Source organism: Antechinus flavipes, chromosome 1, assembly GCF_016432865.1.
Source record: "Antechinus flavipes isolate AdamAnt ecotype Samford, QLD, Australia chromosome 1, AdamAnt_v2, whole genome shotgun sequence".
Taxonomy (NCBI): Eukaryota; Metazoa; Chordata; class Mammalia; order Dasyuromorphia; family Dasyuridae; genus Antechinus; species Antechinus flavipes.
In genome coordinates, this window is record NC_067398.1 from 341,378,981 (window position 1) to 341,496,607 (window position 117,627).

The 117,627-nt window shown below is 38.1% G+C and overlaps 4 protein-coding genes and 1 pseudogene across 10 annotated transcripts in view; 2 read left to right on the forward strand and 3 right to left on the reverse strand.

Moving 5' to 3' along the window:
- Positions 1–3,811: 3,811 nt before the first annotated feature.
- PERCC1 (proline and glutamate rich with coiled coil 1) lies at positions 3,812–6,490 on the forward strand. Its single transcript, XM_051969424.1, has one exon. It carries the CDS (start codon positions 3,838–3,840, stop codon positions 4,675–4,677), a length of 840 nt encoding a protein of 279 aa, XP_051825384.1. The 5' UTR covers positions 3,812–3,837; the 3' UTR covers positions 4,678–6,490.
- Positions 6,491–7,235: 745 nt separating this feature from the next.
- CCDC154 (coiled-coil domain containing 154) lies at positions 7,236–33,216 on the reverse strand. 7 transcript variants are annotated; one of them, XM_051969416.1, is made up of 18 exons: positions 33,089–33,216; positions 30,958–31,182; positions 30,487–30,676; positions 29,793–29,839; positions 29,170–29,265; positions 26,619–26,742; positions 18,905–19,006; positions 18,307–18,435; positions 17,893–18,014; positions 16,502–16,628; positions 15,493–15,630; positions 11,783–11,902; positions 10,582–10,658; positions 9,985–10,089; positions 9,323–9,440; positions 8,760–8,846; positions 8,010–8,197; positions 7,236–7,400 (listed from the first exon to the last, which is right to left on the reverse strand). In XM_051969416.1, the coding sequence occupies exons 2-18, from the start codon at positions 31,131–31,133 to the stop codon at positions 7,280–7,282; spliced, it is 2,067 nt and encodes a 688-aa protein (XP_051825376.1). In that variant the 5' UTR covers positions 31,134–31,182; positions 33,089–33,216; the 3' UTR covers positions 7,236–7,279. The 7 variants fall into 7 exon arrangements, with proteins under 7 accessions (XP_051825376.1, XP_051825377.1, XP_051825380.1 ...); XM_051969417.1 differs by having other exon boundaries at positions 8,760–8,840; positions 17,893–18,017; XM_051969420.1 differs by having other exon boundaries at positions 8,093–8,197; positions 17,893–18,017.
- Positions 19,025–24,802, forward strand: LOC127545948 (60S ribosomal protein L9-like; annotated as a pseudogene).
- A 2,921-nt stretch (positions 33,217–36,137) lies between the features above and the next one.
- On the reverse strand, positions 36,138–91,419 carry CLCN7 (chloride voltage-gated channel 7). The gene is made up of 25 exons (XM_051969414.1): positions 91,170–91,419; positions 68,923–68,994; positions 65,185–65,256; positions 64,467–64,532; positions 63,580–63,716; positions 62,960–63,065; positions 61,706–61,786; positions 59,636–59,698; positions 59,400–59,483; positions 53,430–53,523; positions 52,724–52,788; positions 51,357–51,473; positions 50,736–50,790; positions 49,823–49,883; positions 48,881–49,019; positions 47,973–48,066; positions 45,267–45,436; positions 43,763–43,814; positions 43,389–43,516; positions 42,404–42,489; positions 41,574–41,703; positions 41,100–41,159; positions 39,995–40,171; positions 38,969–39,049; positions 36,138–38,481 (listed from the first exon to the last, which is right to left on the reverse strand). Exons 1-25 carry the CDS (start codon positions 91,320–91,322, stop codon positions 38,395–38,397), a joined length of 2,430 nt encoding a protein of 809 aa, XP_051825374.1. The 5' UTR covers positions 91,323–91,419; the 3' UTR covers positions 36,138–38,394.
- A 20,227-nt stretch (positions 91,420–111,646) lies between these two features.
- PTX4 (pentraxin 4) overlaps positions 111,647–117,627 on the reverse strand; it is a 13,076-nt gene continuing 7,095 nt past the window's right edge. Inside the window, exons 3-5 of the mRNA XM_051973213.1 lie at positions 116,880–116,957; positions 115,508–116,270; positions 111,647–113,399 (exon numbers count right to left, since the gene is read on the reverse strand). Coding sequence (XP_051829173.1) covers positions 112,759–113,399; positions 115,508–116,270; positions 116,880–116,957 — 1,482 coding nt within the window. The 3' untranslated portion in view covers positions 111,647–112,758. The remainder of the gene's footprint in view (positions 113,400–115,507; positions 116,271–116,879; positions 116,958–117,627) is intronic.

Genomic DNA, 117,627 nt, shown 5'->3' on the forward strand with positions numbered 1-117,627 from the left:
CATTTTTGTATTTCAAGTAGTATCACACATATGAAAGACTCAATTTAAAAAAAAAGGTTTTATTGATGCTCTTTTCTTTTTTGTTTCATATCCCTATCATTTCCTAATGATTTTCTCTCCCCAATAGAAGCCTCTCTTATAATAAGTAAATACAGTCAACCACGACAAATCAATATGTTCAACCTGTTCTTTTTTTTTTTTTTTTTTTTTTTGCTGATGCAATTCGGGTTAAGTGACTTGACCAGGGTCACACAGCTAAGAAGTGTTAAGTGTCTGAGGTCAAATTTGAACTCAGGTCCCCCTGAATTCAGGACTGGTGCTCTATCTACTGTGCCACCAAGCTGCCCCCAGCCTTAACTTCTTATCCAAGAACCAGGCCTATGTTTTCACTTGCCTCTTTGATATCTCTGACTGAAAAATTAGACTCATCACTTTCTCTCTGTACTAATTTCTCTTCCTGACTTACTCATTTGTTGATGGTACACAGTCACAGAGGCAAAACACCTTAACTTCTCCCAATCTTGCTTCTCAAGATCAGAAAGTTATCTTTTCCCTTTGTATATTTTATCTGTAAGATCTATTTATTAAAGGGAACTGCCCCCTTTGGTTTTGTCAATGATTTCTTCCTTTTTTCCCTTCACATTTTTATTCATCATAAGCCCCATAGTTAAGAACCTTTGATGAAATGTTTGTAATATTAATAGTCATTCACTAAGGAAACTTTCTCTCTCAATTAAAATCAAATGGGAGAATATGAGAAACAGATATTTCTCTCATATTTAATAACTAATTACTATATTAGGACTAAGGTTTTTGCCCTTTCTACTTCCTTATTCAGAAACCAACCAGTGTGGGAAATTCCTCTTAGAGATTAACCCAGGTCAAGATCTAATCAGACAGATCATTAAAGAAATTCTAAATTTAGGCTAATAGGTATATTTCTAGTCATTGTATTTGTTCAAACAGGTCCAGGTAAATGTTGATTCTCCCTATTGTCAAAACAGGAGATAGGGAAATTGATGTCTCTTTGACCAAGATTTGAGGGACTTATGTCACATACCTCAAGATAGCCCACCTCCCATTTGATTAACCAATCAGAGGTAATTAGGCATCCCTCAGGAACATGTTCTCTTTGAAGGGCTTTGACTTCACCACCATTAGGGGTCTTTGGTTGAAGAGATACTGTCAAATGATCATTCTTTTACTGTTGGCCTTAGTAATAAAATGATTAAGTTACCCAGAAAGAAAAGGATCAGTTACCTACCTCTACAATTTTTTTCTTCTTTCTTTAATAATGAATAGGTAGATTTGATAGATGCTCTACATACATTATCTCATTTGGCTCTCATGAGAACTCTGTGAGTTAGGTCTTCCAGGTATTGTTATTCTCTTTTTGCAGTGGAGGAGATTGAGGTTCAGAGAAGTTAAATGACTTGTTAATTATTACATGATTTTTATAGAGTATCCCTCTATAATATAAAGGAACTGGACTAGAAGATCATATTTTTACAAATTAAAAAAAAAAACCTGAATCCAAACACAAGTTTGAACGACAAAGTATTTCCTTATATACAACAGAACCTAAAAAGAGGATTTTATATGAAATTATGAATCTCCATTTCACATTGTTTTTTTTAAAATATGTAATAATTTTTTTTTTATTTCAGAGTTTTCCCGCTTGTTTCTGCTTTCTTCTAAACTTCCTTATGTTATCTTCTGAATGCTTTCTAAAAATGTTCAGATAGCCCTCTTTTTAAAAAATTACAATTTCTGAACCCTTTTATCTACACCCTACTTAAAAACTGAGATAGAGGGAAAAAAAACCTTTGTATCAAATGAGCATAGTCAAACAAAATAAAGTCACACAGTGGCCATGTCCCAAAATGTATGTCTCTGCACCCCACTTGTACTACTGGTCAGTAGGCAATCAAGAAGTATAAACATGCTTTATCATAGATGCTCTAGAAAGATGGCTGTTATGGCACTGATTCGATTTTTAAGAAAGTAATTTTCTCTACAAGATTGCTATTCTTATATAAATTAGTCTGTTTCTGTTTATTTTACTTTGCTTCTGTTCATACTACCCTGTATTCTCTGAAATAATTTCTTTCATCATTTCTTATGATGCAATAATATTCTATTACATATATAAGCCACAATTTGTTCAGTCATTCCCCAATTGTCTAAGAGTCATGCCAGCAGCGAGGTGGCACAATAGACAAGAATGCTACAGCTGGAGTCAGAAAGATTCATCTTACTGAATTCAACTCTGGCTTCAGATACTGTGTGACCATGGGCAAGTCATTCAGCTCTGTTTGCCTCAGTTTCCTCATTTGTAAAATGAACTGGAGGGGCAGGTAGGAGATACAGTGGATAGAACACCAGCCCTGGAGTCAGGAGGACTTGTTTTCAATTCTGGCCTCATATCTTGACACTTACTAAGTGTGTGACCTGATTAAGTCACTTAACCCCAGTTACCTTGGTTTCCCACTGGCTCCAGAAAAAAAAAAAAAAAAGAGCTGGAGAAGGAAATGGCAAAGTACTCCAGTATCTTTGCCAAGAAAATCCCAAATAAGGTCATGAAGAATTAGACACGACTGAACAACAATCCAGAATCTTGTCTTTTCCACCTCCTTAGAATTCCTCCTTCAGGATCAGAAAGTTCTTCTAAACTTCAAATTGTCCTTCCTCTTCATCACACTTTTCCATGTCCCCACTTGTTTCTCTTTGAGGTTAACATTTCCATAACAAACTATGTCCCTATCCCTTACCCATTTCAGATAATGTTTACTAGATGGTCTCTAAAGTTTCTTTTAGGCCTAAGAGTCTGAAATTTCTGTGAAAGATTATTAAGTTACTTCATGACTCTCCCCACACTGTTCTATCCTGTGTACATTGTCCAGATCAGTCATCAAAAACACTTGCTTTCATGCATCCTGTCATTCCCTGACTTGATAACCCTTAAAGTCTTTTTACTTCTTATAGGATAAAATCCTTAGATGGAAATCACAATCTCACAATCTTTCCTCAACTTGAATCCCCTTGGTCTACCCTGAGAAATTTTATTATCATTCCCTCAATAGGTTATCTTTAATTGCAGGTTTGCACCCGTAGTCATACTTCATCCCTAGATTAGAAGGCCCATTTCTTCCCCCTTTTCAAATCTGATTCATCCATTAGTGACCAGCTGAAATCCCATCTCCTCTGGGAAGATTTCCCTGAACTCTCAAGCCAACATAAAACTCTTTCCTTTCTCTGACCTTCTAAAAAGGTCTCATAGAGTTTATAGTATGGCAAGGGATACAGAAATGAACACATTTCTATAATGTAAAGGCTATACAGGAAAGCATATGCCTAAATATTAATGTAATGTGTTCATTTCTGTATCCCTTGCCATACTATAAACTCTATGAGAGCAAGGAACTTTATGATATAAAAATAAAGTTTATCTCTCTTCCAGTGTTCCAATGTTCTGCAAATGCGTGTTGAATTGCATCTAGGCCATGAAAGCAGAGTTACTAAGAGAACGGGCTGGGGGGGAGGGGAGTAATGTCAATGAGGAAGGGGAAGTCCAAAATGAATCATCATACAATTTGTTTCTGGCTGTGGAGAGTTTATCATTTCAATTAGAAGGATGAGTTGGCTTAATGGACAGAGATGGAGGGGAGGGTATTCTGGGAGAAACTGCCTAAATAAAGATGCAGAGGTAGGTAATGAAGTGCTCAAATATGACTCTGTCAAAACTATTGATTAAGTCTTTATTTTTCTTCCCTTGTCTTCTCTTACCAGTTAGATAACATCTGCTGCCTTGGAAGGCTCCTAGCCTCAAGAAAGGAAATGGCTGCTGGAGTGATCAGAAATTTATGTGACTTTAGGCTTCAGGCTGCCTTCCATCAACCATTCTTACCTACTTCTGGCCACCGAGATCCAGATTTCCCTGAAACCTCTGAGGAGGAGGAGGAAGATGGCGAAGAGGAGGAGGAAGGGGAAAAGCCTGGAGACAACCTGGAGCTGGCAGGCAGTAGTCCAGGATGCCAGCGGTCGGACCCGAACCTGGTGACGGGTCCCACCAGGTCAAGCCCAAGTAGCGCTGAGATGACTTTGCAACTCCTCCGCTTCTCTGAGCTCATCAGTTGTGACATCCAGAAGTACTTTGGCCAGAAGACAAAAGATGATGACCCAGACGCCTGCAACATTTACGAGGATTGCCCCCCACCTGGTAAATCTGCAAGGGAGCTCTACTATGCAGATTTGATGCAAATCGTCCAGAGTGGGGACCCGGAGGATGAGGACACTGACGTGGCAGGTCTCCCTAAGGGCTTAGATTGCCAGGCCAGGTTCGGCTCCAGCAGAGACAGGTCTCAAAAGCTGGGGCCTCTGGTTGAGCTCTTTGAATACGGTCTCTGTCAGTATGCTAGGCAGAGGGTGTCTGACAGTAGGAGGCTGCGGCTTGAAAAGAAGTATGGCCACATCACCCCCATGCACAAAAGGAAGCTGCCACAGTCCTTCTGGAAGGAGCCGGCGCCCAGCCCCTTATGTCTGCTCAACACCAGCACGCCTGACTTTAGTGACCTGCTTGCCAACTGGACGTCAGATGTGGCCCAGGAGCTCCACAGCGTGGGAGGCCGGGAGCCGGACAGACATGCCCTGGAGATGGGTCAGTTAGGGGAGGTGTAAGCCAGCGTTCTCAGAGCGGCTTTGCCCTCTCACCGAGATGGAACCGGAAAGGGGGGCTGGGTTTCCCTCCTGGGCCAGGCACTGAAACCACCTCGTCCAGTGGTGGGATGAAGTAGGATATCCTGCCCTGAGCTCTCCTATTACCATCATCTCCCATCCTCATTAAGAGAGAGTCCCGAACGCCGAGGGGTTGGGTGTCCTACTGCCAGGAAGCTATACCCATACATATGCACACACGTGTGTGTATGTATATATACGTGTACATATACACATATACACCAAGAGACGGAGAGCTGATTCTCCCTGCCGCCTGGCTCTCACCCATTAGCTTAGCCAGCACCATTTCCCCACACCAGTCAGGTCACCACAGCAGGGATCCCTCTAGCCCCTCTGTGGGGGCAGTCATATCCCCCACGTTCACCTTCCCCACAATGAAGGAACTTCCTGGCTTTAGGATCTTTAGGAACCAGGACTGACAAGTTTCTGGACATCTTAAAGTGCTAACTCAAGCTTTTTTAAGTGTTTCTCCCAATAGCATGAAACAAGGCAGGGGTGATACTGAATGGGGGGGGGGGGAGATGGCACTGGACCAAGCTGGCAGGAAGCAAACCTTTGGATGAACTACAAGTGCTCTCCCAGGGAGGCAGGAAGAAAAGGGTGATGTGTTGATTAAATGAACAAACACTGTCTATTTACTCATGAGATAACAGCTGGAGAATCCCCTCCCCTGTGTTCTCTGCAGGGTTTAAAGGGCATCTTACAGAATCCTGGGAATATAGGGGCTCTCTGGGGTCCCTTGTACTTTCGACTGAGCAGATTTCTCAGTTCTGTCTTGCACCCAGCCTTCAGGGATTTTTTTTTTCTAGAGGCTCTGAAGAGGCAGGACTTCTGGCACTTCCCCCTCCCCATCTGAGAGGTGGGAGCAGCTTTTAGGACCATGACACTGACTCCTAGGTCACTTGCAGGATTTTGAAGGAAAGGATTCTAAAAAATATTAAACACAACACCTCTCAGCCGCATCAATTGCAATTTAGCTGCTTCTGCATCAACCTGGCTTCTCCATGAAGGAATAGTTCAGCTCCGACTCTATCCAGAGGCAAAAAGCTGTGAAAATCTGGGGGTCTTAAGTTATAGTCATCCTGTATGGCAAATGGGGAATTAAAGAGAAGTCATGACTAGGATCCAGCTTCCCATGATCCTCTTCGTTCCTACCTTCAAAGGCTAATAAAGGATAACCCTAGGTCTGGGTCCTGCTTGTTTCTCGGAACTTTAACTAATACAAAATAATAGTATTTGGCTTCTCTTGTATTCTGTGCTGGGGGATGGGAGTGAGTAAGATGGGGGAAATCTCTGGAATCCAGAAATGTGTCAAGCTTTCAGGAGCCTACTTTAGAGCTGTTTCTTAAAAAGATCTTGGCTTGGCTAGTCAGACTTTGTTACCAGATTCCTGGGCTGAGAGTAAGGAACATAAAGTCCCTTCTTCCTCAGAGCCTTCAAGCAGTAGTAAACTTAGAATCTGAGCTCTACTAAAGGGTTTTTTTTTGCCTTGAATGAGGAGGAGGAAGCTGCTGTCCTGTTATCTCACTAGTCTGAACAAAATCCTGCTTCACTTAGTAGAGGATCTTGCAATCTGAGATCTCCAATTCTCCAGGAGTTCGGTGATACTCCCCATCCCAAACCCAAGGAAATGCTTTGTTTTCCCACCATCTCTGACCAGTCTATTCTGAGTCTCCAAGGCATGACTTTTTCTGTCTGAAGGAATCATCCTCTCTATAGGAAAAAAAAACAAAAAAATTATATTGTTGCTAATTTTTCTGAGCCACTGACCTAATAATGGGAGCTCAGTGTCCTCCAGTATTAGCTGCTCATTTTAAAATTATATTTTAGTTTTAAAAAAAAATCTATTTTAATTGTTGAATTTTGTTTTCGAAGACTACCAAAAAGACATCAGTATGTTAGAACAGAGTTACAGTGTGTCTGATTCTGGCTGCTCAGACCACTATGAGCTCAGAATGCTCTGCCACAGGTCAGTCACAAATAGTCCATATGAATATTTAGGGTGGCTTCTCTAATTTTACAGATTTCAAATTTCCTTTGGGCTAATTCAATTCTGCTTTGCTCGTAGAACACAGCACCTTCTCTGGTGAGGGCCTGCCATGCTAGGTGGTCCTATTTTAAAAGGTAGATGCAGACCTCCCTCTCTCTCTCCCTAAGGAGAATGGAAAGAGATGCAAGTTCCTACTAAAACCCCAGGACATAAGAGTTTGCCCAGATACCTCAATCCCCATTAAATTATCCACTCCCCCAAATAAATAAGATTCCTAGTCAATTACACAGCTAGGTGGCAGAAGATTAGAGCACTGAGCTCAGTCAGGAAGCTCTGAGTTCAAATCCAGCCCCAGACACTTGAAGTCGTGTAATCTAAGCAAGTCACTTAACCCTATTTGCCTCAGTCTCCTTATCTGTAAAATGAGCTGGAGAAGGAAATGGTAACCACTTCAGTATCTTTGCCAAAAAACCTCAAATGGGGTCAGAAGCAAGTGAGTAACAAGAGTCAATTTCACATAAGAGAAAGCATTTTATTTCTAGGAAGAGAGGAAAGTCAGATCAATGAATAGGTTCCAGATCTGTAGGCTTCTCCACTAGGACCCCTGAGATGAAAGACTTTCCTTGGCCTTCCCTTAGCTAAAAGCTTGAGTAAAAGTGTTTTCCATTTCAGCCACCTGGCAACAGAAACACAGACTCATTGCATCCCTTCTGATTTATTCAGTCCTTACCACTGTGCAGCTTCTGATGTCAGATGTTTCTCTTGTCCCAGCACGTGTCCACTGAGGCAGCCTCTTCAAAAACAGAGCCCTAGGAGGGCAGCTGGCAACTTTGATTTTGAATCATTTGGTATCAAAGCTAGTACACCACCCTCGTCTGATCAGAGCATTTGTCTGGGCTCTCCCTCCCAGAAAAAAGCAGTTTATTCCAGCTTTGTGGCCTTTTGGATTTTCTCCCTTTTACAGTTCCCAAAGTATTTCTGTTATCAGAGCATGCTGCACCCAGAGTTCAGAGTATACATTTTGTCTCCCCTTATAATGTAAACTCTTTGAGGACAGGGACTGTTTCTTTTTTACTCTGTCTGTATCCCCATGGCAACAACAACAACAGGCACATAGTAGGTGCTTCTCAAATCTTGGCTCTGGCAGCTCCCTCCCCTTCAGAATTAAAAAAGGGATCACACAGGATTGCTCCCAGGATAGATTCAGATAAGGGCCCAGGAGTCCCAAACCCAAAGATAGCCTAGGTGTCTCAGCTTAGCATAATGGCCTAGGTCTCCTCCCTACCTCACTGCCTGATAAATGCCCCATCTGTTTATCTGGGTGACCTCGTCAGGGCCCACATCCTTGATAAAAAATCGTTGTCTCACAAGGGACATGAGCATTCTTTTGCTACCAAGCGTCAGGGTCCAGGGTCCTTCCTCACTCCATAGCTTCATCACATTCTCCCGGAGGTGAGCAATCTCTTCTACCCTCTGATGGCAGCAGCAGAGAGAGATATTAGAAGATTAGGATGCTGATAGGGTCAACCTGACTCTGGAGAGAGAAGGATGGTTGATGGATTAATTAAAGGAATGCCAGGAAACAAACAAAGAGTGGCCAAGATTAGGAAGAAAACTAAACAAACAGCCATTTATCTTCCCCTGAGTAAACTGCTCCAGTCAGCTGAAAGGCTCTTATCATAGGAAGACATTCTTCTTAGCCAAGATGTCTGAGGTGAGATTCTGACAGACAAGGTAAATGTGCACTCTGGGGCCAGAGGGAGTGGGAGAGTGAAGGCTAGTTAACCCGGCTCCTGGCCACCCTGAATCTGACCACCCTGGGGAAGGAAAGAGGAGGTCCGGGGACCCTTGTTTATTCTTTCTCCTTAGGGAACCCAGCAGGAAGAACGAATGAGGAATCCCTGGCCTGGAACAAGACACTTTTAGTTTCCACATAGCCTCCAAGACCAGAGTACATTCATCCTCTTATTTCTGTGGGACATTAAAGATTGAAACTCAGACAAACAGGGTTATGGTAAGGGGAGGTTCTTATTACCAGTTTGGTTTCAGTGTTAAATTTCAGGTTCTGTATGGTCTTGTTGTCTTGTATGTTGTTTTCCATCTTCATTATCTGACTCTGAAACTAGAACATACCCACCTATGGGCTATGATATGAAAAGCTCTAAATCTACCCTAAACCATAGATCTAAGGTGGGCCCTGCCCCAGTCTCATAGGGGAACTCTGGGGAAGCTTCTCCCTATTCTTTTACAAAATGAAAACAAAAATATTGAGTGGGAAACCTTCTTGGGAAGGTTGGGTGGGGCTAAGACCAAACTCAAGTTGCTCAGGCTGGCTCAGAGGTCTCAAAGAGGTATAATCAGCATGGAGATGAGGGGGTCTGTCATTTTAGGATCTATTTCCCTTGCTCCCATCCAGACTCTTAGCATCTGTCCACTCTTCCCATAAGGTTAAGTAACATGTGTGGACAGTCAGACCTCCCCTCCAGATTCCCTTGTTCTGTAGCCCTCCTTTAGCTGCTAATGGTCTGATACTGAGGGCCTGAGCAAGCAGAGGAGCCCGCTGATAGCTAGCACCGAGGATGCTGAGCCCTCCTGTACCGTAGTCAGCTTGCCCTGTATTTCCGCTATCTTCCTGTTAGGGTTGTCCTCCTTGAGCAGCTGCAGGGCAGAAAGCACTACTGCCAATTCCTGCTTCACTATCCTCATCTCATTTTTCCTGTGGACAAAGAAGGAAACATCAGCTGATGGGGCCCAGCCAGCCAGGCCCAGCCACAGGCACACCCTACACCTCCCTTCTGCAAGGAGCTGCTCCTGCTCCATCTCAGCGGGGCTGGGACGAAGGGAGCAGCTCCTTGGCTGGAGAGGGAACCAGGTCCAAGGCAGGGTTGTTGTGTCATTTGAGATCAGGAAGAAAGCCAGGGCTGGAACAGCCTTTGTTCCAGGTCCGGGAGGCAGAACTCAAAGCATAGATGGGCAGATAGACTAGCCTTTGAGGGAGCTCCTTGTTCTGCACTCTTACTGTGCCTCATTAGCACCAGGCTCTAAGCGCCTCCACAATCTGACAAATTCTGTGTTGATGTGAGTGGCAGTGGTGGAGTGAGTTCTTTGTATGAAGTGAGATCCTCAAGGACCACAACCGAACCTCTTCACGACCCCAAAATACAAATAACATCAGCAGGCAGAGAGAAAAGTGACCTAGGGGACGCCTCTAGATACTGAAACTTGAGGCAGTTCCCCTTCCATGGCCTCCCACTGGAGACCTTTGATGGAGAACAGGGATGGTTGACTGGAGAGAGGAAACAGTCCTGTATTGATGCAGGGGACTCATCTTTTCCAGGTCAGCATTTCTCAGATCCTCCATTAGTCTGGACAGAGCAATGGATTGGGGAGAAAGGACAAAAAAAAAAAAAAAAAAAGAAAAAGCAGAAGCCTTCGAATTCTCTCCCCTCTGAAATCGACACTGGGCAAGCTAGGAAATCATGATTCAGAGCTCTTTGTGCTGAGGGGAGGAAGGGAGGGGAGGGGAGGGGTGCCCAGCCAATCGAGAACAACAGGTAACAGAGGCTGAGCCTGGGTAGGCAGTTGACTTGGATCTGACGCCAGCTCCAGCCATCAGCAATGGCCTGTCAACACGCTCATTAAGTTGCCAGGTGACTGAGGCTGAGGGAGGGTGGCAGAGAGCACCCTGGGGGTGCTAGAGGGGAAATTCAGAGGCACAGGCAAACACAGGATCATGTGTTTGAGGGGGAGATCCAACAGCAGCCCACCCCGGTGGAGCACAGGAGTACCTCTTTTCTGCCACTAAAGATCCCAAGGGCTTCCCCAAGTCCTGCGTGGGGATGTGGAAGCTTCCTTACCGGGTTCTGCTCTCAGTGATTATTTTCTGATCAGAGTCATTTCTGTGGAGGAGACACCTGTCATTCACATCTCCTATCTGAAACACAATAGGAGGAGACCAGGCAGGGCAGGCCCACGGTTAGTCATAGGCGCTTCTGAGGGGAACAATTAGCTGCATTTCTAGCTGGAGATCCCAAAGTTCTGAGCTCAGGAGCACCCCAGCTGTTTTTACATCACTTCTTAAAATCTCCAGCAGAGACACAGTCATTTAGATTGCCCACTGTCTCCTGATTTTGTTCCCTTCCCAGTGTTTCTCTCTAGTCCTGCAGTCTCCACCACCACTGAAAGTGTGTCTGCCTCCACAGGATACACAGTGCTACAAAGTCATTACTACTTTGTAGAGCCAGAATTAGGAATTTTTTCAAAAAGGATAAAACTGGTGAGGCAAGAATATCTCAACAGTGGAAGGCCAAACGACACAGTCCAACCACAGATGCATCAGGAATATGCAACTGTGGGTTCATTAGGGCAATCTGACCCTGGACCCCAGACCCCACAGGTGTCGGGATAAGATCTAACTCACAAGGGCAGTCACTAAGGGATATAACATCCCTCTGTAGCCCACCCCACTCAGCACCATTTATAATCACAGATGCTCATGGAAATCAACAGAGAAGGAGAGGAAAAGAGAGAAATGTAGGAGGGAGAGACAGGATCATAAAACCAACAGATGCAGAGTAGAAGAAGCTTGAGAGGTCCAATTCCTCTCCTCTTTATTTTAGAGAAGAGGAAACTGAGGGCCAGAAAGTGGAAAATGACCCAGGATCAATCACACAAGTGATAAATTGCAAAGCCAGGATTTATTTAAACTCAGGTCCTCTGACTCCAAATTCATCTTCACTAGTAGGCAGGGAGGGAGAAAGGCAAAAATGAGTAGAGAAAAGAGTGAAGGAGGATAGGAGGGAAGCAGTGGAGAAAGATGAGAGACAGAAGGGGAGACATAATGGTGGGATATAGACAGGAGAGAGGGAGCAAAAACAGCAAAAAAGACCAAAATATCCAGACATGGAGATGGGGGGAGGAGGTGTCAGGGAGAAAGGGGAAAATAAGCAGAGAAGGTTCCAACCCATTTATCTCCACAAGCTGACTTTTCTTTCAGCCAGAGCCATTCTAAGGTGAGGGAATGATAGAAAAGGAATGTTTCAATGTTCCAGCACTAACCTGCTTAAGGAAGCTTTCTACTTTCTCTTGTAATTCCTTAAGATGCACTATGGTTTCGTTCTGCCACTGAATGAATTTCTCTAGTGCTTTTTTCTCCTCTTCCGAACACTCCTTCCTTGCCTGAAACACAAGACCCCCACATACACACCCTGGGTGAAAGTCTGGGCTCTGGAAGTGTGAAGAATTGGTTTTGTGTCAGAGGCAGAAAGAAAAGATAGGATACCGGTTCATGGGGACCAGAAAGGTGCCCCTGGTAGTTAGGGTTATTTTTTTTAAAAATCACTATGAAGAGCTGTTGGGCCTGTATTTCAGGCCCCTGACTAGAGACTCCAGTGAAGAAAAAATCTTCCTAAAACAACAGGAACCATACAAAGAAGGTCTATTGGTTCCTGAGCCTGACTTCTACCTTTTCTCTATTTTATGCCCTGAAAAGTGTCTCCAAGTTTCAGCCTGGAAGAACCAGAGATTTACTTTTTTCCCAATAGTATTTTATTTTTCCAATACATGTAAAGATAGTTTTCAACATTCATTTTTGTAAGACTTTGTGTTTCGAATTTTTCTCCTTCCCTCCTCCCTCCTCTGATATAGGTTAACTTTTAAACATAATTCCATATTTGTCATGTTGAACAAGAAAAATGAGACCCAAAGGTGGGTGGGGGAGAGAAAAAAAATAAATAAAAAGGTGAAAATAGCCCACATTCATTCTTTACAGTTCTCTCTGGATATGACTGACATTTTCCATCTCAAGTCTAGTGGAATTTCTTTGAATTATGGCATTGGAGAACCAGAAAATTAAAAAGAAGGATCAGGGCATTTGTGCCAGTAGGTCAGGATATATCCTGATAAGGGAAATCTGAGGCAAGGACAGACAGAAATGCCCCACCAAAAAACCCTAGTCTGACCTCAATACTTCCTCCAAGAAACCTTTCCTCATCCTCTAGATCAGTAACAATTTTGCCCTTAAAATTTCACATAACTTTTGTTCAAAACCTCATTCATTCATCATTGCTGAATCAAATATTATAGTCTCTGTGTGGCTATCTTATCTCTTTGGGAGGGATCAAAAAACACATTTTATTTAAACTTTTCATAATTTAGATAAAAATCTTAGCTTTATCTCTTCCAGAGCCTGCCCCAATGCTCTTCATATAATAAGCACTTAGTAAATGTTGAGTTTGATTTTAGATTGGAATTGTCTGACCCTGGTACAGGGTGAATGTGGAATCCTGGAGGTACTGTACTTCATCTCGGTGATCCAGCCCTACTCCTCAGAGCAATATGGTGTTGGGGGAGTTGTATCTTAGAGCAGAGAGGCATCTAACATGATTGACTTCTTCTTCCCCTTCAGCTTATTAAAATTGCACTGAATCAAGAATATTTTTTAAAAAATATCTTCTATGTGCAGGATTTAGTAAAACATCTTGTAGGGAGATGGGGGAATACAAAGATGACAAGGATAATGGCCCCTCCCTCATAGACCTATAGTCTACAAGAGAGATGAGACACATACATGAATATCTGTAAATGTGACATCACTTTCCATTGCTCTACAGGATTCCTATTCTCTTATAAATAAACTTCCCTCTTTCCTCATTTCCTTCCTTCTCGTAGGACAGTTCACCTCCTCCCATTATCTGAAATTAGGTTTTCCTTAAAGAACACCAACATCTCCAATTTTCCTCTGAAATGCTAACAATTGTTTCTCTTCAACACTGTTATATGCCCACCTTTTATGATTTATGTTCCAAACACATTGGACTTTTTACAGTTCCCAATCTCATCCTATTTTCTGTGCAAATGTCATCTCCTGTATCTGAAATGTTCTCTCCCCCACATTCGTACTGAAATATTTCCCTTCTTTCAAAGCCAAACTTAGTTTACTATCTCTATCATGAAATCTTTCTCTGTTCAAGAAATCCTGCCTCAATCTCTCACCACCATCATCAGCAGCACCATACTTAATTTTGATATATTTATGTTTTGTCTCATTACAATTATTTGTGGGTTTTGGCTGTTTTTTTTAAGATGGATCTTTCTAGCTTATCCAGGGTAGAAATACAGCTATTATAATAAATATGGAAATACATATAGAAAAACTGCACATGTTAACATACAATTACTTGCAATCTAGGGGAGGGGGTGAGGAGAAAGGAGGGAGAAAAAAATTGCAACACAAGATTTCGCAAGGATGAATGTTGAAAACTATCTGTATATATTTTGAAAATAAAAAGCTTTCTTAAAAAAAAAAAAAAACAAGAGACACAGCTGTTACTCTTAGGCCAATCTTCATCAGTGATCTAAGCACAGAAGCGCTGGCCTATTCTGGAATGCTTTCTAACCTGGGCTGGTTTGCGACTCCTTAGGCAGCTCACCCTTTGGTGCTCGAGTTACATCTAGTTGGATTTATCCCTATGGTATCTCAGAAATCCTGAACTCAATTTTTCAGCCTCCACCTTCCCAGTAACAGGGAATAGATGTGCACCTCACCCCTGTAGCTCACATTGTGAACCCACAAGTATTTTAGTATGTCTTTGTATCCTGAGCAGGCCTTAACATATAATAGATAATAATAGTCCCAAGGAGAAGAAACATGATTTTGGGGGTCTCTGAGATCGTGGGGTTACCAGAGACCCCAGTCTCACAAAGTAGAAAATGCCATCCCAAGTGCTCAGCACTGTCCATAAGCAAGGGCAGAGGCCAAGGGGATTGTTTTAGGCTCTATTCTAGCTCAGAGCTATTGCCCACTGGCCTGACTCATCAGTATAAGATACTCTATATGAAGCACTGGACAAAAAGGCTGTGAATGACTATAACCTGCACACGGCTCCTATATCATGCTGTAGGATTGGTCATCTGGTTCGGAAGAATTAAGAATGAAATCGGAAACTTGGGCCATGAACATAAGCTCATGACCACTTGTGCAGAGCAGAGGCCGGGAAAAACCCTTAGTCAGCCATCCCATGGCTCTCGTTGCCTGCTTCCCTTTCACATTACTTTACCTCATCGATCAATTAAGAAGCACAAAGGTCTCAAAGTCTAAAACTGGGAGTACAGATAGCTGATATTGCCTTGCTTTTCCCTCAGTCAACATCCCAGAGCTCTGGCAAGGTAAGGGAGCATTCCTAAGACCCTCAGAAAAAAGGCATCTCTCCCTGCACAAAATCAGAAAGTTGGAAAGCATCCATGGTGATGCCATCAACCCACTACCTCAATATAGATGCAGGTGAGCTGCCTTAGGATGCTTCCCATTCCTAGCTGGCTAGGGAGAATGTCTTTTAATCCGTCTCCTTTGGACTTAGAAGTCTTGAGGGTGGGTTTTCTCCTTTTCTCCTCTCTACTGTGAATGTTAATTTGTCATATAATTACTGATTTGGAGAAGGCATTTGGCACTAAATGTAGGAAATGGGTAGGAGAAACTGATCAAGCCTGCCTAAGTAAAATTCCTAAAAGTCAAGAAAGAACCCTCATTTAAATGTCTATTTGAGAGGCCCTTACATAGGGGAATAGACACAGCAACCCAAAGAACAGCATCCTCTGCTAACGTGGCTGACTGAGAGGTATCAAGACCAAAGACCTGGTTGGGGCAGGGAGTGAGGGTGGGGGGGAGGAGATGGGGTATCTGCCCGAAATAATTTTCCATTCATACAAATTTATCTTATCATCCATAGGGACATCTCTCTAGGCTCTCAAGTCCCTCACCAGGGACTTACCTCAGACATTTTCAGGTTCAAGGTCTGTTCCTGAAGGTCAAATTTCCAGCTCAAAGCAACAAAATGGTCACTTAAGTCTCTGACTTCCCTGACCAACCGACCAATGGACTCTTCCAAGACCTGACTCTTTTCTTGGATCTGGAATAACATTTGACATGATTGATTACCCAGGATTTTTCTAAAGACAACCAGCCACATAATGGAGAAAGTCACATGGGCTGAGAGAAAAGAGAAAGGGATAGGTTAGGTTACAGACTTTAACAAAGGCTCCCCTCAGGAGTCATTTAATCTAATATCCTCATGTTACAGATGAGGAAACTGAAGCCCAGGGAGCAGAAGAGATTTGCTCAAGATCACATAAAATGTCTTCAAAATGCGATTTCAATCCAGATCTTCCCTCTTTCCACTTTACTATGTTATCTCCTATTGTCTCCTGGGTAAAGCTTTATATTCCAAAGCTCAATCAGTATGTTCTCCAACACAATCTTCCCTGAGCTCTGGAGAAAACAGCCCCATGCCCTAGAACTGGAAGAGACTTTAGATCAAGTGCAAGCTCTGCATTTTACAGAAAAAAAAGCTGATTCCCAGAAGGTTCATTATTTTACCCAAAGTTCTACAGCTAGAAAATATGAGGCAGGATCTAAATTCAAGTTCTCTGATGCTTTGTGTCTGTCTATGGGACTATTTAAGAGACCCAGCCACCTCTACCACCCATCTTCCCCCTCCCCAAAATGTGACCAGGAAGGAAAGTTAAAGTTGTATGGTTACTGCAATTGGTTAAGAAAATAAGAGAAGAGCAAGAGAGCCTGGAGAATGCCTTAGATCCTGCTTGTGCTGAATTTCTCTCCCTCTCCCACTCTCTTTTAGTTTTCTTTTTCTCTTTTTCGAGCTATTTTTTTCTTTCTCCTCTTTCTCTAGCTTTTTCTCTCTCTTCTTCCCCCTTCCCTCCCCTACACACACACACACACACACACACACACACACACACACGAGTTTCATCCCAACCTACCTTTTCCAGTTCACTGCGAGCTTCCCGATGTGCATTGTCAAAAGACTCCCTGACAGCTGAAATGTCATTCTGCAGTTTCATGGTAAACTTCTCCACACTCTCCTTCTCATACTGCTCCTGAGCTTCTCTGAGGACAACATCACAGTACAGAGGAATCTAAGCACCCTTGGAAATATTCAAGATTCCCATCACTATTGTGATTAGTGTGCCTTGGTGGGGTGGGGAGGAGAAAGGAGGAGGTGGTGCTGGAGCCCTGGGCTTGACTACTATCTCAGATTTATCATGGGATCATACACTCAGGGCCAGCAGGGCTCTGGAACCCATTCTCCCACTCTGTCTCAGGCCTATCACCATCATTCAGATTTTTATGAATTCATGGGATTAAAGATTTAAAGCTAGATGGGCCTACAGACAATGAAATACATTTGTGCAAATGGCAAATTATCTTGTGCAACTTCCTTCCTACATTCTACCCAGGGTCTTTAGTCTTAACGGGTGCTTCCAAGTTAGCAAGGCACTCTGTTCTTTGGGTTGCTGTGCCAACTTCTGCTGTGTTCATTGGAGGGAACTTAAGAGTAAAGGACAAGGCCCTGAGGTCACCTAGCTCAACACTCTCAGTTTTACAGGGGGGAAAACTAAAACCTGGAGAGTCTGTATGATTTCCCAGAGTAAACGAGTCAGATTCCAAAGTATATGCTCTTCCCATTATCCCATTTTGTCACTATCGTTCGGATTTTTATTAATGCGTGGAAACAGATTCAAAACTTTAAGATGTAAAGATTCAAATCAGAGATCTAAGGGCCTTAAGAGACCATTGATTACATCCTCTTCATTTTACAAGTGAGGAAACTGAGGCACAGAGAAGTTAAATGATTTCCTCAGGGACATACAACTAATATCTGAGAAAGCATTTGAACCTACTTTTTCCTGATTCCAAATCCAGGATTGTATCCACTAAACCATGTGGTTTCTAACATTTCTCTAGCACCTTTCTAATGACTTCTCAGTAAGCCAAGCCTGGGAATAGAAGGAAATGTCAGCAATCAAGCCCTATTAGTGCCAAGAGTCCCCAAAACGGCACTTTAGTTCAGGGATTCTTGGTGCTGATGTGACTGGGCTCTAGTGACAGGTAAGGAGAACCACCAGCCAACAAGCTTCCTGAAACTTTGAACACCTGGGTTAGGAGGGCTGTTTTCCAGAGCAAGGATTAGGGGAAGGAGAGTACTTGGAATGACAAGGCAGACAGATCTGGAAAGATGTCTTAGAACTTCAGCTCTCTGACCAAGGAGGGGAAGGAAGCCAGCCCCACCTCTGGGGGATGAGGCTGCCGGCGATTTATTCATTCATTCACTCCCTCCAGAAGAGGAGCTCGAGCTCCAGCCCACACCCACCTGTTCTTCTGCTCTGCCTGCAGGACCCTATTGAGTGATGTCTGGTTCTCTCTCACAAACTCAGTTAACTGGATGACTGCATTGTCCAGGGCTCGACACTGGTCTAAGAGACGAGACTCTTCCTGCTGTGTTGGTTGGAGGAAGCTCAGAGCGGGCCGAGGCCCAGTATTTTGAACCAGGTCCCCTGACAACCCCACTCACCTGGCTGCTGTGGAGGCCTCCGCTAAAGTTCCCTTCTCCCAGGTCTGCCTAGATGTCTAGGGCGTGACTACCCTCCTCCCCAGAGGACACTGCAATCTAGGGAGATGCTGGCTCTGTCTGGGCTGAAGTACTTGGCCAGAGCCAGAACCGGGGTAGTGCCCTGGGAATGTGGCCTTTGGGCTCTGTCCTGCATGTCAGGTACAGACAACAAACCTCTTGCTGATGCTTCAGGCTTCGGAAATGGTCTTCATTTAGCACCTGGATTTTCTGCCATTTCACCTCCAGTTCTTCCCAGAGGTTCTTCTCAGATTTGAGTCTTGTATTCTCAGAAACTTTCATTTTCTGCAGCAAGACATTACCGTTCCTCCCACTCCATAAGAAGCCCGAGGACTCCTGTGTCACTAAGAGGCTGCTTTCATCTCTGCTCATTTCTTGGAGCCGGCTCTTCCCAGGGGAAAGCCTTTGGGCCAGTGGATTCACTGCCTAGCTGGACCTGTCTCTACTGATCTCAGCCAGCCTCTTAGATCTGGCCTGAAGGGGAACCTTTCATTGTTTCTAACACCATACTGAGAGGAGTGGGCCCAATCTTGCTGGCCCAGGGTGCCCAGACTGCTTAGGTAAGGGATTTGGATGGGTAGCTGGTAGCACTCCTGTTTCCACATCACACTCTGGACCCAAAGGGACAGAGATGTGGGTCCGGCGAAGGAGGAGGAAGGCCTAGAAGCCATTCTGGGGTGCTGCTTGGGAATGCCTTTTAAAGCGACTGCCAGTGCCCTGGGGAACCCACAGGCCAGGAGCAGCTCCCACCCACCTTCTCAATGGCCATGAAGTTTTTCTGAAGGTGGCCACAAAGCTTGGCTTCTCTTTTCAGGAATTTGAGACTCATCTCCTCTCCAAGCTGAAGTGCCTGAGCCTACGGGGAAATGCTGCCATGAGTGCCAACCCTAGGAAAGCAGGAAGTGCAGGTGCATCAGTGAGGGCAGCCTCCTTCAGGGATGTCAGAACCCTCGGGCTGGAAGACCACACGACTGAGAGTTGGAAGGGAACTCAGAAAGCACCACGTCAGCCAGGGAGGGGATACCATTCTACACAGGGGACTGTGATTCTTAGCTCGCTGGGGCCCTTAAAAAAAATCGGCCTCCTCTGACTATGGGTACCCAAAGTATAAACTCAAAAAAGGCAAGAAGAAAAGCAGTGACATCAGAAGATTTAGATTTTAATCCCAAATTGGGATTTGGGGCAAATTATTTCCTTTCTCTGGGTGTCACTTTGCTCTTCATTATAATAACCAAACCTGACCTTGGAGAAGAGGTAAGAAAATGCAACAGTAAAATGAGGGGAATGGCCCATTCAAGTTCCTTCCAGCTTTTGGGTCCAGCTTTGGGATGACTGATACTACATATCACAATAATAATCACGTAGAATTCAGGGATGATCCATGAAACACAAAACAAATTCAGAGCAAGCTAATCATAACCAAGACTAAGAGGGAAGGGTGGAACAACACTACCAGGAGACACTGACCGAAGCACAGACAATGTTGGCTGCCTCTTACTCTAATATGCTGGGTAACTCCTACAGCCCAGACCCTGCCAGCTCTGTTGTATCCTAACTGTGATGGCCTCCAGTGGACAAGCACCTACCTGTGCAATATCCAACTAGCTAGGAGTCTAGTCTATCTCTACATCCTTCCAGCTTAAAGACCTTTGTTACAGTACAGAAACTTAGCTAAAAACTCAACAGAGAACTGGCAGGGCAGGTAGAAGAAGGGGTTTCAAAAGCTCGAGGACTGAGTTCTCCTGGCATCAATCAAGCGAGACCTGAGTTGGGAGGATATTAAAAGCTAGAAATAGTGACCTTAAAGAGCAATCAGCCTTTTCATGGTACAGATTCAGCCCAAGATGACAGCAATTCAGTATTAGAACTGAAATGTAGGCCTCCTGGCCCCCAAGTTCAGAGCTTTTTCCTCCTCAGATCAATATGTGACAGCTGTGTGCTACTCACTATCGCAGAGCAGAATGCAGCAGTGACAGGATCAGGAGGGGAAAGGGCATCTGGGGCATCAGAGATAACGGGAAGGGACTTTGCTGAGCCTGAGCACTGTAGCCATCTTTCCCCTTTTTCTCTGTCACCGACGGACATAATGCTGGCCTTCCCTGCCTGGGGAAAAGGGACAGTGACATCTACTAGTAATGCTGTGTACCAAGTTCAAAGCATTCTGGGCCCTGGAGCCACAAAGATTCACCTTCCTGAGTTCAAATCTGACCTCAGACACTCACTAGCTGGGTGACCCTAGGCAAGTCACTGAACCCTGTTTGCTTCAACTTCCCCATCTGTAAAATAAGCTGGAGAAGGAAATGACCAGCACGCCAGTATCTCTGCCAAGAAAACTCTCCAGTCCCAGAGTCAGATATGACAGAAAAGCAGCTAAATAAGAGAACAACAAAGACCCAAATCAGAAGAGTTTCTGAGAAAGCCCCAGGTCTGGACAAAGAGCCCAGGCCTCTTTATAAAGTGAGCAACTCAGCAGCTTCTCCCAATATCCAACACTGACGACTTGTTCAGTCTCTCTCCCCATACCTGGAGTTCCACATGCCTCGGTGCAGCCGTGATCCTGACTTCTCAAAGGGTAATGAGAAAGGAACACCACTGATACTTGGCAGCTGAACTATCGGCAAACAAGTACTGTGTCTTTTAGTATTATCAGAGGGTAGCTGAAAGCTTTCCCTGTGGTGTAGTTCTTCAGACAAGCCCCGTGAATATGGTGATGATACCTGAAGTCCAGGGTCACTATTTGCAGAAGTGAAGAGGCTGCATTGCAAAAATTCACATCTATGATCTCTATTACACTTCTCTCTAGGGGAAGTTCAAGCATCCTAGCTTGATTCTCATTGTCCAAGTTTGCCTAAAAAAGCAGGGCTTTTTCTATTCAAAACTCCTTTTTATCTGAGAAATTTTTATGTGACCCCAGGAATATATGTATATAAACCCGTGTCAGACATTTGCTAACAGCAAGCCATAATTTCATGACACCACATTCAGTTATATGACTCCATATGGGGTCACAACCCACAATTTAAGCAACTTTGCAATTTTACAATTGCAAGTTTACAAAAACTCCTCAAAATCTAGAGCAAGTTGAGATCCTTTATTTTTTCCTGTATTGGACTCTTCTTCAGTAAAACTATTCCCATTTCACAGGTGGAGAAAATAAGATAAAGAGAGCTTAAATCATTTGGCAAAGTTACAATAAAACCAGAAAGAAAACCTTTGGCTTAGCAGCTGGAACACAATTCATTCAAGAAGCATTTCTTAAGTACTCACATATGCCAGGAATTGTACCAAGTACTAAAGATATGAAGAGAAGATGAAATTCTCTGCCTGCAGTAGTTACTTGAGGTATATAAGATGCCCTGGAAGATGGGCAGCAAGGCCCAGCAGTTCTGAAGTTCTCCATCAATTTGGGGAAGGGAAGGACAGGCATGGAGACATGTACATAGATACGTAAATAGAAATATATATATATATATCATTAAAGTATATTTATCTATCTATAAAACAAAATATCATATATATCAACAAAGTAATTTTGGAGGAGAGGGAAAGGGAACAAGTATTTATTAAGCAGGCATTGGTGCCAGGCACTGTGCTAAGTATCTTACAAATATTTCATTTGATTTTCACAAGAGATTTAGGGAATAAGTGCTGCTATTATCTCCATTTTTCAACTGGGATGGGAAAAGAAGTAACAACTGAGGGGATCAGCAAAGAAGACTTCTAATGCTGGTACTTGTGCTGACATTTGATGGGAGCTCCAGATTCTAAGAGACAGGAATAAAGAGGGAGAGCCTTTAATGGACAGAGAACAGCATGCATTCAGAGACATAGAATTGTCATAAATAGCAAGTGATAAAGTGGCCAATTTGGATGAAGTATGGAAAGGGGAATAATGTAAAACAAGTCTAGAAAGATAGGCTGGAGGCAGATTGTGGAGCTTTAAAAACCAAATAGAAGAAATTTTTGTTCTTTCCTAAAGGCAACAGGGAACCACTGCAACTTCTTAATCAGGTGAGTGTTCTGATCAAAGTTGTACTTTAGGAATATCATTATGACAGCCGTAGAGATGACTGAATGGGAAGAGCCTTGAGTCAGAAAACTAATTAGGAGATTATAGCAATAGTTCAGGTGAGAAGCAATGAGGGTCTGGAATTGGGTACTAGCTTTGAAGAGAATAGAGAAGAAAGAGAGATGAGAAATATTGTGGAGATTGAATGGTTAGGATTTGACAATGGCCAGACAAATGAAAATGAGAATAAATAATAGAGAACTACTCCAAAGTTATGAAGCTCAGTGCCTGAAAGGACATGCTTTGGATGCAAAGAGGGAACATTAGGAGCAGTGAGTTTAGAGGAGAAGGCAATAAATTCTATTTTGGACATAATTGTGTTCAAAATGTCTATGGAACATCTAGCTGGAGCTCCTTGAATACAGGCATTTGGAACTAGAGTATAAAAGAAATGAGGTCGGAATATTTAGATTTGGGAGCAATCTAGATTGAAAACAGTATTGTTCAGGACAGAGATGTAGGAGTACAACCAAGAAGAAAGTACATCATGAAAACCCAAAAAGAGGGTATCTAGGAGGAAGGACACCTGATAAATGGAGACCGGAGGAATGAGCAAACTTCCTATAGAAGAATGTTTTGTTTTGCTCGCTATACATTGGAATGATATGAAGAAGTAGGGCATAGAGTAGATACTAAAATGGTGAAAAGAACTGGGAAAGTTTGAAAACTTTATCTTTAACACATTTGATGGATTTTTGTGAGATTGAGATTGAATATTTGTATCTTCATGTTCTCATGGAGAAGTAAGTCAGTAAAACTGTTTCAAGTTTCAATTAAAGTAGGTGAGATTTTGGTTGAATAATAAATTATTTCTTGATGTTCAAGGATATCAAATCACAAAGGGAATTTCCATCCTTTAAGAACTTCATAAAGAGAAGACAACATAAAAAAAAAAGAGAGAGAGAGAAGACAACACACTTATATATCCTGAATAATTGCTGACATTCACTAATCTTGAGGTGTGGTTTTTTGGTGGGGAGAAGAGGGTCAGAACTGGTTGCTCTGAGGACCTTCTGGCTTGGGAATTATGAATTTTATAATCATAGAATCACAGAATTAAAAGTTGCCTCATAGATCAGACCCGAAGAAGAATCTCCTCTACAATATATGAACAAGTAGTCTTTGCTTGACCTCAAACAAATAAACCACTGTGGATTCAGTCACATCTTTCCTCTCTTGCCCTTGTGCAAAAAAATTTTATACAGATTTTTCAAATCTATGTGTAGGAAAGGAATTTGTTTATTTCTATAAATACTTCACCTTATTAGATTTGTTTGAGCCTGTCAAGTTCTTTCTGAATCTTGACTCAATCATCCAAATGGGTTTGTGATCCTCATGGCTCTGTGCTATTAGCAGTCTGGGGTAAGCATGCTGTCAATGCTTTTATCCAGGTCAATAACTAAAATGTTGAATAGCATAGGACCAAGCACAAATTCCTGGGATGCTTCCTTCCAAAACACTAATACTTATTTTTTTGGGGGGTGAGGGGGTCTCCTCATTCAACTCATTCTGAATCTCCCTAATACTATGTTCTAGTTCACATCTTTCAAAACATTTTCAAACATTTTTAAAAAGAATAGCATGAGAGAATTTGCCAAATATTTTTCTGAAATCCAAGTAAACTAAATTTATAGCATTTATTTTCCAGTCTATTGAAAAGGTAAAGAAATGGCATCAAAATAATAAATTCTTGATGAAGTCATGGTGGTTGTTGCTACTTTTTTTTTTTTTTAACATTCTCCCTTTTCTAATATTCCATAACCAGGCTTTTAGTAATAAATCAAAGTGAAACTTATTGGCTTCTTACTCTTTCTTTTTTAAATAAGACATTTATCTGTCTTTAGTGACATAGCTTCCTTTCCATGCTTAATCTCTGGAGAGCTACAGTCAATGATATTTGAATCATATCCAGAATGTTTTTCAGCGCTCTGGAAGGTAGTTTGTCGGGATTCGGTGACAAACTCATTAAAGGTTACTAGGGCTTTTTGTCCTATTCACTTCTAGAATGAAGCAATCAAATTGTCAACAGCCCAGAAAACATTGCTGTCTTTCTCAAGGGTTGAATGGTTATTGTGAAGGGGCCCAGAAGAATCCTCTGTAGGGATTTCAACCATAGCAACATGGAGCTCGGTCTCCTTAGAAAGAAGAAAAAAGGACTCCAGTGGACAAGTGATGGGGAAATCAAAACTTACAGCCATGCACACAATCTGCAGTCCCAAAGTCACATATTAAATTTGATCAAAGGCATTAATTACTCAGTTACAAAATGAAATCTGAATATGCTCACTTAGTCATCAATGTTGCTATTCAAGAGCATATTCAGACTTCATTTTGTAACTGTCAAAATCAGAAATTTCTGGGGTGAAAAATATATATCTGAAGAACAAAGCATGAGACCAAGTATTGCCTGTGCTGTTTCTTAAGCTCAAAAATATGTGTTACTTCTTTAAGGAAGTGATATTGAACTTGAACTCAGTTGCTCTGATCCAGCAGGCTTCCACAGTCAAAAACAAGAACATCAGAAAATTTTTGAATGGTATCTATATTTCTGACAAAGGCACTGTGCAATAAGCTGATGAATAAGTTGGAAAAGATGACAAAGACAATATCCTGAGGAATTAATACATGTCAAAATAAAAATACTTTTGTCATTTGGGGAAAAATTATTAGGGAGCTCCCTTATCATATTCTTTCTCTTTGGTTTAAAAATTCTATTGGTCATTTTTGTCTTTGTTGGAGAAAACAGAAACAAAGCATTGAATAGTTGTGGTTTCTTCATTGCTTTTATCTCAACCATCTGAGACATAGTCCCATTCCTTCTTTGATCCTCTTTTTTTCCTTTTCAGGCTGCTAAATAACAAAACCAAAACACAAACTTTTTTGTTCTCCTTAATAAACTTCATTAGCTTTATCACTTCTCTAATGTTATTCTTATAGAACCATGCATTATATCTGTATTTCTCCACTGTTAACTGCTTTTTGCTTCTATCTTTGGTTAAATCTCAACTTCTACATTGTTTGACGAGTTTCCTGTCCATCTCCACTGATTTTTTTTAGGCAACTTCATTTTATTTTTTTTTCACATCACTGAAATTGATTTTTTTTGTGTGTGTGTGTTTTCAAAATTTCATTCTTGAGAATTTCCAATTCCTCAGCAGCTAATTTCTCCTTACATTTTTCTCTGAATTCTTGGAAATCTGCCCTCCTGAAATCTAAGATGAATATAGAACCATGTCTACCATTCCTCACTTATTCTGTTGTCAGTTTTGTGATGGCATAATCACATCCCCCAAGATTCCTATTATTCCTATTTTGCGAACCAGTTTGCCCTTCCTGTTGTCAGGAATCTAGATCTAGAATAGCAGTCCTCTTCATTTGTTTCTATACCTTTTGAAGGATCAAGTAATAATTAAGCAAATCAATTAAGCAAATTATTTGCTGCTCTATAAGAGACAGAAACAGAGAGATAGAGACACACACAGACATACAGAGACAGAGAGAGAAAGGGAAGAGCGGACAGAAGGAGGAAAAGAAAGGGGGTGGCAAAAGGGAAAGAAAGAGGAAGGGAATGAAAGAGCACACATGTGGAAATAAAGGAAATTCCCTATAATTACTATATAATGCTTCATTATTAAGTCTGTAATCTTTCTTCTAAACTACTTAGCTTCTTAATTTTTTAAAATCAATACCTTTTACTATTACATCACATTAATTTTCAAATATATTTTTCCCTCCTACCCCCTCCACAGAATGCTATCTTTGTAATCAATAATAAAAATAGAAAAGAAAAAAAAAAACAGAGTGAATGGTTCAGAAAAATCAATACACCCAAACATGACCAATAGTATCTGTAATATTCCATACCCTCCATAGTCCCCTATCTCTGCAGTGAAGGAAGGTGCTTTTTCTCAACTTCTCCAAAATCTAGTTTGGTAATTATAATTATAGTGTTCAGTTTCATTTTATTTTTCTTTCCATTTATATTTGGGTAGCCATTGTGTATATTGTTTCCTTGGGTTCTGCTTACTTTACTCTGAATCAGTTCATTTAAGTCTTCTCAGGCTCCTCTGGAACTCTCATATTAATTATTTCTTACAGTAAAAGAATATCCCATGATATTCACGGACTAGCTTATTTAACCATCCCCCAAAGAAAGAGTATTTGTTCTGTTTCCAATTCTTTGCTACCACAAAAAGTGCTGCTGTGAATATTTAACTACATACACCTCCTTTCTTTCCATTGGGATAGTCTGTTAATCTTCCCAGGTCCCCCCACTCCTCTTCCACAAACCTGGCTCTTTTCAAATTTCTGGTTCAAAGCAGCCATCTCCTCAAACTAATCGATTCCCTAAGGAGAACTGGAGAAGAGAGAGGCAGCCAGTTATCGGCTCCTGACTGACCTGTATCCCAGCAATATCCCGACTAGTTCGGCAGGCACTCTCTTCTTGGCTCTGCAGCAGAGTACTGCAGGCTGTTTCCCGCCCCTCAGCTTCTTCTTTTAGGTCCCCATTCAGCTTATCCAACCTATAGGCAGCAAGCATGGTGTATAGAAAGAACATTAGTGTCAGGAAATCCCAGAGGATTAATACTTATTGGCTCTAAAAGCATAGATAAGTACTTTAACTTTCTGAACCTGTTTCATTATCTGTAAAATGGACTTACCTAAGGTAAGTTTGTTTAAATGGAAAAATGCTCACTAGTCCTGAAGTAGGATCGTAAATATAAGATTGATAGGGTTCACAAGTTTTCAATCTTTCAAGGAAAATGTCTTCCCACTTCCTTATCCTAAACATGAGGCTTGACTGTAAATAGGATCATTCCACCTAAAAGCTAGAAGGAGTTCTGACAACATACTAACTAGTATGTTTAAAGCATGGGCCTTTCTCAGGTTAGGATGGATAAGGACAGAACTTTAACACATCCAAATCTCCATCTTGTAGAGTATGTTGGTATCTCTTTAAGCCTGCCCTCATCTGACTACAAAGATAAAAAAGAAAAACAGTCCCTTCTGAACCCTCCTCCCCTGTTTTAAAATTCCAGTCTCCATGGCATAAGCCAGTATCAAGATTAATTAAAGAAAGGGCAAAGTAAGCTTTGTGATGACATCAATTCCAAGCACAGAAATTTCCCAGAGGCTTCCTTCACGGCCCTCTTCAGTCTGGCTCCAACTAAACTTTCTAGCCCTTTCTTATACAATTGTTTTCTACTTACTCAACACATCTTAATTAAACTGAATTACTACTCTGGTGAAGGTCCGTATTTCTCTGTTAAATTATTTTTGTACAGTTGTTTTTGGGTTGTGACACCATTTGGGGTTTTCTTGGCAAAGAGAGTGGAATGGTTTGCAATGTTTTTCTCCAGTTCATTTTACAGAAGAAGAAATAAAGGCAAGCAAGGTCATTTATGACTTGCCCAGGATCATACAGCTATTAAGTATCTGAGGCCAGGTTTGAACTCAGGAAGAGTTTTCCTGACTCCAGGCCTGGTCCTCTATCTACTGGGCCACTTAGCTGCATTCTTCCTCCCCAACACAATTTTGCAATTATCCCTTCCACATTGCAGGTATAGGTTGGACTTAACGGCATGGTATCTCCATGATCTGAAAAATATGAGTATAAATTTTTGGTCCTTCCTTCATACCAGAGAAGTCTGAAATCTTTCTTGTATGGGGTATTAAATCTTATTGTAAAATTTGGATTGGTATTATTCAGTAATATATATATATATATATATATATATATATTTATACATACACACATATATATATGCATATCTATATATAATGCATTTTTGAGTTTCTAAACTTTCTGTCTTCTGCTGGTTTTGCTTATTGTCTACAGCTCCCACAAAACTCCCCCAAAATTCCCATTTAATTTCTTATGCTGACTTATGATATACCATCTTGGTCAAAGAAAGCCAGATGTGGAAGGGATAACTGTAATACTGGTTTCCTTGTAATCTGTCTGGTCTTTCTTCAATTTACTCCAATCTATTCTTCACATAGTTTCTGGAGTCATCTTCTGAATGCACCCTTTTGAATATGCCATTTCTTACTAAAAAGCGTTCACAGGCTTTCCACTGTCTTCCAAAAAAGAAACACAGACTTCTGATTTTGCCCCATAAACACTCTTCTCACACTAATGTTGGTCACATACTCTATGTGGCCAACAAAACTTCATTTCTCTCTACTACGTTCTCATCCCACTCTCCCCTCTTCTCCTTGCTTTTGTTTCTGGTTTGAGTCTGGACTGAAGGCTTCCTCCCCATGTTTGTTAGAAGCCCCTCTCCTTCCTTTAAGGCCCAAGGAGGTGCCATTTCCTCTATGAAGTCTTCTCCAGCATCCCACTGTCTCCATATAAAAGTGAGCCTTCCTTCCCATCTCAGATTTCTCTTAGCATCTTCCCTGAATCCTCTCCTCTACACCTACTGTTTGTGTACTTGTCTTCTCTCCATCACCTAATATGGGCTCCTTGACAACAGGGTCTCTATTCCATTTATTTTGGAATCCCTAGCATCAGCATATAGTTGGTACTTCCCAACTGTTTAAACAAAACTCAATCTGGTGTGACTCTACAGTTCTATCCTTCTCTTATACTACTCGCCTCCATGCAAGTCTCCTTTCATTGATCAACAAATCTTTATTGATCATCTATAGCACGCTGAACCACTTCAGAAGACAAAAATGGAGAAGATATGGTTCTTGGCCTCTACAAGCAAGGAGAAGAGTTTAAAAATGTGAAAAATAAAACCATAAATGACTTATGTAACAGTTCTAGAAAACATATACAAAAAATTATGGAATAAGGCACACAGACCAAAACAATTATACCAACTCAGAGGGGAGAGATCTCACGATGGATTGGCAGGTCAAGGAAGCTATTAGTGAACATATACATCAGATAAGCTAAAAGAGTCTGGAGGAGGAAAAGAGGAGGAAGGAAACATGCATACCTGAGGGTTAGTTCTGTCTCAAAGTTCTTCTTTTCTGTTTCCTGGAGAGCCTGTTTCCGCCTAACTTGGGTTAGGGCATCTCGGACCTCCACCAACCTAGGATTTAAATTGTCCTCTACTTCTGAGAGCCCCGACTTCCTCTCCCCCCCTACCTGGTAGTACAGGTCTGAGGGGGAGACTAGGCAGCTGCCCAGATCCCCATCCATTTAAGGACAGAAAGGGTGAAGACCTTGCTTGCAGAGCTTGAATGTCACTGGCTATTCTGAGGAATTCTTCTTGGGCAATGTGAAACCCCTGAACTTCCTGGAGACCAAGTCAACAGGACTGATGTGTCAGTAGATGACATTACTTGAGTCACAACTTGCCTTAGAGAATAGGTTACTCAGGGGAGGTTCATGGGGGAAGTCCTAGAGTACCTTTCCTTCTGCAGAGGAGCATCTCTGCTTTAGAAAAATAGAGGAAGTGCTCTTGAATCAAAAACAACAGAATCCACCCCGTCACCCTTCTTTAGTGCCAAAATCCTTGTCCTGGAGTTGTTTGGGAATATTATATTGCTCCCAAATCTGTCCAATAACTATGTGGGTTGTTAAGGGAACGATTTCTGGACATGAGGAAACACGTACCTTTTCTCCATCAACTCCATGTGACTCTGACCTGTAGCACTGGAAGGCTACAAAGAAAATGATTTGAGCATTGGATTTTGTTTTTGGTTTTTGGGGAATTTATCCAGGCCTTCTATTATGATCCATGGTGACTGACAACTGGATAATGGGAGCCAAAACTTCACAGCCCAGGAAACTAAGCCAGAGATAGGAACAATTTGTGGATAAAAGAGGGTTATTTTTCTAGGGCTCTAAGACTGGATAAGTGGGAATTTGGCCCTAGGGAAGATATCCTGCCAGTGAGCCAGAACTTCTTCATTTGTACAATGAAAGGTATGGGATAGATGACTGCTAAGCTTCCATTGAATTCTAAAGTTTGATTTAATCATTATAGCTGTCCCGTTTATTTAATGGAAGGGTCAGGAGATAGGTACAAAGCGGTATAAAGAGAAAAGGCAGGATTCCAAAAAAAATAAGTTCAGTTTAGGGAAGAAAGGAGGACAAAGGAGAAAAGGGAAGAAATTTACTTCCTAGCAAAACATTCTGCCACATAGTGAAATCCTGGGGATGTCATGACAAGGGAAAGACCAAGAAAAGACAGACAAAAAAGATAGGACTACCTATTATCAGTTTGCCAGCCTCCTACCACTACTCCCGCAGTTCACACAATAAGAAAGTATCTTCGAAAGGAGTAGACAGTGGGCAGCTGGCTCACCTCACAGGCTTCCTTCTCTGGTATTCTGGTAAGCTGCTTCACTTCATCACGGATCAGCTCCAGCTCAGAGTCTTGCACCTGTATCCGAGCCCGGATCTGGAGCAGCTCCCTCAACAAACTCAGAACAGCTTGATCTGAACGCTCCTTTTGCCCTCGAAGGCAAACCACTTCAGCTTGCAGATCTGCCACCCTTTGATACAATGGCAGAGTGGTCAGAGGAGAGATACACACAGAGGCAGGGAACAAGGGGAGGAGACAGGCTATTTACCTATAGGAAGATCTAACTAGGAAGGGTAAGCATTAGAATCATAGTCACCTGAGTCTACCCAGAAAAAGTATAGGGGATATGATTTAAGGAGTCTACCGCTAGTCAGAATCCCACCTCCAAAAAAGAAAGAGTAATTCTGGGCTCAAGCACCTTAAGGAATTGGAAAGTAGTTCTAAGTGATGAAACAAACTTCGGGTACCTACCACTGTTCTAATTGCTTCCAGCGTTTAGGAGAGTCTTGTTCAACGGTGAATTTAGAAGACCCTCTGAGGCTATACTCAGAACTATCAGAGATCTCATCTAGAATCAGAGGTTCTGAAATCCTCAGACCATCTTCGAGGAGCTGCCCCAGGTCCCCTAGAGTGACTGAGTTGCTCATAGTGACAATGGGGACTCAGGTCTGACTCCGTACTGTCGGACACTCAATCCTATGGTAAGGAAAATACAAACAAGTCTCTGCATTCAGGAATTCAACAAATGAATCAACATACCTTATCCCTGGAGAAGGGTCTTCCCTTGCCTTCATGATTCTCTATTGGGGATTTTCAAGCAAAGACTGAATGATCATTTATTGAGGATGTTGCTGTAAGACTCTTTTTTCCAGATATAATTTGGACCTGTTGGCTCCTAAGGTTCCTTCCAGGATAGGAAATAAAACACTGCCTTTGTAGTTTCAAAAATGTGCCTACTAATGTAGGCACCTATTCATGCAAGAATGTAAAAATGAAATATTTCCCGCCTTTAAAAAAAGAAAGGTCTTTTCCAAATAGGAAATTCTGTGACTGGCAAGGAGATCCCTGAAAACCAGAATGTATTCTGAACTTTCTAGTCTCTGTACAAAGAAAGAAGCTGATTCTCATCTGCTTAGACTAAATTCTCTGAAAAGGGATCTCCTCAAACCATTGCTTCCAGCTCTAAGAAAATAAATAAATAGCCCCTTCCTTTATGGCTTACAAAGTATTTTTTTTGTACCTACATTATCTTATCTGATCTTACGAGTATGTGAAGTAAATAGTGCTTTATTCTGTTTTCAGATAAACTGAAGTTTAGAAATTAATTTATTCCAGACAACATGGACCAGTTAAATGGCTGATACCAAATTATTTCCCAAAGTTGGATCATACCTGCCACTAACCCCCATTTGGCACTGGATTCTGAGAACCTAGGTAAAAATCCTGACTCTGGTGTTTACCTATAAAATTTTAGGTCAGATACTTAAAAAATGAGGGAGTTAAAGAGATTTTAAAGAAGGGAAAGAGACCTGTATATGCAAGAATGTTTGTGGCAGGTCTCTTTGTAGTGCCCAGAAACTGGAAACCGAGTGGATGCCCATCAATTGGAGAATGGCTGAATAAATTGTGGTATATGAATGTTATGGAATATTGTTGTTCTGTAAGAAACGACCAGCAGAATGATTTCAGAAAGGCCTGTAGAGACTTACACAAACTGATGCTGAGTGAAACAAGCAGGGCCAGGAGATCATTATATACTTCAACAACAATACTATATGATGATCAATTCTGATGGACGTGGCCATCTTCAGCAAAAAGATGAACCAAATCAGTTCCAATGGAGCAGTAATGAACTGAACCAGCTACACCCAGTGAAAGAACGCTGGAGATGACTAAGAACCATTACATCGAATTCCCAATCCCTATATTTTTGCCCACCTGCATTTTTGATCTCCTTCACAGGCTAACTGTACAATATTTCGGAATCCAACTCTTTTTGTACAGCAAAATAACTGTTTGGACATGTATACTTATTTTGTATTTAATTTATACTCTAACATAGTTAACATGTATTAATCATCCTGCCATCTAGGGGAGGGAGGGGAGGAAAGAGGGGAAAACTTGGAACAAAATGTTTGGCAACTGTCAATGAGGTAAAATTAGCTTTTTTAAAAAGCTATTATAAAAAAAAAATGAGGGAGTTAAAACTATATGGCTTCTCAGGTCCCTCCCAGTTTTAGAGTTACAATGTCCAGACTAAAGCTAACCTTTAGTCTTCCTTACTAAATTCCAGACATTGAAATGGACCCCTTCTAATATATTTAGAGACAAAGAGCTTGGGACAAGGGCAGAAATGTGAGACTTCATTGGCACTTCTTCATCCAGACTCTAAAGACTATATCCACACTGTCTGATCCTTTCATAGCGTAGAGATGGGCTCTGGGACAATTACTCTTTCCCCATAGCTTTCTAGCATTACTCAGGACATCTCTTGGCTTTGAACCAGATGACTATTAGGGTAAACTGTTGAGGGAGGGAAGGGAACCCTAGAACAAAGAGCCATCCCATTCTCCCCCTCCCACCTCATCCCTCAGGGGTTTACCAGGTCTGGGGAAGAAGGGAAAGGGAGGCTGGCTGAGGCAGTTGAGAGAGCTTGCTGAGCTGTCGGATAATAGTGTCCTTACATCTTGCCTTCACAGGGAACCTATCTAAGCAGTGGGAACTGATGTAAACTTGTTCCGGAACTTTCCCTTCAACTAGAAACTTATGACCTCACTGCCCAACTGTCACTCTTAGAATCAACCCCTCATCAACCTTTCTCTGCCTATGCACAAAAACCCAAAAACTGGTAGACAAGTCAAGGAGCAACAGCAAATAATCCTAAAAAAACCTCCCTTTTTCAGGAGTGGATAAATATGATGTCTGAGCATACTATGCTTTCTCCCCCCAGGTCTCACTCATCTAGAAGGCAAGGAAAAACGAGTCTACTTTCGTCCCACCTAAAGTGGCAGTTAAGCCTAATTGTCGGAAGAATACCCACAATATTTATAAGTGTGTGAACTGGAGATACGTTGGCAAAAAGTGTGGATAGTGCAAAGAACTGTATCTATTCTTTCTCCCTCTGTGGGAACTTACAGGATCAATTTACCAAAGAGACGTTGCAAATGGGCTTTTGGGACCAACAAATTGATACCCAGGCTACGCTTGGGAAGAAGTCCTGGCATTTGGGGAGCCATGAAGTACCTACTGGATTTAAAGGTCCAGCTGAGGATTCCTTACTGCCAACTGCCTGGAAAGGGTGAAGTGAAAAACCTGAAAGCTTAGGATAAACTCTTTTCATTCTCTAAGATCATTAACAATAGTATAATAGAAATCAGCTTAGCCATTTCCTGCCGGGTGAAGCTCCTCAACTTCCAGCTACCTTTGTAATTTTGTGATCTAGGATCACTATTTGGAGAGCTATCCTGAGAGGAAAAGGGAGAAATCTTAGGGCCTGCAGTAACAATTTAATCTAATTACCGACATCAAGGAAGGGTTCTGTATAAACCACTTCTGGTGGCTTAATAAGCCCAGTGCGAATGAGGAAGAATGGGGGCTCTTGTGAGTATCAAGAGAAACTTAGAGAAGGGGCTATTCCTTAATTACTAGTAATTATATTATGAAGATGAGATGGTTCACCAACCGTTTCAAGTTCTAACTCTCAACAGGAGGGAACTAATTTTGCTCCCACATTACAGATTTAATCTTAAAAGCAAAATCCTACTTGTGAATTGTTAGATCTCATACTGAAGGGTATGACAAAGAGAGATGCACCAGTTCTGTTTTTTAGAGGTCTTTACAAGCTGCATGATCAAAGAAAGGTGTATGTGGAAGATAGTTTGAAAGGATAGATGCCCAGCTTAAGAAGGTATGTTCTGGTCCCATCTCTGTCCTTAAGTCACCTTCCTTACTTGACGCTACACATCCCTCTGTGGGCAAGGACAGAAATCCTTAATTTCTAGCACCTCGGTTGTGATAAGTACAAGAATGTTTAAATGGCTTATGAGGGAAAACATTAAGCAAGGGTATCTATCACAGACTGAGTTGAAACTGGAAAGATGACACCGTGCTTCCAAGTGTCTCCACTTGGTGGAAGCAGTAATCTAGGAGAAGAAAATCTATTACAATACCACAGAAGTAAAAATTAACTTTTTATTGAAATACAAAAACATCTCTTATAGTTCACAGATTTTATAATTGAGACTTCAATGTTCCACAGATACATTTTTTTTTTAGTTCCCCAATAAAATCAGTTTATCATAAAGAATGAAGACTGTGCTGCAGCATAAAATTCATCATCAGTTTATACTCTCTTTACTAAGAAGCTGGTGCATGACTTATCACCAATTACACCAGTACCAAGAATCTAATCATCTGCTATATACTACCGATGCCTCCTCTCCTGCATAGGGAGACAAAAGCTAAGTGATTTCGTCCTGAAGGCCGAGTATTAACAGCCGACCTAACCCTTCTGCTCTCTTCTAACATAAAAGGCTCAGCCTTGGTTCTCCACTTCCTAGGACTGCAGGAATTGATCGACTGATTGATGTTTTCAACCAAGGCATAGGTTTTCCTGTGCTGTGACTGGACAAATGTCTCTCTCTAATGGTCTGTTCAGTAGGGTTAATGCTAATGGTCACAACTGTAAAAACCAAATCACGAATCCTCATACCCTCTACCTCCCCCTCCCACAGGAAATAGGGAGAAATTCTGGCCTTGATAACAGGTCATTTTCCTATCAGAAATGTATCTGGTCTGCTAATAGGGAAGTTTTAACCTAAAGACCTGACATTTATACAAGTACCTTGTTCACGCTTTGCTCGCTGGATCTGCACACTAATTACATGAAGCAGGTCTTCCTACCCTAATTTTATAGATGTGGAATACGAGGCTCAGTGAGGGTGACTTATCCAGGGTCACAACAGAGCTAATTGTGTTTCCCAGCATCTCCTCTGCTAAGCCAGGATGCCTCACCTAAAACAATGGAAATGGTTGCTTGTGGCGTCAGTACACTTGTCTCTGTCCAAGACACTATTTGCTTTGTTTGTCTGGAGCAAGAGGAATAAAGGATCAGAAAGCCCCCATTGCAGATGTCACTTTTCCACGAGCCATCTCATATCACCAGAAAGGTTGCAGGAGTTGACAATGACCTCCAGGAGGGGGGAATTTTTTTTACCCTTTCTGGTATTTTAAAGCATTGGCAAAATAAACCTGAGACCCAAATGGCACAAAGTTATTGATAAGCCAGAACTAAAGTCATGGTCACTCCTCAGATTGGGAGCTTGGCCTGGAGTAATAACTGGTATTGAGAGCAGGGAGGCTAGCCAGAGGGAGGCTCAGCAGAACAGACTCCCTTCTAGTGAGCTGGCTGGTCATAAGTGTCATCTTGGGTCCCGCTCTAATGTTTCTTTTGGTAGTCTTGTTTATCAGGACTCATGATAATGCTCACAGCTGCAAAATTTAAGCATTTTTCACCTGCGTGCAAGACCCTCCCTACTAGGAGATTTATTGGTCAGCAGACCATCAACTTCAAAAACTAGACATGCTCCAGCCAGCTTTGGCTCAAGGTCATGATCCTGACTGAAAAGGAAAAAAAATCCAGCACCAGAAGCTTGACTTCAATCCCTTTATTTCTTATAATCATACATATTCTGACCCCTGCCCACCTCCCAGCTTCCCATTTCCTTCTTGGCACATGATCTGGGTAAGGGCTTAAAGGATTGCAGTGACACGCTTTTGAAGGAAGTGCAAAGTTGACAATCCCCTACTCTTCACTCATTAAAGATGCCACAACTTTCAACAGAGATAAAATCAAAATGTAACATCTGTACAAACTATAAAAACATAAACCAAAGTGTGCTGCTTCTCACAGAAAACAGGAGGAGCAGAGCCACAGGAACACTTAAAACATTCTTAAAAGGACTACCTGAAGCTTGGAGAACTAATCTGTGCAGGGGTTAGCGACAGAAGGAACCCCCAAACCTGAACTTCATTAAAGCAGGTCTCTCTCCCCAAGCACAGATAAATAAAAACACACATGAGAGTGAGTATGGGGAAGACAGCCTCTTGAGGCTGTGGCAGTGAGGAAGGCCAAAGAGACACAGCCAGCTCTGCAGTAAGGTGGCAAGAATACACGCCAAGGAGTAGTGGTTGGAGGACAGGAAGAAAGAAACTGGTACCACAAAAACAGCACGCTACCCGAGATGATATGGGCAGAGCTGGTCTTTACCTATCAAGGAAGAAATTTATGAATGAAGGTAAGAAGCCCCAGGGACTCCTGTCCATTATTAAAAGATATGCCAGAGCTGTTCCTCTAAGATAAGTCACAGGCCACATGGTCTTTAGTACTTTAAGGGCTTGGCATAAACAGGAACTAAGAATCCAAGAGAGGTACCCAATAAGAGCCTTTTTAAAAAGGCTTTTTTAAAGTTTTTAAAAAGCTCAATATAACTCATAGTAGGTATATGCTGAACAAAGTATGCTGTGCATTTATACCCAGCTCTAATAGTTGGGGAAAATAAGAATAAGTACATTTAAGAAAAGTCATATGCTAAAACCCAAAGGATTCATTATCTAAGTACCTTTCATTGACATAAATATAGTGTGTATCAAACACCTAAAAAATACTTTAAAAGTGTTTCTGACTGAATGGCCTTCCTTTTGAAGACTCAAACTTCTGCAATGGGCAGGGGAGCAGGGGAAAGTTCAGGGAGGAAGGAACGATGCCACAAGCACCGACATGGGCTGACAGGAGATGCCATGTCTGCTACCAAGACGCAGAGTCCAGACTCTGCGAGTGCACAGAAGGATGCTCTAATTCTGGAGCTCACTGACCAGAGAAGATGGGTGGGGCAAGGCCAGCCAACCTGACAGCGGAGGACAGACGTGGAATCTACAGTGACAGCTGATTGCCCATCCACGGTCAGGAGCCGCCTCAGTAAGGATGGCCACATCTCACATTTCCACTGTTGCCATAACCAGATTTGTTTGGCTTTGAAGTCTGTTGTCGGAGGAGGGGGAGGACAGATTCAAGATCCCCTTGGCCCACAAGGAGCCAATGCTGGAAGGAAGGGGACGTCACTGGTGGCAGTAACACCTGGCGCTGCTCTCTTGGGGGGGTAGGTGAAGTTTTTCTTAGGCCCAGTTCCACCTCGGGTATGTCAGCGTGTGGAGCACTTCTTGTCCTCAGGCCACTTCCCTTGGCCCAATCCAAACCCAACCATTGTTCTGGAGACAGGCCAGTCAAGCACTGAGCCGGCAGGCCTCCTGCTGCCACACCAAGAAGGGAGGCACAGACTGGTTATGGGGAATGTACAGGGGAAGAAGTTGAAGCATCTACCAAAGTCACAGGACTCTTTTAGGAAATTCCCAGGATTGTGCAAAACAAATAGGCCAAATTCAACTACTATGGCCACAGGGGTTAGCAGGAATGGAACACAGCAGGTGCAACAGACTGACTCTCCTCAGTGCAGTGGGACTGCCCCCCACGTGTATGCATGGACAACAAGCTCCCTCACCCATCTGCTTTCAGTCGAGAATAACTAGAAAGTTAAACTTATTTGATCCTTTCAGGTAAAGAAACATAAAAGGACAGAATAAAAATTGAATTCAATGGCGATAAACCACAGAGAAAAACATTAAAATGTAAACAAATCTACCCACAATGTACATCAAATTAAAACACTGAAGTAGAACCTGGAGGAGCCAGGTTTGCACTTGGGAGAAAGCTGGGAAGTCTGGGAGGACTTTTCACTTCCATGGCCTCCAGAGAAACAAGGCCTCAGATGAGTGCTAAAGAAGAGGTGGCAGAGGGTTTCCAGTGGTCAGTGACACTTGCCCTGCAGCGTCTGAGACATGATGCCAAGTCCGTCACGTCTGAGCCAAGGACAGCTCTTCCAAACCTCCTTTCCCTAATCTGTATCTTGCAAGGTCTTTTCTCGTCACCATCCCAACCACCTGTAAGGACAGAAGAACCAAAGGAGATATGTCAGAGGGACCAAACTTCTGACTGTGTCACTGGAACAACTGCTATGAAATGCTTAGCCTTCTCTGCCAATCTGGATGTTGAAATGATACAAAAGAATAAGAGAATCAAGAGTATTTGACTCTTGGCCCTGACAAGGGAATGAGAAGCTTGGATAGATGGTACAATCGGCGCACTGGAACAGCCACCCTCAACAACAAAAACAGGCAAGGCCTTCAGAGATGGCAGCCTTTGAGATTAAGGAAACCACATCTATCTGAAATCTCTTACTGGGAAGCCACTTTTTTTATCAAAGGAAAAAGGATTGGGAACTGACAGCATTGTCACAGACTCCTTCAGGAGAGGGGATTTAGGATTTAAAGAAAGAGATAAGACAAACTACCAAAGACTATCCTAGTCATTGATGACCTAATAGTATATTAATGCAGAACATGCATTTTCCCCTGAGCTCAAACTCACCTGATTATGATTATCTACCACCACCAAATGCCTCAGTCCCAATGCTCGGAAAAGCTTGAATACTCTCGGAAGTGATGCCTCCTAGAAATAAGTCAAACATTTATTTAGTCTTCAGATCACCTTGCCAATTTTCAGTTTTCCCAAAGAAAGCATTCAATCACAAAGACATTTTCTACAGAGCTGGGCAGGACTTAGATCTCATAGGTCTGCTGGTCAACCCTGGAGAAAGGTCATGAAGCACTGCTGAGGCCTGGCAGAACTGAGAAGGAAGCCCTGAGTATTGTCCCACTTCCTATTTTTCTTGTGTTAGAGTGAAGTGGGCATCTCCCATAGTCACAAAGCCCGAAATCAGGTTTCCACATCAGTGTGATTCTTAGAGTTCAAAAAAGATTAAATGCCCAACACACATAAGGTACTATGCTAAGGGCTGAGGAAACAAAGGTAAAAATCAAAATCCCTGCTTTAAAAGAACTTACAGTCTCCTGGGGTGACTGCAATTTTTTCTTTCAGGGAGACCATACTCTGGACCAGTTTTAATATTTGGAAATGTATTTAAAAGAGGACTTTGTAAATGACATTATTATTATTATTACTAATCTATGTGTGTTTTTCATTTTTAAAAATAATTTCCTTCCCAATTAAATGTTAAAACAATTTTTAAACTTTTTTTTTTAAGTTTTGAGTTCCAAATTCTATCCTTCCTTTCTCTCCAACTTCCTTTAGAGGGTAAGCATTGCAACAAAGGTTATACATGTGCAAGTGACAGACATTATTAAAATACTGAATTATAAATACTCTCTCAGTCTAGGTTTTCTCTCATATGACTGGAGAAGACATTGTCTATTTTGTATAAGACAGAAAAAGCCCTCAGGAAGATTCCTCAAGAGTCACAGAAATGTAATGGTTTTCTACTCATTACCTACTGAAGGATGCATTTATTTTTCAGCCTCTTGAACTGGTAAGAGGTCTAGGGAGCAGCTCTGGTGCCAACCTTCTTCCCATTTCTGTAACATACTAGCCAGTTACCTGAGGCACTGTGTATGGGGAGGGATTCATGAATTCTGTGAGGTCCATCATACATTCTCTTTCATCCTGAGACACATGAATGGACTGGATGGGTGGGAATCGGGGATAGGCATCACGAAAGTCCTTCAATTTCAGTCTCCTCTGGAACAAGTTCAGACTGGCTCTTTCCACAAATACCTAAAGTAGAAGACAGAAGAAAAAAGCATCCTTTGATTTCACAGCATCTCTCTTAGACACTGCACCAGAGATGGTGCACAAAGATTTATTTTCAGTTCCAAATTCTTTCCCTCCCTTTCCTTTTGCCTTCCCTATTGAGAAGGCCAGAAAAACAAAGCCTATTACAAATAGTCATAAAAAACAAAGTCCCTTATTAGATGTCCCACTCCCTTCCAAAAAATAAAAAAAAAAGGGGGGGAAAAATCCCATAAGCTTCCATTTGCATTGAGTCAATCACTTTTTTCTCTCTGGATGTGAGTAGCCCATTTTATCAGGAGTCCTTTGGAACTGTGGTGGGTCACTTTGCAGTTCAGTTACTAAGTCTTTCAGAGCTGATAGTTTTTACAATATTACTATTATGATACAAATTATGGTTCTCTCTGTTCTGCTCACTTCACTCTACTTCAGTTCATACAAGTCTTCCCAGGTTTCTCTGAAATAATTTCTTTCAACACAATATTCCATCATATTCCATATACCACATTCAAATACCACAACTCATTCATACATTCTCTATTGACAGGAACCTCTTCAATTATCGATTTTTTTGCCACCACAACAATAAAAACCTGTTATGAATATTTTTGTACATATAGATCCTTTTCTATTTTTTCTGAGATTCAGAACTAGTAGTAGTATCACCAGGGAAAAGAGTGGGCACAGTTTCTCCAGATAGTGGGGAGGGGGCATTTTGCATACTTGGCGTTTCTGTTGCTGTGATGTAGTCTTTGAAACTTGAGCTTCAAAGTGGAAGGTAATAAATACCACCAAATATAAGGGAAACTGCTACAGCTGAGAATGGGGGATCATTTGCAAGGTCTGGGAATGTCTACACCTGGTGTTTAGGATTTTGATGACATTTTATAAAAGGCCTTGTGAAAAATCATACCTTATGCTTCAAGAGGACAATCAACTGGGAGCGCAGGATCAAGCCCTGTAACCTTGCTGGCTGTAAAAAGAGAATATCTTTTGTCCATATATGATGCTCAGAAGCAAGATTTAGAGTCTGGATTATTATCAGACTTCCTTCTCAGGAGGCAATGCAAGATCTCAAAGGAATGGCTCTAATTCCTTCTCTCCCACTCCCAGGTACATGAGCCACAGCAAAGACTATAGCAATGAACTATCTAAGAAAATAGAGAAATGAAAATCCTTGGATTTTGCTTTATCTAATTTCAATTCTGATTATCTGTCTAGCATAATTAGATGAGGCTACCACCAGGACCCAAATTGTGAAATGAAAACAATCTGCCTGAACTATTCATCTAACATAAATTTGTCTTCTCCTTAATTAAGGCATTAATGGTCATTTATCAGGGTAGATGCTACTTTTTTCCTATCCGTGGTAAAATTTGTCCTCTACCTGGGCGTCATTAGAGTACTCCACCACTGGGAAGCCATTGTGATTGGAGGAAGTGTCACTGAGGATATCCACTATTACTCCCACTTTCTCTTTTCTCCGTAGACAGGTAACTGGTGTACTCATCACTTCTCTGGTAAGAAAGCAAAGGAAGAAGAGGCACTCTTAGCATGCAGCTGTGGGAAAAAGCCATCACTTTAGAACAGGGTTCCTGAAACTTTTTCCACTAGTGACCTCTTTTCACCTGAGAAATTTTTACATGACCCTGGGCATATAGATATATAAAACAGGTATACATATCAAACATTTACTTATAACAAATCTTAATTTCACACCCCACAATCAGTCACAAGACTCTATATGGGGTCATGAACCACAGAAGCTGGACTTATACCACTGGTTTCTCAATATTGTCTCTATTTCAGAATAGCTAAAGGGAAAAAACTACTCTTTTTTAGTAACTGTCAAAGCTAATTAATAGTATTTTATAGACCAGTTTCATCCTACAGCTATAGACTGTTGGACAACAATGACATTTTCAATATTTCTGAATCCTAGAATTTATACAAATAGAACAGCAAGACCCCTACTAGAAATATCATGTCTTCCACTCCCCATTTAAAAGAGGCAGATTCTACAACCACAGGACTTATCAACCTTATCCCAGACTGAATTGAGAAGTTATAGAAATAGTGCATTTTTGTCAACTTATTTCCTTGGGAAACATACATTACCAAGCATGGTCTGAGTCACCAACATCTTGGTCATTTCTATTTAAGGCTAAGATTTATAGAGAAAGGCCAAGGGGAGAAGGCCAGAAAGAGGCTCATTACCTGGCAGTGAGTGAATGAGAAGTAACTGGAGCTTCCCAGTGGAGGAAGGGAACACTCTGCAGCTGAATATGCATGTCATAAAGGCCCTGGAAAGAAAAGACAGAACAAAACTAATATATGATTGTACCTTCTTCCAATAGGGAAGCCAGATTTGAGCGTTGGCCTCCTGCTGCTGATGATTATCTCTATGTTCACTAATGGAACCTGTGTTCTTCTTGTTGCTTCTTCATAGTTTCAGACAAAAATCCCACCTGCAAGAAGCCTCTCCTAGTTTTTCTTAATGTGGTGCATTCCTTCCTCTGAGATGACTACCAGTTTATCCTGTCTCTAATTTATTTGTATACAGTTGTTTGCATATTCTCTCCTAATGGATTGTAAGCTACTTGAGGACAAGGACAATTTCTACCTATCTTTGTATACCCAGGGCTTGGCAGACTGTTTGGCACAAAGCAGATGCTCTGTAAGTGCAGGATTAACTGACATCTTGTCCCTTTAACCCTGGCCACTTCACTACAAATCATCTTCAAGAAGAGAACTACCAGAGCAAGCTTAAATATTATTAATCTTTAAGGTATCACAATAATCACCTATTTAGCCTGAATATTTCCCTGTGAGGTGAAGAGGGAAATCATCTCTACTCCCACCAACACAGAACTTTCAAGATAGAAAGATTCAGTGATTCCTTTAGCAGAAATGAGACACAGCAGAGTTTTTGTACCCATCATTGCTTCCTGAAGGCTAGTGAAATCTATCAGAGAAGTAGATAGGAGGAGCTCTTCTTTAGCACATTTGGGATGAAGATCTTTTCTCTACTAGATCTGACAACTTGACTCCATAGAGAATACACTGTTACATTGTGAAAAAGGGACCTAGGTGGACACGTGGCTAATGAGAAACCCCAAAATTATGAGAGACTGAAAAGGAACGTCTTGTTCTCTTGAGAAATCCAAAACAATTTTCTTGTTCTTCTCCTTCCATATCAAACCTCAATAAAGAAGTCTCCAACAATTTTTGCTGTCATCAAAACCAACATGATGGGGAAACCATAAGTCACATTGCTTGTAGCCTCCATCATAATGACCGTCAGGCTCAGGGTCATTCTCACAATGCCACCTGAGGAAAATAAAAGGAGTTAGTGTATTCCCTATATTTTCAGGTCAAAATCAATTCTTTTGAATTCTTTTACTTTTCCATAACAGTTTAGTTTTAGTAAATCAAATTTCGTGTTTCTTCTTGACATGTATCTGAGGTACAGAGAGACCAAAAGGCTAAGCCCTGATCCTCCTGGTCTTTGCAGCTAAGTGCTCCATCCTACCTTCCCTCCTTGGAATGCATTCATGTTATGGAAAAAGGACTCACCAAGCTGGGCAGCAGCTCCCATCAGGGCATATTTGCCAGGGTCAGCCCATATCTACAATTAGAAGAAACAAACACAAGAAATGTCAGAGCACTGATAAATAAGACCACCAGAGACTCCAAGTCTTTGGCTTCCTGCTGCTTAGCACAAAAGAAGAATGACTGACAAATCCAAATTTTGGACAATCTTCTCTGAGATAAAAATGGATTCCCCACATCAGGAGGACAAGATCCCAGTTTCTTAAAACTGTGTCTCTCAATCCCATAAAAGGTCATGTAACATTGTGGGTCATGAAATTATGATTTATTATAAGTAAATGTCTGATTTGTATACCTATATATACAGGATCATATAAAGATTTCTTGGGAGAAAAGGGGTTGCTAGTAGAAAGGTTTAAGAAACCCTGAACTAGATCATATTTCCAAATTGAGTTTCTATACCTGAAATCATGCCCTTTCTCTTTCCCGACTTTGAGAACTTAAGCCATCCTATCCTGGGCAACTATAACAATATTAACCCATACCTATTAAGCAGCATTTCACCCAATCTGCTAGCCCACTGTGGTCTATTAACAGAGTTTGGACAAAAGATATCATTCTAAGGACTATAAGAAATATACAGAAACATAGGAAGATCCAGGACTCAGCTCAAATGTCACTTTCAACTGTTAGAGCCTTCCCTTCGCTCTGCTGTGTATATGTATATTTATTTACACATTAATGTGTAACATGTAAGTTCTTTAAAGGTAGGAATCGGTTTTCTCTTCTTTGTATTCCCAGTGCCTGGAAAACTGAAGTGCTTAAATGCTAGGTGATCAAAAGCAGAGACAAAATAATGCTATCTATGAGGGCTTTGGGGGCTGAGAGTTGCCATGATAAGGCAGGTAGAGAAAGTCTAAATCTATGAATTCTTCAGTGTGGGGGACTTCTGATATAGACACTCTCTACTTTTGCAAATCTGAAATTAATCTGTATCTATATTTGCAAGTTGCTTAGGGGTTCTGACAGAGGAAACAAAATACAACCAGTATGTAAGAGGCAAAACATGAACCTGGATTTTTCAGAATTTAAAGCTGGCTTTCTACCCATAATGCCTCTCCTATGCTCACCATAATGATAAAAATAAAAACATGAAGATGCAACAAAATGCCACTCAATACAAAGGAGAATTTTAGTGCCATATTGTCAAATTTAAGGAACACATGCTGTATTTATATTAATATCAATGAAGAATTTGGGGGGGATTACACTTTGGGGGGGGTTGAGGATATTTGTTGGCAAGTTACTGATGAGAAAATATCAATTAATTAAAAGAAAAAGAAAAGATGTAACTCTAAGTTATACACTAAGTACTTAACTAGAGAACCCACCTTTTCTCTCTTTAGGTAGCATAAGCGGACATTTCAAAATGTATCTATTTATGCTTAATTTTCCTCTTATGCCTGATTCATCTTAAAAGCTGAGCTCTCCAGGGCCTGTCAACTGTAAGAGCAAAAGAGATACTCACTGCAGCACTGGTAAGGTAGGATAGTGATATGCCAAAAAGTCTTCCCCAGGCAGCACCAATGAGAAGGGACGGAATGAAGACTCCAGCAGACACAGTGAGCCCATAGGTCCAACATGCCAGTAGGAAATAGACCAGAGTGAAGAGTCCCAGGGTCATGGGGTTGTAACTACCTAGGGAAGATACAAGAGGCAGAGGAGTTGGGGGACGTACCAAAGGCCTCTCCTCAAATTTCATGTCTCTGGGAAGCATTAGCCTTATCTATCCCCAACAAAACACCACACCTCTCCCAGAAAGGAAGCAGTGAAAACTTTGCTTGGATATTGCTGACCACAAAAAAGTAAACAGCACAATGAATAACAAAATCGTAGCTCATCTTAAATCTTCCAATCATCTAGATCAAGGACTGATCTTCAACCAAATCTTTCCAGTCACTCCATCCCCTTTCAAAGCACACCCTACAGCGTTTTTTTTTTTTTAAAGGAAAAATTTTATTTTAGAAATGGAAAAACTGAGGCAGAAGATAAGAAGCAATTTGTGAAGAGGTCACCCTGTGGGAAGACACAATCTTCTCCTTTATTTCAACTTTCATGTGACAATCTCAATCAAATCCTGGCACCATGGTAACAAGTAGTTTTCTTGGTTATTCTTTAAAAGTACTGAGGAAATACCAGACCAAAGGTACCAGAAGGATATGGCCACAAAGGCTATACTCATAAACTGTCTGTGACAGGTAGGGAATACTTCTGCTTACAATGATGTGTTCCAGTGGCGGAAGGCAGGGAAGAAGTCAGAGGAGAAGAAGATGAGATCTCCTCCATCACTGAGATAGCTCTAAGGAGCAGCCTCAGCCCCTGCTCAATACACCAAAAACAGCACAACTGAGGTTGGCAAAAAGGGAACCTAACCCAGGCTACTTTTCTCTATTCCTCCCATACTGATTAGAATTCAGGAAGGTGGTAAAGAAAGGCCAATTAAGAAGCTACTAAGGTCCAGGTGAAAAAAAGTTTAAAAATTATTTTGAATGCAGACATCTGGAATTACATTCTTGCTGCTGGCAACCACAGAAGAACTTTTCCCAAAGCTTCTAGGGGAATGTAGATATCCTAAGTCATAGTCACAAACATACAGGAAATATCACACAACATTCAGGCTTGCTTCTTGGGATCTTAATGAGAACAAGAGAGGGCTGCAGATGGGTCCCTACAAGTGAAAACAAAATTGAGCAGATAACAGATTTCAAGATGCACTGACTTCTGATGGCATCTGTTACCCATGGAGAATTAAAAGAGATATGTACCTGAGTACATCACAGGCAAAGGAACTAAGGCCAGAAATGCAAACAACTTACTTAGGATATATCTCAGATTGGGACAGAGTCTGGGCTGGGATAGTTTAACTACCAACAACTTGATTTCTGAACTAACATTTCAAAAAAAGTAAATATTTTATATTTGTAAATATATGATATTTACATGGAACAACTCCATTTTTATAAGAAATAAAAAGCAGAGAAAATAAATGATTAAAAGATACGTGGCAATGTAGCATTTTCACTCATTTTGTAGTTGTTTGCTTGCACTTTAGTTTGCTTATTTTTTGTGCAGCACAATAATTGTATAACTATGTATACATATATTGGATTTAACATATATTTCTACCATGTTTAACATATATTGGACTACTTGCCATTTAGGGAAGGGTGTGGGGAAAGTGAGGTGAGAGGATTGGAACACAGGATTTTAGAAGGATTGATGTTGAAGAATTGTCCATGCATATATTTTGAAAAACAAAAAGCTTTAAAATAAATAAATACATTTTTTAAAAAGATATGTGACAAAGGGGAAAGACTAAACTTGGTGTCTTGGGGTTGGCTTTGCAAGTAACTTACTTTTCCCTCTCCTGAGTCAGAATTTTCTCCTCTTTCATGTATGGCAGACACACTAGATAATCTCCAAGGACCCTTCTAGCTCTAGAGTTCTCTGACTCATTATGTCCAAAGCTACAGAGTAAGTCAGAGGTAATTGCCCTACCATCTTCTCTCCTGTCTCATATCTACACTATTAATGAAGCTAAATAGAGACATCATGATTTTTCATTAAATGCTTGGTTGTCAGAGAAAATGAGAAAAAATATGGTCACCATAGAACATTATTTTGACTTGGGGAATGTGCTGACAAAATTAAAATCCCAGAAACAATTCACAGAAGGTAAAGTCATTTGGGAAAATGAAATTCTACTAAATGATGGAAAGACCCCAGAGCCTCCAAAAGCAGATCACTCCCCAGGAAGGAAGGAAGACAGTCTATTAGACTGACCAAGTCCATCACTCCTGCGAGAAGCACAAAAACACAAGCCAACGGCTCCTCCTCTCTACTCTGTCCAACTCTCCCTCCCTGTGCTCTGCAAACCTCCCACAGTTTTTCTTCCCCATCTGCCAGACAAAAATCCTATCTTATAAAACTGAATAAACTGCCATGTGAAGACTCTGGGTTTGAGGGTCATTGTAACAGCCCCCTCCCTGCCCACTCTCCATTTCCCACTAAGTTCTGTTCATACTCTGGAGGGCCAGTGTCAAGAAATAGGAAAATTTAACAACAGTTCATATATCCAACACTCTCCCATTCTCCAAATCAGTTCTCATCATGGGAAAAAGTATAGGTCAAATTCTGATTCTAGCTTGAAGCCATATTGATCAAAGTAACAGACCTGGGGGGTCATGAAAAAGGCTGACAACACTCTTCTCTGGGGTGTTGAAAAAGGCTGCAGCCATAGAATTATATTCTCCATCTTTACAGAACAGCTATGGGATTGAAGAACAGAAAGAAAAACAAGATCTTTGTTAGAATATTCTGGGTAAACACAAACTTGGTATCTTCTTCAGTAAAGATAGATCAAGAATTTCTTCAGTACAAACAAATACAATGTGGTCAGGTCTAACTATTCTGAAGATCAGTAAAGAAACAAGATCTGCAGGCAGTATGTATGTACATACATGCATCTTCAACCAGGAAACAGAATGAGGCTCACATGAATATCATTAATACTTTTTGGAGGGCTTGATAAAATCTGATTCCTTACCTAATTCAGCTTTATGAGGCCACATCCTTGAGTCTAGATGAGTTTTGTAACAACTCATAACTGTAAGACGTTGTCAATACTATCCCCTATTACCTTTCAATAGGGTAAAGGCAAGAACAAGCAGGCTTAAGGCAAGCTGACTCCTGTGGCAGAGTTGGCCTGCTACTGGGCACATTTACTCCACTGGTCTCACAAGTGAGAGCTAAGCATGGTCCTAGATGCTTTAAACACTTATTTTTACTACTTATAGAGTCATTATAAAAGCTTAAAGAGAAGAGCATTCAGGGTACCCATGACAGATCTATTCTAACTCTTCCCAAACTACCTGGTTAATATAGTAATTCCTCATCTAAAATAAAACTAGTTCAATAATGAGAAATAAATTGTCTTAGAGGAATGCCTTTCTGTTGGGCAAATGATTATTTGACAGTGAGAGGGACTTTCCCTGGGAATGTCCACCTAGATATAGATAGGCTCTATTATAGGTCCTGACTATTGGGGGGATCCATCTTGGATCCATGGCTCCAGCCTTTTACCTGAAGTGGGTAAGACATGGAATTCCCTTGAAGTGGCTGACAATCCCGAGAGGAGTAAATCAATACAAATGCAACTGTGGCAGTGACTGCAGCCACAAGCATGGCTTCAATCACCTGGAGGCAGGGGCGGTGTATGTACCTGTGGAATCAAAACAGCTTAAGATAAGCCTTCCTAGATCAATGACAGAATCACAAAAATTACAATTAAGACATCATCAACTAGCTACTTAAAAGAAGTGTCCCTAAGGGACATGATATCAAGCAAGCTAGATCTTTACTTAAGTAGAGGATATATAAATATATAAGTATATTATCAGTATCTCTTCCTCCCTAAATAAATGAATATGTTAGTGTGTTGATTACAAGAACTCTACAGCCAAGTTCAAATAAATATTACACTGTGGCAATAATCCCCTTCTCTTATCAATGGTTTTTGTTAATTGGAGAAGTTGGTGACAATAAAGCAGTAAATAGTAACCACACCATTTCCTTTCTCAAAGTTACAGGTTGACTCATGTAAAAACTGTGAAAGTCCCTGTGCTTTCCTGCTTATCTTAAATAATGTAACAGAATATCAATAAGGAGAAACTCTTTGAAACTGATAGGAAACAATTTATCTTCTCATCCAAGTAGGGCTGTGTTTAACCAGTCCAAAAAAGGGAAAGCATCAATAGCTTATTAAATACATCAAGACAAGAGAAGATGATAAACTCCACTTGCCCCTCCTGGGTTGGATTCAGATAAATATAAAAGAGAAATAGTTGAGGTCAGTGTCTAGGTGTTATTCCATTTCCTATGACCTGTTATCCGTCTTCCAGCTCCCTTATTTCTCTGTATTATTCCAGTCTAAGACATACTTCAGAACGATGATCACATGACAAGTATTGAAATTCCTTTCTCTGTGTCATTTTCTGTATGAATATAATATAAGGGACCTTTTACCTGATTCGAAACATTGTGAGCCAATAATTCAAGGCATTGAACACTGCTCCAAGGATACCACCTATAGCCAGAAGGAGACAAGTAGAAAGAAAGGTCAGTTTTGAAATCTGAATTCCCTGGCTACCAACAACTTGAAAGAGCTGGTTACTCCATATTTCCTTAGTCAGGGAACCATTTCCCAGAAGCTTAGTAGAAGGGACTAAAATAGAATGAGGAAAATAGTATTTTTAAATGGCTTTTCTACTGTACCACATTTTGAGAGAGAGATTTGTTTAATCTTCAGTCTTTTCATTAAATGGAAGATAATTCTTAGCATATGTTAAATTTAATTGAGGCTAAGACCATCCTTCCTCTTAGCATGCAGGAAAGATTTCTATATTGAAAACAACAACCTACATTCATACCTTTGAATTTTAATTTTTTTCCATCAAAGAAAATTTACATACAGCCCAGGAACATAGTAATGTAAATTCTGCTGCCACAAAGATGAATAACTAATTTAAATCCTTAGATTAGCAACAATTCTTCAGGAACATAGATCTCCCGCACTAGGAAAATAAGTGATAGCAGTCATGGTGTTTGGAAGGGTACCACTGAATAATCAACTGGTTCATTCATAGATTTTTATAGAGAATCCTTAAAAGCTGCTTTATAAAGCTAACCTATGTTGCAGATCTTGGCAAGCTCCCAGCCCTGAGCACATTGTTATTCAGGCCAAAAGATACAAAAACATTCTCTTGAGAATTAACTGGGGCTCCAACCATTTCAAAACACATGTTTAGAAAGGCTCTTTCCATAAATTTTTAACAGGAGGATGGCCTTTGGTAAAAATGACAAAAAAGACAAGCGGAGGGGGGGGAGGGGGTGGTGGTGGTGTTAGATTTTTAATGAATTCAACAAAAATTTTCCTTACCTACTACACCCATGGCAATGAAGATGGGGATCTCATGGATTGTGTATACCATTTTCTGCACAAAGAGAAAAATGTAGCTTAATTTTAAGATCCACTGCATAAACCTTGAGTAATGATCTCCAAATGCTCTCTCCCTTCTCCTACTGTAACAAATATGGAAAGCACAATTAAATCCCTACTTTTCAGTCAGTTAGCATCTTTGGTGAAGCACACAACTATGATATCTAAACTGCTTGGAATACCATACATGCTCCATTTGGTCAGCACAATCTTGGACAGAATGCTAGGAATCGACAAGTCAATCCAAGTCTTAATTCTAACAGTTGAAAAAACTGAGGTGCAAACAAACTGCTGAACTTTTCCTTGGACACAACTTAAACAGTTCTCCTACTGTGATAAATATCATATCGCCTACTTCTCATTCATAGTGCTTTTTATTGCTGCACTGGTGGGTGACAACTGAATCCCACTAGGACTAGATTTCCCACAGAGGAATGCTTTGCTTCCAGAGTTAATTTTTTAAAAATCCAGAATCTCAAAACTGGAGGCTCCTGCTATCCAGAGGCCCTAAGAGGGAAGGACACAGGATGTATAATTGAAAATTTACATATTAATGGTTACCTCAGTGTCAAATCTTCCAAAATTGATGAGACCAGGGCTAGAGAGATCCCATATGTTTCCATGATAAATACTTAGAACAAAATTCAGAGTAAATGTGGAAATCATGGAGGCAAAGAACTGTAGGATAAACAGAAAAACAGAGATGTTGCTAAGAAACAATACTTCAAACAAAGTAGGCTATTCTCTTGTGTCTGACAGATAAACAAAGTATTTCTAATTAAAGAGCTAAGTAGGTAAGATCAAGAAGAAAGCAAATCCCAGGAGTTTGTTTAAACAAGGTGAGGTCAAAAGGAATTTTGTCACTTCTCCTCTAATCAGGGAGGCTTTTTAGAGCTGTTGCTTCAGAAACTATCAAAAGAAATGAGGAGAGTCCTAATATGATGAGGAGAGTGGTCCCTAGTGAACTGAGCAAGGAGTACTTTCTCTCTAGGCACAGGATGTGGCTTGAGAGGGGGCTCAGAAACAAGCACCTGAAGACCACATAAAAGGTATGTGGAGTCTTAGACAGCAAAAAAACTATGGGTTGAGTAAGTGGGAGACAAGTGTTTAAGGTGGGCTACTGAAGGACCCTGAAGCTAACTGTGGTTCTTGTACCTGAACCAAAGTCACCTCAGAAGAGACATGACCTAGTCAAGGTAATGGGAAGAAGAAATATGAAGATTGTAATGAGTGACAAGAAAGCAAACAATGTTGAGACCTGATGAAAAAAGAAACAACTCTAAAATATTTTAAGTCAAATTATAGTTATCCTTTCTAAATTGTGACGTTTTCCATTATGGTTTCAATACATCATGGGTCGGCATACAAAATTAAGTTGGAATTTTGAGGAAGTTTGTGCTTCAGAAGTCATATGAAGGCCAGCAGACAATACCAAAAAAGTTTAGAAACTTGGAAATACATAAAAAATATATATATAGTATTGTATAATACCAACATATTTTATCTCTTACTACCATGATAAATCAGACTTCTCTGGTATGAACGAAAGGCCAAAAAAATTTTGCCCATATTTTTCAGATTGTGGTGATACCATGACCCTAATTCCCATGATGTGGAAAGGATAACTACCAGTAGTGAAGTCCCATCAAATGATAATATGCCAAGCATATACTCCTATGTTTCTCCCAGAAATCTGTGGTAGAGGATTAACCCTACATAACAAGGGAAATGAGTTTATAGAACCAAAATGGGAGTGAAGTGCCCATATATTAATCCACAGCTAAAGTCAAAAGATTCTTCAAAAAAAGAAAGCATCAAGAAACACTTGTTAAGGCACACTGTAAAGATGTACTTGTCTTGTTAGCATTGAAAAGGAAATCCAATAATCCCAGGGAAATCTGTGCTTCTGTAAAACTTATTTCACTTACAATTCTCCATGTCAGGAACTGATTCCAGAAGGAAGCACCTTCTTCCAAACTGAACAGGACACCCCCTGCAAGAACAAAAATTTTCTAAATTCCTGGCAATTTCCCAGGGAAGGTGGCTATTGCTAAACTGGCAAATAATAAGGAAATTCTAAGATCTAATGCAATCATTTGCCCAAGGCCCAAAGAATTAAGGAAGAATACCATAGAATAATAATTAAATAATACTGAAGACAGAGAAATAGGCAAAAATTGATGGAGGGGGAAAGTCCATCAATTTATCTAGTCCTCCCTCACTGAGGATTCTGACTCAGAGGGTTATGTGAAGTCAATCCAATAAGAATTTATTAAATGCCAACTTGTAAGCAGGCACTATGCTAAGTGCTGAGAATATTTTTTTTTTTAAAAGGCAAAAACCAGTCCATGCTCTTAAGGAGTTCTTATTCTATTGGGGGAAACATGCAAACAATTAGGTATAAACAACACACAGACAAGATAAATTATGGCATCAAGTTTTTCGCAAATTTGCCAATTTATTGTCAAACAGACAGAGGGGAAGGAAGAGAATGTAACATGTATGGAGCATTTTTAAAATATTCTTGACAAATACCATCTCAGATTCTCAAACTACAATCTACTTCACCAAGTAAAGATTCCTGGAGTCACTGATGGAAGACAACTTGGACTGCCCAAAAACAAGGAATCTTACCTACAGGGGCTCCAAAAGCAGCTGAGACACCAGCCGCTGCTCCAGCTGAAACAAAGTCTCTCTTCTCTGTGTCTCTTCGGAAATATTCAAAGATCTGAAATAATAGGGAAAAAATTAAAGATTATCTCCTCATGATTTTTTTTTAAAAGCAGTACTCTCAGATAAGGAAAAGGTAGCCAAGAATTCTTACATGCGACTTAATTTAGTTAATTTCTTGAGTATGTCAGAAATAAATCCCTATCTATGAACCTTCTCTCTCAGTACTGGTCCTGCATCGATTTGCACATGGGTTTCCTTAAAGGAGGATGGGCCTTCTACAAAGTGATTCTGGGCCAGAATAACTTGCTCTACCAGAGATTTTCCTATTTCTAAGTGACATAAGTCAAATGCTTTGCTTCTCTCTTAACAATCTTTAATACTTCAAAAAGCTATGGTTTTATTATTATATATATATATATAAAGCATTTTACAAACTTTTAAGCACTACATATTGGACTTTTATTGCTATTATCTTTATTAATGTCACTAATCATTCCAATTTATGCAGATTACAACCACTCTACAATTTAGAAAATTAACTTTATGAGTAATTATGATTGAAAAAACTCATTATCCTTTCAACTATAAATAATAAGCATAAGCATTATATTATTTAGATAAAATATAATGCAAATATTACTACTTAATTAATACTACTTAAATTTATATAATGCAAAAATTTACAGATTTAGCACCATAATGACTAAAAAGGTTACTTTATAGAAATAGACAAAATAATAACAAAAGTTATCCAGAAGGATACAAGATCATGACACTCAAGAGAAATAATGAAAAATAGAAGATATGAAAAGGACCTGATATTTCCAGATCTCAAATTATACTATAAAGTAGTAATTATCAAAACTGGTTTTAAAAAAACAGAAAAGTTGATCAATGGAACAGAGGAAATTATAGGACCCAGAAGGAAAAGCAATAGAGAGTTTGATAAACCAAGGACAAATTCTATTATACAGAGTTAAAGGTTCTATTTTCAATTATAAACAAAACAAAACACTTTTGGGAAGACTGGAAAAGAGTTTGGAAGACATCAGATTTAGACTAATAACGTGTACCATCATAAACTATAAATGGATATATAAACTAAATATAAAGGTTCAACTTAACAGAAAGGAGAAGGGGATCTTTCATGATAACAATGACTAGAGTTAGAATACTTTTAATAAATTTTTTTCTTGATTTCTCTTTTTAAAATTCATCTATATGTAGTGATAAGTGTTTTGGGCAGTTAGGTGGTGCACTAGGCAAAGTGCTGGGTCTGAAGTCTGACTTCCTTTCCTAAGTTAGCTGTATGGTGCCAGGCAAGTCACTTAACCCTGTATGTCTAAGTTTCCACATCTATAAAGGAACTACAGAAGGAAATGGCAAACCCCTCTAGTGTTTTTGTCAAGAAAATCTTATATGGGGTCATGAAGAATTTGATGCCCATGAGATTTTTTTATTGCTATCTTAGCAGTGTTTTCTCTAGATCAAAGAATACAGATATTTGGGCTACTTTCTTAGCTTAATTCCAAGCAAAAATGCTTAGACCAATTCTAGCAACAATGCATTCACATGCCTGAATTACCACAATTGCTCCCCTACATGTTATTTCCACCTTTTGTGATCTTAGCAAATTATGTGGCTGAGGTATAGAATCTCAGAGTTATTTTGACCTTACATTTAGGACATTCTTTCATATTTCTGCTAAGAGTTTGCAATTCTTCTGAGAACTGTTAATATCCTTTGATTAATTACTAGGAAACAGCTTTTGGCCTTTTATATTTCTGTTAGATGTTTCTATATCTTGGATAACAGACTCATCAACCACTTCTAGAAAGATACTAAAAAAGGGACAAAGTGATCACAAAAAGAGAAAATGGATGATTTCCATCACATAAAAGCTAAAAAAAGCTACATGCACAAGCAATATTCATGGACTCAGTATACAAAGATCAGGGAAAACATTTCTTTGCTGCAAATATCTTTGATAAAGGTCTGACAGCCAAGATGTACAGGACATATATATGTGTGTGTATGTATATGGTCAAAGCAAAGAGAAAGGACAAGTTCAAAAATATTTATAGCAACATCTTTTTGTTTTGGCATAGAAGTAGAAATAGTAAGTACTCACAAATAAGGAAACAGCTGAAGAAATTGTGGTATATGTGAATATAATAACATTATTAAATTATAAGAAATGACATATAAAGAATTTTTAAATTTTTTAAAGAAAGATCTGCATGAAATGAACAGAACCATGGAAACAACTTACACAATGCACACAATAAGATACAAGAAAAAACCTTGAAAGACTTTAAGATTCTATATTTGTATATAAGTTGCACATGTCATAAGGCCTAAACTATTAGGAAATAGGCTGTGTGTGTGTGTGTGTGTGTGTGTGTGTGTGTACGCACACATGCAAATAATAGATGCTTAATTCAGAAAGTAATAGTATATTTCACTTTTCAATTGATTCAATTGCCTTATTGTGTTTGTAATTTATTAGAATTTGTATTGAAGTCTAACAATTAAACATTTTCCTATAAAACAAAATTTTATATAAAATGTTTAGCTTTCAATTTAATTCAAGAAATATTCTTGAAAATACAAAGTTTAAAGCTCAGTACTCTGGCTACCTCCAAAGAATTATTTTGAACTGAAAACATTTCTGGAGGTTGGTAATTATTATCAGAGATTATTGCAAAAGTCCTCAGTGACCTCACCTGTGCTTATCTTATTGGAAGCAATCACACTAGTTATGGCAAAAGAACTATAGCATCAAAGATTCCAAGCATTGGAAGACATCCCAAGGACCATCTAATCCAACCTAAATTTCATCCACCATAAAAGTACTGGAAAATAGTAATAGGACCAAAGTAAGGAGCTACTTTGGGCCCCAGAAAAAATTCTTTCTATTCCTGTAACATGGAAATTTGTTGTTGATCATACTGTCCAGTAGTTTTTCAGTCACATCCAACTCTTCTTGACTGAATTCCAGAGATGATCTAAGTATATACGATTTTTGTTTTATTGCTTGCCAAGATGTACCTGACAAGCATTAAGATTCACAGGCACCTTTACACTGATAAGACACTTAATAAGAGAAATAAAATGTAACTGAACAGAGGAAAAAATAAAAGAAAAAGAAAGACTTTAGGATTCTCTTCAACAAAATGACCAATTTTGACTTCAGAAAGATGATAATTAAACATGCCTCCTGCCTGTGGGAAGAGAGATGATGAACTACAGATGAAAAATGAGAAATAGGTGATTATTCTGGGAAGATGAAGTAGTATGTCAGTAAATTTCAAGCTTTTAAAATTGCTCCACAAACAACAAATTTGTGCCTTAGTGAACATAGACTGGTGAAAAATCAAGATCACCTGGGGCAGAACAGGAGTCCATCAGGCACAATTCAAAAAGATCAGAAGAAAGATCCCAGGCTGGGGATTAACCTATGTTAAATGCACATACCTCCAGGTTAGCTCTGCAGAAACACCAAGTGGGGAACCCTGGGGCTAGCTAGATTTGGCTGGAGCCTCAGCAAGAATCACAGAAACTTTCATCTTCCCTCAACAATCTACAGAAACTGGAGTCTGAATCTGCAAAGACTGAGGGAATCTCAGCTGATTATGAATGCCAGATCCAGCTATGCTACAAAGAGGTGGCCCAGTCTGGGAAGGAGCCAGCATACCCATGAATGCAGAAGCTGTAGGGCAGGGACACTGCTGGCTGTTGGCATTTGCAGGAGAGTGGAGCTTTTGGTTGAGGCTTCCAGAACAGAAGGGAGAACTGAAGTGAACCTAGAGGTAACATTCCCCCCCAAGACACACACAATGATTTGAGGTGTTTAAGTGTAAACACTTATACTTCTCATTAAAAAAAAAAAAAAGGAACAGGAAAAGAATGAACCCAACCCTCAAAATTTACTATGAGAACAGGGAAAAATCAGGGTTCATTTTCAGAAGACACTGAAGTAAAAAAGAAAGTTTTTTCTACCCCAAAAAGTCATGTTAAATGGCTCCCTGTCTAGAGAAAATGTATAAAAGAACTCAAAAAAAAGAATTAAAAATCAAATGACAGTGAGGAAAAACTAAAAACAAAACAAAAACACCCAGGAAAAACAAGATTATGGGGAAAAAAAAGTTATCCAACTAGAAAAAGAGATACAGAATCTTCAAGATGAAAATAACTTTGAAAATTAGAACTGGGCAAGGGAAAACCTGTGAAACTTTAAGAGACCAAGAAATCACAAAACAGAATATAAAGAATGAAAAAATAGAACAATGTGAAACATAAGAAAAACAACAGATCAAGAAGAGAAAACATAAGAATAATTAGACTACCTGAAAGCTGTCGGGGGAGGGGGGGGGAAGGACCAGACCAGGTAGGTGGTACAGTGGATAGAGCACCAGCACTGAAATCAGGAGGACCTGAGTTCAAATCTGATCTCAAGACACTTAACACTTCCTAACTGTGTGACCTTGAGCATGTCACTTAACCCCAATTGCCTCAGGGGGAAAAAAAAGGTCCTTGACATGATACTGTAAGAAGTAATCTAAGAAAATTGTGCTTAAGTGATAGAACATAAGAGTAAAGTAGAAATAGAAAAAAATCCACCAATCACTACTCAAAGAGATTCTTTGTAGAAAACACATAGGAAGAAACAAGCATATAGGAAGAAAAAAAAAAAACAATTCAAATATGCTGGAGCTACAATTAGAATTGTACCGGTCTTATTAGCAACCACAATAAAGGACTGCAAATCCTGAAATCATTCCTACGGCTGCAGCCAAAAATATCATATCCAGAAAAATTTTCTATAATATTAAATGAGAAAAAAATGTATATTCAATGAACTTGCAGATTTTCAGAATTTTCTATCAACCAAACCCAAATTCATAGAAAATTTAACATACAGGAGTCAATATCCATGATTAATAATCTAAGAACTTAACATGAACAAATTGTTTATGTTTCTTTACATGGAAATGTATACCATATACTTAAGACTGATATCAACAATTGGGTAGCTCAGAATAAAGAGCTGAACTCTAAAAAATCAAACCCACCTACAAAAAGTAAAAATAATAATTATGTTATATAAATGAAGTACAGAGGAAGAATAGACACAGAGGCATTGGTGGGGAAGAGGGCTCATAGTTCTGAAAATCTACTCACATCAGGAATAAATTAAATAGGCAACACTACACACACACACACACACACACACACACACACACACACACACGGATATAGCACCCTCTAAAATCTATAAAGAAATAAGAGGGGGAGAGCTGGGAGGAAGGGGAAGGGAAGAAGACAAGGAAGGGATCCTTGGGTGGGGGAAAGTTAAGTAATAGCAAGGGAAGTTAAGGAACAAAATTAAAATAGAAGAATTAGCTAAAACAAGAAAGAAGAGATCTACACAAGCTCTACAACAAGGATCAGAATCAAATTTATTAGGAAAAAAAAAAGTCAGGCAAGTTAAGTAGAAGAATTAAAGTAAAAGAGTTAGCCAGAATAGCAAAGACTCCTAAGGGGGAAATAAATTAGGAGATTGACCAGGATACTGAGGGATTTGGAAAAATGTACAAAGAACAATTTAATGAACTGGGGATATTTAGCCAACAGAAGAAATAGGATGGACCAGCATATGATCACTGTTTTCCTTCATTTAGTATGGCTTAAGGGAAAAGAACTAGGATCAATGGGGGTTGATAGTATAAAAAGGTATATTTTGTATGAATTTTTGAGTTAACAATAAATTACAATATTTCATAGGGATAGTTAGCTATTATTACTGAAGTATTAATTAGAAATACTACTGTGGTTTCTAGAGCTCTAATAGTCCATGGGATCCCTATAGGATCCCTAATTTCCAGCTCCCTCACTTTCCATTTTAGAATTAGTAAGTGAGCTGTTCACCTTGAAGTCTTTCTTCAATGAGGTTGATCTTCCTTGAGAAATGCCAGCTGCTATAACAGCTCCAGAGTGAATCATTGGCCCTTCCTAAAAAACACACAGGAGAAGAGAGTTGAGGACAGGAACTGAGTTTTAAAAATTGTTTTTAGTTACATAATGCCTTTCATTGGATCTTAGAGGGATGACACAATTACATAGTAAAATAACAGTCATATTAATTCTTTTACACATTCTTTTACCTTTCCAACAGCCAGTCCTCCAACCACTGATAAAATCACACCACACACTTTAATCACCAATGTCTAGAATATAAAGAGAACATCATTAAGTAGATGACAAAAATAAGTTAATTCAATCCAAATCAATAAGTACTAAATAAGACCTCCTATAGGTCAAGTACCATTAAAGAAGTAATTTACTTCTCAGGAGTGGGAAGATCTATTAAAAAAATTAAAAAAAGATTAAGATTATGAGGCTTCCTTCAGTGTTTAAATTTCATTCCCACCTTCTTCAGAAACTTTATCGAAGTATTCCAATCCACCCTGATCTCCTCTTCTGAAATTTAACAGCACCTAATGCTTGCCCAACATCATTTAGCACTTAATTCTATAGCTTCACTGGGGACTATGGTCCATTTTGTTGGGCTCACAGTTTATCAAGAGGTCATCTGATTCATCCTTTGCAATGTCTCTTGCATTCATCTCTTCTTTTTCAATCTCACTGGCTCTATTCCAGTTCAAGCATTTTCAATCAAAAAAGTGCTGGTTCTGGAGTCGGATGACCTAAGGTTCAAAATCTGTCTCTGGTACATAATTACTACTTGTGGGAATCTGGACAAGCTACTTCACCTCTCTAGGCTTCATTCTGCCCATCTGTAGAATGAGGGGTTTGAATAAGATGGCCTCAAAGGCAACCCCTTTCAACTCTAGATCTACCCCCATACAGAAAAAATTATGCCTCTAGTCTGTCCCCAATTCACTCTATCAAGCATACTGTTACAGGATGATTGTCCTAAAGACACCAGTTTTAATAAATCACTGCCCCAATCAGAACCCTTCATTGGCTCCACTATCTATCTTAGCTGTAGTTAAAATCCTACCATTTTAGGTCTTTCACAGTCTGATCCCAAAGTGACCTCCTTTTACTCTCTGAAGGACCCTTTCTTTCAGCCATGATGTTCTCCTGACTATCTTCTGTACGTGTTCATTCTTGTCTCTCAGCTTCTCTTCATACTGTGCTCTTTTCTGATTTGTCCTTTATCCTCTTCTCCATCTAAAGGCCTAAAATCTTCAAAGACCAGCTCAAGATCTCCCTTTCTGTGAAACTTTCCCTATTCTCCCAGCCCACTCTAAACACCTAAACACCTATGACATTCTTTCACTTTCCATGCTAATATTTATTTTCTAATAAAGAGCTTAAAATCTGTTCTTAATCCCCATCATCACATGGATTTAATTTATAGTAAATATACATTTTTTTGAATAAAAACTTATTCCTTCCTACTCTTCATTATGGGGCACAAAATAGTTGTACAATAAATACATAAGGCTATTCAGGTGTCGTCCTAGACTTTCCCCTTCCTCTCTATTCAGATATAGAACCTAAATAGAAGACATGTAAGAGAGGGAAAATCTTACATTAAACCTCTCTCCCCCCACAATCCCATCAGATGCTAAAAAGCTATGTCTTAAATAGAATTAAAGTCTTTATCCCCAATCAAAGTCTCTACTCCTAACAGTATTGTTCTTAAACACTGTAAGAACAAGTAGAATCCAATTACAAAACACCGTAAATAAACTGCAAGACTAAAATCGGGATAAAAAGAAATCAAAAGATTCATTTTTATTCAGATTTAAAAGATCTGAATTCAAAATAAGTGAGTCTTTTGCTGAGCCTCAAAAGTCTGAAGTGATATTTGCCATTACAGAAGATGAACCAATTTGAGCCATGATTCCTTCAGACAAAAAGACTTTTATCACTTCAATTTAACAAGTTCTTTAGGGAAATGTAGCCTTTTAAAGACTATATTGAAATGGGCATAATGGAACATTATGGAACATAAAGGAACATGCTGCCTTGGCTGACAAAAAGGAAAAGCCAGGGCAGACAACAATGAGAGCTTCATTCTTCAGGTTATCTCAGAGGATAAGGAACTATCCTAACTAGCCTAGACTAATGAGGAGGCCTATGATTAGAACCACAGACATGGTCTGCCCCAATTCATAGAAGTTATTTTTAATAGAGCAACCAAAACCCCTAACTCTCTGTCCTAGAAGTCAGGCAAAACCAACCACCTCTAGACATTTTACCTTGAGTCGAACCACATGAGGAATCTTGACACCATTGAGGAAGCATTTAATCTGTGGAATTCCACTGCCAGCAGCAACAGGCTTCAAGGAAAAAAGAAACTGCATAAGGAGCATTTCTAACAAAAGGATTGATTGACCCAAATGAACCCACAACAGGATCACCAAAATTTGTGAAACGTTTTAACCCATGGTTCACCCAGGATATTAAAACTTTTGCCTAAATAACAGATGAAAAGATGATGCCCTCATAAGAACTAGGAACTTTATGTAGTTAGAGTAGTAAAACTAGAATGTAATCTCCTTGAGGTAATGCTCAGTTTGGTATTTTGAGGATATAAACAGGAGTGTCAGGGAATTCTGCAGTTACTTGTATAGTCCCTCCCAGTCCTCATAGAGTAGCACAGTATGTGGTATCTGGTAGGCCTCATAAATCTTATTAAATGAACAAATATTTAAGTTGACAAAGTTAAATATTAAGATGAACTAATAGGAGTATATAATTAAGTGACAAAAGCACTTAAAAGGAAGCCATTAAACACAGATTCCAGTCTTCATCTTGCCACTAACAAGATATCCTGGGACAAGTCACTTAACTTGTTGGTTCCTCAGTTTCCCCCCCTGAGATGGGCAAAATAAATGTTTGTTCTTTTATAGCTCAAAAGAATATTAATAAATAGGTATTTATCAAGTGCCTACCATATGCCAAGGATACAAAGACAAAAATAAAACAATTCTTGCCCTCAAGGAATTTGCATTCTATCCAAGAATACATGTATGTAAATGTGCAAAAACAAAATAGACACAAAGTACACTGGTGGGAAGGGGCATATCACTAGAATAATGTCAAAGTACATGCAGTTCCTTGGAGAAAGTATATTAAAGAATTCAAGGCATAATCCCCTCACTAGGCAGAAGTTTTTACATTCTAACACTGCTCAGAAGCTTCTATATGAAGGATCTGTGATTTTGTCAGAATAGCATCTGGCTCTTCTGGTAAAGGAACCCTTTTCAACCATGCAGCTTATAGCCTATAGATGCTTAGTTCAATTATTTGCCACTGACCGTAGTGCTAATAAGTGGCAGAGGAGAGGCATAGACCCCTATACCTAACAAACTATCCTCTAGACCACACTGCCACTCCACTAATGCTAACTTATTACTATCTACCCGTTGGCCCTGGAGCCTTCCCAGTCTCACCTAAAGTAGGCGTGGGCAGAGATCCCAGGCTAGCTCGGTGTACTTTTTAAACCATACCTCTATAAAGGCAACAATCACGGAGCCGACGATCACAAAGGCCGAATTCAGTGTTGCCCAGAGTAACAGGGAGAAAGACAATCCCCCCTTCTCTGTAAACTTGTCAATATCTGGAGGACTAGTTAAGAGAACTGGCAATGTCACTGTCTGGAAAAAAATCCATTTCCCTTCAGTATTGTCTGGTAAACAATACATGCACAGACTCACCTCATTTGACAAACCCTCTCCTCCCCTGACTCCTGGCTTTGCCATTAATAAAGTCAATGAAAAGTTCCCAAACTGCTCTGAGGAGGGGGTGAACCAGGAAGATGCCAACATGTTTTCTGAACTGCCTAAACATTAAAACAGCAGAAGGTTATGACAGATTTGTATCCCAGCTAGATTACATACAATCCCCAGACTATAAACTTTTGAGGCCAGATTGTCTGCATCCTCCATCTGGAAGACACATTGTAGCTCTTAAGAAAGCTCTTGAGAGAATTATTGATCAGGCCAGCACACAGCTTTATTTTGCTGTATATCCATGCAAGCAATCAAATTCTGTTCATACCAGGACTTCCTAAATGTGGAGAAGCTCTGGCTCCTTGTCCCCTGCATCCCCCCATCCATTAGGACAAAGGATATTGTCTTTTACTACTCGGTATTTCAGTCCTGCCAAGTTCTCCACTACGATGTCAATAAAGCAGGCAACTAAGCCGGTCAGAATTCCAATCATGGCACAGATGACCCAGCGTTTGATCTCTACTGTCCGGAAAGCCTGGGCAGAAGAAAGAGAATTAGGAAGTGACGGGGAAGCCACCCCCTGTAGAATGTAATTCTAACAAGGATTTTTTGAGCAAATATTATTGATAACCCCAAAATGATTCTTACCCTGAATCCCAATGCTGTGAGTGAGAGATTATTCACAGCATACTTGGGATTTATTTTCAGAGCTACATTTGAAAAGCAGCCTGTTGTAAATACCTATCTCTACAATGAAACACATCAGAGTTTGATTGGGTTATTGTACCTACAGGAATATATACTGTCTTTTTATAAACATTTGTCCCACTCAACGTCACATCTGCAAAATTAATGTAGTTCTTCAGTTATCCAATTTTAACAGATGAATCCACTGTAATAGATTTTTTTCTGTTTGTCCTCCTTACACCCAAAACTGGCCCCATTTTTAATTTTGGTTAAGAAAGAAAAAACCATGCTCATTGTTTTTGTCAAGAAGATCAAATTTCTCATCCCATGGAGGGCTGTGCTAGTGAGAAGTGTGCTATGTGAGGATGCCAATATCCTCAGATCTTAGAAACACTGGAATTTTGGAAGTCCCACTATTGTACAGACCAGGAAACAGTGTGAAAGCAATCTGAAATAAGATCTAAAAAATAACTCAAGACAGATGAGATTCCATGTCCCAGAATGCTCCCTTTGTGTTCTCATGGGATAGATGGATTCTATTTCAGGCTCTAAGTGCTAGGCAGCTTCTTGGACCACCCAACTCTGAATCCAAACTTACTGTGTGGTTTATTCTCCTCTCTTCTTCTAGGAACAACTGGTTTTCACTATTGTCATAATCCAAGCTCTGGAGGCAATAGTAAAGGGAAAAAAAGAAATACTTTGCTTACTAACCCCAGTTTTTTAGAAAACCCAGAAGGACAGAGCAGCTGCAGGAAAAAGCTTGAGAAAAGGGAGTTGCTGGCTTCTCAGGGGTAGAGGGAAACATTCCCAGGCACTATTTGATAAAATGGAAAGAGACCAATGGAGACCCAATGTGACCTTTCTGAAGCTGGCAGTTTTCCAAGTGACCCAAGGAAAGAAGTTGCTTTTTTAAAAAAACAGATATGGGGAAATAACAGATGGTTCAACTTTGTAAGAACGTCAGAATCAGCCTTGTTAGCATCAAATATAACTATACATAGTGCAACCTTCCACTAGCCCCCAGTGATCCTAGAAACATCTTTTCGGGGTTGTTCCCATGCATGCACTCTTGTACCATGTAGACTGAAATAGGAGTTTGTTCACTACGAGGTTTTACTTTCTCACAAGGCTACATACATTTTCTTCAGGAATACAAGTCTGTTCCAGATTGGTAGCTATTCTGGGCAGGAAGATGGTGGATTTCAAGGAGTCTTCTTAAAGAAGGCAGAGACCCTTAGACATGATTTGACATTATGGAATGGGGAATAAGGGGAGAATTAGCAGTTCAATCTGAAATTCCCAAAGAGAATGCTTACCTCATACTTTAGGGACAGGAGTTTCTCATTATGTGGTATTTCCCGAGGAAAATGATGAGGTGCATCCATCTCCTGGAAAAGAAAAATGAGACCATGCATATGCATGATGATAAAAACACTTCTGAATATTTTTACACATAAAACTCCTTGCTTTTCATATAAGCTCTAACACTGTTTCAGTTCTGTTTCTATCATCTAAGCTTTCTTGAATGTCCTGTGTCCATCACAAAAAGGTTTAATATTCCCTTGAGTGAAATTGCAAATCAAGGACCACCTCATCCCTCTGTAAAGGTGAACTATTTTTTTATCCATTAAGAAAATATCAGCCCATTTTTAATAGGAAAAAAATTCAACTAGTCAATCCCCAATTGATGAATGGTCAAAGCATATGAACAGACAATTCTCAGGTGAAAAAATTAAAGTCATTTCTAGACATATTTTTTAAAATGCTCTAAATCACTACTGATTAGAAAAATGAAAATCAAGACAATTCTGAAGTTGTCACTTCATACCTATCAGGTTGGCTAAGAAGACAGAAAAAGATAATATTGGAGGGGATGTGGGAAAACTGGGACAGTAGTGCATTGTTGGTAGAATGACAGAATGATCCAACCATTCTGGAGAGCAATTTGGAACTTTGTCAGAAAGGCTATAAAACTGCATACCCTTTGATCTAGCAACATGGCTGCTAGGTATGTATTCCAACAAGAACATAAATGAGGAGAAAGAACCCTACCTGTGCAAAAAATATTTTTAGCAACTTTTTATGGGGGTAAAGAATTGAAAATTGAGTGAAGCCCATCAACTGGGAAACAGATGAATAAGTTATGGTATATGAATGTAACAGAGTATTATTTTTCTATAAGAAATGATCGATAGGCTGATTTCAGAAAAGCTTAAAAGACTAACACGAAATGATGCTGAGTGAACAGAACTAGTAGAACATTGTACACACCAACAGCAAGATTATGTGATGATCAACTATGATAAACCTAACTCTTTTCAGCAATACAGACATCCAACACAATTCCCACAGACTTGGGATGGAAAATGCCAACTGCATCCAAAGAGAGAACTGTGAAGTCTGAGTACAAATCAAATCATAATACTTTCACCTTTTTTTGGTTTGCTTTTTCTTTCTTGTGTTTTTTTTTCCCTTTTGGTCTAATTTTTCTTGCACAACATGAATAACATAGAAATACATTTAAAGTGATTGTATATAGATAACCTGTATCACATTGCTTGCTGTCTTGGGGAGGAAAGAGGTAAGAGAGAGTGAGAAAAAATATGGAACAAAGTCTTACAAAAATGAATACTGAAAACTATCTCTACATGTAACTGGAAAGATAAAATACTGTTGTGAAAAGAAAATTCAATTTTAAAAATACCCAGCCTATATCACTGAACAAAACTGAGTTAACTTGTATATGAATAGAATGCACTCATATGCACTTTTTGTGAACCTTGTGGCACAACAAATTAAGCTAATGTAATAATGTTATCTGCAAAACTCTAATGGCAGTACTAACTTAACAATTATAGGATATATATTTTGAGTTATTTTCCCAACAGTGAGGATAGATTTAAACTAATCCATTAGCCTGTATATTTAAGAATGAATGAAGTGGAGGCAGAGCCAAGACAGAGTAGTACAAGCAGCAACTCAACTGAATCCTCCCAATATTCCTCTCCAAATAACTTGAAAATAACTCTTCAAATCAAATTTTGGATCAGCAGAGGCAACAAAAGGTCAGAGTGAAGTATTTTATCAGCCTAAGACAAGGTAGAAGGCTGGCAAGAAAGGGTTATGCCATTGGGGAGAGAGCCTGCCCAGAGCATGAAGCAGTAGTGTTAGTGGTGGGACTAGGAGGTAGCTTCAACAGTGGCAGTGGCAGCAGTGGCTTTGAGAACACTTAGTTCTAAGCTGATAAAGATGTTGGACAATTAGTAAAAAAGAGATTGCAGGGGACCCTTTGCTGGCACTGGGTGCAGCTGGTACTGATAAACAATTCTAATTGCCTGTAAGCAATTCTGGGCAGAAATTCAAGGGTAGACTAGAACATTTCTGATCTGTCACAAGCAAGCACAGTTCCTGGTTGCACTTACATGGCAATTAATGTTTATACACAGGATAGCAAGAGACTTAATCAATTTCAGAGCCAAGAGGAGCTTAGTACTTGCTGCTGTAGAAGAACAGGAGCCTTCTTCCCAAGACCAGAGCACAGATTAGAAAAATAGCTACCACACCTCCCCTTGGATCATATTACCATGCATGCATTGAAAACTTGTAGACTCCCAGAACTAGCTTTGAAAACAGTAGCATGAAAAAGCCTGAAGCTTGGGACAGTACCTCACATCCCCAAGGGAAATAAGTTTTGCCTGATTTCACATGTATAACTGATATCATCTTGCTTGCCTTCTCTTAGGGACAGGAGAAATTTGGAAGACGACAATTTGGAACTCAAAATTGAAAAATAAATGAATATATAAACACATATTTATATTTTTCTTTTATATTAATTATACCTAATTAATAGAACTGGTTGCATTATATATTCATATATGTAAAATGAATGATGCTGATTGTATGATAAAGAATAGAAACAGGCTAAGGGGTCCACACTGAAATCCAAATTAATAATCTTTCAGTGACAAGTGGTTCAGGTAGCTTTAACTAAGGAGACATACCACTGACTCCTTCAGTTCTCTCTATTGTCTTATCTCTGTTCCCCTAAAATTGTATATAAGTGGGGGAGTATTACATTTTAAGTCCTGAATTGTCCCTCTCTCTTCCTCTCTCTCTCCTAATACCATTCTCTCATTCTCTCTCTCTCTCTCTCTCTCTCTCTCACACACACACACACACACACACACACACACACACACAAAACCATACTATACACACTTTTATTTATTAGTTCTTTCTCTGGGTGGACAGCATCTTTTTCCTAAGTCCTTTGTAACTGATTTGAATATTTATAATACTCAGAATAACTTAATCATTCAGTTATTCTTTAATATAATAATATCGGAATAATATTATAATATCGGGAACAAGTTATGGCATGTCATTGTGATGAAATACTATTGTGCTGTAAGAAATGGTGAACAGGATACTTTCCAAAAAACTTGCAAAGACTTATATGAACTGATGCAAGCTGAAGTGAAAAGAACCAGGACAACACTGTAGACAGTAACAACAATAATTACTTAGTGAGTAACTTAGTGAGCCTGATGAAGATAATGATACAAGACAGTTCCAAAGGAACCATGATGAAAAATGCTATTCATCTTCACAGAGAGAAGAGATGAACTCTGAGAGCTTTTTTTTTTTTTTACTTTATTGTTGTGTGTGTGTGTGTGTGTGTGTGTGTTTGTTTTTGTAACCTGGATAATATGGAAATATTTTTTGGCATTATTTCACATGTATAATCAATCTACTGTTGCCTTCTCAAGAGGCAAGATGAGAAGGAAGGAATTTAGAACTCAAAAATTTTTAAAAAGTCAATGTTAATTTTTTTACATGTAATTGAGAAATGTTTAATGAAATAAATAAAAATATATTTTAAAATATCAGCATTACCCCATTCTCAGATATTATCTTGCAGACACAGGGTTGTTTACCACACAGTCCCTTATCTTTATATTAAACTGAATTCCCTCCTTTACTTCAACCAATAGTTTTTCCTCTGCTCATTTCAGACCATGAAGCTCAATTCAACTTCCTCATCAACTCACCGAATCAAGTAGCTCATCATCCAGCTCTACATTGCTCAGGTGTCCAATGCGGAAAAATGCTGAATGGGAGGGCTGAAAAGGGAAGAAACTGCAATTCAGAGAACAAGCAAATATAGAAAAGAGGGGTTGAGGAAGAAATCATTATCATATGCCACAGGCCTTATTACTTAGAACCTTTTTACATTTATTTCATTTATTCTCATTCTAATTCTCCAGGTAACATCACATTTACTCATATAATCACTTTTTAAAAATTACTAATAATAATGGTTTCACATACTGCCAAAATACTTTTCTCACACATCATCCAAGAGGCAGGATATGTTTATATCAGTTTCCTTACAACTAAGGAAACTAAGACGCAGAGGTTAAGTGATATCCACAGCTCCTGACTCCTCAGGCCCATGCTCTTCCCTTTAGTTCATTCTGCAAACTCTAACACAGTTGGAGTTCCCCAGGGAGGGAAACTAGAAGTGCTCCACATCTCCCCTACAATTTGGCACTAACCTGTGCCTTGAGACAGTAGAAACAAAATTCTGATACACTTAAAGATACTTCTTCCCTCTGCAACATAGCTCCAATAAACCCATTCAACCACAGCTTTTCTTCTCTAACACAACCTTTCTGCTCTTACCAAACCATCTGCTGCTCATCTAACCTCACTGCCTTTGTTTCATTTGCTATATTCCTTGCCTACAAGGCTTCCCCCACCCTCCAATCTTTTTTTTTAAATGTCTTACTTATATCCTACCTCTTTCACATAGGTTTCCTTGATGGGCTCAGTTCAATGACTTCCCTTATCTTAACTCCTTTTTTTTTTAAAAAAAATGTTTATTATTAAAGCTTTTTATTTACAAAGCATATGAATGGGTAATTTTTCCAACATTGACCTTTGTATAATCTTTTGTTCCATATTTTCCCCTTCTTCCCCCCACCCCTTTCCCTAGCTGGCAGGTAGTCCAATACATGTTAAATATGTTGAAATACATGTTAGAGCCAATATGTGTATATATATTTATACAATTATCTTGTTGCACAAGAAAAATCAGATCAAGAAGGAAGAAAAAAAAAAAACGGAGAAAGAAAACAAAATGCAAGCAAATAACAGAGAGAATAAGAATGCTATGTTGTGTTCCACACTCTGTTCCCATGGTTCTCTCTCTCTGGATGCAGATGGTTTTCTTCACCACTGTACAAGTGGAATTGGTTTAAATCATCTCAATGTTGAAGACAGCCACATTCATCAGAACTGATCATCATATGACCTTATTGTTGCATGTATAATGAGCTCCTGGTTCTGTTCATTTCACTTAGCATCAGTTCAGGAAGATCTCTCCAAGCCTCTCTGAAATCATTCTGGTGGTTGTTTATTACAGAACAAGAGTATTCAATAGCATTCATATACCATAATTTAATCAGCCATTCTCCAACTCATGAGTATCCACTCAGTTTCCAGTTTCTTGCCACTACAAAAAGGGCTGCCACATGTGGGTCCCTTTCCCTTCTTTAAGATCTCTTTGGGATATAAGCCCAGTAGAAACACTGCTGGATCAAAGGGTATGCACGATTTGATAACTTTTTGAGCATAGTTCCAAATTGCTCTCTAGAATTGTTGGATCTGTTCACAGTGTCCCAGTTTTCCGACATCCCCTCCAACATTGGTCATTATCTTTTCCTGTCATTTTAGCTAATCTGAGAGGTGTGTAGTGGTATCTCAGAGTTGTCTTAATTTGCATTTCTCTGACTAATAGTGATTTGGAACACCTTTTCATGTGGCTACAAATAGTTTCAATTTCTTTATCTGAAAATTGTCTGTTCATATCCTTTGACCATTTATCACTTGGAGAATGGCTTGAACTATTATAAATTTGAGTCAATTCTCTATATATTTTAGAAATGAGGCTTTTTGGATCCTTTGGATATAAAAATATTTTCCTAGTTTATTGCTTCTCTTCTAATCTGGTCTGCATTAATTTTTTTGTACAAAACCTTTTTAACTTAATATAATCAAAATTATCTATTTTATGATAAATAATGGTCTCTAGTTCTTCTTTGGTCACAAATTCCTTCTTCTTCCAGTTTACCTGAGAGATAAACTATCGTATGTTCTTCTAATTTGTTTATAATATCATTCTTAATGTCTAGATCATGAAACCATTTCAACATTATCTTGGTATATGGCGTAAGGTATGGGTCTGTGTCTACTTTCTGCCATTTTCCCCATTTTCCCAGCAGTTTGTCAAATAGTGAATTCTTATCTCAAAAGCTGGGGCCTCTAGGTTTTTCAAATACAAGATTGTTATAGTCATTGGCTATTTTGTTCTGTGAGCCCAACCTATTCCACTGATCAACTTCTCTATTTCTTAGCCAGTACCAAATGGTTTTAATGACCACTACTTTATAATATAGTTTTAGATCTGGTACAGCTAGGACACCTTCATTTGCTTTTCTTTTCATTAATTTCTTTGAAATTCTTGTCCTTTTGTTCTTCCAGATGAATTTTGTTGTTATTTTTTCTAATTCAGTAAAAAAATTTCTTGGGAGTTTGATTGGTATAGCACTAAATAAATAAATTATTTTAAGGAGTATTGTCATCTTTATTATATTTGCTCAATCTATCCAATAGCACTTGATATTTTTCTAATTGCTTAGATCTGACTTTATTTGTGTGAAAGTGTTTTGTAGTTTTGCTTGTATAGTTCCTGATATCCCCTTGGCAGATAAATTCCCAAATATTTTATATTATCAATAGTTATTTCAAATGGAATTTCTCTTTGTATCTTGATGTTGGATTGTATTAGCGATGTATAAGAATGCTGATGATTTATATGGATTTATTTTGTATCCTGCAATTTTGCTAATGTCGTGGATTATTTCTAATAGCTTTTTAGTTGATTCTGTGGAGTTCTCTAAGTATACCATCATATCATTTGCAAAGAATGATAATTTGATTTCCTCACTATCTACTCTAATTCCTCTAAACTCCTTTTCTTCTCTTATTGCCAAGGCTAGTATTTCTAATACAATATTGAATAGTAATGATAATAGTGGGCAATCTTGTTTCACCCCGATCTCACTGGGAATGGTTCTAGTTTATCCCTATTACATATGATGCTTGTTAATAGTTTTTAAATAGGTGCTACTGACTATTTTAAGGAGAAGTCCAGTTATTCCTATACTCTCTAGGGTTTTTAATAGGAATGGGTGTTAGATTTTATCAAATGCTTTTTCAGCATCTATTCAGATAATCATATGATTTTTGTTAATTTAATTATTGATATAGTCAATTATATTAATAGTTTTCCTAATATTGAACCAGCCCTGCATTCCTGGTATAAACCCTACTTAGTCATGGTGTATTATTCTGGGGATGATTATCTGTAATCTCTTTGCTAATAGTTTATTTAAGATTCTTGCATCAATATTTATTAGGGATATTGGTCTACAATTTTCTTTCTCTGTTTTCATCCTACCTGGTTTAGATATCAGTACCATGTCTGTGTCATAAAAGGAATTTGGTAGGAGTTCTTCATTCCCTATTGTTTCAAATAGTTTATATAGCATTGAAGTTAATTGTTCTTTAAATGTTTAGTACAATTCACATGTAAATCCATCTAGTACTGGGGAATTTTTTCTTAGGGAGTTGATTAATAGCTTGTTCTATTTCTTTTTCTAAAATGGGACTATTTAAGTAAATTATTTTCTCTTCTCTTAATCTGGACAATCTATTTTTTGCAGGTATTCCTCCATTCCACTTAGATTGTCAAATTTATTGGCTTTAGTTGGGCAAAATAACTCCTGATAATTGCTTTAGTTTCTTCTTCATTAGTGGATAGTTTTCCCTTTTCATTTTTAAGACTAACAATTTGATTTTCCTCTTTCCTTTTTCTAATCAAATTAACTAAAGGTTTATCTATTTTATTTTTTTTTCATAAAACCAACTCTTAGTTTTATTAATTCAATAGTTTTTTTAGTTTCAATTTAATTGATCTCTCCTTTTATTGTTAGCATTTCAAGTCTGTTATTTGACTGGGGGTTTTTAATTTGTTCTTTTTCTAGCTTTTTTAGCTGCAAGGCCAATTTACTGATCTTCTCTTTTCTCTATTTTATGCAAATAAGCATCTAGAGATATAAAATTTCCCCTTATTACTGCTTTGGCTGCGTCCCACAAATTTTGGCATGTTGTCTCATTATTGTCATCTCCTTGGATGAAATTATTGATTGAGTCTATGATTTACAGTTTCATCCATTCATTCTTTAGGATGAGATTATTTAGTTTCCAATTTCTTTTTGGTCTATTTTCCCCTGGCCCTTTATTGAATGTAATTTTTATTGCATCTTGATCTGAAAAAAAAAAAAAAAAAGCATTTACTATTTCTGTCTTTTTGCATTTGATTTTGAGGTCTTTATGTCCTAATATATGGTCAATTTTTGTATATCTACTATGAATTTCCGAGAAGAAAGTGTAGTCTTTTCTATCTCCATTCAATTTTCTCCTAAGATCTATCATACCTAACTTTTCTAATATTCTATTTACCTCTTTAACTTCTTTCTTATTCATTTTGTGATTTGATTTATCCAGTTTTGAGAGAGCAAGATTGAGATCTCCCACTATTATAGTTTTGCTGTCTATTTTTTCTTGCAGCTCTCTTAATCGGACCAAGGAAAAAATATTACAAGCAGCCAGAAAGAAACAATTCAAATTCTGAGGAACCACAATAAGGATTACTCAAGACCTGGTAGCTTCCACTTTAAAGTATCAACAGGCCTGGAATCTGATATTCTGAAAGGTAAAGGAACTTGGAATGCAACCAAGAATAAATCACTCTACTAAACTGAGCATTTTCTTTCTGGAAAGAAGATGGACATTCAATGAAACTGGTGAATTCCATTATTTTTGATGAAAAGACCAGAACTAAACAAAAAATTTGACCTCCAAATATAGAACTCAAGAGAAAAAAAAACTCTTGAGAACTGTATTTCTGTTATGGGTATACATTGAAAGTACATGTATAATCTGAGTTTACTGTTATAAAAAAGAAACTAGAAATGGAAAGGGAATTGTAACAGAAAAAAAAGGGAAAATGGAGATAAATTGAGGGAAATTATATCTCAGGAAGAGACAAAGAAAACATTATAATTGAAGGAAAGAAGGGAGGTGACAAATATTGTATGAATCTTACTCTTATTAGATTTGGCACAAAAAAAGAATATAAAAAAAATTACATTAGATATATTTGGTTTCACAAAGAAACATCTCTAATCTTAAAGATAAGTGGGAGGGGAAAGGGGAAAAGGGAAGGGGTAGGCTAAATAGAAGGGAAAAGAGAAATAGTAGGGTAAAGGTATAAGAAAGGGGGAGGATTGCTTGAGGCAAGTAGTGCTCCTAAGTAAAATGCTGGGGAGAAGGGAAAGGGGAAAAAGAAAGAGAAAAGTATAATTTGGGGTTAATAAGATAGTAGGAAATACAGAATTAGCAGTTTTAACTGTAAATGTGAAAAGGTGAACTCTCCCATAAAAAGTAAGCAGATAGCAAACTGGATTAAAAGCCAGAATCCTACAGTATGTTGTTTACAAAAAACACGTTTAAAGCAGAGCAATACATACAGAATAAAAGTAAAGGCTGGAGCAGAATCTATTATGCTTCAGGTGAAGTAAAAAAAAGCAGGGGTAGCTATCCTGATCTCAGACCAAGCAATAACAAAAATTGATCTAATTAAAACAGATAAGGAAGGAAACTATACCCTTGCTAAAGGATACCATAGATAATGAAGCAATACCAATATTAAACATATGCACCAAGTGGTGTAGCATCTAAATTCCTAAAGGAGAAGTTGAGAGTTGCAAGAAGAAATAGATAATCTCCTTTACTCTTAAGTACCACAACTGAGTTCCTAATTTAATTTTTCCATGTGTTACTTTGTCATCCCCAATTGAACAAAATCTTTACAAAAACTTGGGGGGAGGGGATGAGGAAATGGATTTCTCTGCTCAAGTAGAATCATCTTCCTATGTTTGCTTTCATTGTACTTAGAATACAAACAACTGCAATGAAAACATTAAGAACACCTAGAGATTTTACAGAGTTGGTAAAATGAAATAAGAATCCTGGGTTTAAAAGGTACTTATAATTCATGTAATTTAACCTCCTTGCTAGTGCAGGAGTCTCTTTATGGCAGTCCTGATAGGTAATTATCATGCTTCTTTCTGTAATATTTTCAATAATAAGGCATTCACTACCTTATAAGAAATAACATTACAGTTTTAGACTCTTCTAATGGCTGAATAATTCTTCCTTATGATGAGCCAAATCCATTGATCTATACTTTCTACCTCATTGCTCCCACTTTAGGTTTCAAAAATCATAACTATGACAGCCCTGGAAAATATCTGAGGATAGCTGTCATTGTTAGTCTCACTCTCCAAACAGAAAACTTCTCTTCTAAAAATATTTGAACATATATTCAAAGTTCCTTAAAATATTTTCCAGAAGTTATGATTTTAAATCTACTCACCATCTTGGTTACTTACTCTTCTGGAAGCACTCCAATGATAATTCTCTTACAATATGATATATAATACTCCAAAAGTTATCTGATAAGGACAGAAGGTACAGAAGGTACAGGACTACCATCTCCTTCATTCTAGGGACAATATTTATATCAATAATGCTGAAAATTGATTTTCAATTTTAATTAACACATGAATTCCATCCTAGCTTTAGAGCTATTTATTTGGCTTTCTTGACTTCCTTACATTAAAATATCAAGATCATCTTATTTTACATATTTTGTACATTGGTACACAGACATCTGAGAACACAGATACCATTCTAAATTTTTCTTAGTTATTCCTTCAGAGAATGACTGGGTATCTCTTCTATTGCTGTCCTTTTTATGTAATCTTTGTTTAAGGGACAGATCATACTACCTGATGCAGTGATGCAGTGAATACAGTGCTGGGCCTGCAATGGGGAAGACTTGAATTCAAATCCAGCCTCAGACTAGAGAAGTCATTAATTTGTATTTACCTCAGTTTCCTGAATTGTAATATGGGGATAATAAATAGTAGCATCTATCTTTTAAGAGTTTTTCATCGCATGAGATGATATTTGTGAAACAGTTGTAGGTACATAACAGGTTCTATATAAATAATTATTCCCTTCCTCCTCCAACTTCCTATGAGATTTTTTTAAGGTAACTTGTAATTCATCAGAGTAGAAAAATATCTACTGATTTTGTTGCATAACATGACAAATATGGAAATATGTTTAGAAGGATTCTATATGTTTAATATATATATCTGATTGCTTACAGTATTGGGGAGAGAGGAGTAAGGGAACAAATGTGGAAAACAAAACCTTAATGAAATGAATGTTGAAAACAAAATAAAACACTACTTTAAATATATTTTTTTAAAATGTCTACTACCAAAGCTTATTTTGGAGTACTGAGAAACTAACTCAGGGGTCCTCAAACTTTTAAAATGGGGGCCAGTTCACTGTCCCTCAGACTGTTGGAGGGCTGGACTACAGTAAAAACAAAAACTTTGTTTTGTGGGCCTTTAAATAAAGAAACTTCATAGCCCTGGGTGAGGGGGATAATTGTCCTCAACTGCTGTATCTGGCCCACAGGCCGTAGTTTGAGGACCCCTGAACTAAAATAACCTTTGGTAGTAGGCATTTACTAATAAATCACTAAGAAACTAAGTGATTTACAGTATGGCAGAAACTAGGCATTGACCCACACTTAACAATGTACACCAAGATAAGGTCAAAATGGGTTCATGACCTAGGCATAAAGAATGAGATTATAAATAAATTGGAAGAGCACAGGATAATTTACCTCTCAGACCTGTGGAAAAGGGAGGAATTTATGACCAAAGAAGAACTAGAGATCACTATTGACCACAAAATAGAAAATTTTGATTATACCAAATTGAAAAGTTTTTGTACAAACAAAACAAATGCAGACAAGATTAGAAGGGAAACAATAAACTGGGAAAACATTTTTACAATCAAAGGTTCTGATAAAGGCCTCATTTCCAAAATATATAGAGAACTGACTCTAATCTACAAGAAATCAAACCATTCTCCAATTGATAAATGGTCAAAGGATATGAACAGACAATTCTCAGACGAAGAAATTGAAACTATTTATAGACATATGAAAATATGCTCCAAATCATTATTGATCAGAGAAATGCAAATTAAGACCACTCTGAGATACCACTACACACCTGTCAGATTGGCTAGAATGACAGGGAAAGATAATGTGGAATGTTGGAGGAGATGTGGGAAAACAGGGACACTGATACATTGTTGGTGGAATTGTGAACACATCCAACCATTCTGGAGAGCAATTTGGAACTATGCTCAAAAAGTTATCAAACTGTGCATACCCTTTGATCCAGCAGTGTTTCTACTGGGTTTATACCCCAAAGAGATACTAAAGAAAGGAAAGGGACCTGTATGTGCCAAAATGTTTGTGGCAGCCCTGTTTGTAGTTTGAGAAGCTGGAAAATGAAAGGATGTCCATCAATTAGAGAATGGTTGAATAAATTGTGGTATATGAATGTTATGGAATATTATTGTTCTGTAAGGAATGACCAGCAGGGTGAATACAGAGAGGACTGGCAAGACTTACATGAACTGATGCTAAGTGAAACAAGCAGAACCAGGAGACCATTATATACCTCAACAATGATACTATTTGAGGATGTATTCTGATGGAAGTGCATCTCTTCGATAAAGAGAGTTTTAATTGATCAAAGATGGACAGAAGCAGCTACACCCAAAGAAAGAACACTGGGAAATGAATATAAACTGCTTGCATTTTTGTTTTTCTTCCCGGGTTATTTATACCTTCTGAATTCAATTCTCCCTGTGCAACAAGAAAACTGTTCGGTTCTGCACACGTATATTGTATCTAGGATATACTGTAACCTATTCAACATGTAAAGGACTGCTTGCCTTCTGGGGGAGGGGGTGGAGGAAGGGAGGGGAAAAATCGGAACAAAAGTGAATGCAAGGGATAATGCTGTAAAAAATTACCCTGGCATGGGTCCTATCAATAAAAAGTTATTAAAAAAAAAAAAAGAAAGAAAGAAAAGAAAAGAAAAAAAAAAGAGATATAGATATTAAATCCTGAAGAAAAAAAAAAAAAAAACTTAGTGATTTATCCAAAATCTACTATGAAGTTAGGAAGTTATCTTGATTCTAAGGTAGGGCTTCTATCTATTATGCTCTCCCATCCATCCTTACCTATCACTCTCTTCCTTGGCTTTAAAAAACAACAGAGAAAACATTCAGAATAAAAGGAGGCAATAATTGGGTCCTATTTTAATTTTGCATTCTGCCACTGCCTAGCACAGTGCTCAGCTCATAATTTAACAAATGTCTGATGAATTATTGAGACTTGTTTCAAACCTGAGTTTCCTCACTGCTATGAAAGTAAGCCCTTAAACAATCTATAGACTGATGTGACAGGATAGATTGCTTAATGGTCTCCAGAGATTTTGTAAAATCTAAGCCAAGTAAGATTCCTGGGGCTTGGACACTCTAGAATTCTAAAGAGTATCAGATCTAAAATACTATCATTTTGTGACTTATAGGAGTGGTTTAATGTTCCAAATAAGTACAAAATAAAACATTAGACATAAGATAGGAGAAAAAGAATGTCTGTATTGTGTGTGTGTGTCTCTGTGTGTGTAAAGAGCCCAGATGAAATCTTACTAGTCAGACAAGTTAGAATCGAATATTGCCTCCAAAGGTTATTTCCTCATGGAGAGTTTGCTTTAAGAGGATTTGCTTATTTGCAAAGACACTAGGCAAATGATTCTTTCCAACTGGTATAGCTGTGAGTTGTGCAATCTACCCTAAGCCTAATATCTAACATGAATTAAGTGAAATCTCTTTTCTTAAAGCCTAGAAAAATATACCTTGGAATATTTCTGTTCTGGATTCTCCTTTGTTCATAAAAGGTCAAATTATTTCTCAATTTTCCCTTAGAGAGCTTAAAATGTAGTATCTATGATATTTGTACAGTTATTTGCAATTAATCAACAAGTGTTTATTATGTGTCTGACACATGGAATACAAAGAAAAAAACAATGCTTAACCTCAACAAACTTACAGTTGATCAGAGAAAACAACATATATGTATAAGCAAACACAAAATATACATAAAATAATTTACAGTTGGTAGAGGTTATTACTAAAAGCTTTAATCTTGACCTGAAATTTTTGAGGAATAGAGACATAGAAGAAAAGAAGGGGTGCATTTCTTCTAGGGCAGACTGGGAAAAGGTGTAACGGGCTGAAGCTGAGCAGATGCACTGAGACCAGTCCAAGCACTTATGGCTAATTACCAATTGGACAATACTCTATTAATATATGCTTGGAGAAAGAAGGGCCCCTCCCACTCTCTGTGCAAGTTTGAAGTGTTGTATAGGAGACTGGGTAGAGAATTTGGTGGATGGAGATGTGAGAGCCAGAGGCACTGCTGGCCAGATTCATGTCATGATTGCTCTCACTTCTTATCCATTCCCCTTCACCTCCACAATGAATAAAGATCAAGGACTTTCACTTATCCTAACTCCAGCTGATTTTAAAATACCCTGGGTGCTAAATATGGTCATCACAAAAAGGTATAAATTTTTGAGAAAGAATATGTATATGAAGAATAGCAAGTTGACTGGCTTATCTGGTAAGTAAATACCATAAGGGGAACTAACATGATAAGAAGTTTAGCAAAGTATGGTTGGATATATAATTGTGAAAGGTTCTGATGTAAAATAGAGTTTTATGTTTTATCTTGGGGGCTATAGGAAGTGCTGGAACTTTGTAAGGAAGGGGGTGACATAGTCACATCTGCACTTTAAAAATGTCAATTTAGCAGCTGTATGGAAGATAAACTAGTAAATGGGAAATCTGAAACAGTAAGAACAATTAGTCTATGTAAGAAGTTGAAAAGGCCCTGAGTTAGGGGTGGTAGCTGAGTTTTCTTAAATGAATGGCATAATCTCTCCAAAGTAACCTTGTTTACTGTGAACATCAGAACCAATGAATGAACAAAAGAAAATTAAATCCTAAATTTAATAAAATTAAATCCTCTCTAGCTTTTTTTGATAGGATATTTATTGAATGGTAAAAGCCAAGTCCTCAGTATACATAGAGCCTATCGGCTCTGAGCTTCTTTGAAAAATAGAATTAATGCCCACACTTCCTCCCTAATCAAGAACTTCTATCAGGCTACAATAGTCTTGTTACTGACCAAATTTCAGAACATATTATACAACTACAGATACATTAACTAGATGTTCCATCACCTCAGCCACCTGAAAGGTTTTGAGAAATGTCTGGTATAGAACCCAGGCATTGATCATTTCCTTTGTCCCTAAAAACACCATTCTGCCTTAAGTCACATTGATAGAGCACCTATTTTTTACAACCCAAGACTCACTCAACATGGTATAAAAGGAACAATCTTAAGTGTTTTAATTGCAGTTACTTTAACTTTCAGCGACAGTTCTTGACAAAAACCATCTAAAAACACGCAACGAAGTGCAATGCTACAGGAGCAACCCAGGCTTTTGAGGTGCTAGTGATAGAAGATTATCTCCAACTGTCTGGTAGACAGAAAAAACACAGAAAGATTTCAACACAATACCACAGATGCTTTGTGTGAAACAAAAGCAAAAAGTGAGATTGTCAAAGACTATGGAGACACCTAACAATGATCAGCTGGAATGATTAAGAATGTAAATCTGCAATTTGGCAAAGATTTAAGGATTAAATTGACTTGCAACAGACTTAAAAAGGTGAGGGCAAATAACTAAGTAGGCACTTCCCATTTGCCTGTTCTTCTCAGAGATAAAAAGAACACACAAATCTAAATCACTAAACTATATTGCTGCTTGCTATCCATATTCTCAGCAGGTCATTTTGGAATATTTTCTTTAGCCAGTTCTTATGAGGATGTAAGCAAATACTATAGATATGTAACAGAAAGTACACATACTTTCAAACTTATAAAATCAGTTTTTCTGACCACAACACTGAGGACTGGAAACCCCTGAAGCAATAGCAAACCTATACCAACAGAACAGTTTGGATTGCCAAATTAGGACGACACAGCTCAAACACAAAAAGATTCAGCTCAGCCACATAAAAAAGAATGTGACTGTGAATGGAAGTAGAGAAAAAATTCTCCATTTTCCAGACACTCACATAAGGGGAAGACAGCATGATGAAGTAATAAGTATGCTGGATATGGAGTTCAAGGATCTAGATTCAAGTTCTGACTCTCTGTCAATTATTTCATATGTGACTTTGGAAAAGTCGTTTCTTTTCTCTAGGCCTTATTTTCCTCAAATGTAAAATGAAAAGGTTGGAATATCTACTGAAAATATCCAATGAAGTATTTAAGCACTTTCTATGTTCAAAGCACTAAAGATATAAACTAGGGAAAATTTTATACAGTAAAAGCAATTATGTAAAGATAACCAACTATAAAAGACAAAGTAACTCTTATAAGTATAATAACTCACAATTCCAAAGGACTCATGGTGAAAAATGCTGCCCACTTCCAGATAATTGAAAGAAATATAATCCAAACTGAAACACCTTTTTTCTTTCTTTTTCACATTTTTTTGGGGGGAGGGGAAGGGGCAAAAGGGTGGGTAAGGAGGCATGAATAATGCAGACATTTGTTTTATATGACTTTATATTTGTAATGGATTTTAAATTTTTTGCTTTTTCAATAGGTGAAGATGAGAGTTGGAGGAAGAAGAGAAACTGGAATTAAAATAAATCCCTTAGTTCTTAAGGTATAGCAGCAAAACAGATGTTAATGTATTTTCTTTAATGTTATTTCCAATGATAAAATCATTAGCTGATGTTGAATCATCTGAAGTCCCAAGGACTTTGACAGGAGAAACCGTCTTTTCTGGGCCATCAATACTTGAGGTTATAGCTAGCATCTAAAAAAGCAGCTATCAGGGGTTGCTTCTCAGGATGATGGCTGAGAGCCCTGGACTACAAATACTGCTATTCTTAAGGTTCTTGGATTCAGAGCCCTAGACTGTCTCTATTACAGTCTGAGGGGAGATAGTAATCAAGATGGTAGTGTTGTTTGATTTACCTGGCACATGCTGCTTCTTTTTCTCACCTCAAGGTGCCTTGCTGCTTTACCTAGCTAGTATCAAGATATCAGGAGAAACCCTGAGCTAAGGTCCAGCAAGTACGCTGTCTGTGCCCTAAGCCTGGCACAATAACAATCTTTTGAGCTCATCCTCTGGATGATCTTACCCTCTGACAAAATGTTTTGCTTGGACCAAAAACAGATATGTTCTTAGGAGTTTGTGATTTTCATATTAATTGATAACTATTTAGATTTGTTGGAGCTTCCTTATTCCCCAGGAGATCCTGACCTGAGAGTAAAGAGCTATAGCTAACATACTACAGCAGAAAGTGATTAATCACATCTAACAATGAACAATCTCTCTGCTTGTAACTGCTAAGAGAACCAAACCAGATGTAACACTCCTGTTACCACCACACTAACTCTGGTTCTATAACCCACTGAATGATTACAAGACTCCAAAAACCAAGTTATTTGATTTCTGACTCATCTGCCGCTGGCTTGCTTTGTTTGGCCCACCACAGATTAGGGACCAGTCCAGTCCAGAATACATTTAAAATTCTTTTGCCATTAGACCAGCTGTATTATATGTGGCAGTTGTTTGGCTATTGGTGAGGATGGATGTCCCTTCTCCACAGGGTTTGTTTTCCCAGGTGGTGACTGTGTGGGATAGGCTGGAAACAGAAGATACTATCATTTCCAGAGCTCCTATGCCCAGAGGCCTTAGATGACAGATCAGCAGTTGTTGCTGGTGGGGATGAGGAAGGTTGGTTCCTTTTCCACAATGATTTACCCCCTCAGTGATTGTTGTAGGGGATGAGCTGGAAGCAGAGTTGTTGATTTAGAAAATATCATTGTTCTCAGGCTCTTAGAATCAAGAGTCCCGAGTTGTCTGAAGAGAGATGATGGTCAAAGTCATGGTGTTTAAATTTTCTGGCCCTTGCTGCCTTTTTCGGGGTGTCCTATTGCTTCTGAGATGACTTCTAAAGTCCTTGATAGCTCTAAATTAATGCTTCTGTGGATGCAAGAGTCCATCTATCCTAGTTATATGTTAACACTAACCATTAGGTAAAAGAGCTTTAGTGATATCACAGAAATCTCCAAATCATGTGAAACAAGTCCTTTCTAAGAAAACAAATATAAATTATTTAGGCACTTCTAAAAACTGGATTTAACTTTAATGCCAACATTAACATGGGAAAAGTCTGTATTAACTCTGATCTTGGGGATTTTGTATAATAAATTTCAATCTGACAGTCTTCTGCTATTTATATTTCCAAAACTGAAATTAGAAATGAGCAATAGAGCAGTAAGATGAACAATAGAGGAATATACATATATATTCAAAGGTCAGAACCACATTGCAACAATGATATTCTAACTACTCCAAATTTTGCATCAAATAACGTGCATTCAAGCCTCAAACCCAATACTTACTAGCTAAATCAACCTAGGCAACTCACTTCTCCTCAGTCAGCTTAAGCTACCTCAACTGAAAAATGTAGCAATAATGTTATTTCTTGAATTAACTAACAGAGGTTAGTTAGAGACAAACCAAGTAAAAATGAAAATGAAAATGAAAATTAACACCAAGTAAAATTAACATTTCTAAATAGGAAGTAAAACAGAAATAGAAAGTTGCACATGAAATTGCATCTACCTATCACGTTTAACTTGTTTTTTTTTTTTTTTCTTTTAAGTAGATGCTAAAATACTACCAATAGAAATAATGGCATAATGTCATTTGGGGTTTTCTGGCAAAGAAGGAGTTTTACCAATAAAAGGTGTTCAGCATATCTCTAATGCTGAAGGGGAAAAGACCCGGGAGCACTCAATCTATATAACTTAATTTGATTTCTTTTAATTTAACACCTAAAATTGCCATACCTAAAAGGATATGGTACTGGTTCAGATTTCCTTCAATTCCTTTTCTTCTTGATAGTAATAGAAGAACTGCTTCAAGTTAGTTTATCCATTCACTTGTCTTCATTTTTCCTACTCCTCCAAATTATTGCCTCTTTAATTTCTATACATTCTCCAAGTTATTCTTAAGTTTTTCATCATTCACCAAGACACCCTTAATTCACATCCAGAGTAATCCAAATTTCCTAGGCCTATATGAAGTACACATGGTACCTTTTCTAGGCACTGATTTTATCCTATTTTTATCAGAGTCCCCAGGTAATTTATGTAGGATTCATAGATGAATATTATGTTCATATAATATATGTATTATTCATACACACACACATGAACATATGTAGAACCTAGAGCTCTTGCTTACACTTTTATATAACATGGTAGTTGAATGTACAAATAAATGAATCTTCTATGCGCTTATCTCCTATCATGGCAGCAGACAGTTTTTATCTTCCTGAGCTATTTGATTGGAATATATTCCAGAAAGGAGTCATTTCTGAGGAAGAGATAGGCAGAGATTTGAGACTACTACATTGTAACCTGCCATCCCACACTGCCACAGACACATTAAGAGCCTCTTAAGAATTTCAAAGTACCCCAAAGATTCCTTGAACCATTCCAAAAAGCCAGTTTAAGCTGTTACTCTTTTAGGTCACAGAATAAGACTTATAGCTGGAAAACTTTCAAGGCTACCTAGTTCGACAACCTCATTTTGTAAATAAAGAAACTTAGGCCCTGAGAAGTTAAGTCACTTGCTTGAAGGCACAAAGATAAACTCACATTTGAACCTAGGTCTTCTGACTCCAAATCCTAGCCTCTTTCCACTTCACTATGGTGCCTTTCTAAAATGACAATTCTTAGATGTCATATAATACAAGCACCTCTTTTTAGTGATGAGAAAATAAAGGCCTGGAGAAAAAAAAAAAGGATGTGATCACTTCACAAAGCAAATGGCATAATCAGAATGCAAACTCAAATCTTCATTTTCAGCTCTAGAATTCTTTCCACTGCAAGGTGCTGCCTCTCTAAGGCTCATTAAAAACTAGACTAGGGGCAACCAGTTAATGCAGAGGATAGAGCATGAGCCCTGAAGGAGGACCAGAGATCAAATTTGGCCTGAGACACTTAACATGTCCTAGCTGTGTGATCCTGGGCAAGTCACTTAACCCCAATTGCCTCAGGGGAAAAAAAAAAAGGGGGGGGGGAAGAAAATGTAAAAAGGAAAAAAAATAAGCTAAGCAATTTCAATAGACTTATGATGGAAAGAACTATCCCCATTCAGAAAGAGAACTATGGAGAATGAATGAATGTGACGCCAAGCATTGTATTTTCACCATTTTGTTGTTGTTTGTTTGCTTAGTTTTTTTTTTTTCTCTTTTGAACTGATTTTTTTTTTTTTTGGGGGGGGGGGGTTCAGCATGACGAACATGGAAATGTTTAGAAGAATTGCATATGTTTAACCTGCATAGGATTGCTTGCTATCTATAGGAAAGTTAGAAAAACTTGGAACACAAGATTTTGTGAAGGTGAATACTGAAAATTATTTTGGCATGTATTTGGAAAAATAAAATACTCTTAAAATGTAAAAAAAACCCTACCACCATGTTTTTCAGTTCCAACATTTCCTGCATTAGAAAAACAGCACAGATACCAATCTCCTTCTGACTTTTTTTTTTTTTAACTATAAACACAGAGTGTTTATGTCCCTTGTTTCCTACTTTTGATGCACATGATGGTTAATACTCCCTCTTTCCTTGTGATCTGGCTTCTTCATTTTAAAGGAGGAAGGGACAGTCTGTAAATCATTCTTCCCTTTTCTGATTTAATATAAATATAGTACCATTGCCATAAGGTCAGGCAGGCAATATTCAAAAGGCATCCTGTTCTACCCTCTCAAGGCAAATAGCTGGAGACAAAGTCAGAAAAAGGTACCTAAAGTCATTTCTATATAATTGACATTTTCTCTGCTTTTCTTCTCATTGACTATGCCAAACATGATAGTCAGAGATACATTCCCCTGCTGTCTTAAGCAACAGGCTTCCCAGAAAATATACAATGCATAGGCTGATTCTGAAGTTTCCCTCTCTATTGATATACTAATTGCCACAGCTACTAGATTCAGTGAGTAGCTCAGAATTTGTCTGAGATTGCAGCACTATTCCAGTTGAAAGTAGGAACACTTTAGAAATGCAAAAATTAGGTTCATAAGAATAGGAATCAGATTGGACCTGAGATTTCACTGGTATGAGAAAGCACTGGGTAAGAAAAGATCAGCACAGACAATTTGATTAAATGTCAATTCAGCTACCATGTGGGTACAAAAACAAAAACAAAAACCAAAACCATGTGCACAGTTTTACCAGAGATCAGGCTCTTTTAAAATCAGCCAATTCTTGTTTTCCCTGTTAAAAGAAAGAGCGAGTAGGAAGCAAATGCAGATTTCACTTCAGCCATGATTTCAACCAGTTCCCATATCAGTTGTTGTAATATGATTTAAATACAAATTTTCCAATTTAATACTGGATTTTCCCCATTCAGAAAATCAACAGCTAGAGAAAATGCTTAATTCAGAGATTATCAATTTCCTACCAACACAGAAAACAAAGAGTAAACAGAATTTTGGAAAAGATAATACTATAAACTTCAAAGTAAATTATGGTACTAAAAAGCACTCCCATGAAGTCTTTCCTTCTGTTATCATAAATATCTATGATAGGGTTCATGTGATTGAATTTTTAGTTATCTGAGAAAATTATCATGCTTTCAAAGCATAAGTAGGATGGCTTTTTTCCCCTTTGGCTCTGGTCTTGTAATCAAAGACAGTTTAAAAGCCAAATATAAAGCAGCAGGAGAGAGAAGTGCAAAACATGGATAATTACAAATTAGCATGCCAGGATCCAGCTACCAAAGATTACTAAACTTGTTTAGTTTAAAACCTAGTTAGCCAGATCCAATCAAAAGGATCTGGCTTTGACTTTATCAAATCAGACAGAGAACCATTCTATAATGTTATTTTAGCACCTCTCCAATCATTTACTACAAATGACTGAAACAAGGACATGTTAAGGAATTCTCAAAACAACTTCTGACAATATTGTACCCCCACTCCAAACACATGCACATATTCCAAAGGAAGAAAACTGAAAATTGTTGATGTAAACACCTTGCATTTCTGTACCTATCCTTTTGAAAATGTGACAGAAAACTGAATTCCATTGGGTCATTTTCTTTTCAAGCTTTTATTGATAGCTTATTTTTATAATAATCTTTATTTCCAAATATAATACTACTCCCCCACATATATACCTTAAAACAAAGACAAACCATAAAAGGGAAAAGAAAGCAATTCAGCAAAACTAAACAAACACATCAACCCAGTCTAACAATATATGGAATGTAACAATACATGGATTTTCTATAATTTCCCCACTTTGTAAAGTAGGAAGGGAAATGAATTTTCTCATCTCCACTATATCATTTTCCCTAAAATAAAAAAATTTAATTTCAACTTAATATCAAACTCGTAAGAGTAATCTCACCTGACATCATTTGAAGAGGGTGGGGGAAAGGTGGAGTAACCAAATTCTAGCAATGCCAGTTAAGTCAATAAAAAGATAAACATTTATTAAGGATCATGTACCAGATAATGTGATAAGTGCTTCGAATATAAAGAAAGGCAAATGACAGTCACTACTCTCACAGAGCTCATAATCTAGTGAGGAAGACAACAGGTGTGAAAACAAAATTTGTACAGGATAAATTGAAGACAATCAACAAAGGGAAGATAATAGAACTAAAAGGGACTGTGAAAGACTTCCTATAGAAGGTGGGATTCTAATTAGGGCTTGAAAGAAGTCAAAAGGGCAGGTGAAAAGGCAGCGCATTTGTGACAGTGAGCCAATGAAAATGCTGAAAGTCAGAAAATGAAGTGTTTTGTTCAAGAAACAGCAAGGAGGCCTGGTGTCACTACATCAAAAAATATCTATTGAGGTATAAGACTGGAAAGGTAGAGGAAGACAAGGTTATCAAGGACTCTGAATGTCAAACAGTAGTTTATATTTGATACTGGAGGTGACTGATTGGAAGTCACTGGAGTTTGAGTTGAGATCATTTGTACTTTAGGAAATCACTTTGTTGGTTAAGTGGAGAATAGAGAGAGGCTTATGATAAGACCAAAAGACCAACCAGCAGGCCTTTTCAATAGTCTAAGGAGATGAGGGACTACAGCAAGTTGGTAGCAGCATCAGAGGAGAAAAGGGGATACTTTTGAGAGATGTGACAAAAATAAATTAGGAAGATTTCAACAATACATTGGATATGGAATGAAACTAAAAATGACACCTTTGTTGTAAGTTTAAAAAACTGGAAAGATAGTTCTGCCCTCAAAACTAAAAGAGAAGTTTGGAAGAAATGGGGAGTGTTTGGGAAGAACAATTACGAGTTTCATTTTGGACATAACTGAGATTAAGATGTCTGCAGGACATCCAACTCAAGATGTCTAATAGGCAGATATGTGAGCCTGGAGGTCAACAGAAAGGTTTAGGGTTGGATGATTACATTAGAGAGTTATTTGTCAAATATGATAACTGATTCCATGGGAACTGATGAGATCACCAAGTGAAATGTATAGAGGGAGAAAAAAAGAACCTAGGACAGAGTCCTGTGGGGCTGGGACTGCGAAGCAGATAAGTAGAAGGAAAAGAGGGCAGAGTAGTGTCCCAAAAACTTAGAGAGAAGACAGTTTCAAGGAGAAGAAGAGGGTGAAGTGTGAAAGGCTCCAAAGAAGTCAAGAAGGATGAGGACTGAGAAAAGCCCACTGAATTCAGCAATTAAGAAATCACCGCTAAATTTAGAGAGAGCAGTTTCAGCTGAATGATGAAGTCAGAAGCCAGACTGAAGAAAATGAAAAAAGTGAAAATACCTATTGTTGGTGGAGGTTAACTACAAAAGACAGGCATGTTTGTAGGCAGTAAGGAAGCAGCAAAAAAGAAAAGAATGAAGTGAGAGAATGAAGGTTAACATGGGTGCAAGATGCTGGAGGAAAAAGGATAGAATGGGATCTCATGTAATGTAGGGGGGTTGGTCTTGCCAAGAAGGTTAATTTTGTTGAGACAAGGGTTAAGGAGGAGATAGAGGCAAAAGGCATCTGAGTGATTTGAAATAAGGAGAAAGAGAGAAAAGGGAAGAGCTCTCTTTTTTTCAGTAAAATATGAAATAAGGTTAGCTGAAAGGGTTGGGGGAGAAGATGGGAAGTATGACAGAAGATTAAAGAGGGATTAAAAGGTTTGGAAAAGTAGCTGAAGTGAAAGGAATAGTAAGTTAATTATTGAAGTATAAGGACTGCTTAGTATCAGTGAGGGCTCAATAAATTTGAAATGGACTCTGGCAGAACTGGCATGATTTTCTCCAATTTCATTTAACAGCACATTTGGGGAAACAAAGGTTTTGGATGGTGGAAATGATCCAAGGTTTAGGCCTGGCAAGGCCCAATCTGTGATATAATGAAAAAGCAAGGGACTCAAAGCAAGACAGTGTAGATTTTAAGTAATTCACCAAAGGGTCAAAATAGAAATAGAGGAGAGTGTAGCCAGTGTAGGGGTGAAGGCTTGGGATAGAACTAAGGCAAGTATCTGCACTTACTCCGTTTTAGGAGTGCCAGAATCAAATAATTAATACTTGTCAGAAGCAGGATCTGAGCCAAAGGCTCTCTAGCCACTGTGCAATCTATTATCTACTCCCCCTCCCCCCCAAAAAAAAAAAATTGATGATGTAGCAAACGCCCATTCAAAGAAAGGTAACTTAGTTGAAAGTCATCTAAGAAGATCACTTTAAAGTCATTTTAAATCCTAATTAGTAAATTGTCAAGGAGAGAAACTTGATCTATGTGATGATTAGAAGACATTTCAAGCTAAGCCAAGACTCTTTAAAAAAATCTTGTAACTCGCCTAGCTACAATGTACTTCTCTCCCTTCAATTGTTACACAAATGATATAAAAGCAGCCTCCCCAAGCATATTAATACTATCTTCTGCATTGTTATTTGTGGAACTAAAGAAAAAGAAAATGACTTTCCCAAAATTACACAATTAGTTAAACCAAAACCAAGATCTCTTGACCTCCAGTTTGTTCTTCTTTTCACCACATTCTACTTGCTCCTATTCAAGACACTACAACCTAAATTCATTACACTATCTTCCTTAAAATATTTGGTTAAGAATTATGTCAAGTCTTTTGTTAAGGGTCCTAGCACCAGAACTGAGATAGCAGCAAGTTGAATATAGTCAACAAGCATATAATGACTCCTAAGTGTCGGTCAAAAATCATTTATTAAACACCTACTGCGTGTAGGTGGCAGATCTAAAGACGGGAGATTCAAAGAAAGCCTCTGCCCCGCCTCCAAAAAAAAAAAAAAAATTCCAGGCCACGATAAGGTAGACTGAGATAAGAAGAGAAGTATTATCAGAAAAAGCCCTGGGGGAGGGGAGAAAGAGGGAGAGGGGATAGAAAGAAACTGGGAAAAATCCTTGGGAAGAAGGTGAGCTTTGAGCTGAGTCCTAGAGGAAGCCAGGGATGCCAGAAGGTATAAGAGACGAAGGAGAGCATTTCTAGGTAGGAGGGAAAGCCACATGCACTGCACTTGGAAAAAGCGCCGGATGGACAGCCAGAACACAGGAGCTCTAGAACCAGTTCTGCCACTAATTCGCTGTGTGACCTAGAGCACAGCACCTCCTCTCTTTAATTTGTTTCTGTGAAATGAAGCAGTCGGGCTAAATATGCGGGAGGCAGCTCTGGTGAAGTGCCGGGGCTTGGGTTAAAATCCTGGTTCCATTCCTTCCCCCAGGCGCTTGTTGCTACAGGCGACAAATCAACCTCCTGGGCCCCCACTTCCGACTCGGCAAATTTGACATTCTCTCTCTGGAGTACCTTCCTAAGCTAAGCATTTTAAAGCAGGAAACTTCATTCCGTTCTGAGAAGGAGGAGAAGAAGGCGGGGAGGGGATGTTGGCTTCCCCCATCAGCCAGGCGGGCAGCCCTCCCGCTCACCCTCAGTCCCTAAGCAGAGAGGTCCCCGATACGAGGTAGGGAGTCATGAGGACTAAGAGATCAGAGAAGTAGAACTGGGTCCTGGTCGCCCCCAAGCCGCCTGCGTTCAGGGCTCACCGGAGCGGCCCGAGAGGCGTCCTCACCTGCTGAGCCGCCGCCGGCCCGGCCCCGTTCAGCAGCGGCGTGCTCTCCCCGTGCGGCTCCGTGTGCTGCTGATGCGGCCTCCGAGGCACCGTCGCCTCCGCCTCCTCGTGGTCGCGCCCCGACCATGACACCTTCTTGGAGACGTTGGCCATGCTTGGGCTGAAATCGGCGGCCCTAAAACGGCCCCAGGGAAGCCGGAGGCCAAGGAAGCCGGGAAGAGAGGGACCTTCTCCAGCAGCTGTTTGTTCACATGACCCAGCAGAATTAAAGCATCCCGTGACCGCGCTACGGTGGCCGACGTGAGAACGAACAGCAGCAGCTGTGGCGCAGAGCCTCCTGGGAGTTGTAGTTTAAAAATAGGCACGCTTTTTCTTCCCTTCTTGCTCCACCCTCACATGTCTGAGGAACCCCAGAACGCTCTTTGAGGAGTGAATCACATGATTAAGTTATCGGGTTATTTACAACAAATAAAATATGGAACTCCTAGGAAGTATAAGAACTAGGCAGCATTTTCAAAGTTTTAAAATCTATTTTTAAAAATCTAGATGAAGTGGCACAGTGGATAGAGCACCAGCCCAGAAGTCAGGAGGACCTAAGTTCAAATTTGATCTCAGACACTTAACACTTCCTGGATGTGTGACCCTGGGCAAGTCACCTAACCCCAATTGCCTGGGGGGAAAAATGTAGATGAAAAGACTAACACACTACATGTGCGAGTTCAATTCCAAGATTTTCTCTGATTCCAGATCAAACTGCGCCCAGCCCCCACCAAGAGGTGCCCGCAGCTTCTATTATGAAATGAGCCACCTTGGGGCTCAGTCCTTGCAGAGGACCTAACATGCCATACCAAGGAACCTCTCTCTCCCTGGCATAAGCTGCAACCCTCTGCCGGCTGAAATGATATTCTCTTTCAGCATTACCCTCTCTATCTTTCTCACCTATTTCCCTAATAAGACTTTATACTTTACTTCTCTGCCAGGACCTTGCCACCAAAGAATTCAGTTTTTCTATTCATGCATAGCAAAAGCTGACTTCCCGATGCCAATAATAAACTTCTTTTATCAGTCTAGTTTTTGGGGTTCATAAATTACTTTACAAAGGACCTCTGTGACAGTTCCCACAACTCTGTGCCAAATCGTAGGGGAATCTAGGGGAGCCAAACCTCTTCATTTGGTTCCCTTGAAGAGGGAGGGGAACTGTTCCCTTTAAGATTATCACTCTTAGAGATTTGTGTCCCCTTTGATCAGGATCTCCCAGGCTCCAGGGAGGTGAGACAGAACCCCATTCTTCCCACATAAGAGAAGCAGTACTATTCAGGGGCCAATCAACTCCCATACTAAATTTATTTTTATTTATTTTTATTTTTTTTTTAACTCCCATACTAAATTCTTATTCAGTTGAGGAATCCTGATCTGATCTGCTTGGGCTGCCCCAGGATACCCAATATAACAGCTTCCCTCAACTAAGGTCTTTGCAAGATGGCCCTAGGTAGTTTGAGATCTCTGTCACTCTCAGCTTCTCTGAGGACGCTTTCTCAGTGCCAAAACTCCATTTTCCATAGATCTGCTACAATAGAAGTCAATCTCTTGGTAAACTGGTTTCTATCCAACAATAAACTTTCATTTGGGAATGAGTGAATTCTTTCGCTCCTAAACCCGCAGCCTATTAAACTTCATTCTTAACAACTCTCTTATTGTCACTAACCTCTTGACCACCAGGAATTGAGACCATTCAAACCACATCACCCTGAACCCGAAAGCTGCCATTAACCTCATCATTTGGTTCCCTGACCACCGGGAATCGAGAGGAGACTAACCTCATCAGTCTCATTGTACAATATAGATTACGTATTGGACAGCTACTTAGTTGCTTTCTACCAATAATTCTTAAAATCTAGTCCAGGTGATCAAAATTATTTTCAGAATAATATTGAGATGTTTTAATTTTTGATATGGTAAATATTGATAGAGATAACCTACAGGTAAACAAAAGTTTTTGAGGTGTCCTTCTTAATTTCAAGTGTGTAAACAGGTCCTGAGATCAAAAAGTTCAATAACTCTTGCTCTACACAAAATAAACAAATTAAAATGCTTAAAATATGCAAGATAATCAAGCACTTACCAACAGAAAAACTTAAGAAGCAACACTATAACTTAATACAACGAAGCTGATACTTAAAATAGCAAGATATGATGCAATTGTTCATACAATTCCCTCTAAGTCTGCATATTCTGGAAAGCCAGGCCAGGGAATGGCTTCATCTTCCAAAGAGTGGTTGTCTTCTCTAAGCAAAAACTCTGAGTAATGTGTAGCAGCAATTGGGCCCTAGGATCTCTAATCCTTGCAAACAAAGTGGTTGCCAAGGTTGGACACATTAATCTCAGAATCACCCGCTCAGTCACCCAGACCAGTCATCACTTCATTTTCTATCCAAATGTATTCCTTTGTATTTCTCATCACCAGCCCCAGGAACCTCATCATCCCATAAAACTGAATTAGCTTGGATATTCTTAACTCATTATTAGCTTCTGCATCTTTGATTGGAAAGCAGAGTAAAGAGCTCCTCCCAAAACCTTCAATCATAGAAGGTGAATATATGGGACCTGTATTTTTTTGACCTTTGCTTTTTGTTCTTAGTAGAAGGTACATTGGAGATGATACAAACTAGATTACAATATTATGAGTTTCAAAGGTTGGTAAAGACAACCTTTAACTATATCAGAATTAAACCAGTAGAAACAGAGCCACTCCTGCTGTGGCTACGCTACATCTAAAAGTGAACTTGGTGGGTTCATAGCAATCACTTTAAGTCTGAATCACCCCTCTCCAGGAACAAAGATAAAGGAGGGGAGAGAGTAACTTTGGGTTTTTTAAAAATATCTTTCAGTAAATTAAATAAAAGCTAATTAATGTTAATTGATTAGATGATGTTAGGATGCTAATCATTAGTGATTGATATTAGGGGAAACACATCATAATGAAAGTTCAAGCTAATAACAATAATAACATCAGAACCCCACTGCCTCTCAGAGCTCGAAAGGGTAAGATATAATTACCTGTGCTACAGTGATTCAACATGCTGGTGTGTTAGAAGAGTAAGTTCAAAACCTCTCAGCATTAGAAATTGTGGCTTACCATAGCCATTAAAATTGTTTTAAACTATTTCATTTATTCATCTAATATTTGTAGAATACCTGCTATGTCTTTATCACTTGGCTACATCTTGAAGGGGAATGCAAAGATTATGATAGTTTTTGACTCTTAAGTTTTCCATCTTTTACATACATGAAGAAAAATATAAAAACTTGGATGGAGGTTCAGTCTAACAACTGAAGCAGAGCATTCCACATTTCATGAAACAAAACTATGTGTTCCACCACTTTTCTGGATGGAAATTTCCTAATTTAGATTAAATGACCTCTAAGATCTAGTATAAGTCTAGATGTATGATTCTGTGATGATAAAGAGATACAATATCATTATGAAGAGCCTAAGTCTAAATATGGTCTTGATTTGATGAAGCAGCAGATTTTCTCATAAAAGTAATTATTTAGAGATGCGTGAATTGATAAAGCAGGCACTAGATCTTTCGTTGCATATGTAATTGTAGGCCATTAAAACATTTCTGACTAGTTAATACGGGGGGGGGGGGAGGTGGGGAGAGGGAAGGAGTGATTTGGCCAATCTATAAGCATTTATTAAGCACTATATGCCATGCATATATGTATGCTAAATGCTGGGGATGCAAAAAAAAGGGGGGGGCGGTAAAAGACAGTCCCTGTCCTCCAACAATTTACAATCTAATAGAAGAGACAACATGCAAACAAATATGTGCAAAGTAATACAAGATTCATAGGACATATACAGGATAAATGGCAAATAATTCACAAAAGGAAGGCACTAGAATTAAGAGTTATTGGAGAAGTTTTCTTGTAGAAAAGGGAAATGAAGATATCTGACAGTTTTCATATGACTCTAATAATTCTAATGGAATCATAAATGTGAAATGGGAGTCTGGCACATGTCAGACTCCATCAGCTTGTGACTGATTTCACTTAGATTACCTAAGCAAGCTGATGGAATCTGCACAAGCCCTTCATTGCAAATGAATGAGCAGAACTCAGCAGATACTTTTGGAGGGATTGTTTAGGTACCAAGATTCCAACATACCAGTTTCTAGGAAAAGCAACATACAAAATCTAACAAATCTAATAGTGTCATGCTCATGAAATGTACACTTCAGTTGTGAATTTCTTTTAAGTTTCATTTATTGAAGAATATTGAAAATCCAAGAGAATATGAGAGTTTGGAATTGAGACTGTACCTCATAAAAGGAATGTTCTCCCTTCTCCCTTTCATCTTTTAGAATTGCTAACTTCCTTCAAAACGCAATGGAAGTGCCACTTCCTAAAAAGGGCTTTTCCAGATTCCCAGATATTAGCTCTTTTTTGCTCCCTGAAAAAATTGACTCCGTATATTTTTTTGCATTTACTTATACATATTTTCTCTCAATAGAACATAAGCTCACTGAAGAACATACTTTCCAGTGTTTTGTTTTGTTTTGTTTTTTTACTTTATAGCTTAGTACACAGTAGGCAATTAATAAAGTGTTTGTTGAATTGAATTTATGACTTTGCTCCTTACCACCTTCCCAATATGAACATTACTCATTAGAAATGGATGATCTGTTTATATTTCAAAAGGAATGGATCCAGAAATTCAGAGCGGTGGCATGAACTAAGTTCTTTTATTCAGTTCTTTGAAGAAAGTCTTAGGGTCTTCCCCACTTGCTTTTTTTTTTTTTTGGCTGAGTAAAAGAGACCATTCTTTACTCATTTCTTACCTTGCCTTAATTACTGAATTACTTAATTACTTTGTGGTATTGCCTCAGTCAAATTTAGACCTAGGAGAAACCTTAACTTAAAACCATTTCTAGCTTGAAAAGAAAGAGATGTTCAAATGGGCATAGTCTTTTATATCCTCCAACATAAATCTGTTCCCCAAGACAATTTAAGGTAATATTTATAGGAATTTTGAATATGGAAAAGATTATAATATAGTAAAATATAATTTGGGATTAACATTCTAGAAGCTACCACTCACTTCTTTCCTGGATTACTTCCTTTAAAAATTGAATAGAGTTCCTTCCTCTGGTTAATATCCTAAGTTTGAATGCAATAGAGCCCAACTTCTTAAACTGTGGGTTGCCAATCCATCTGAGGTTACTAAATAAATCTAGAGGTCATGAAATTATGATTTTTTATCAGTAAATGCTTAATTTGCATTCCTGTTTTATATATCTATATACCCAGGGTCAAAAGGGATTACAAGTGAAAAAAGCTTTAAAAGTCTTGCAAAAGAGGACACTGTTCCAGATGCAGCAAAGTATCTATTACTTCAATGGTGAGGAAAAAGAACAAGTAAGCAACCAAATAAACAAACCAAAAAAAGTTGAAAATACTATGCTTCTATCCACATTCAATCTCCATAGTTCTCTCTCTGGATTCAGATGGCATTTTCCCTCTCAAGTTGATTGTTATTTTCTTGGATCACTACATTGCTGAGAATAGGTAAGTCTATTCTAATTGATCATCACACACTCTTACTAGTAGTTAATACAGTGTTCTCCTACTTCTGCTCACTTCACTCAGCTTCAGTTCCTGTAAGTCTTTCCAGGCTTATAATTTCTCATAAAACAATAATATTCTACTACATTCTACACCTTAACATATTCAGCCATTACCCAACTGAAAGGCATCCACTCAATTTCCAATTCCTTGCCATTACTAAAAGAGCTGGTACAAACATGTTTCTACATGTGGGTCCTTTTCCCTCTTTTGGGATACAGACCCAGTAGTAACACTGCTGGATCAAAAGGCATGTATAATTTTACAGCCCTTTGGGAATAGTTTCAAATTGCTCTCCAGAATGGTTGGATCCATTCACAATTCCACCAACGATATATTAGTGTCCCAGTTTTCCCATATCCCCTCAAATATTTATCATTACCTTTTCCTGTCATCTTAGTCAATCTGATAGATGTGAAATGGTATCTCAGAGTTTTAATTTGCATTTTTCTAATCAATAGTGATTTAGGGCCTTTTTTCATATATCTAGAAACGGCTTTAATTTCTTCATCTGAAAATTGTCTATACTTATCCTTTGATCATTTATCAATTGGGGAATGACTTCTATTTAGAATTAATTAGAATGTTCTAATAAATTTGATTCTATTCTTTATATATTTTAGAAATGAGGCATTTATTGGAAATACTGGCTGCAAAATTTGTTTCTCAGATTTCTGCTTCCCTTCTAATCTTGGCTGCATTAATTTCCTTTATGCAAAACTGTTCCAATTTAATGTAATCAAAATTACCCATTTCATAATGTTTTCTATCTCCTCTTTGACCATAAATTCCTCCCTTCTCCAAAGATCTTACAGTTAGACTGTTCCTTGCTCTATCAATTTATTTATAGCGTCATTCTTTATATTTAAACCATGAACCCATTTCAACCTTGTCTTAGTATAGATATTGGTCTCTGCCTAGTTTCTACTAAACTATTTTTCAATTTTCCCAGCAATTTTTGTCAGAGAGTAAGTTTTTACACCAGAAGCTAGAGTCTTTGGGTTGTCAAACAGTAAATTACTCTAGTCATTTACCATTGTGATTTGTGTATTTAACCTATTCCAATGCTCCATTATTCTATTTCTTAATTAGTACCAAATAGTTTTGATGACTACCACTTTGTAATATAGTTTTAGCTATAGTATAACTAGGCCATCTTCCTTTGCTTTTTTCTATTAATTCTCTTGATATTCTTGATCTTTTGTTGTTATTTTTTCTAGCTCTATAAAGTAATTTTTTGGCAGTTTGATTGGTATGACACTGAATAAGTATATAAATTGAGGTAGAATTGTCATTTTTATTATATTACTTCAGCATACCCATGACTGGGCATTGATATTTTTCCAATTGTTTAGATCTGACTTTCTGTGAAAAGTGTTCTGTCTTATTATTTTTAAAGAAACTAAAAAGATGTTTTTAATATATTTCTACAACCCATTCTCTCTAAAAGTTTGTTAATGCCTTCTAATCAAGATTTCGCTAATGAGATCTTAAATTATTAAATTTCATCTTCTCTTTGTGGTTTCAGAATAAGTTCTCACTAAAGCTATAGTCACAAAATTTCATGTAGCAATGTTTATCTTGCCTATAAAAACAAATTATCAGGACTCCTTTTCATAAAATTCTACCCAAATAACTTTCTGAATACATATTTTATTCAAGTAATATTGAGAAATTTATTATAATTTTATAATACACAAATCTGAAAACATACAATAATTTCTAAACTCCTTCACAAAATTTTTCACTTGTTTTTTCAATGCATTTTCTTAAGAGATGTATCATTAGTGATATTGCTACTCATAATTTTTTTCAACCACTAATCAAGATTGATATTTTGACTTTAAATCAGCTACAGAGCAAACCTTGTTTCACACAAATAAAATATTATGAGCTGTAGTAAAACTTCTATTCAATAAGGCAGAAAACTCCTTTGTCATCTACATTCAAATCATAATAAGATTTTCAGTTTTCAATATGTCATTACAAGACAAGTCTATTACAAGATAAGATGAAATACATACATATTTTTCTTTGGCAAAATATTCTTCATGCTCAGAAATCTCCAGGTATTTGAAATAAAATAATAATTCTTTCTGCAGACTGGTCAAATAATTAATAATTAAATTTTTATTTTCTTTCATTTAATTTTCAGAGAAGATATTTTCAAAAGGATATTATTTTATAAATTTATCATTCATAGCTTTAACTTTTTAAAAAATGTAGTTATTTTATCATTTTGTGTTAGAGTATTTATTATCAGTTTGAAGGCCTTGCAATTATTTATTTAAAGTGCTCAATTCTTCAAAATTACCAACTAAATCCAAAAGTTTCATGAGGAGATTTTTGTTGTGAAATTATTTTCCTTTATCTTATTATCACTAAGAAAATGGCAATTTCTTTTAATTTAAATTTACTTCAAAATTGTTTGGCAAGAGAAAATCAATATTGTTTGCAATAATAAAGATGTGCTCCAACTTCTAATCCCATATTATCACACTGTTTTGCAAAGAGCTTTCCTTTTAGCAGACTTTTAAAAATAAAGTTTATTAGCTTTGTTAGAACTTGGAACACAGTACATGTTGTTCAGTCATTTTTTATTGTGTCTGACTCTTCATGATCCCTTTTGGGGAGTTTTCTTGGAAGAGATTGAAATGGCTCTGAACAAGCAGATTAATTTGGTTTGCCATTTCCTTCTTCAGCTCATTCTACAGATGAGAAACAGAGACAAGCAGGGTAAAGTGTTGGTCACACAGCTAGTAAGTGTCTGAAATTGAATTTGAACTTACACAAACACAATATATAAATCTTTACTTATACACCTTGATATAAAGTTTGAAATATGTGAAGTATACAATGATTCCAAACTGTATAGGGACCATATTTTAAAATATTAAAATATTGCTTATATGCTTCATTACATCCTGACATCAGTTGAACTCAATTAGTATAGAATCCAATATAATTCTCCCACATTATGTAATTTTTGAAGAGGTTGGGCACCAAAATGAGTTTGAGATACTAATTCTTAGTTCAAAATATGAAGCACAAAATGCAAGGCACGTGTGAAGAATGTACAATGGTGTTTTCTTTACAAAAGGAACCTTTATTTATGAGAAGAGATTATGGTAAAAAATGAAAAGGTAAAATAGACACCAAGAATAGTAAATATGAAATAGATTCAAAAGAGCATATAATTGGAAAGGAAAGGAGTTTAAACAATTAACAAGTTGCTTAGTGGAACTCACAATTAACCAGGAGAATGGGAATACACCTTGACATGGGTGTATGCCATTAATTGGCAGACTAAATTCATAGAAGAGTTTAGCCAACTAATCTGAAAAGGGGCTAGCAAGGGAAGGGGAATGATGGGCTAACTCTAAAAGAGATTTAACACCCTAAAAGAGTTAGCTATAACAATGAGAAAGACACTCTGAAGCATGGGGGAGGAAATGAGAAGAATATGTACAAGGATAAGTAAAGGTAAAAAATATAGTCAATTTTTTGAGGGAGCAGAAAAAGAGCTAACAGCTGGGTATCAGAAAAGACCCTTTTTAGGAGGTGGCACTTTCATTGAGTTTTGAAGGAAGTCAGCAATTCTAAGGGATGAAAGAGAGAGAGGTGAACATTTTTATGAACGACAGCCTCAATTCCAAACTATCATATTCTCTTGGATTTGCAATATTTCTCAATAAATGAAACTCAGAAGAAATTCACAACTGAAGTGTACATCTCATGAGCATGACACAGTTAGATTTGTTAAACTTTGTATGTTGCTCTTCCTAGAAATTGGTATGTTGGAATCTTGGTACCTAAACAGTCCCTCCAAAACTATCTGCTGAGTTCTGCTCATTCATTTGCAATGAGCACTTTTTAATTACAGTTGCTCTTTCATCTACTTGGAATCTAAAACAGGAAGATTTTAGTTGCTCAACTAATTGATCACAATGTTCGGCAAATTTAATTCATTTCTAACATATGCAAGTGAGACCATAAGAAGCTGCTTTGCATTTGATTAGTTAAGCATTGTTTTGGTAATGTCTGAAACTATAGGTAGCATCCACATTTCTCCTATTAAATGAGACTTTTTAATTGGTAGTTCTGTATACAAAGTTATATACCATAAGAAATCCTTTTAATTCTTTTGATGCAACAACATTTTGGGAGAAATAGTTTGATAAAAGTATTTACATATATACACATATTTTCACATACTATGTACATATATCTGGTTTTTTGCTAACATTTTTCACAATACATTTTTAAGATGTCATCTAAATTTGCTAGGTTTCCTGCTGACTGAAACTAAGGCAATTGTACAAAGTAAACACATCAGTCTTTCCTCTTCATTAATAATTCTATTTGTGAATCCCAGACCTAAATGTATTATATCATATTTCCTAGATGTGGGCTTGGTACTTTCTTTGTTTCTGCTACTTAAATTGATTGAACTAATTTCAGCTATTTCATTAGAATTTCTCCCATACTGGTTATATAGAACTTGTCTATCATAAAAAGGTACTATTTCATTTTTTAAAATTCCAGACAATAAAAAATTTATGGCTGTCAGCTGTGGCCTTATGGCCTAGAAAAAGTATTGACAATAGGCTCAAAAACACTAGGTTCAGTCTGGGGAAGTATGGTTTCAAAGAAAAGAGATTAAGATTTTTTTTCTCCTCAAACTCTAGCTCATTATACCTTGACTTGGACTTATTCTTGGAAAATCTCTTTAAACAAAATTTAGGTTTGGATCATGTCTAGGGTCTCCCTGAAAGGAGATTATGAGAAATGAGTACTTCTCTCTTGCATTTAATAATTAATTATTATATTTCTTCATCTTCTACTTCATCATCTAGAAACCAACTAGTGTGGGAAATCTCTTTTAAAGATTTACCTAGGCAAAGATCTAATCAGACAGTAAAAGTCTAAGTTTGGGCTAATGGGTACGTTTCTGCTCATAATATTTGCTCCTACAGGTCTGGAGAGGTGTTGATTTTCCCTTTTGTCACACAGGTGGTACGGAAATTTATATTTTTTTGACCAAGAATTGGTGACTTGTCTCATAGTCCATGACCCTCATTTTAATAGAGTCCACCTCTCACTGTACTAATAAATCAATTGAGTGGTAACCCTCAGAATCCTACCCTTTGAAGTGCATTTAAACTGTGAGCTCACAGACCTGAGGGGTCTTTGGTCTAAGATCCTTTTATTAATAAACATGCTAGCCTTATTAATACAATGACTAAATTACCCAGAAACTTTATCTCTGCAAATTTTTTAATGATCACAGTATTAACATATTTCCTTCTAGGAAAGTTACCAATATAAAAAGTAGTAGTTATCACTAGAATATAGATAAAACATTTATTTCCTTTACCAACAAAAATTGGTTAAAACAAGAAAGATTCATAAGCATATGATGACAAATATTTGAAACATGGAACTAATCCATCACAAAGGACTCACTGGAATCCATAAACATACAGAAAGGACCCATAGAAGCACATAAACAAATGTAGAAATTTGAAATGTTACCCATTGCTTCTATGATATCCTTATTATATGTTTCTAGTGCATTTACCAGGAAATAAGGACTACTCAGACAGTTGTGGGATTATTAAATAGATTTCGCATTCCTCTTATCTACACCATATTTAGCACCAACTCAAGGTCTGCATGGCTCATCATCCTAATGGGAGTGGCTATTTTCTCCTTTGAGAGGAATATAATTATAGAAAGCAACTCCCACTGGGTAATGAGCATCCAGATCTCTCAAGGATTCCATACTTTTTAAGCTTTTAAGATAACTACTAAGAGTTTAAAAAAAAATCTATCTTTCAAGATCACTGTTCAGTTACCTGTGCTGAGGAAAACAAATACAAAATAGAAGAGGCAGATGGGTACTTACGACCTACACTAATGTCAGGTTCATCTAGAAAAGCACATATGCCCATTGCCATATAACTGCCATAATTGCTGCTGGGAAGTAGGGATGTCCAAGGGAGGGTTGACAGAGTTTTGACATGCTCAAAAAAGGGGAAAGAAAAGAACAAAGGGGAGATGTTGGGTTCTCCTTTTAAGCTTACTAAGTGGGCTTTTGTCCTGGATTAGTAATCAGTTCCTGATGGTGGAGACTAAAAAGAGGCTGCTATGTTATCCCAAAGTAAAAGTCCTTTATCACTTAGTCAGAACACCTGACACAATTCCACGGGAGCTGCCCCATTCCAGCACTTCAGAGGGGCTCCTTTGGTGATACTGTACTATAAAACAATACCATTTAAATTTAATTGTTGAAATTTTAAACTGAAGATCTATAGCCATTCTCAAGATATTTGAATTTTTAAAGTTGAAATTTGGGGAAAATAAGTATATTATATTTCACTTAACAGACGAATGAGAAATATGAGATATGATATTTTAAATTTCAATACCTATTTAATTTTTTATTACCTATTTCATATTCAAAGGTAGCAACAGGCTCAACTCTTTATAAGCCAATACCAATTGATGGTCAATCATTTTTTCAATCATATCTGACTTTCAATGATCTAATTAGGGGTTTTCTTGCTAAAGAATGACTTGCCATTTCCTTTTCCAGCTTATTTTATAAATGATAAAACTGAGGCAAACAGAATTATTGACTTGCTCAGGGTCACATAGCTAGTAAGTGTCTGAGACTATAATCTTCCCGATACTGGGCTTGATGCTCTAATCACTGTACCACCTAGTTGATCTAGTCAATTGGTACATCAGTTGTTACTGACTCAAATTTGACTTCATAAGTGCATATCTGTAGGGACAAATAGGTGATCCAGAGAGACCTGAGTTCAAATCCAGCCTTAAACTGTCTACCATGCTTTCTTCAGCTGTAAAATGGAGATAAAAATAGTATCTACCTTCCAGTATTGTTGTCATAATTGAAATAATATTTATAAAGCACTTCAAATAATACTTGGCACATAATTGACACCATATACACAGTAGCTATTATTAATCTTGCTTTTGTTGATTTTGACTTAAATGTTGCTTTCATCTTTTTAAGCATTTGTATTTATGCAGTTGGACTCAAAAATATCCAATAATTTTGGACATTGCTTCATACTACCTCCTCTCATATTTCTCTCACATCTCTTACATTTCCTCAGTGTCAAGGAGGAATTTGGAAAACTGTGAAGAAATAATGAAAGAACAGCTTTTAACTATACCCCATTGTCATCATTGTAAAGAGGTGGGAGAATGAATTTATCACTAAAAATATCTTTAGTTAGCTAACTAAAAAATCCAGAAACATTTTTACAATTAGTTAGTGAAACCATATAGAAGAGGAGGAGCTCAGTGGGGTCCAGGGCAGTGATGACAAAGGTATAATTTCAGAAAAATTTTAAGCCTGTCTGATGAAAGAGGAGGGGCATAGGGACCTTCTGCCCACCAAATACTAAAAGGCCATATTGTTTCACAACTGGTAAGCATATGCCCAGTATTTCAAGTTGATTGTAAATGGCATTTTACTTTTCTGAATGCTTGATTGTTTTCCATTTCGGTCCCACTCTTTGTGAGACCATTTGGAGTTTTTATCAGAGATCAAGAGAGGTTTGCCATTTCCTAGATGGAGAAACTGAAGCAAACAATATTAAGTGACTTGCCCAGGATCATGAAACTTGTAAGTGTCTGAGATCAGATTGTGAACTCAGAAAGATTAGTCTTTCTGCCTGCAGTACTGGCACTCTATCCACTACGCACCCCAGCTTGCTTTTCTGAATACTGTCGGTTCAAAACTTTTTTCTTGTAAGAAAAATATGTTACTAAGTATCTCATTTCACATTCTCACAGGGGAAAGGAAATTTTAGTCTCACAACTGAAAGAATGGCCTTTAAAGATTATGAAAAAAAGTTTTGTAGAATCTTAAATGTCCAACAATGAGGAGGGAAGTTAAAAAGCATGATGGTAATCAATATAATGGAATATAATATTAGCAATTATTGCTAATCATCAAGTATTAAGAATATGTAGGACTCTGGAAAGATGTTTAGGAAACAATGTGTTGATGTATTCAGATTCATACAACCAGTGAGTGTCTGAAGTACATCTGAATTTAAGTCTTCCTGACTCCAGGCCTACTGCTCTATTTATTATACAACCAGCTGAAGAAAAAATAAAACATAACTAGAAGAATAAGAAGAAAAATGAAATTAAATGAACAAAAATACATACTAAAAACAGAAGGAAGTTTTAGATTATAATGATATTTTATAGGATGAATTTCATTTATTTAAATGGAAACAGTTACAAAGTAAGTTTAATAGATCCTATTGATAGTCAATATTATTTATAATAAATCAGTGTGAAGATGTAAATTTTTTGTCCCAGTGGAATACTATTGAGCTCCCATATGTGCCTGCTCCATCATCTCATCTACTAACCTCCCATTAGAGTCTCACTTCAAATGTTTTATTGATCAAATAAATATTTCCATATTCCAAGAGACTTTTTTTTAATAGGCAAGGGCATAGCCATTTAATCATCTTTTGTTCCAACTGATGGCATAATATTTGGTTCTTCATATGTGTGCCATCATCTAGCCTACTAATCCCCAATCAGAATCTCAGTTGAAATATGCTATTGATCAAGTAAATATTTCAATATTCCAACAGATTTTCTTATTTCAAAGACAAGAGCATAGCCCTCCCATGATTCATTCATTCAGATACCAACCCCTCCAGATTTTAATTGATAAGCCAATGAATTAAATAAATTGGCTGTTATTTTCAAGTGAGAAATATAAGCATAAATTTTAAGTGTCACAGCATTAAAGATATTAAAGGATACTAAGAGATATATAAAGATAAGAACACATATAATATATATAATAAGAAATATACTCTTTATTGTACATGTTCGACCTGTATCAAATTGCTCACTGACTTGGAGAAAGAGAAGGGGAAAGGAGAGGGAGAAAAATTTGGAACATGTGGCCTACTGGGGATTCAAAACAAAAGCAAAATACTTCCATTCCTCAAGAAGCTTACATTTGATTGGGGAAGCTACAATGATACAGATTAAATAAATATAAAACACAGACAAAATAAAAATCCAAGCTTGAAACAATACTAAAATAATTTCCCCATTTAAATTCTAGCTTATTTATTATCTTTGCTATACAGAGAACCACAAAAAAAGTTAGGAATCTCTGTCACAGATATGAAATGACCCAACCATACTTGATAATGAGTAATAACAACTGAGTCTATTTTATCCTAACTCAAAAAACCAAGAAGGAAAAACTATTATGCCATGAGCATGACTGAAGGAAAAATCCATTAGCATCATTATGAACATTTTCCTTATTTGCTATGGGTTGAAATAGGTGAACTCTGAGGTTCCTTCCAGCTCTGAGATTTTTTTCTACTTTTTCCCCCATTACCATAAATTAATTTTTAAATTTCTTTGTATGAGCAAATACAATACATATAAAAATCAATTATTTTCCAAATTTAAGAGGTTTGACAACAACATAGGTGTATATGGCCTGCTCTATATACTGCAAGACCAGCTACTTTCCCCTACCTCCTAAAGATAATAACTAGAAGAACTAAAGGAAAAATGAAATGGAATAAATGGGCAAACAAAAATATCTGATAGAAACAGAAAGAAATTTAACTGAGAATCACAACAATCTGGTCCCTGACATTAGAGAGTTTATGGTTTGGGCTGGACACTGTTGTATATTTGCAAGTGTAGGATATAAAGAGCTAGATTGTAAAAATTCATATTGTACACAGAGAAAACATAAGTATTTTGGAGGAAAAGTAATGTTATTCTTATCAAGAAGTAGGAAGTAAATGTAATTGACATAGTCAATGATCAAAAAGAAATGAATTGTAGTTAAGAGCCACGCAGATAGTGGTTGGTAAATGAATACTGCATTATATTTTTTGATCTGTATCTATAATTTCTTTTGTGGAGGGAAATTCTTTGCCTTGAAAATCTTTTCACTAATGCAAATAAGCAACTGCCTAGAATATAGAGTTTTAGAATCTTGGGGAACTAAGAGATGAAGTGATTGGGTCACAGTCTACAAAGAAGGATATAACTGAAGGAGACTTCCAAATGGAAATTATAGGATACAGAGCTGAAGGGACATTAGAGATCATAAATGTATGTGATTGTCCAATAGTAACTAATACAGTCTATAGGAAAATCCAGGTCCTTTAACTTGAAATATAATGTTGGGTGTCAACTATGGCTTACAATCTCTAATCAGAATGTGACCTTGGAATGATTTATCAATTTAAGGTTCCTACTGCCTTCCTGCTCTTTCAAACTCTTGCTGCTTAAATGGATTCCAGGATAAATCTCTTTCTGTGTCTATTATAGCTTGAGTAAATGCCCAATTGTCTGAAAGACCTCTTTTAGGTCATGACCCATACTTGCCATTTTTTCCAAAGTTTAAAGGTTTATAATAAGGGGGTAAAAAAGGGAAGTACAATAAAAGAGGAAGAACAGGACTAAAATCATTAGGACATCTGGATTACCAGCAGTGAATGAAAAAAAAAACAGAGTTGGGGGGGAAGAAAGAAAAAGAAAATTTAAAAAAAAAAGAAAAAACAGAGGCAGGGGGAAGGGGGGGAACCTGCTCCGACCCTTTAGATAAACTGGTTAGTTTTAAAGAAATAAGAGAAGTTGGTATTTTTTTGACTCTGAAATCAGGAGAAGAGAAGCCAAAGTCCTTTTTTTTTCCCAATAAGATCATAGATTTAGATTCATAAAAGACTATAGAAGCCATGGAATCCAAAACTCTCAATTGATAGATGTGAGAAACTGAAACATAGGAAGGCCAAATGATTTGCCCAAAATCAAATTTGTTTTCTTTTAAATTCACTTTAATTTTAAAAAATGTAACAAAAATTCATTTGGGGGGATTAAAATCAAAGAAAAATAGGGCATCACTATGCCAAATGGATTTAAATCAAAGTCCAATGCCATTTTTTATATCTGATATTGAAAATTGCATAAATTGAAGCCATAAAGAAGAGGCAAAGATTGCAAAAGAGTTTTCCAACGTACTTCTTAACCTCAGCCCACAATCAAGAGTAAACTAACTTGTTCTCAGTTGAAAGTTGTTCTTTAAGTGGCAGACTTTGATCCCTTATAATATGTGAATTAGTCCTAGAATTGCACAGAGTAGCACAAAAGGCTGGATTGCTTTTAAGACATTGCTGAGCTCCTTTAAGGACTTCACAACCTTCCAAGTGACAAAGGTCCATCTTTTTAATTCCAACATTCCACTGGTTTTAATATAAGGGCAGCTAGACAGGGAATACAACAATTTCCAAAGAATTTAAAATGAATCTCACACAGTGGGCAATGGAGAGGTGTGAGCAGACTACATGAATTATCTTGACATAGAAAAAGAATAAAAGATGTCACTAAGGACTTAATGTAAGAAGGACAGATGGGCTGCTTACATGGCAAGTGCAAAGGATAACAGATGGAAAAATGATATGGTCCATAGGCAACCTTGGGATGTTGTGTGGACTTCTTGTGGAGAATTTATAGGAGGACATGAACAAGAATCACCCAGTGTTTAACACAGTGCCTGACATATAGTAGGAGCTTAATAAATTTCATTGACTAACAATGAATCATCTAAATAAGATGCATATACATTAAAAATTAGAAAGCCTTTTTTAGATTGTTGTTCCAATAAAATTAGATTTTCTAAACAATTCTTGGTCTCCTTTTATGAAAGAGAAATATGTATTTCAGTAATAGTTATTTTGAAAGACAAGTACTAGAAGAAAAATTTGACCTTTTAATTAAATAAAATGCTAATCAAATGGAATAAGCATGGTTGTACTCAGATTATGAATATTACAAGGTTGTACAATATTAATCTAAATGATTCAAATGTTTATCAGTATTTCTTTTTTTTTTCTTTTCTTTCTTTCTTTCTTTCTTTTTTTTGTTGAGGTATTTGGGGTTAAGTGACTTGCCCAGGGTCACATAGATAGGAAGTATTAACTATCTGAGACTAGATTTAAATTCAGGTCTTCCTGATTTTTGGGCTAGTTGCCCCTGTCAGTATTTTGTGAAGCTAGGATCATGGGAAAGTTTAAAGGAGGAATGTGGAGAACAGCTTCAGATGGCATAACGACTATTTATTTGTATTGTTAAGAAGGCTCATATATACTACATATAACAAAAATAGTAATAGCAATAATTGTCCTTTATTTGGTCTTTAAGTTTTACAAAGCACTAATAGACTGATCTGATTTATGTTCATAGCATCACTCTATGATGGATCCAAAAGTGGAATGAAAAATGGAAAAATGATTGAACAAATTGTGATTCATAAGTGGAATTGAATATTATTGCATAATAAAAGCCAATATATGTGAGGAATTGTCCCAAAAAACTGATAAGGAAACAATTGCTCCTCTCAATAGTGGTAAACACTATGGACATATATATTCAGCACACACAGTCAAATAACACTGATGTATCACTCTACTTTGCTTAAATGCTTATCTTTTTTATAAGAAAAAGTTCAATGATTGGGATGGACAGGTTGGTTAAAAGAAAAGGACTCTGCTATAAGAACAAAAGGGAACAATAAAACTTTAAAAAAATGATTAATTAACTATTTTCTCCCCAAGAAATACTATAGCTCCTCAGCTGCTTCTTTATCTAAATATAATTCTGCCAATGAGTAATATCATCTGGTCTCCAACACATCAGTCTCAGCATAGAACTAGATCATCTCAGGAATGAGTTACAATTTAAAAAAAAAAAAAAAAAAAAAAAAAAAAAAAAGACGATCTTTCAGGACTCATCTCAAGTTCTTCTACTTCTAACAGCTGCCCAGTGATAATGAGCTTACCTTTCCTGATTGTCCTTATTATGTGGGAGAACACATCTAATACTGATTTGTATACTAATATTATTCCTCAATTGTTTCATGTGAGAAAACATCTCAATCAGATTGTAAGCTCCTGGAGGATGGTGACCCAATCATATTTTGCATTCCCTTTTCAATGTGTGTGGGATGGGATGCTAAACCCCTCTTACCCAAATTAACTACTCTGAGACATCTCCAGATACAAAGAGAAAGCATTTATTCAGTCCTTGCAAGAAACATTCCAAGCACAAGTGGCCAGTCCAGCATGGTGTGGCGCATGGCAGAAGTAGAAAATGTATTATATAGCAGAAAAGACACAGACACCCCCCCTCTTCCTGTTGATTTTTAAATTCATTAGATGGATTGAAAAGGAAGTAATCATTGACCAATGGTCAACAACCCTGTCTACTTCCCGAAGCTTAAACCTAGGATTTGACCTTTTCTTCCCTAGAGTCCTCTGAGAATAGGGATGGTGTGACTTTTTGAAACTTAAGCCTAAAGTCTCTGACCCACTCTATCTTACAGTCTTCTGAATAATCTTCACTGGTCCCATTAAGTGCCTATCCTAATTGAATGACCGTGGAAAGATGTTGTCATTGTTCTCACCTTTTCAACAGCATGGAAATCCTATTGGATGTTTTATTTTGGTGGAAAGGTGATATGAGATAAAAAGCTTCAGAAGAATTGGAGAATGAAAATGTTTGAGAAGCTACAGTTCATCACAGTGTGAGAAAGCTGTGAAAAGAAGGGGAAAAGCAGGAGCATGTGATGATTAAATGACTTAATCATGTTCTTATGCTCTCACTAGCTGTTTCCAGCCTTAAAATACTTCTCTCTGATCTTGACTCATTAACAAATGGGATCCACATGGAAGCTAAGTAGGGCAACTCATTAACATTTGTGGAGAATGGGCCTTTATCTAAGATGGAAACATAGGGAAAAGCCCTGGAGGTTCATAAAAATCAGTTAATCAAATACATTCTTGTCAAAAAAGAAATATTAATCACACAACAATGAAAGGAAAAGCAAGTATGCAAGGCAACTTCCTTCCTTGGGTCACAGGCTCATAGATCTAGAGAATTAAGGGATCTTAGAGCCTATCTATTCCAAATCTTTTATTTTATACTTAAGCAAACTGAGATCCAGGTAGGATAAATGCCCTGTCCCAAGATCACATGACCTCCTTCACCACTGAGTGTTCAAGAGGGGAACCTCTGTGTGTGGAAGATGTGGGGGACGACATTAGGCAACTGGAACTAGAATAATTTTTATCCATCTTTTGTTCCTCCTTCCTCCCTTCCTTTCTCTTCCCTTCCCTTCTTCTTACCTCCTTTCCTTTCTTCCCTCCCTTCCTCCCTTTCATCTTTTCCACTTCCTTCCTCCCTCCCTCCTTTCCTTCCCTTTTTCCTTCCTTCTTTCCTAACATTGAGAGAAACTCCGTGTCCCTGGATGAAATGGGGCCATGAGCTATTAATCCTAGGCAGTAGCAGGATCACTCTGTGTGGAAAATATCAGGACAATGACCATTTTGTCATGAAATCACTCAAGCAGCATTTTTCCTAAGTCAAACTCCAGTATGACTGTTGACAACTAAATTCCTTTTCAATCAGAATTTGAAAGTCTCTTGAATAATACAAATTTCTTTACAATTAAATTTGGTTCAATAAGCATTTATTAAGTGCCTGCTGTGTACTAAACATTGTATTAGGCTAGGAATAGAAAGGGGGGAAAATAGTCCTTATTTCAGTAAAGCTCACATTCTATTGTGATCAGGCCTTTGAGCCTCTCTTGGGATAGAGACTACTATTATCTAATGAACAAATAAACTAATTTTTTAAAAATTCAGAGTGATGGATAAAGTATTCAGATTGTAATTTGAATTACGTAGTTCTCTCTTCTACATCATGACTTTCTTCAATAGTTTCAATATATCAAGAGCCAGCATAAGAAATTAAATCAGATTTTTTTTAATTTTCAAGAAGCTACAGATGACAATTGATGACCATCAGATAGCATAGAAAAAGTTTAGAAACTCAGAAATGTATAAAGTATATGTATAATATTGTATAACACCAGCATATTTTATCTTTTTTTTTCTTCTTGTTGCTCAGAGATTTTATTCTGATAGCTTTAATTACAGTGGTTCTTTGTTGAAATGAAAACTGAAAACAAGTATATAAAACAGTCAATTACTAATTGTATATTGAAAGCAGTAAGAGTTTCCACAGCAACAAATAAATTAGGTCTGAGTTTTACTGGAGGTAAAGTTTAACAACTCCAGCTTCTTTACTATTTATCAAAACATCAAAGAAAAAAAAACAAACTAAAGTTCTTTTTTTTTTTCAGATGGCATATCTGACCCTTGTAAGTAATGAGGGATAATAAAGGACATGAGACACATATACAGATGAGGAATTTTTGCAAGTTGCAAGGGACTGAATACTTCTAGAATGGAATGACTCCCCAAGCTCTCATGCTCATTTTATTTTCTTTCAAAACCTAGATACCATAGGTGTCTATAATATCATAAATGGTATTGTTGATTGTGTTTTTAATATATCCCATCAAGCTTTGAGGCCAAAATATATGCTTTGTTTACTGTGGAGAGGTTTCAAACAGAAACACTATATACTTGACCAAAATTAAAAGGCTATTTTTTTGTTGTCCATATGCCAGAAAGTTCTGCTCAGTGTTTATAATCAGCTGCACCATTGTGTCCTTCATATTTTATCTTTTAATGCTATAATAATTCAGACTTCTCTGGTATGGGGGGGGTGTCAAAATTTTTATGTGGATTTTCCATATGGAGCCCCTAACCCCAGAAAGTGAAAGGGAAAACGGTATATAATATTGAATTATAATTTGAAAGACTTGTATTCAAATTTTTCTTTCTCAGCTTAGTCATTTAATCTCTCTGAGCTTCAGATCTTCATATGTAAAATTGCAGTACCTATCTTACAAGGTTATTATGAAAATTAGATAACAGAGAGATGCTTTTTGGATTAGCATGGGGGTGGGAAAGCTATAGGACAGAGAAAAGCCTGGTCATTTGCTGGTGTTAGCTTATGAGCAGTGCTCCAGGCAAGCACAAATGACCTTCTTCACAGATCCTTCCAATGAGGAGGCATTGGCCAGGGTCAAGAGCACACTCCTTGGCAGCACCTTTCCAGTGGCGATGCTTGAGACCTCACCTGGTGACAGGGCTCGGTCCCACACCGTCAGGCCTGCCAGGCTTCCCACAAAGGATTCAGAGCTGTCAAAACCTCCGCCCATGGTATCTTGCTCCTGTCCCAACACCAGGATGCCTCCAGGAGGAATTTCATAGCCCTCCCTGAACCTGGAGCCAGTGGCCACCAGCCTCCTGTCCACATAGAACCAGTATTTCCCTTGGATGGAAGACCAAATCACACACAGATGGTGCCATCTGCTGTCCAGAAGCAATTCCACTGGCAGTTCCCTGAAGGCTGGGTCTCCTATTACAAAGTGGATAGTGCCATAAATCAGGGTGTCTCTACCGTGCAGCACCAACTTGTTGTCATTTTCTTCAGTGGCATAGGAAAATAGGGTACCCAGGTAGCTGGAGGAGGTCCGGACCCAGGTACAGATAGATAGCTCCCGGAGCCCAGTGAGGAAACCTGGGCTGAAGGTGACCACATTCTCAGTAGAAGTGTTGGGGAAAACAAGCATGGACCCTACATTGCAAACTGAGATAGAGAAAGGAATCATCATATCAGGACTTGGTACCATTTATTCCCTTTTCCCTCCCCAAAGATTATCCATAAATTAAAACATTTTCCTAATTTGGGCATTCTTCAAGATCCTCCATGGTTTTTAAATTCATTTCATATGACTCTCCCAGTCTTATTGCATAGTAATCTTCCTTTACTTATTTCATGTTCTAGTCAAACCAGATTGGTCACAATTGCCTTCCATGCTTTTATATGTGGTATCCCAAGTCCGGAACAGACTCCCTCTCTTTGCTTCTTTCAAGATACAATTCAGGGACTACCTTTTCCATGAGTGCCTACCTGATCCCCCAATCAGGGGTAATTTACACACACCCCCACCTAATTCTATTCTTTCCTGCATTTTAGATCTAGGATTGGAAGACTCCAAACTAGAAGGAATCTCAAAGTCCCCTCCCCTTACTCTAATTATAGTTTAGGAAAAGCATAAAGTGACTAATCCAGAGTAACACAACATGACTGATTCTTGTCAGGACCAGTAATCCAAGTCAAGTTCCTATAATGCTGGTTCCTGTGCTCCTTTCACTACATTATGCTACCTTTCTGGTTTGTTTTGGTTAAGAACCATGCTTTTGTGTGCTTAGAAGTCTAACTTTAGTGACGTGGAGAGTCAGTTATAGTCTTAGAGCAGTGACTGGAACGCTGTGATTAGTTGCTGTAAGAGATATTACCAGAATCCAGTTTTTCATGACTTCGAGAATTACCCTTTGTTCTGTGTGCCATGCTTTCACTGGAATCTTTCACTGGCTCTCTCATTATATTCTAACTTGTATTATGTTTATTTCATGGTTAAGTCTTAGCCCCTACTAGAGAGTGAGTTTCTTGACATAAGGGATTTGTGTTATTTTTCACTTTACACTTTCCCTAGTACTTTCACTTTTCCCTAGTACAGTTACACTGTGCTTGCACAGTGTAAGCTTATCTTAAATGTTTATTAAATTGAATTGAATTTCAGTTATTTTTCCCCCAGCAACTGGCTAGGACTCTGACAAGGAAAGGCAGAAGTAACATATACAAGTAACAGGGATACTACTATAAATAAATCACCAGAAGCATTGATAGATTGTCACTGCACTTTCTTCCAGGAGGGGTGAACAGGGAGAGATGAAGTAATTGGTTACTGGATCAGATACCCACCATATCAAACTGACTTAGATGGCCAGCATGCATCCGAATTCCAGCTGGGACTATTCATTATCTTGGAGCAGGGGCCATTGGTGGAAAATATGTCTCTGTGCCCATACCCCCATTTTCGTCTCCAAACCTGTCCACATTACATTGTTTGAAAGGGATAGCAGAGAATAGAGGAATCCTTTAATTACTTAGAAGATGAGAAATAATAGGCAAAAACTCCATGTTGTTTCTAAAGGTCTCAAGGCATTCCAGGAAATAAAGACATATCCTAGGCATGTGCAGGATATCTGCATTTTCTGCTTGGGAAGAAGTGGAGAAATAACCCTGGCAAGGACAAGGGAATATCTGTGGGCAAGAATAGCTAAAGAGTTTCATGTCACTTAGAACCAAGGAAATTGTGGTCTGATTTTGAGGATGTGGTCATAGAGAAGCAGCTTTGAATACTTCTTACTGGATTTTTGTGGGCAGGAAATAGGCATGCATTGTATGGAAAGAGAATAGCATCCCAGTTGCCAGAGTCAGGACTCTTGTCCTTGACTAGGAGGTTCCTCTATAAAGCTTAATTAGTTATGAAAGATGTGGACCAAAATCTGGAGTAAATGGCACCATACTTACACCTTTGATTCAATATTCATTCCAACCAAAAAGCAGGTCATAAGGATACACAGACAAAATGAGACAAAGCCTTTTCTCAAGGAGCTTACATTTACCTTCAGAAAATGACACACACAAAATATATATATATATATCAATATATCTGTGTGGGTATATATATGTATATGTACATAAATATAAATATATGTCGTTTCACCTTTCTTGGAATAAAGTGTCATGTCTACTCTACTGATACTTCTCATAGGATAGCTCATGAGTTGAGCCTTGAAGCATGTCTTAAAATACATGAGAAAAAAAGAATGAATATGGTTACTCACTTTCTCCTGTCTTTTGGGAAGCCTGGGGTTGCTTTGGCTCCTTCAGTACTTCAGCTATATTGGGAGGTGTCTGTCTGACAGATTGTGTATTTGATTCTTTCTCTTCCAGAGGAGGTCTCCCCAAATCCTGAAACAATTTCTGGGTTTCTGTTTGGGTTCCTAACTCCAGCCTGTCCTGATGCAGCTTTTTCCTGTGCCTGTGCTTGGCATGGAGCAGCTGCTGGCCTGGCTGCTGCTTCTCCTTCAAAGGCTGAGGCAAGAGTGGAGAAGAGGTGACTGGGCTTGGGGAGAAGGCTACTTGTTGCAAAGCTCTCTGCAACTGCTCTGCTACGGCGTTCAGTCTGGCTCCTTGCAGCTGAATCACGTTCTGTAGAGCCTTGATTTCTGTCTGCACATGGATTTGGCTGTTCTGAAGGGTACTAACATCCTGTGTGATGGTCCCAGTGAGATTGGCAAGGAGGGTATTCTGCTCCTTCTGTTTCATTTTCTCCTGGGAGCTCTGTTTACTCTTCTCATTTAAGGATTTTTCAAAGGCTAAGAGCTTAGAGTCCGCCTTCCTGGATCTTCTCTGAATCTTCTTCATCCAGGTCTTCAAGTGGTTCAGATCCATTTGCACCGCTGCCTGAGTTTCACTGACAGACATAGCTAGGGTGTGATGCTCATCTGTCAGGTTTTGGAATCTGGTGTTGATGTTATAGGAAACATTATAGTTTTCTGCAATCCCTTGGAGACGTGTTAGGGTCACCTCTTGAAATCTCCGGAACTGCAAACAACAAACACAGCTCTTACCCATTTGTGGTATCGAGAGTGTGGACCAGTTTGTTTAAGGGTCTAGTGAACTTCCCTTACCATCTGTGTTTTTAAAGAAAACTTTTCACTTGGGATAGTTTATGATGTTGTCTGTTGTTCTTAAGCTTTCATAATATCCCAATAGTGACAACAATATCTATGTTCTTTAACCCAGAGATATCTTATCAAGGAGATCAAAGATACAAAGAAATGTTCCATATACATCAAAATATTCATAGAAACATCTTTCATGGAAGCAAATAACTGGAAACAGTCAATAGATACAGGAACTGATATACAAGATGACTACAACAATAGAAATGTAAAGAACAGAACAATCAGAAACTGAGTTATAATTACCAAGCTTGTGCCTGAAAAAAAAATGAGGGAAAAAAATACCTCCTCTATTTACTGAAGCAAGGCACTAAGGATGAGAAACATTGCATATATTGCTGTGTTCATTGTGTTGGTAAGTTTTATTGAACATCTTTTTTGATTACAAGGGGTAGCTCTCCGGGTGTAGTAAAAAAAAAAAAAAAAAAAAAAAAGAATCACTCCTAATGAACTATGTGCATTTATTTACCTGTTCTTCTAGTCTTCTGAGTCTCTCGAAAAATGGTTTTCTTTGTCTTGATTCATCAGCTTTCTGCAAATAGATTCCCTGTAGATAGAAAGTTATAAGAACCAAGAAAAGAGACATACATTTAGCCTCCCAGCAGCCCATTCTTTAAAATAAAAAAAAGGGGGGGATTCAATTTCTGCAGTCTCTCTAGCAGTACTTGGATGAGCCCAAAAGAGGAGTCTGAATAGGAATCTGTTTTATATATCTCATTCCACACTACTCTCCACCCACCTCCTCATTTTGGCCTGTTTTTCTTATTCTTTTTATTCTCAAATTCTGGCTAAGAGTTGGATTTTTCATGCTACCTTAAAGGAAATCAGTGATTTTCCTTTAAACAAATGGAATCTGCAGACTCTAACATTTCCCATAAAGTTTAAAACAGGCAAATTCTTTCCTTGCTAAATAATTGGCCTGGATGTAAGCCCTTGTCTAGCTCATACTCATTTAGTGTCATTCTGGGATTTTTCATCATTAATAGTGATCATATTATATCTGTTTTTGCTCTACTTTCTACTTTATGAAGTAACTAATTCACACATCTTTCCATGCTTTTCTAAGTTACAAATTTGAAAAAAGAAAAAAAGTTGCTTCTATTCAGTGCTTCCTAACTACCTACTCTCTCTTTAATTCCATGAAAACAGATGTTATGGTACTATTTTTATGGTTGTTACAATTGCAGTGAAGACGAGCTTTGAACGATAGGTAAAAG

Coding starts and splice junctions, on each gene's coding strand:
- CLCN7 (XM_051969414.1), bottom strand. CDS start 91,322: ATGGCCAACGTCTCCAAGAAGGTGTCATGGTCGGGGCGCGACCACGAG. Junction 63,717..64,466: donor AGAGGAGAATAAACCACACA/GTAAGTTTGGAT, acceptor TCTTCTGCCCAG/GCTTTCCGGACAGTAGAGAT. Junction 39,050..39,994: donor CCCCATACACAGTGCCTCAG/GTAACTGGCTAG, acceptor ACTTATTTCTAG/GAGGCATCACTTCCGAGAGT.
- CCDC154 (XM_051969415.1), bottom strand. CDS start 31,133: ATGAGCAACTCAGTCACTCTAGGGGACCTGGGGCAGCTCCTCGAAGAT. Junction 30,677..30,957: donor TGGAAGCAATTAGAACAGTG/GTAGGTACCCGA, acceptor ATTGTATCAAAG/GGTGGCAGATCTGCAAGCTG. Junction 10,090..10,581: donor ATCACTGAGAGCAGAACCCG/GTAAGGAAGCTT, acceptor TGCTCTGTCCAG/ACTAATGGAGGATCTGAGAA.
- PERCC1 (XM_051969424.1), top strand. CDS start 3,838: ATGGCTGCTGGAGTGATCAGAAATTTATGTGACTTTAGGCTTCAGGCT.